This window comes from Gopherus evgoodei, chromosome 3, assembly GCF_007399415.2.
Source record: "Gopherus evgoodei ecotype Sinaloan lineage chromosome 3, rGopEvg1_v1.p, whole genome shotgun sequence".
NCBI classification, from domain to species: domain Eukaryota; kingdom Metazoa; phylum Chordata; order Testudines; family Testudinidae; genus Gopherus; species Gopherus evgoodei.
This window is the reverse complement of record NC_044324.1, coordinates 92,195,242-92,339,420: the sequence shown is the minus strand read 5'-3', so window position 1 is coordinate 92,339,420 and position 144,179 is coordinate 92,195,242. Positions and strand designations below refer to the sequence as shown.

Genomic DNA, 144,179 nt, shown 5'->3' with positions numbered 1-144,179 from the left:
ACATTGTTTTTCAGGCAACTGCAGAAAAATGATGCTGGGAAGAAGCATAAAATAGCATTTGAGCGCTTAAAACCACTGATCACCAATCCACATTTTTAGAAAAAACACTATTCTATCAGTTGCATTGTCATTAGTTGATCCATCTGAAGCAATGTGGGCCTGATACCATGCTCACTGAAGTAGAAAGACACCTCTGTTGTTTTCAATTGGTTTTGAATCAAGCCATGTGTGCATACTGGAAAATAAGCCAGTTAAAGCCAGCAGGATTTTTAGTGATGCCAGAAAAAGCACAAAAGCTACACCCAAATTTGATGCGGGCAATAATGACCTTTTGTCTAAACATGGTAACAAGTGCCATCCTTTATAAAATTGTACAGGAGTGAAAAGTGGTGGGAAGTGTGTGTTCATTGTAACATGCACCTTGCTGGTGCATTAGAGGCAGTAGGCATGAAATTCATTTTATCCTCATAAACCGTGACTCAATGGACTTTATGCAGTTGAAGAACAAGGGATTGGAGAAGTGGAATCCCCCTACTGCTACAACAAACCTGGTGCTAGGATGCTTTAGGTTATTCCTATGTCACTTGTGCAGTTCCTTACTGCATACAAGGAAACACTGATCTTCTGGCCCTTCCCATGGGCTGGCACAGACACACCTTTATCTCCCTCCTGCACACAGGAATTGCAGATCTCCTCCCACCTTGTAGGGTTGTTCCACTGACAGCCTTCCTGGGCATCTCTACTGGAGGATTAAGAGGTGAACAACTTGCACTGGCACTTTGCACTAGGGTTTATTTCACCATGGAATATCACAGCATGCAGTGACCAAATACAATCAAAATGAGTTCTTTGAGTGCTTGCTGATGTAGATTCCATTCTAGGTGTGCAAGTGCCCACATGCGTGGTCACTGGAGATTTTTGCCTTAGTGGTATCCGTAGGGCTGGCTGTGGCACCTCCTTGAGTGCCGTGCTTATGGGTCAGTATATCAGGTGCCATCCACCGTATGCCCTCCCAGTTCCTCCTTACCCCCTGTGGTGGTTAGTCGGAGTGCCTTTTCTTGCATAGCAAGGGCTAACAGTTTCATCTCTGACTTTGAGCATTAGGGCCTTGTAAATAGTTTTGTTTATGGTAGTTAGTGTAAAGTAGTTAAGTGTGATTACAAGTTAGAGTCCAAGCAGAGACTTCACTGGTCTTCAGCATTTAAGCCCTGCATGGACTGTAACAGGTTTATGCCTGTAAGTGACCCCCACAGCAGCTGCCTCAAATGCTTGGGGGAATCACAAGTGAAGGACAAGTGTGATATTTGTAAAAATTTTCAACCCAGGACTCAGAGTGGGATATTCATTTGCCGGCTATCTTCATGGAGGCTGTCTCACCAAGACTTGCCTAGTACCTCCTCCTTAGTGCGCGGCGTACCCCTGGCACTGGACTCTGCCCAGCACCATTCCCTGTTGTCGGTGCCCAAAAAGAAAACAAAGAAGCACAGCTCCCCACCACCAAGCAAGAAGGGCCATGGGACTTCGGGCAAAGGACCCATTGGGCCACCTGGTCACTCTGGAGCCACGCATATGTGCCTCCCTGGTTGGGGCTCATAGCCCCTTAAAGGATCTACCACTGACTCCTGGGACTCAAACTCCTGACAGCATCAACGCCTTCCCAAGCTCCCCCCATGCCAAGAGAGCAGAAGCCTCTGCCCACGCTGCTGGCACCACAGGAATGAGGTCTTAGCGGCTGGCTTGTCTTCTCAGGGGCCAGTGGAGTACCGCCATCCCCAGAGACAAGGCAGCACTCTCCATCTCTGCACCACAGATCTCCAGAGTTGCAGCCCAGATCCTCGGTTACCAGAAGTGCGATCGCAGTCCCCGACATCTCAATGCAGATTGCCTAAGGGGAGGTGCCAGTCCCTGTACTACCAGCATCATTCTCCCTCCCACCAGTCGTCCTCTTGGCGCAGATCGCTGTTGCCTGCACCGTGGGAGCGCTACCTGTCACGACTCTGGTCCCCCCTGGCCCGGGCACTTGTCCCCTCAATACCAGCACCAATCTCACTCCAGGCACTGGTCTCTGGCAGCGATGGTCAGCATGCAGATTTAGGCAGCAACAGCTCCACTGTGGTCAACGGAAGGGGATTCCTCTAGCATGGAAGGGCAGTTCAGCCCCTCACCCAGACTCCACTGCTGCAATTGGGCTCCCAAGGCCATGTCAAATCAATGGTGCTGCCTTGGCCACACGGTCAGTGGCCAGCGCAGTAGCCTTATTGGAATGTGTGGGTTGTGCTGGTCATGACGATGCGCCCTTCGCACTGCTCATCTGCTGCTGCCACAGAAACACAGTTGGCAGCACTGGGCTCAGTGCATGAGTTGCACTCAGAGGTTGGGGTAGAGGAGACTGTACCTACCCCTAAATCTCCCTCCCCCATGGGGGACGATGCCCTGGGGCCTCCCCAGGTGATACAGTCGTCGTCTTCATCCCCAGACAAGGCAGTTGTGGGATCCTTGAGGGCCAGCCCACCGGACAATTTTAAAGAACACCAGGACCTGCTTTGATGGGTGGCAGAGAACTTGGACCTAGAGGTGGAGGAGATGGCTGAGCAGGTGGACGCCTTGTTCAATGTCCTCTCATCCTCTACTCTGGCATGTGTTGCACTAACCGTGCATGATAGGGTCCTGAAAATTGCCACGGTCCTCTGGCAAACCCCGTCGTCCATCCCTCCCACCTCCAAAAGGGCTGAAAAAAGTACTTTGTCCTGACCAAAGGATTCGAGTACCTTTTTATACCCACCCACCTCTGGTCTCACTGCTTGATTCTGTGGCCAATGAAAAAGACAAGCAGAGGCACACCAGCTCGACTTCCAGAAATAGAGGCCAAAAGATTGGACCATTTGTGGAGAAAAAATTATTCCACATCCAGCCTGTAATTCTGGGTGGTGAACCATCAGGCCTCTTGAGCAGATAGAATTTTAATTTATGGGACTCCCTACATAAGTTCTCCTGCAGGGTTTGGCCCAAGAATTTGGCACCAGATAGATGAAAGCACCGCGGTGGCTAGGTGCTCCCTCCAAATGGCATGGGTCCCAGCAGCCAGGGTGGTTGCATCAGCAGTGGTTATGAGGCGCAGCTCCTGGCTTCAGACCTCTGGTGTTTCCCCAGAGCTGCAGACCTCGATTTAGGACCTCCCATTTAATGGGAACGGCCTCTTCTCCAAACAGATGGATGTGAGGTTGCATGGGTTGAAGGATACTTGGGCTACCCTTCACTCGCTGGGCATGCTGTAGTCTGCACGGAAGCCGTTCTGGCCACTCCTGTTGCCAAGGCCTTGGCAGCTTCGTCAGGAGTCTGCAAGGCAAAGGGATAGAGATGAGTTTTAGTCATCGCTGCCCTTCCTCCTCCTGCACAGCCCGGCCTGGCAAAGCATCCTGGGGCCCAGAAGTGCCCACTTTGAAGGTGCGCTTGAGAGCAATATCCCAGTCAATTTCCCAAATGCACCTTGTTCTTTCCTTGACTCTTTGTCTCTACGTTTCAGCCTGGTTGTGGATCACGTCAGACTGCTGGGTGCTGGACATAATATCTCAGGGCTATACCTTGCAATTTTTGGCTGCCCCTCCTTCTCACCCCTCCTTCCTCTTCAGGGACCCTTCTCACGAGCAACTCCTTGTCCAAGAAGTCGAGAACATCCTGCACCTGGGTGACCTGGAGGAGGTCCCTCGGGACATGAAGGGAAAAGGGTTGTGTTCCTGCGACTTCCTAATCCCGAAAGCAAAGTGGGGGCCTCAGACCCATTCTGGACCCTGCATCGCCTCAACAAGTCTCTCAGAAAGTTGAAGTTTCTCATGATCTCCCTGGATCCAGGAGACTGGAACACCACCTTTGACTTAAAGTATGCTTATTTCTATATTCCCAGGTCACAGATGCTTACTCTGTTTCATAGTGGGTGGGCACCATTTTCAATTCATGGCACCGCCCTTTGGCCTCTCATCGGCCCCAAGGGAGTTCACAAAATGTGTGGCACCAGTGGCTGCTTATCTGAGATGCTGAAAGGTCCAGGTCTTCCCATATCTCACCGACTGGCTCACCAAGGGCAGGCCTCAGGAGCAAGTGCAGAGGAGTCTCAATCTGGTGTGTTCCACCAGCTGCGACCTGGGCCTGTTAATAAACAAGAAAAAATCCATCTTAACACTGGTCCAGGGAATAGAGTTAATTGGGGCAGTTCTCAGCTGCACGTGAGCCAGAGCCTTCCTTCCAGAGGTGCGTTTTCAGGCCATGTCGGACCTGATCTCCATTGTGAAGAACCATCCACTCACCATGGTTCATACCTGCCTTCAGTTGTTGAGCCACATGCACATATGTGGTCTGTCATGCCAGGCTTCATCTCCGGCCTTTGTGAGCGTGGCTGGCAAGGCTGGCATTGGTCTACATCCCTAACAGGTAGTCAGGATGCCAGACCAGATCAAGTCATCTCTGGATTGGTGATTAGGTCAGTGTTGGAGGAAGTCCCTTTTGTGACCCCGTCCCCATTGCTGACCCTGGTCTCCGATGCTTCAGACCTAGGCTGTGGAGATTACCTGGGCAAGCTGAGCACCCCGAGCCGCTAATAGCGGGACAATTTGGCCCTCCATATCATTGTCAGGGAGCTCAGTGGTTCGCCTGGCCTACCAGGCATTCTTGCCCCATCTGAAGGGCAAGGTGGTGCAGATCCTGACGGACAATATCACCACAAAGTATTACGACAGGCTGGGCAGTGCCAGATCTTTGGCCCTTTGTCAAGAAGCTCTCCACCTTTGGGATTTTTGTGTGCTGCATGCCATTCATCTGATAGCCATGCACCTGACTGGAACCAGGAATGTCCTGGCAGATCACCTCAGCAGGACTTTCTCCTCTCACCACAAGTGATTGCATCATCCTGAGGAGGTCAGCATAATCTTCCAGAGATGGGGAATTCCCCAGGTGGACCTGTTCATGTTCAGGCTGAACAGAAAATGTTACAATTTCTGTTTAATCCGGGGACTGACAGGAGCTCCCTGTCAGATGCCTTTTTCATTCCATGGTCGGATGAACAGAATTTATGCCACAGAATTTACTTTGACAAATATCATCCTGGTTATTTTGGAAAAGTTAGTATGAGACACTAGTTGATGTTTGCTTTCCCGCCAGTGCCATTGATTCACAGGGTCCTTGTGAAGGTCAAGCAAGACAGGGCGAAAGTTGTCCTAATAGCCCCCACGTGGCGTCACCAGCACTGGTTCGGCATGTTGCTGAGCCTTTCTGTAGCCGCACAGCTGCAGCTACACCGGTGGCTGGATCTGCTGTCATAGAACCATGGCAGCCTTTTGCATCCAAACCTGGCGGTGCTGCACTTGACAACTTGGCTTAGCCCATGTCCAGCAGGTCTTGCTGGGTAGCAGGAAACCCCCCACCAGAGCGACTTCCCTGGCCAAATGGAAAAGGTTCATATGCTGGGCCTCAGAACAGCATATTCGATCTGAGCAGGCCCCACTGCAGGAGATCCTGGATTATCTGCTGCGCCTCCAACTCCAAGGTTTGTCCCTGTCATCTATTAAGGTCCCATTGGCTGCTATCTCGGCTTTCCATCCTCCATTCCAAGGCAGGTCAGTCTTTGCTCAGGACATGACAGCATGGTTTTTTAAAGATCTGGAGTGTCTCTACCAGCACATGCAGGATCCTCTCTCTCCCCTACCCCCGAGGACCTGAATCTTGTGCTGTCAAGACTCATGGAGCCTGCCTTTGAGCCTCTGGCTTCCTGCTCTCTCCTGCTTTTCTCCTCTAATGTCTCATTCCTGGTCGCAGGAATGTCAGCCTGCAGGGTGTCTGAGATCAGGGCGCTTACTTCAGAGCCGTCCCAAAGTATCTTCTACAACAATAAGGTCCAGCTGCAACCGCACCCAACATTTCTGCCCCAGGTAGTTTCCTAGTTTCATACTGGCCAGGACATATACTTGCCCATCTTCTTTCCAAAGCCTCATGTGTCCGATGAGGAGTGCAGGCTACACAGATAGAACAAAGCCATTCCGTAAGTTGTTCATTGAGGTCACAGATGGCAGGAAAGGTCGCCTGGTGTCTGCTCAAGAGCATTTCATCCTGGATCATGGCTTGCATCTGCTACTGCCATGAGCTGTCAAAAGGGACTCCGCCAGTGATCACGACAGCACACTTGACATGGGCAGAAGCGTCGTCAGCAGCCTTCCTGGCACAGGTACCGATCCAAGAGGTCTGTAGGGCTGCTACCTGGTCATCCGTCCACACGTTCGCATCTCATTATGTGCTGACCCAGCACGCTCGAGACGATGCTGGCTTTGGCAGAGCAGTGCTGCAAGACCATGAACTCTGAGTCCACCTCCATTGATACTGCTTGTGAGTCACTTACAATGGAATGAGCAAGCACTCGAAGAAGAAAAAAATGTCCATTCCATTACTCACCCTCTCTTGGAGTTGTTGGCAAGAAGAAACTGAGAGGGCGTGGGCTGGCAGCGCCCGCTATCTCGATGTATGAGTGCAGCACTTAAGAGAGCACCACAGCTGGCCCTACGGATTCTGCTAAGGCAGAAATCTCCAACCACGCAGGTGGGCGTGTGCACACCCAGGGGCAGCTCTATGTTTTTTGCCGCCCCAAGCATGAAAGTCAGGCAGCCTTCGGCGGCACGCCTGCAGGTGGCTCACTGGTCACGCAGATTTGGTGGTATTTCTGTGGGTGATCTGCTGGTCCCGTGCCTTTGGTGTACCCACTGCCAAATTGCCACCGAAGCTGCAGGACCGGCGGAGCTCCTGCAGAAATGCCGCCAAATCCACATGCCAGCGAAGGCCGCCTGACTGCCGTGCCAAAAAGCTGCCTGACTGCCACCCTCACAGCAACCGGCAGGCCGCTCCCTGCGGCTTGCCTCTCCAGGCACGTACTTGCTGCGCTGGTGCCTGGAGCCGCCCCTATGCACACCTAGAATGGAATGGACGTGCCACACATCTCCAAGAACAAAAGTTATGAAAAAGGTGGGTAACCATTTTTTCCCCTGGTTAGGACTAAATTGCCAGTTGGAGTACAGCCTTGAGTCTTGTCCTCAATGTACACATGAATCCCCATGTAACAGTGGTAAAGTATGTATAGGAATAAGGAGGAATGAGATTGCCCATTTATATTGAAATGTCTTTGTTTCAGTGCTAAACATTTAAAAATCTGATTGATAGGAACACTATAATAACTGGCATTTTCTTAGCATCTTCCATGTGACAGGGTTGAGCCTGTTGCTTAGCAATTAAAAATCTACATCATAATAAAAATAAATTTTCAAATGTACAAATTCATTAAACAGAAACAAAATCCTAAATTAAACAATACTTTTTCCTCTTTTTAAAGGCTACTTAATGTAGTTCCTGATTTGACTCCAGCAGGGGGAGACAGGTGCATTAATTTCTTTAGGGAAAAGAATTTTCCTCTGATCAAGAAGATACCTACAACATTTTTAATTCTCAGGAGTTCTTTTCCTTTTGGGTGCAGAGAGGGTTACATGTGCACTTATCTTCTTTCAAATTATGCTTTAAAAAAAATTCACTTCATCTTTAGGTTGTGGCAAAGTAACTGGAAGTGCTAATTAAATGATCCTTAGAATGGATCAGTTGTTTGAATCATAATTCTAGTTGGTGTCCTAAATAATAGAATCCTAGCAGGCTAACTTTGTTTTAAAAACCATCCACCTTTCAAACATAAGATGGGGAATTGCATAAAAAAGGGTAATTGTAAAACATAAACCCATAGTTATAAATGTCAAACACACAAAGTACATATTTGAATTCGGTATTGAATTATTTTGAGGAATGGCAGAAGTATGTTATGATGAAACATTCTTGGTGATATAAGCAATTAATTGTGTGTATTCCCATAACTCTAAAAACTGCAGACCTTATCATTTTCATAGCTTCCTGGTGGCCATTCTGTGTCCCAGTACAACTAAATATTATTGAAGTTTAACCCATTTTAAATTTAGTAACCAGAAATTTAGCGTTTAAAAAATATTTAGGTATCTGTCACCTAGAAGCTGATTATAAATTTCTGCTGTAGAAGGGAGACTGTTTTAGAGCAGGAGTCAAAAGGCAGGACTCCTGAGTTTTGTTTCTTCCTACCTCTCCCATGGGCTCACTATGGTCTTTGAACAAGTGCATCAGTTTGCATTTATTTTCTAGCATTAATACATTAGTGCCTTAAATAGTGGTAATACTGACTCAATTTACAGTGTTTGAGGTTTAGCTAATGTAGATCCTCCAATGAAACACATTAGAAATACAAAAATCTTTAAATATCTAAACTGATTATACCTTTGAAGCCATGAAGTGTAGTGTACCTGGAGTGTCTAGTTGGTGACTGTCTACGTTTTTGGAGGAAGGTAGACAGTTCAGTTTTTAATTTATATCAAGCTGTATTAATCTTAAAAATATTGTTAGATTTAAAATTCTAGGATAACTAATAGGGGCTTGACAGGGACTGTGATGGAGGAAATATTCCTTTTTATTAAAATACATTACACTATGATTCAGCAAAGCACTTAAGCGTTTGCTTAACTTTTAAGCACTTGCTTAAATTCATCCCTATTCAGCAAAGAATTTAAACACAGTTGCTTTTACTGAGTTGGGGACTTAATAAATATGGAGAGTAAGTAGAAAAGAGTTATTATGCAAGATAGGTGCAATGTTTACATACTTATGTTAACATTGAACTTGAGTGTCGATTAATTACAAATACAGTACAATATATATATACATGGCTTGAACTTGGCTTCCTCCACTTTCTTATGTAAACCCTTTAGAAGCCACTACCTTAAACACACAGAGACTTCACTTAAATAGTTTGAAATAATCTGCTGCTAAAATAAATGGAATTTGAGCATTCAGTTAAATGCTTAAATAAGTTAATTTTAATTAAATTATGTATATTTGACTTTGCAATAATGAAATTAATATAAAATGTAATTGACATGATTGGACTCAAAGCAGGTATAGAACCCTGCTTTTTCTCAGAAAGTTATGCCCACTGAAGTGAGGTAGAATTTACTTTTTTAAGCAATGTGTGAAATAAGTGATCATTTTAACTGTTTTACTTAGTCTGGTCTTTTTGCCTTTGCTAAAAATGAAATAAACTTTCACACCTGCCATGTAAATGTAATGGAACAAAGGGAGTTCCACAGAACATTATGGGCAATACTTTCATCTTTAATTTCATTTAAAATAATGAATGTTTGCTGTCTCTGAAAGCAAGGGAGCTGACTTCCTTGGAGAATCAGACACATCGCTGCATGTTGATATACGTTCCCATCCACATTTTGGGGAATGATCCTGGGGAGTCCTGCATGCAGAATGGCTGCAGGATCAGGTCCTTACATTCAATTAAAGGGAATTCTTGAATGAATGCTACATGTCTGCAACTCTGAGAATTTTCACTTTTGTTTCTTTCAAGCTGACACTTTATCCCGATTCTTCTGTTGAACACAGGAAGGCAGATCCGTAAACCAGTATAGAGTTCTGTTAAAGACGGGGCACTCTACACAGAAGCAAGTTACTGTCCACATGGAGCAGGATCTGAATCTGCATAACATTTTGCACTAGGAAAGGCTGTAGAATGAACATTTTACAAAATGTAATGGCTTTGGTGTTCTTGAGCCTTATGGCTTGTTGATAGATTTAACTGTTCTTAGAAGAGCCATTTGGCCAAATTTACCACTGGTACAAGCACATGCATGTCCAGTGAAATCAACACCACGATATACTGACTGTGAATTTGGCCTATGGACTTTGTGTAATGTGGATGATCAGTCAGTGAGAAGTATTTATGAATACAGGCTCCAATTTTGTGTCTGCGTGCGTGTGTGTGCGCGTGCATGCAACTACAGTACAAAGGAGCCAGCTTAAGACAAATACACTATTGACAGCTAAAGTTTCAAGAGCTGTTAACAGTATCTGCAAACTTAAATGTTTGGAGATTTCCATTCCTGTACATTCTGAGGTCACTGTCATTACATTTTATATATATGTTATGAGCCCTTGAACGCTTGGAGGAGAAATCTCTTAAATTATAAAGGAGCAATAGACCTGGCAGTATAATAGGTTCTTCCCAAACAACATGTAAGTTTGAGGGGGCTGATCATAAAGTGGGGGTGAGGAGAGGTTTGTGCAAACCACGCTCCTGGCTACCTGCATTCATTGGAACATCACAAGAGCTCTCAATTTAAAATATGTAGAGCCGAGCAAATACCCTCCTGTACCTTTCATTTGATTGTGTGGGTATATAGAAAGAGTCCTTACTCATCAGTAATTTCATTAACTTCACTAACTTCCCCCTAAATTGCCTCCTGGCTATCAATGGAATGCTGTGCAGGCGTGGGCAGTATGTTGTTCACTTTGGCATTTTATTTTTATCCCGTGCATTCAATCTTTTGCTCATATATCTTGACTGTACCATTTAGATGTACTAATTTATGCAGGTGCAGTACAATCATTTATATTCAAGTTGAGCAACCAATTTACTTACATCCAAAGCTCTAGTAATTACTGTACGTAAATCAAGTTAGATGAGATTAGGTTATAGAGGATGAAAAATATGCACTGTCCATGACAGGGTGGTGGCGTGACATGACAGATTTTAGGGCAAGCTATTGATCACTTGAGACATGCAACTTGTTTCAAAATGAAAATCTGAAATTTGCCACTTTCTGCTTTGTTTTGCTTTTTCATTTTGGGTTGATTTGAAACTCAGATGCATGTGTGTGCACACAAATTCAAACAAACTCCTAGAGATGAAATCCCCAGAGTTTTGCATTGCTCTGCTCATTGTTTCCTAGAATGAACTGATGGACTCTACCTATGAGCAGGTTCCAGCCTACTATTCAAGATGAGGGATCTTTTTTACCCAATTACTTTCTCCATGTGGCTTACGTGGCTACTATATATATAATATATTCCTGCTGCCCCCCAAGTTATGGTTTAATTTTAGCAGTTAATGTTCTTACATAAGGTTTTCTCTTGGTTGTATGTTTTTATAGCTCCCTACAGAAATAGATTAGTTGGGCCTATTCAATCTCTACTTTTTCTTTTCCTTTGGCAGGCTCAATAGTTCCCAGATTGGGTTCACTAAAATGATAGGAAGCTGCCCCCTGTAAGTATATGTACACACATTCTGGGTTCCCTGACAATAACTACATTTAAAATCTCAGAATATCACCTAGCTTCTTAATACATTAAGAAGAATTAACATGGCAGCCAGTAGATGATAAATACACCAGCAGCACATACCCATTCGACTCCACTTAAAATCCCAATCCCTCCACCCTCCACAGCACTCCTATCATACAGGTGGGATTTACGGTGTGTCCTGGATGTTAGAGTTCTGGCTATTTCAGAATCCGGTAGGGAGCTAATTCCAGGGGCCCCCACAGAGAATGCTCTTGCTGCTACCCCTTCTTTTTCATGACAAGCTGAGAGTCAAGCTCAAGCGTCCCCAGCCTTAACTGGAGTAATGTGGCATGAGGAAAGAGGTGACCCTGCATGTGCCTAGTCTTTTAGAATAGTACTGTGTATTTCTATTACAGTAACACCTAGAGGCTCCCAAGTGGGAATCAGGGCCCTATTGTGCTAGGCCCTGCATACGTATGTACACACACACTCTCCCCTCTAAAAACACTGGTCTGCCACCAAAGAGTTTACAATCAAGACATCAGATGAGACAACAGGTGGATAAAAGCAAACAAATGAGCTGGAAAGGACAAATTAAACAGTAAAACAATCCTGATTAGCAGCTTAATAATTGGAAGTGTCAGCACACTGACTGCCTAGCCACTGGTTATAGGTCAAAGCCTACACCCTAAAGCTCTATCCAGAGACCACTCAACAGCATAAACAACTTCTGCACTTATTGTTAAACACTAATTGTAAAAAAATTAGAACCATATTATTCAAACCCTAGCACCTTTTAAGAGAGAAGCCTGGTCATCTGGTCAAGCATAGGACTGGGAGACTTGCAGGAATGATGGCAATTAATCTTTGTACTGCACTTTGAAGTGTTAGGTAAGTGCTAAGAATTAAATATAACAATAGTTCCCAGCCTGCCTGTAACACCAGCCTTTGTAATATAGGTTTCAATGGGTTTAAGGTTATAGGCCAGGCAGTATTAAGGTAATTCATAGACATGGGCAAAGCTCTTTAGGATGCACTTCATGACAACCTACAAATGATGGAAATATTGTAACAGCAGAGGGACATTGATACATCTCTATATTTAGGGAAAATCCTAAAATTGCTTGGCAAGAAATCACCCCCAGAGCTATGACAAAATTAAGCTAACTACAATATGATTTTTAAAATTCATTTTTGGGTGTTAGTCAAATAACTCAGATACTTACAACAAAAGAGAAATTTCTTTTCACTGGTACATAGTTCACTTCTGGGGTGTACAAAGTTTGAGAGTCTTGTTTATAAGAGAATTTGACAAGCTGTTGCAGAGTTATATTTGGGTGAAGAACATGGGTAGTTGGTTGTATTCTTAATTGGATGTAACTTTGAAGTCCTTTGTTTTCAAGCCTGTTGGATTTAAAGCCCTGTTTTATCCTGGAGTGAAGATAACCTCACAGGGTATTTGAATGGTGAATTGGGGGGCTTTGCTGCATCTCCCTTTACTAATCTTTATTCTTTTGAAGGGAACACCGTCTAGTTGAAATCTAAGCAATTTTAAAATATGAGTTTATAGTGGTTTCAGGCACTACACCTGCTCATGAATACCCAGTCACTATTTGTGATTTTGCACTCCCACTTTAGTTCCAGTTCTGACACTGACAACTCCTGTGTCCATATATGTCTCTCTGGCAAGATGAGTCAGAGGTTAATCTGCAAAATGAAATAATACATCCAAGGGCCATTGCAATGATGATAAACGCTTGAAAAGAGCTTTTGGAAAGTGTTATATAAATTCTAACTTATTGCTGCTTTCCTTAGAATAGCCATGAGAAGCTCTACGCATGCAATAAACTTTAGCATGAATATTTTATTTAAAATAAGGAAATACTAGGGCCAAGGTTTTAAAACCTGGAGTCTGTAGTTAGGTGCCTAAATCCCTCTAAATAAGTGACCTGATTTTTCAAAAGTTGCTGAGCACTGAGCAGCACCCACTAAAGTCAAGAGGTTGGGTACTCAGTGACTTCTGAATATCAGACGGCTTATTTAGGCCCTGACATCCATATTAGACACTTAACGTTAGCCACTCATTTTTTAACATCTTGGCAAAATATTAAAAACCAAATTTAACGATTGTGCTGTATATGGAAAAAAACATTTTGAGTGCACTGCAGAAAAACAAAATGCCAAAGCTAGCAATATACTGAAAGAGCAGTAGTCTGATATTAAGCAAAGATGATTATGGATCATGACTGGATTTGCTTCTAGACATATGAAAAATAAAGACCACTTGTTCAATAGATTTTTCATGAGATGCTGAAAAAGTGTAATTCTCAAAATCCATGTTTGTCTGTGTTTTCCCTTTGCTGTGTGTGAGTTCCAGTCCTCTTTACACTACAGAGAATTATTAATGGTCTTTTTCTTGATACTTCTAACCCAAGAAGCTTTAAAAGGAGAGCTGCCTCGGTTGATCTTCCTGAAGCTCCTGATCCAAATAAAAGGTCAAACACTGTCATAAATAATAAAGTTTTTGCACGTGTGTCACTCTGGTACAGACCAGTTAATGACATTGCACACTTTGGCTGCTGAGGTTGTGTTTCAAGCATTGTCATTGGATTCATTTCGCTGTCCAGCTAATGGTACAGCCAGACAACAGATGCAAACATGATATACAGTATTGATTTAAATACATATGATGCTACTAAAACATTTTCTTAAATAAAGGATGCCCAAACAATTTTTGTTAGCAGTGTTGCTATAACCATGTTGATCCCAGGGCATGAGAGAGACAAGTTTGGTGAGGTAATATCTTTTATCGGGCCAACTTCTGTTGGTGAAAGAGGCAAGCTTCTGAGCTCCTCAAACCTAAAGAAAAGCTCTGCAGAGCTCAACTTGTCTCTTTCACCAACTAGAAAAATATTACCTCACAGACAATTTTTGTCTTTGTCTGATTATAAAAATGTACTAGGATTCTACCTGAAAAGAAGCTAATGTTATTTGGCCCAGGTTCTAAATAATATTCTGTTTCACCTCTTTTTTAATTAATGAGATGGCGACTGAGAGAATTCAGATTTTGTAAATTATGTGTAGCAATTTTTAGTCTGTCTAAAATCTGATGCTCACAAACACATCTGGTCTCTTGTTTAAGCAGTATTCAGCTGCTTATGCTGGCTTCTTGTGCTACACAGTTATAAGCAGTGATTAGCTTTCAACACAGTGTGGCAGACGGGTGGATTCATCCAGGTTTGACCATGCTGATATGGTTTATTTAAATGAGTCTTAGACCAGCTGAATTAGATGTTGATTTTAATATGTCCTGCAGATGTGCACTCAATTGCGATTCCACATTGGACAGCAAGCATGTCGTTAGTAATATTTCTCCTACTACAAGGAGCTTCTCCCATAGATAGCCAGAGGTTTATTAATGGAAAATGATGCAAAATATTAAGAGATGTTCTGCATAGTGCTGGTTTCTGTGGAACAGTCCTGGAAACTGAACATTGGTGCTAAAAGATTTTGGGTGAAATCCTAACTCCCTCTGAAGTCTATGACAAAACTCTCATTGACTTCTATGGACCCAGGCTTTCACCCTTTGTGAGGAATAGCTATAAAGCAAGGGTGTAATCTGATGCACTTTTCACAAAGTGTCTGAATCTGTGAGGATCTGAGCCCTGGCAACTCTTACTGGTTTCACTGGGACTCTTGAGAGCTCAGCGCTTCTGAGTATCGATCTATAAATGTTCAGTAGGGTTAGCATAGGAGACCACACCAGTATAGTATGTTCATTCCAACCAGACAATTGACTTTAAGACTTCTGGTCTTAAAAATCCATAAATCTATGCATGAAAGTGCCATTTTAATTGCTCTCCTAGATCATAACTATTATTCAAATTTCTAAAACAGACCATAAACTGTACCTCCAAATCTGACTTGGCTACTGGAGAGAATCTACTTCAGGAGTCATAGTTTCTATTTCTAGCTGATCGTATAAAGAGATGATACGTAAGGAAGTTTTTCAACTGAGATTATAGCAAATAATATACAATTCTTCTTGACTGACGATGGCCATCCAACTACCTATCTAATTAAAATCTATAAACTATACTGGCATATATAATTTAAAAACCAGCTATGCTATAGTTTAACCATATGCATGTAGATTTAAAAAGATCCCCTGTCCAAAGAGAGGGAAATCATTATAGTGAGTTTGGATAGCAACTGACTTTACTTTTTTTTATTGAATTACAGCAGGGAAAGGATTATGAAAACCCATTTTTATATATAATATTTTACTGCTGCAGTAACTACTGGGAAAAATCAAATCCCCCAGGACGTGTACATCTTCACATAGTTTTGTTTTAATAGTTTTCTCTGCTTGGGTATTGCTGTGTTAGTGTTAGCTGGGCATGCTCCAAATGACTACATATAATGTTCTTATTGCAGGATTTAGCAGATGGTGCTATTGCACACAGTTGTTCAAGGATTTTGTTTGTTTGTTTTAGTGTGTGAGCAAATGTTCAGTTTTTGGAAAACCTGCTCTGTTGTTTTGTTATGCAACAGTCACTGGAGAAAAGTGGTGGTAGATAGCAGTTTGCTCTCTGGTTTATTCTCTGTTTGGAGGCAATTCTTGGGACAAAGTAGCTTCATGGAAATCAGGCATTGGTGAATGGGCTGGGATTTCTGGAAGATCAGATTGTCTGCATGCTGTTTGACTGCCTGTGTTCCAGGACTAGTGCAGATAAAGCAAGTTACATGCAGAAATTACCCAGACTTTGTGATTTCTCCTCTACTGGGAAGCTGGTTTACAAATCCCTGGACATCTACTACCCCTTGACATGAAGCCAAGAAAAGGAACACTGGTGTCAGAAGAAATGGCAACAGTATTAATGCCAAATAGCCAAAACCAATATTTGTCCAGAGGCCATTTGGTCCTTCTCCCTGTGCTTCAACTAACGCAGCGGAGCTCAGCACAAGGTGCTCAAGCTTTTGAACCCTCCCACCAATGCACTGTCTTGCTTGGGCTGAGCTTTGTCTGTGAGGTGTGTTCTCAGAGCAATGTTTGCTGTCCTGAAAGATGGTCCAAGAGTTAGGGCAATCTCCTGGGATTTAGGAGACTCAGGTTTGGTTCCCTTCTCCATTACATACCCAAGGTCACTCAGAGAGAGTAAGTCACTTAGTCTCCCTGTGCATCAGTTTCTTGCCTGTATGAAGGGGATATTAGGGTAGTTTCCTACCCCAGAGGGGTGCTGTAATGATGAATAAATTAAAGATTGGGAGGTGCCATATGCATGCACAGACAGACACTGCTTTTCATTGACCTGGAGTTGGGCTCTGAGCATGGGGCTTTGAGTCCCCTGATTCTTCCTCTTCCACTATGGCATCTCTGCTACCTATACCCTAGCATGAATTACTGAAGCTCAAAGGCTTTCTGGTGTGGGTCGGGGTCCTTGTTCCTGCAGCTTGCAAAAGCATGGAATTACACATCCCAAAATGCCTCGCAAGGCATATCTTGAAAGAAGACATTTTGAGATGATATCCCAGACTTCACAAGCTGTGGCTATTACTGGGCCATTTAACTTTGAATAGGTATTTGAAATGACTTCATTGAAGCTGGTGTATGAGCTTCAGACGTCTCGCTGAAAAGGCCAGGAAGGATTATATTAAAACTTTTTTTAATTAAGAAGAAAAATAAATAATCAAAATATCAAACTCAGATGCTCCTCTCAACCAGTCTGAGAAATGACCTGGTGAATGACAGCATAATTGAGGATCTAACCATGTGGCCTAAAGTTTACTGCTCGATTTATGCTTCTGTTTTTTCTTGCATTATCTCCAGCAGTATCTCATGCTAGAGCTGGTCAAAAGTTTGATGAAAACTGAGATGAAGCTCAAGTTTTGTGCCAAAATGCAAAGTAATCATTTGCACTACAAATATTTGGCAAGCTAGTTTGATGCTCCCATGCCTTGCAGTTGAATATCAAACTTTTGGCCAACTACCCATTTGAATCCCAATGAACGTATATGCTAACCTAAGTTTATGTTCCACAACTTGACCATATTAAACACGCCAATTATTGTGCCTTAAAGTAATTGCATCCTAAGAAAAATCTGGTTGTTGGTGGTGTGATTGTAAAGGTTTATTGTACAAGTATAATAGTCTAAGCATCGGGTTTAAAATATTTGCATTCAGAAACCACAGGTTTGAATTCCAGCAAGATCAAACCAGTCTGTCTTTCTAAGGTATTAAAGACAAGCATATAGACACCCAGCTTACTCTGTCTATGGTTTTCTGGATAAGGTCATTAAAAAACAGTCTTGCCTGGTTTTCATGGACTCATGAGGTAATGTAGCCTAATAGGGTATGGGTATGTCTACATGCACACTAAAGCAAGCCCCCCTTCATCCACACACACATCAGTCTGACCCAAGTCAGACAGTACCCTGCAAGGTCCAGGCCCTGTCATTTTGCAGTGTGGATGCAGATCAATCCACAGACCTGAGTCAGAAGGTCTGTATAGTGCAGCATGGAAGTGTTAGCCTGGCTGAGACACTCAGGTCCAGGAATTGTAAACCCAGGTTTACAATGCAGTGTGGACTGTCAAGCTTGGGACGGGAAACACCAAGCCCCGAGCCCTGGTCCCACGGACCAGGCTTAGTGTGCAATGCAAACGTATCCAAAGTGGCTAGGAATCTGATCTCCTGCATTCTATTCCCATCTGACTTGTTGTGTCACCTTAGGCAAATCATTTAACTTCTTTGGCTCAGTTTTCCTATCTGTAAAACAGAGATAAACATGTTCCTTAGAAGTGTGTTGTAAGAATTAATCAGTGTTTTTGTTTAACACTTTGAAAATACAAAACACTGTGTTGTCTGAGTACTGAACATTAGTAGATTGAAATATCCTATGTTACTTTTCACAATAGGGTTGGTGGACAAATCTCTAAGCCTCAAAAATTTAGCCTTCAATTCAAGAGAGCACTTAAGCACATGCTTATAGTTAAGACCATATTGAAGTGCCCTTCCTGAATAAGGATGCTTTCCTAAATCAGGGCCATCACGTATTAAATGGTCCCTCCTGACAGACAATATACAGAAATTGCTCCAGGTCTTTCAAAATAAGTGATAAGGAACAGGAAAATAAATTGAGAGGGAACAGGAAAACAAAATACCCACAGAAAGAAACAAAGTGGTTTTCAGCTTGTGACCTGCAAAGAGCATATAAGTTACAACAAAAACAAAATGCTTGCAAAAAAGCAAAATGTCTGTGCTTTACCTAAGTTTATTTCAAATAGAAGTACATAATATGTGTTGCTTGGTAGTTAAAATGTCAGTATCTATGATACTGAAAGAACTGTCCCTAAAGCACTTTTTTGGCGTTAGTTCAACAAAACACTTTAAGCATGTGCTTTGATGATCTAGGATTCTAGGCTCTTAAAGTCTTAGGGTCCCATACTGCAGCCACATATGCAAGTGCTTAGCTTTATGCACCTAGTCTCACTGCTTAAGTCTTTGCAGGAACAGTGCCTTTGAGTAGTAAATAGCTAGAGCAACATGACAGTTTTTAACCACACATTCTGAGTTTAAAATACCTGAAGGCTAGTCTACACTCCAAAGTTAGGCTGATGTAAATGTGGCATCTCAAAGCAGCACCCTGGAACCCCCATTTTCATCCCTGTCATATAACTATGATGTATTTCATACAAAGCATGCCATGTAAGATAGCATATGAAAGGCCATCTGCTGAAACCCATTGTTCTGTCAAAATATGTATATCCTTAGTGTGTATGAAGTTGAGATTTTGTTGTATGGTTGTTACTGAAATATGTAAGTTTGAGAGTCTCCACTGCTAGTTTTCCAGTGACAAAGGAGAAGACCTATTCCCAGGATGGTTTTAAATGACAATCAGCTGGGGAGCTGTAATCAAGGAATTTACAATGCTGTAAGAGGGCTGCGCAAGCATCATATACTGGGAATTGCTCAACTCTCTGACTCAGCAAAGTCTAGGACATGTCTGGGCTCGTGTTTTCCAGGCAGACTGACTGAGGATATAAAATAGAATAGAGGACAATGACAGCATGCTTTTGCTGTTCTCCTCCCCTACCTACACTGGAAGGAACAAGAATGCTGGGAAGAGAAAGACCTGAACTGAGGAGACTGGTCCCAGGCTTGAAGGGAATCCCTGTGTATTAAGAACTATAACCTATCTGCAACATCCAGTCAGGGTGAGAAAAACTGCTTGGCTTGATCCAAATACTGCCTAGTCTAATAAGGTTTAAGATTTTTTGTTTTCTTTAGTAACTATCTCTGACCTTTTGTGCCTGCCACTTATAATCACTTATATTAACTACAGAAAGAGTTTATCTGTTTTATATTTCACCTAAAACAGTGTGTTTTGGATGAAGTGATTGGGAAATCTCAGTTTACGAAAGCTAGTGGAAAGGACACACACATCAAGGGAGGGGCGGACTGGGCAATAAACTTACACTGGTCAGGCTTCTGACCAGGGCAACACAGTTTATTTGGGGGATACAAGGCTGGGGCTTGGGAGATTTGCTGGTGCCTTTCTCTGTTTGATTTCTGAGTGTCTCAGGGAACTTTCATGCAAGTTAGCTGGGTGTGCTGCTCTACATGCTGTTGTGCTGAGTTATGAGAGCATCTGGAAGGGTTTGCTGCTTGTCACAAGCAAAGCATTGTGAGAGACAGCCTAGGCTGGAGAGTAAGGGGGAAAAGCAGTACGCCACTTCCAGGTTGTACCCCGGGCATCTCGTCACAGTAAAGTTGAACTATTTGTGCACATGTCTACACTGACATTTGTCTCCAGTCCATGCAAGCATCTTGTTACAGTGGCACAATAAAAACCACCTCCCTGAATGGTGTTGAGCCCTCATCGACCTACTGAGGTTGATACAGTGTGAATATAGACAGGGTCAACACAGGTCATGCAGTAACAGTCCTCCAGCGGCTGTACCACTATGCCTCATTCCCTGCAACAGTTACTGATCTGGTCACAATTGTGAATTCCGCTGTTCAAGGATCATAGAGACCAGAAGCCATGTCCTCCCCACTTAAAAACACCCCACATATTTTTGAAATGCCTCTTCCTAATTGTCTACCTTGGGGAGTACACCTAGCAGCTCACCCTTGTTGTGTGCAACTGCACAACCGCCCATGCTGGCCTCATGTACTTTACACACTCCTACTGGGAGTAGACAAGAAGTATTGGATCTCCTGAGCCTGTGGGAGGATGAGGCCATTCAGGCACATCTCCTAACCAGCAGTAGAAATTTGGACTTCTACTGAAAGATTGCACAGGGGATGCAGGCAAAGGAGGAAGATGGGATCAGCAGCAGTGCTGCATGACAGCAAAGGAACTGCGCCAGGCATGTCACAAGGCCAGGGATGCCATCAATCTGGTGGCAAGTCACATCTTTGTGCCATATGTGGCAGAGTCCTCCTTCAGCACCCCACAGACCACTGTGGATAGCTCACAGGAGCCTGCAAAAGAGACCTTGGCCATGAACAGCAAGTGAGAGATGCAGCAGGAAGGGTCCAGCCATGCCACAAGCCTGGACTTGTTTGAGACTGCACCACTGTCTAATCAATCGTTCCAGCTGAGAACGGATAAATCTGAAGAAGGGCAAGGGACCTGGGTAAGGGTTTGCATACACTTGCCCCTACAGTGTTCAAATTTAAAGATGGCACCACTCCTATAGCCAAATTAACAAGACACAGATAAAAGCATCAAAGAATCCTGTGGCACCTTATAGACTAACAGACGTTTTGGACCATGAGCTTTCGTGGATGAATACCCACTTCATCAGATGCATGTAGTGGAAATTTCCAGGGGCAGGTATATATATGCAGGCAAGCTAGAGATAATGAGGTAGTTCAATCAGGGAGGATGAGGCCCTGTTCTAGTGGTTGAGGTGTGAAAACCAAGGGAGGAGAAACTGGTTTTGTAATTGGCAAGCCATTCACAGTCTTTGTTTAATCCTGAACTGATGGTGTCAAATTTGCAGATGAACTGAAGCTCAGCAGTTTCTCTTTGAAGTCTGGTCCTGAAGTTTTTTTGCTGCAGGATGGCCACCTTAAGGTCTGTTATAGTGTGGCCAGGGAGGTTGAAGTGTTCTCCTACAGGTTTTTGTATATTGCCATTCCTAATATCTGATTTGTGTCAGTTTATCCTTTTCTGTAGTGACTGTCCAGTTTGGCTGATGTACATAGCAGAGGGGCATTGCTGGCATATGATGGCATATATTACGTTGGTGGATGTGCAGGTGAATGAACCAGTGATGGTGTGGCTGATCTGGTTAGGTCCTGTGATGGTGTCGCTGGTGTAGATATGTGGGCAGAGTTGGCATCGAGGTTTGTTGCATGGATTGGTTCCTGAGCTAGAGTTACTATGGTGTGGTGTGCAGTTACTGGAGAGAATATGTTTCAGGTTGGCAGGTTGCCTGTGGGCGAGGACTGGCCTGCCACCCAAGACCTGTGAAAGTGTGGGATCATTGTCCAGGATGGGTTGTAGATGCCTGATGATGCATTGGAGAGGTTTTAGCTGGGGACTGTATGTGATGGCCAGTGGAGTCCTGTTGGTTTCTTTCTTGGGTTTGTCTTGCAGTAGGAGGCTTCTGGGTACATGTCTGGCTCTGTTGGCTCTGTAAATCTACAGGCAGAGGAGGAGGCAAAGGAGGCTCTGTAAATCTACAGGCAAAGGAGATCTACAGAGCAAAGGAGGAGGCAAAGGAGATCTACAGAGCCAGACGTGTACCCAGAAGCCTCCTGGTGCTGGAACAGGGGGCTAAGGCAGGCTCCCTGCTTGCCCTGGCTCCCAAAGGTGGCTGGCAGTCTGGCTCCTAGATACAGAGGTGGCCAAACCTCTCATCCCTGGCCCCACCCCAAAACCTGTACTCCCAGCTGGAGCCCTCACCCCCTCCTGCACTCCAACCTGTACCCTAATCTGGTGAAAGTGAGTGAGGATGGGGGACAATGAATGATGGAAAGAGGAAGGATGGAGTGGATGGAAGGTGGGGCCTCAGAGAAGGGGTGGGGCAAGAAGTGGGGCAATGGTGTTTAGTTTTGTGCTATTAGAAAGTTGGCAACCCTAGTACAGCTTCCTGAACAAGGGTGGGGTTCCCCCAGAATGACTGTCGTCATTTCCATGTTGCCAATGCCAATCCACCACGTGGGAAAGACTGTCCCTGCTTGCAGCATTCTGAACAGTCCTATGTTCTTATAGATGTGAGCATCCTGCATCCCCTGGCCAGCCCACTCTTACTTATAATGGTGACCCACCAACACTTGCATAACTATAGAAAACCAGTCTTTCCTATGGGCGCACCCTGTGGCAAGGGGGGCTGGCACTAAAATAGGGATGTGCATGCCATCTATTGCTCTACTGCAGTTCGGGAATCCCATTGCTGCAAATCAATGCACTGTGTCCTGCATGATGCTGAGAGCCACAGTTCATCAGACAGTTAATGGCCCCACTCACTTGCCTGACAATCGCCCCCACAGTGGATTTTCTAATGCCAAAATGATTTCCCACTGACCAGTAGCAATCTGGAATTGCAGCCTTTCAGTTTGCGATGGCCAGTCCCTTTTCCAATGCCAGTGCAGCTCTCATTTGGGTGTCCCCCACACTGAGCTTGGCACACAGGCCCAGGGATGTGGCCTTTCACATCTGCAAGTTCGACAGCCGCTGCTCATTGTCCCAAGCCTGCATTCTGGTGCGATCCCACAACCCAGTGCTTCTTTCTTGAGTCCACAAGCAGCATTGCACCATCTGTAGCTGCTCAGAGAACACCACCAGCAGCCTTGAATTGTTTTCTGCTATATCCCCTAGCAATCTGTCCTTGAAAGAATCATCGTCGCCTGTTGTTGCAGTACTTCCTGCAGATCTGAAAATACAAAAGGAGGCACATGTTTCCTCTATTTGCAGTGTTCATGAAAACTGTGCAGAGCTCCATGGACTCCATGCTTCTGTCAGGGATGGTAGACACTGAAAAGTGCCATGTGGAGTTGTGGGATTTAAAAAAAAATTATGGGATATTGATGGCATTAGGGGATGGAGAAAGTTGCACGCTGAGAACTAGACCCCTAGCTCCCAGAGATCGTTGGGTGGCTAATTTCTGCCCACCATGCATTGTGAAAATTTCTCCAAAAGCATTGCACCAGCCGACAGCGTGTATCCCAGACATACTGGGATACCTACCCATGGCACATAGCATTTTGCATTGGCGCAAGCAATCCTGATGTGTAAGTGCAGCACCAAGCATGCATGTGCAAGGGCAGTATACTAAGTAACTATACTAAAGTTTGTAGTGTAGACACAGCCTCAGCAAAAAGGATCTCAAAAATCTTCCTGCTGCATTCTACTGCTGGCAACTGTATTATATGTAATTAAATCCACTGCAAAGCCTGTCAACAAATACGCTAGCTTTCAAACCAATTTGCTTTTCATAATGGTAAAAACAATGTTTAACCAGCAGAGATTCAATAAGGAAATGTACATGAGCTTCTATAAAATACACACACAAAGCCATATAGAGGCTGCCACCATTCTTACGCAGCTCAGTGACTGTAGTGAAACAACTAGACACATGCACAGCCCTTTCTGTTTTGCAGAGCAGCCTATTGAATTGTCCCTTTCTGCTTCTGTAATTTTCATATCCAGGACATCCAGAACATTAATTTATTTCTATTATTATTTGTATTCCAGCAGCCTCGAGAGGCCCCAGACAAAACACGGGGCCCCATTTTGCTAGGCACTATACCAACATAGATTAAGAAACAGCTTCCGCACCAAAGAAAATATACAGTAGTTTTTAAACTCTGCTTATTTCCAGGCACAGAATGAGCGGATGGCTTGGGGTGGGAGGAGGGATGCCTTTCAGCCCAACCTTAGACAATGCTGCTCTGGTCATTCAGTCATTCCATTCGGCATTTTATATTATGCTTGTGTTTCATTGTGCCCTTTGTGTCAGCTTTATGTAAAGCCAGGCATTTCTTTAGTGCCTAGGTACCTTGGGATATGTATACTAGAAATGCCTGGATGCATAGAACACCAGCCATTCGGGAACCATTGCTCAGATGGTGAATCTTTTTCCTTGCACCCTTGTCTGTATTTTTCCTTTTTCAATTCTGAGCTCTTTAAGGATGGGAATATCTTCACCTATATATTCATATAGCTTCTAGAAGATTTTGGGTGCTACCCCATACAAATTACTACCACTACATATAGTATCATATATATTACTATGTAGACAATGTTGAGGTGACCTTAAATTTGGGAAGTCAAGAGGCAAAAAAAATCAAACACACACTTCAATGGAAATTGACATAACGTCATTCTCATAATGTCATGATTCTCCCACAGGCAGTTAGCAAGGTTTAAATGTAGGAACTTTATTTAGCACCAAAACACTCAGACATCTACTGCTTGAGTTAATGCAATAACTCCTCTAGCTGGCAGCAGTAGTGGGCTGTTTTCCTCTAGCCACTAGAGGAGTCACAGTACACACTTTACAAACACATTATACCTACACACTGCTTTGAAAATGTATGAGGTTAATTTGCTCATTTGCATGCTATTACCCAGAAAGCTTTTTCCGGTTCACAAGCTTCTTGTTTTAAACACCATTGATGTCTCCACTCTGAGAAGGAACCCTTCAAGTTTTAGACATGTCTTTATGTGCACTGAATTCTGTTTTGAATGATCTATAGAATTGCCAGTTGCATATAATCACTTCTGCAAAAACCTTAAATAGTCCCTGATGTGTTCCGTATGGCCTCAGATCCTGAACTGGAGGCCATATCAATTCCACTGTGCTATTCAATCAAATGGCCCCAATCTACAAACCTAGAAGGAGTTCTGGCTAAAGGAATGTGATGGTAGCCATTACTGAAAGTGTTTGCAATATGTGAAATACCTGGATGTATCAAAACCTCAGTCTGTATATTATTGTCATTCTTACAACGAAAAAGCTAATTTTTCAGCATGTTGCCTCACAAATAATTATTCTGGTGTGTGCTCAGTGGAGAGTTTCTAATTCAGCCTTTTAATATCTTATCCTTCTCATGCGGGCGTAATGTAATTAGCAACAGAAAGTCATGCAAAAAATAATCCTTCCTGTTCCTTGATCTTTACATGGAATGAAATGCACTAATTGCCATTCATTCTATAATTTCTGGAGCAATACTCTCTTCCCAGTGTCTGCTGAATCTACGTTGAACACAAGCTAATGGAATATGCAATAACTTATTGTTGTGGATCCATCCTCCTGGGACAATTTCCAGGAATGCTAATTTGGGAGCCAGCATAATCTTGTTCAGTCATATTGAGAGTATTATAGTGAAGATTTCCAAATACTGAAGCCTAATAGCAGAGCAACTTCCCAGCTGATCTATTTCTGCAGTATCTATTTCCACTGCTATTCTTTCTGAAAACTGTTTTCACTAGGGTGAAAATTTAATGTTTAGCAAGAATTAGGTTCCCAACTGCCTAAATTATTTTTGAAAAGGGGTCTTAAGCTCCCAAGTCTGGGTAAAAATTTCAAAAGACCTGAAGTCTATAATACTGGTCAGTGAATGAGGCACAATGAAGAACTTGTATATTTATATTTAACTTAAATAGTTTGTTGGTTTGGTTGTGGATTAAACATCCAGCTATTTGCGGGGGGAAGCGGGGGAAGGGGAGAGGAAAAGAGCAGAGCTGTTTTCTTTTGCCACTAGGAACTTTTAGATACAATAATGCCCCAAATGCCTCTCCTAGAAACCTTAATACCACATCAGACCAACATGGGTCCAGTAACTCAGCCTGGTTTTTTCAGGGGCTTTGGTTGGCACCCCTCTCCCTGTCCTACCTTGCCACAGAGAGACAGCATTGTGCAGCCATGTGCTGAAGTTCCTGCCTATTCAGGCCAACACTTAAATATGTGCTGAACTCCCATTGATTTCAGTTGTTAAGTATGTGCTGAAGCTTTCCTGACTTTCAGGCACTGGGGCCAGTTAATAGGAATCAAATACTGTGGGCCTGGTCTAGACAAGGATGTAAAGTGTTTTGTTAGGCTGTGTTTTCAAACATGTTCATTAGCCCGTACTAGCAAACTCTAGTGGAGACAAAGGAGTGTATGTATTAACACATGCTACAGTGATCAAGTTAAAACCTATGGGGTCCTCCTTAAGTTTTAACTCAATCAGTTTGGCATGTGTTAACAGCTGTGTGCCTTGTCTACACCAGACTTTTCAAAGGTGTGTGTTAGCGAATGCTTTCTAATAATAAATCCCAGCAGAGACAAGGTCAGACTCACTGTATGCCCTTTGGCAACATCTCTGTTCCAAGTTTCCTTTGCTGTAAAATCAATATAATGAAAATTATCTACCTGGCGTCAAGTGCTTCGAGATCTGTAGATGAACTTCTAGGGGAAGGTAGAGGGGCTCCAGGTTCTTCAGATCACTTAAGATTAAGGAAGAAAAAGGAGTTTGATCCGGTGAGCTGGAGGTTGGGCACCTGAGAGTTAAGACTGCTAGGTTCTGTTCCTGGCACTGCCACTGACTTACTGTGACAGGTTAGGTAAATCCCGTGCCTTCAGTTTACCCACCTGTAAAATTACCTACCTCCTTCCCTGGGGCCCCAATTCAGCAAAACATTTATGCATGTGCTTACTTTTAAACATGGGCTTAAATCCATCCCTGTTCAGCAAACCACTGAAGCACATCCATAAGTCCCATTGATGTCAATCAGTTTTAAGAATGGGCCTCAAGTTACATATGAGTGTAAGTGATTTGCTGAAGAGGGACTGACTGCATTTGGGCCCGCATGTTGGAGCTGGGTTCCCTCCTAGCCACTGTTGTTAAAGGCTCACAAACCTATATGACTTATCCAAAGATGCTCTCACTAGGGAATTGCTGCCTTGAAAGATGATATTGCTGTTGTAATTAAGGTAATTGTTTAAATTTATTCTGGTAAGCCAGAACTCTCCCCATCCTAACCAATTATATCTATAGCAACATAGGCATCACATGACCATTTCAGTATCTGAATAGATTTATAGATACAAACCTAGTTAAACTGAAAAGTCTAATAATGAAAGACTAGGAGAAAATCAGATCAGCAGGATAGAGTAGACATATGGCCTCTTTTAAGTCCTGTTATCAATGCTGCATCCACTGGCTACTTACTGAGCGAATGTAGGAACTGGAGTCCAACACTGTTCTATTTAAAAAGACAATTGAACAAATACCTCTACCCTGTAACACTAAACTTTCCAACTTGCTGGCCATATATCTTAAGATCAAATAGGACACAGGAAGCAGGCTGCTTGGGGATATTAATTTCCTTTTGACTTATGGCAGATGCTTTGTAATTCCATTGAAATCTTAAGATAATGGAATGTAATTGTTTAAAGTATTATTTAAATCACAGTGTAATGTCTGAAATAAAATGAAAATCTGCAGGAGTTCATTAGTTTTGTTGACATTTCTTCTGCTTGGAATAGATAAAAGTAAAGAATTTCATCTGATCAAAGTCCTAGGCATGTTGTGTATATATGTGCAAATAGTGTGCACGTAAGATCCAATTCAGCAAGGTGCAGCACACTTCTGTTGTTCTGCCGGACAAATACAGATAGGTGGCAAACATTAGTTATAATCATGTTCAATATTACTGTTAAAAAAATAATTGGCTTGGTGCAGTTGGGAGGCGGGAGGAAGAGTATTATTAGTGGTAGTGGAAATTTAAGATGTGGTGATGCAAGGGTTTATAAGGTTTGATTCTAGTGCATGGAAAAAAAGTACTCAAATGCTTTGAAGGGAGATAAACAAAATAGATGGATTGGGACTGGTCAGATGGTTTATGCCTCTTTCTAGGCCAGTGGTTTGGCAGTCGCTTGGAGGCAGGTGTGGTTTGGGATCTGGCCTGTAATCCAAGAAGTCTTGACTTCTAAATCTGGCTGTAGTGCTAACCCCTTCTGCATCCTGGGATAATTCACTTAACCTTCCTCTGCCTCCATTTTTCCATCATTTGCTTTAAAATTTCAGTTCATAAGTTCTTGGGTTTGTCTCTGCTCGGAGGAGATTGTGAAGGAGAGCAGCAGAGGGGAGGCTGAAAAAAAAACCAATACAAAATAATAGGTGCAAAGCAAATCCTGAGGGACTGTGATAAATGGAATGCCAGGGGGAGGAGGGTGGTGAGAGAATGGTCAATGCATCTGGTATATTTACTGCACAGAGTGACCCTATGTGCCAGGCTTGGCTTTGGTTGGTTTACCAACCCTTGTGCTAATCCACCTAGAAAAATCTGGATTTTTAAAAGCTGAATTGCCTTGAGATGGAGAAGGTTTACATGTTAGGTAATAAAGCCCTTCGCCAATATAAAGTTCACTGGGGTCAATAGAAAGCCTTCTGCTGAGTTGAGTAGGCTGTGTGGCTAGTATGTTTTCAAAGAGGTTCCCATCCAGCCTTTTAAAATGTCAGGTTCAACTTGCTCTCATGTTTATGTGAACACACATTTGGTTACATGTTTGCACATACACAGACTTGTGCATGCATAGCTCATGTACACATGCCTCATGAGTCTTTTATTATGTAACTACAGTGGAGAGCAGCTTCAGCATGGGGGTGGGGAGAGCAAGCATGCATGGAATGACTCAACACCCTGTTAGTTAGTTAGAGCACTCACCTGGGAGGATCCAGTCACCCTACACCAAAGAATTTTCTATTTCGGCACTGTGGAACTGCTTCACCAGGAGGCAATGTAACCGGAGGTGAAGTGGTAAAACAAAATGAGCAGAGAACACCCAGTCATTTAATGGACAGAACAGGCCTCTCCACTGTGAATAAAAGCTGACCATAAAAGACAGGATTGCAAAACTACCGTATCCTTCCCTTATGGAAAATCCTATGGAATGTCCTAGAACACGCTATCTTTTGTACAGTGTTGTACTGACATCGGCTGCATTCACACAGCTCCTAATGCATGCATTCAGCCCAAATATGTCTGTGCGGAATAGAAATGAAACTACTTTCCAAATGAAAATTAATGATGTGCCAGATTCTTAAACAGATCTGCCTTTTTTCAAAATGCATTCTCTCTATAGGGAGGTTTGTTTACCTACTACTCACAAAAGTTTGGTTGTAAATTAGATTTGGCTCAAAACCAGAATGCTGGGTACAAACCCCCTCATCTTTGGGGATGGATTGGGTTGAAATTCAAACACTGGTCTGAACTCTACAAATAGTCCATATCTTAATAATGGACCAAGCCAGAACCCCACATCTGAATCAGGCCCCCACTCCAGTTCTGTGATGATCAAAATCTGGACCTGCAGCTGAGTTCATCTATTTTTAACTCTTCAGCCATTTTCCCACAATATCTTACCCTCCTTTTTGTTTATAACTTATGTTGCCTTTCATAATACCTGGATGTTTTAAATTCATAGGGCCAAAGCCTCTCACTGAACCCCGAAGACGTTAGCTGAGCAAATTCTGGGATCGTTCATCAATCCTCTGAAATCAATGAGAGTTTTGCTCTGTTTAAAGATTACAACATTTGGCCCTAAATTAAAAAATGAACAAACTTTTTTAGTGTTGGAAAATAGCAATTAAAAACAAGCAAACAGTCCAGGCTGATGTCTTGGTGCTGTGCTGCTATGTCAACCGCTCATGTTAGATCACATTGGTAACATCATATGACATGATTGACATAACTGGACATGACAAGCCACAGCAACACATTTGCTGAGGAAAATGTAAAAAGACAGGGATGCCTGAGAATCATGCTCCAAAATTTTAACAGATTAGAAGAAAAGGAAGGGTCTTTAAAAAGACCCGGTCAAGATATTTTTTGATCACTAATAATTGTTATTGTTCAAACTATTGAAAACTCGAAATCGAAATCTGCATAGGTTATCAGTGTACCCTTGTTTTGTTTGTTTGTTTGTTAACTGTAGGATAATGTGATGGCCTGATGGTAACTGCGTTTGCTTTTGCTCTTTTTCAAATAGCAGAGAGAAAAAAGTAAATTTAGGACCTGATCCCCAGCTGCCATAAACTCTTAGCTGAGAGGAACTTGCCTTTACTCTTGTTAAACACAGAGACACACACACATGCAAATCACATGGGCTTCATAAACAAATATATGGGAGGGAGAAAGGTAGGTCGGATTTGTCTGATGACACTTCCCTTGCACGCAAAACTCCTGTTGACTTCAGCAATATGGGCAAGAAATGCAGCATTGCGTCTGTTGGGTTTAACAGCCTTGTCAAACCACAATCTCTTCCCCTCCCCCATCCCTTCTTTTGAGATACCAAGGTTTCTGGAAGTATATTTTTAAACAAATAAGGAAAAAATACCATACTAATCACACTAATACTAACATCACACACATTCTTAATGCAGGGAATTAGTGGTGTGGGTTGAAATGTCGCATCTTACCTGCAGATTGTTGATTAATAGCTGTATGTCAGATGAATGCAATTCTAGCCAACTCTTTAAAAAAAGAGTCCTGTTTTGCTAACATGTCATGCATGAATATCAAGTGTCAAGACTTGGACCTCCTGCTTTGACACGAATGAGTGGAATTTTTCTTGTTTTTTTTTCTCTTTCCATCCACTGCTTCGTAAATATACTGGGTTCAATTCCGATCTCAGTGTACGCAGTTGTAAATCAGAAGTGACTTCACTGAAATCAGTGAAGTTACCCCAGTGTGAAACCAGTATAAGTGAGACCACAGTCAAGCTCATCACACGTACCCACAGACGCATGCACGTGAATAGCCCTAATATTGGTAAGCTGTACATTTTGGCTTGTAATAAATACTTAGTAGCAATGTATACAAGTATGTGAAATGGACAGCAGGGAGCTTTGCAACACTTTAAAACCAAACAGCCCCTTTACTAGTATAATGTTATCTAGCACAAACAAGGCAATGGAGCATGGTGGGATTATGATAATTATTTATTGTATTTATTATAGGGGTTTTTTTGAACACCATTGTGTTCAAAATAAACGAGGATGCAGTTCCTTCTTGAAAGCATTTACAATCCAAATGCCATGAAAAGCTACTCCCTTATCCCGACATAGTACAATGCATGCTGATCATAACCCAATATTTTCATGTACTGTCAATATAGTTTTTTGTGCGTCTCTACAGTATTGTACAGCTATTCTCCACACTCTAGATCTGTGTTTGTGTGTGTGTATAAAGCTATTCCCATGCACATATCATCATTAACTGAAATATCTGCAGCACCAAATCATTGATCTCTATTTTAATTACCAAAAGTCAAACAACTCATCCTTCAGGTTTGTGGGTATCGTGCAAGCTCAGTATTGGACCATATTGCCGCATGATCGGGACAAAGAGATGATGATACAGTCTGGTTTCTATGGCAACAGAGGAGGGTAGTTAAAACAGAAATGTTGCAAACACCCATTCTGATCATCATAATATAATTAATGTTATTGCCAGGGACATTATTATTAAAAAAGTGAAAGTTCTATTACCTTTCAGTTTGTATGGATTTTAAATAAATAAATAAATAAATAAATGACAAAAAAAAATTTCTTAGTTTAGCTGCTAAGAGAAAGGAAACAACACACAGGCCTCATTTTTTGCGTGTAAAATGTGTGTGTTCTTTAAAAGGCAGTGGTTGGCTGGTTTTCCGGACATGATGTGGTTGAAGCTGTCATCGTAATGGAAATTCATTGCTGTAGCTATGGTAAATCGAGTTTTCTGCCTGTGCTGAATGCATTAGTCTAATGAGATGTTTGCAGCTGGAGAGCTGAGCTGCTGGAGACTTACAGTGTGCTAACAGACAGGGAGAAGATGGCTTTTGCAATAGTCTGTGTGCATGTGCTGAAAGTCATATGCCTGTTAGGTCGAAATACCTGGTCTCTGTAAGACACTGATCAGTGTTTTAACATAAGCAATAGGTAAGGGGAATGCATGCTTCTTCTGTGCCTTGTTTTTGTTGTTGAGCCCTGTTTTAAGCAGCTGTCATTCTGTTGTATGCACTGCTAGATGATAACTTTAGCAATCCTAAATTGCATACTGTATGTATGTGATACATGCATACAGTGACCCTGCTGTACGATGACTATGTACACTGAACCACACCTTAACTTAGTCATGCTACTAATATTGTGTTTTCAGGAACAGTTTAATAAAGAAAGGGGCAGGATATCAGTGTATTCAGCAGGTTTGGTCTGTGTCTGCGTGTGTGCTAGTCTATGAGTGTAACTGCTTCTCTATTTAAACTATTTCTTTGACTATGTGGAGTGTCTTCATGCTTTTTTCAAATGTAAATCAAAGTGGCTTTCTTTCCTTCCCTTGCCAGGTGTATGTCTCTTCCATTTTTAAAAGCTCCTTACCTGGAAACATGAATAGCGGGCAGCAGTATTTACAGCACGGGTTTGGGTTTTTAACAAACAATAGCTCCTCAGGCAGGCAATCTAAAAAATCATCTTTTTAATACCTCCAAATCATGTATTAAGTTGGATTTAATCCTTAGGATCCTTAACTGACAATTGCCGGAGGCAGTATTTTGATGTGCTGGTTTTTCTTTTAAGGATAGAAGGCTTCTAACTTACAAAGGAAGCAAAGGAGGACACTTTAGCTTAGTTGATTTGTCTTTTCAGATGTTTTAAAGATAGGCTTGGTTATTGGTACAACAGGCGCAAATAATTTCTTGATTAAGTAGACATACATCACCTGGGTGACGGGTGTGTGCAACTCCTGTTAGCCCTGCAATTGTGTCCCTTAACTTCACACGCCATCACTCCATCCAGTCTACAAAGAGCGAATCTTTTACAGAGGGTGCAGTTCTACCTGCTCAGTGAGTAATTTAACAATTGACATAGCTGGAAGTTGTTTCTCTCTCCAGAGCTCATAAATGAAAGAGGCTATGAATGCCATTTGCTTTGCTTGGGGTTTATGTAAAACTGCTAATTTGTTAGAACGAAATAGCATTGGGGTTTTCAGTATAGATGAGGCAAGTTCCAGGAATCCAAAGCCAATGTAGAAATCTGCAGAAGGAACACAAGCTAACTTGTCTGTTTGGGGGTGTGTGTGATTTTAATTCTGTATTTTATTTTAAGAATGTTCTGGAGACATTTTGACCAAGTATAGACCATGAGTATCTAAGGTTGTATAACACAGAGAATAATGAAAAATCAACTTAAAAAGGGGTTAGGTAGCAATATCTGGAAGATGCGTAATTGTTTGTGTCCACAGGACTGTATCTTAAAACGTACCTTTGTGTTCTGATAATACTTACAGCTTCTTCAGAAATGCTGTGCTGACACTCTTGCGTTCAGATTAAACATTTAGAGCCAGGCAGCAGCTTGTGTAAATTAGTATAGCTCCATTGACTTCAAAGAACCTTTCTCAATTTACACCAGCTGAGGATCTGCCTTTTAGTTTTGAATGCCCAGTTTTAGAGATCTTGTTTAAACTCAGTGGCTTCCAGTCCTATCTGGCCACAGGTGACTTTTTGAAACTAAGATCTCACATTGATTTTTCCTGTACAATAAAAGAAAGAAACACAGTTATTAAGTCAATGCGAGCCACACTTTGCGTCAGAAAGAATTCCACTGTTGGGTGCTGTTTTACTTAAACCTCTGGGTAAAAATAACAAAACCCCTCTGTTCTTGGGCTCTATCAAAAACTCTTGAGATAAACCCATTGTTAAAATCTGTGGTGATGCAGTCTTGTCCGAAAGGGGCTGCTGGATAGATTTGCTATTTTTTTCATAGATCTATTTGAAATGGTGTAACCAGAACACCCTTAATACAATGGTGGACACTATGTAGAAAAGAATTAGTATAAATAGTTGATTTTTAAGTTTGAAAGACCTGGCCACATCCTGAAATCCAGCAGCAGCTGATAACGTATGAATGAATGAGTGACCACACTGCCTATAAAGAAGACACTGCGGAGAGAGATTTTTCTCAGACATCCCCTGAGCTCTGTGCTTGCCACAAAATGTACTTGTTTCTACTAAAAATGGACAATGCCAGGTTACAGAGCTACAGAATATTTCAGATGTCATCCCTAGAACTTTAAGAATATTCAATTTAATTTTGCCATGTTTTTTTTTCTTTCTATAATGTAAGCATTAACCACCCGCCTCCCTGACTGATTCTAGTCTATTTGAGGTGAAGTTGGAAAGTGGGGTGTTGAGTGAGGTGCACCACAACAACTTGTGTACACAGCAGCTGAAAGCCCTGCTGACTGAAGTGCTTCTGGATTTCACCCTACAACTCAGTATAAAGAGACTGTTCTTTGGATTGCAGCTCTGGGACTCTGAGCGCCTGCACTGTCCGTCAGGCATATTGACAACTATGCACGGAGCAGCAGTGAGGGGCGATCCTCGCAAGAGACTGCAGCTTAGCTCCCAAAAGAGTATATTCATAACAAAACGAAATGAAAAGTCTCCAAAGCAGAACCACTCACTACTTATTCTTTAATCAATGGCAAGATTTTTTTTTTTAATTTAGTGTTCCATAGTGGAGCCTTTGCTGCTGCAGTACAGCTTTGTTCTCCTCTGAGTTCACACCCTAAATCTGTGCCACTGTCTCTTCACTGCGCGTCTCGATGCATCTCAACAATGAGATAGCAGGAGGACCGATGCTAGGGCAAGAGTAGACTAGTGACAAAACTTCCAGCTGTTAAAGTATGTTATTCTGTCACAGGCAATAACATCACAATCTTGAGACAGTGAGTAGAAAAACAGGCTGCCCCGATATCATTCCAATATTCTGTGCATCTGGGTTTTTTGCAAACCTGACCCTGCAAACCTTTACTTACCCCAGCCATCTCTTTGGGCTCAATTGCATCTTTAATATGCAGTCCTGTGCCGAGTTGCACCCCTCCAGCTGCCTCTCTGAGCCCCACAGCATGCCACTGGAGTGCACCTGTGCTTGCATCCCTGCAGGGGGAACTGCAATATACACTTGCTCTGTGGACCACTGCAAATGGTGGAAATAGCCATGGTGCTACCCCCTTGACTTCCCTCATATGCTTTGGGATGCTGTGTGCCTCTAGGAGAGCATGCAGAGAGCATGCAGAGTGCAATGTCTGTGTTTTCCTTGGCCTTTGTAGGCCATACAAATGGGAGCGAAAGCTTCTTGGGACCACTCCTGAAATGGCACACTCACAGGCTGGCCTTTGGGCTCAGTACTATTATTCATACGTCTAAGGTACGCCTACACTTTGGTTAGACTCCCATGGCTGGTCTGGGCCAGCTGACGCAGGCTTGCAGGGGTGTTTCATTGTGGCGCAGATGTTCTGGCTTGGGCTGGAGCCCAAGCTTTGGGACAACTCCCCCTTCACAGGGTCCTAGAGTCTGGACTCCAGCTCTAGCCAGAACGTCTGCAACTCAATTAAACAGCCCCTTAGCCCGAGCCCCACAAGCCTGTCAGCTGGCCCGGGCTAACCGCCGGTGTCTAACTGCAGTGTTGACAACCCCTAAGTCTCACTGTAGCATGGGTCCGCCGAAGGGAGAGGGCTCAAGAGAGAAATGCCCTATTACTTCAAGTGATTATTTCTATTATTTTTTCTTATCCTTGAACAGAAGGCCGCTGTCCCCTCCAGTAAGGACTAAGTAGGAATTCTTCCCTGTTAAGGAAGGCCCTTACTCCACTCCAGCTAACAGAGTTATGTTGTTATTCCCTATACATACAAAACATGTACATGGTATGAACAAACCAAAGAGGGTGACGCATTCTCTGCCCCCAAACTATTGGCAGCGGAGATAAATGAGGCAAATGAAACCAAGCGCCATGGACACAGGCCAGGTCAGGCAGGGGCTGGCAAGGTGTGTCAGGAAACTGTTTGGTGAAAACAAGAATGTTTGGAAGAACCGGGTTATAAGGAAAAATTTGAAGAAGCAAAATCCTTAGACTTGGTGGGCCTGATCCAAATCTCACTGATGTCAGTGAAGGTCTTTCCATTGGTTTCCATTAGATCAGGCCCTGTCTATACTGGTATTTTCAGCAGTATCACATCTTCAGAGTGTTACTGACACCTCCCCCTTTTTACAATGTAAGAAGGAATAGAGCCTTTCCCCTAGGGTCCTCTTCCCCCCGTCCCTGCGCGAGCTGAATAGTGGGTGGAGGGAGGAGTTAGTACTGATCCCAATGTGAAGGAACTCTCTGGTGGATGGAAATCATCTTGCTGGCCATTAGAACTAGTGACAATATTTAGCAGGTGACTGTTACTATGGGTTTCACTGGACAGTGAAGGAACAATAATTAATAGTGTTTATTTGTACAATGGGAGACATGCCAATCTCACCTTGAATGAAAAATTATTTCTGGAATAAATTATTTGTTTTAAGGTGTTGCCTCATGAAGAATTGGCTTCTTGAAGAACGGAAACAAAATTATCTTTCTTTTTTGCTATGTTCTTATTAGCTCATTCACAACTGTGTCAGGGAGATTACACATTGTTCTATGCAAACGTGAAGGAGAATTACAGTTGCTGTGTGTTAAAGATGTTAATTAATTTGTTATTGACATATATATTTCTTTAAAAATACAGTCTAAACTAGCCTCTTTGCACCAAGTTTTCCTGCTGACAAAGGTGAAGGATTTGGCAGAAGGAAACGTGGTGAGGGTGTGGTTAAATTTTGCTAACTAATCATTTAAATGTCTATGTTGTGGGGTTTTTTTTAATTGCCTTAAAACATCGTCAAAACTAGAGGTTGTTGACTAAGATTGAGTGCTACCTGAAGGAAACAGTGTAAAACTGGACAGAGCACAAAGTTTCTGAAAACGTGCACTGGATGAGTAGTTATGTCACACTGAAGGATTGATAATTCTTCTTGTACTGGACAGTTTGCTCTTGTTCTGAGTCCACCTTTCCACACTCCCACTGATTTTCATCACATGAGAGATTCTGAGCTACAGTGCAAGCCTTTTGCTCTCCACATGTTTTCACTTGTTCTTTTTGCTGGTGGGAAGGAAAAAGTTTCCTATTCACCCCTTGAGCCCTCCCTTCCCCCACCCCGACCTCTTTGTGATGCACCAGAGCACCCCAAAGCCCTAGCTCTACTGAGGTACACTTTGCTTCTGAAAATCCTTCCTGCTCCTTTATGCAGATGTCTGTCTGTGTAGCTCTCCGTCAAAAGGTAGCTGGCAAAAAGGAGCCATTAGCACTTTACCAAATGCATATCTGCATCATAATGAATATTAATTAGTAACTGGAAAATATATGGCAGGCATAAGAATTCCAGGTAACTAGGCAATCCCTGCTGAAAACTTCTTAATTGAAATTAGGGGTCTTCACTGCAGTTTGCAAGGCTGGAACCCAACAGGAGCTGAAGCAAAAAAGCCTGGTGGTTTTTATATTAGAGATTGTGTAAACATCAGAGACCAGAGCCTCAGCTTGACTGACGGTAAATTTGGCCCAGCTCAGGGGAGTTTGGAGTAGAGAGGGGAAAGTGCCTCTAAGCCACTTTGCCATGCCAGTGGTCCTGGGCTGGTGTAACTTTGAGCATCTGAAATGAGTGCTGCTTGAAATGACATCAGCTGTCGTGATTCTAGAGGGACTGTGATGCTGACTGAAGATCAAATGGAGTGACATGTTCTTCATCTTGTCCTATCCCCACATAGCCCCTATGTGGAGGGTGTAGGAGCAGGTTATTTCCTTCTCCCAGGGGAAATCCTCCCCACATCTGCTGGGGAAACTTTTCAACCACTTCAAGGTGCTGGGGCAGAGCAACACTGCCAGGGCTGGGACCAAGAACCTGGCCCTCGTTTCTCCAGCATTTTAAATGACCCATGGAACATTAGACTGTCTGCTTAATGAGTGATTTAGGGAGACACACATTTTGGTTCTGATCCTGCAAACACATACTCACATCTTTACCTCTACTCACACAAGTACTCCCAGTGGTGTTTCATTGATTTCAGTGGGACTACTCACACGAATAAAATTGAACCTGCAGGATCAGAACTATAAACTACACCTCTACCCTGATATAAAGCAACCCAATATAACACAAATTCGGCCATAACGCTGTAAAGCAGTGCTCTGGGGTGTGGGACTGCGCACTCTGGTGGATCAAAGCAAGTTCGATATAACACGGTTTCACCTATAATGTGGTAAGAATTTTTGGCTCCCGAGGACACCATTATATCAGGGTAGAAGTGTATTTTAAATCCTGGTGTTAAGTTTATCCTCTGCAGAGGCTATATACATACTCACATATGTACATTTATATACATTATATGTGTGCTGGTCAACATGCTCTTCTCAACCTGTTGCATCATGTGCACATTTTCTCGGCATATCCTTCTTGGTATTGATGCTATACTTAAGGTTGAGCAGGTTTCTATGTAAAACAAATATATCTGAGCATGATCTACACAGATGGTGAAGGTAATTGTGATAGAAGTGTTGCTTTATTAAACACAAGGGGTTAATTTAAGATGTTACTTCTTGTGCTGCATCTCAGTGTATGTCACCTTAGTGTGACATAACACTAGTATGACATCATTTGTGATCTGAAGCAAGACAAGTTGTTTGTAAAAATCAGCTACTTTCCTCTTCGAAGTGCTCCTCAGGTGTGAATTGTGTGTTTGTGGGGGTACTTTCTGCTGAGGGAAAGCCTGTAACTCTAAGTGATGGAGATGCTCTATTTGTGCACTGTGCACACACATTTTCCTGGCACTTGCCTGATTCTCTGTGTTTTTGCCTGTGCATCAATGGACTGAGCAGAGCAGTGCAGAATGTACTGTACACTGCCCTCACCTCACAGGTTAAATGTCCCTCTTCTTCCCCACATATCTCTGTTGGACTCCCTCTGTTTTTAATAGATTAACTCATCATTAACATATTTATTTTCACAATTGCTCAGGGCTAGATGTCCAAGGGTGGTTTGATAATTAACTGAGAGCTTAACCTCTGCACCAGAGATGAAGGAAGGTCTTGGGCAAGCTCAGGCTGTAACCAGGGCATTTAATTCTGCATATGAAGGTTTCATTCTAGCAGTGCAATTTGTTAATGAGGACATTCTCCTGCTACTTCAGGTGTGGTGCAGTTGATGAAAGAGAGAGAAACACAGGCTTTGCCAGATCACGTGACTTCCATCAGAATCCCACTTGCAGTAGTGGCTGGTACCTGATGCTGCAAGGAGAGGAAAGTCTCTAACAATGCATCCCAGAGAGCATTCTCCAGTGTTTCCAAATACCTCCAGGAAAGATTATACTGATTGAACAGCCCCTGCACAGAGAGACACGGACGAGCTCCCTCATGCTGTAGCATATATTTCTTTTAGCTTTGAAAAGTGGAGGTCCCTGGAGGAAAATGCCTCTCTGATATTTCCATTTAAAGATCAGGTTGGCTTGGCAACAACAGTTTTCAAGAGGGGCTTTATGCTGCACTCCCACTCCACTCCCCCCCCCCACACCTCTCCCTTTCACCCCACTCTACATAATGAGAGAGACAACTTCCAACAATGCGGGGGAAATCCCTGGTGACATGAAGTCCTTGAAAGACCATCCCCCTCAAATAACCCCATTATCTCATTCTTCAAACAAGGCAAGCAACTCCCCTAAGACGTGTGAGATCCTAGACCAAGGACCCTGTGCAATTCCACAGTTGGATATATTATTAATAGTTGTCTGGAGGCTCCCACCATGATTAAGGACCCATTTTTCTAGGCTGTATTTTGAATGAGGAACTTTCTCCAATAACTTACAGCATAAAGAGACAAGAAACTATGTGGTGTTATTCCCATTTTATAGCTGTGGAGCTGAGACACAGACTGTGACTTGCCCAAGCTCCCTCAGGATGGCTGTAGCAGAGCTGGGAATGGAGCCAAGCTGTCCTTAGTGGTGCCTTAACCGCAAGACAGACCCCCACCCCACCCCCCTTGATGTGAAATCTCCCTTTCCTCTTTGAAATTACCTCAGTAATTAGATATGGGATGTAATTCAATTGCTGTTTCACCAGAGTCTGTCACAGCCTGAGCTTTGAGAGGCTAAGAGGATAGTGCAGAACATCGTAGAAATTTCTATATACACTAGCATGTTTCTGAAAGAGTTTTGGTTTGATTCATTTACCTGTATAAACGTAAAACTGGGCTAACCACTGAGAAATCCACATGTTCACAGGCAGCATCCATACCCACGTTTCCTGACCTATCTGTAACACACTGATGGAACCACTGAGTTTGTGTTCCACTCCCAGAAAGGCCACCTCCCAACCAACCCACTAGTGTCTAAATACCCACAGGGTTTTACAGGCACCCAAAGTGTGTGCATGCGGAGAGGGGCGGGGTAATTTGGCTCATAATAAGCACCTTTTATCCACTCTGACTAATGTATTTGTACTGCACCCAACGCCTTAGTAGCTAAGCATCTTTCAGGAGGTGAAGAAAGGAGCCAAAGAATGACAGAAATGTAATATAGCAAAGGGGTTTTTTTGGATGTTTTATATAAAATGGCTTCATTTATGAAACTTAAACATAAGTTTACAAATGCTGGTTCACTCAGGGGAAGAACTGGGAACATATACATAGAAATGAAAAAGAGAGAAACGGGAGAGAGAGAAATCCTGGAGGAGGGTTCCTCCAATTTCACCAGAAATAATATTTAGGCCTAATAATAAAGAGATTTTTTTTTGTTTTTTGTTTTCAATGGGAAGCAGTTTTCAAAGGAAGGAAAGGGGGCGCGGGACTGATAACTAGGGAGAAATTGCAGGGGCAATGTAGCATGATGGAATTGTAGTTTGGAGACAGAGCATCTGGTCAATATTTTCTTCTTTGTGATGAGCTCCATTTGTATTTGAGCAAATTAGACTGAATTGTTGAATATTAAGTCTTCATTCCTGAGTATGCTGGACTGGGTTTCTGGTTTAGTTAAGCACCAAACAAAAAAGCATGTATAGTCTGTAAAGTTCTTGGAGAACCTCCACTGAAAAAAGGCTTGTGCAGGTGGAAAGTATGATTATTTAGTTCTTCTCCTAGTCCCTCTCTTCCCGTCTATACAGGCAAACTGAGTGCGAACATCCCCAGAAGAAGTTCAGAGTCTCCCCACAAGTTTGAGAATTTAACAGGGATGAAAGCAGAATGTAATAAATAATGAGATCCTTGTTATAGATTTATTTGAACCATCCTACTGAATTCGGTAACAGGAATGTAATTCTCTTTTGAAATTCCTAGGGTGGGTTTCAAAACCCCCACCCTAAACCTATGGAAAGGTTATTATTTAGGGCTTTGCTTTGAGAGGAATATAGCAAAGAGTAAACCAATGAACTAAGTACAAATGTAATGAGACATGTTGGTATGAAAGGGAAATAATGAACAGCTCAGTGTGCTTTGCAGGATACACCTCTGTGTAAGGCATCTTTCAGTCACACCTATTGCCTGAGTGACTTGAGGTGTTTAAGGTGATGGGTTAATTCGCTTTCCAATACATTTTAAAAGTTTCCTTGGTGCAAAAAATTGGTTTTCTTCTGCTATGCAGCACCATTGACTTTAATTCTGACACCGTCTCATCGGTGCCCTGTCAAACAATCCCAGAAGAAAAATGTAAGAGTGAGCTAATTTTTTATTGTCTTTTCCCTCCCTGACTCCAAAGGCCATTATCGAATATACTTGGCTTTTGGTGTCGGGAAACCAAAGGGTTAAAGAGGGTTGACCCATCTTTCCAAGGCAGACTCGCTTCATTCATGCAAGTTGGGAAGCTGCCAAGTTACCAACCAGACCCTGAATGAGTAACCTGGTGAAATTACAAAGCATTATTCTGCTGCCCAGGGGATGGGTCAGAGGGAACCCAGTTTAACCAAGACAGAATGGCAATGCAAGAAACAAGGATTTGGAGATGGGTACCCAGGACACAAAAAAATGAACTAAACAGAAGACAGATTATCTGAGAGAAACTCAATTTATTATCATTATTTATGTACAGGCAGAGAGTCTATGTCCTTTTCCCCTTTGCAACAGAAAAAATATATTCATAACATTTATCTTCTGATTTCATCTGTCAGTCTCCATCTATTTTTTTATAAACGATGAATGAGAGATGTGCCTGGTAACTATCTCTTATGGCTCAGAAAATATTTGAATGTATTTGCATATTAAGTTAGCCACATTTACACTGCGTTTGCTAAATGCAGCAACACGAAATCCTACACAAAGGGGGCTTGTCGGCCATTAACGTGTGCGGGATTTATGTGAATGGCTTCCCTTAACGGTCATGGGAGTTACCTGCACAAATTGTCTATGCTTCTAAGAGGGGCTAGTGCATGTAAATATGTATCACTCTGTATGGTTTATTTGAAAAATGCAGCGCCCTGGCACACTAAGATATTGCTATGTTCCTGGTTTTTGCCTAGTTTTTCCCTTCCACGTTGGAGTGGTGCCTGGTTATTGACTACGTGACATTCTTCCCTTTTAGGGACCAGTCCTGCAAACACTTACATGCACGTGCAGTCCCACTGACATCAGTGGGGCCTACTTGCAGGAGTAAAAGATTGATGGGAGCAAGACCTTACTGAACCAAAGTCTCAATATGATGTTAGGGCAACACTGTGATATTGCAGGTGCAAGAGGCAGGGTGTTAATTCCTGCCTGCTTGACTGCTGGCCAAACTTACACTCTTTCTACCTACTGTAAATTCCCCCTCCTTTTTTGGCTGGGTTAGGGATTCTTCACCTCTTGTCCTAAACTGGCATCTAATCTTGCTGTGCACTGCTCAGCACCTGCTACTTTCCGCCCCCGGCACGTCTGCATTTCGGTGTCACGTGCTGTGACTCTTTTGCTTATATAGGACCTGATTCTCCTGTCATTTACTCTGATGTCAGTGAGGAGTAAATCCAGTACATTCAATGGAGTACCATAGCTGTGTCACCCAGGAGCAAATTCTAGCCCAGTGTTTCTCAAAGACCCATCTATGGACCGGCACCAGTCCCTGAGATCTCCCTGACACTGTTTAGGAAGGCAGCAAGCCAGTCCCTGGTATCAAAATAGTTGAGAAACGCAGCTCTAGCCTACTGTAAAAACAAGAGGACACCCCTATAATGAGCTATCCCTGATAGGAGAATATAGGGCTGCCTTGTGACAATCCATTTCCCTCTGCCTGTCACCAGACTCTTCCCTACACTGCCCCACTTTTCATTAGTACCCTATGTACTCTATTTGTGCAGTGCTCTCCTTGAATACAGCCCTGTTCAAAGCCCCTGCCCCTTGTCTGGCTCAGGTGATAGTATACATGATAACAGCTCAGCGGCAAGAAGGTAGAGATCCCCTGTACCTTACTCCCATTTATACGAATGCCTCTCTATGCTGGCTGAGTGGTGTCTTAGTGTATAAGGCACCATGTCTTTGGAGAGCTTAGAATGACCCCAGACCTGACTACTGTGAAGCACAGTCTAAATCCCACCCTTTTGCAAAAGCCTCCCCAAAATACCAAGAGAAAGAATTGGAAGGAAGGAAGGAAATAAAGAAGAAAAAGCAGCTGCATCTGGGAGCAGTGAAGGGCAGGGGCCACAAAGGACAAACCAATGCAAGTCTGAATGGTCTTGGTGTCTGTTGGCCTCTTGAGAAAAACCTACACTAGATCATAATAGAATATAATCATGAAAGGTGATTTTGGGGGAGAGTTATGGGGCCTGGGAAGTGGGTCTAAGGTTAATAGTGGTGTGTGTGTCAGAGAACACGCACTAAACCAGGAGATACATGGATCCCAGCCTATCCAGACAAGGAGGTTTTGCTAAGTACATTCGAGTGGTTCTTTCCCACAGATCACCTGGGTTTTCACTGCCTGCCATCCCCTCTTGTGCGTCTCCTGCTTTTCCAATCACAATCAAAGCCACGGGTTTGGTTTCACAGAGCCTCAGTGCACCTCAGGTACATGAATACTTTTCAGTATTGAAGCTGGGTGTGTGTTTCCTTTCAGAGAGGGCACACAGAGAAGGCCTGTTCCCGAGTTTCCTGTTAGTCTAGTACTTCGTGCTGTAATGAAACAATGCATTGTATATGCAAATGATATTGATTGCCTGCAAGGTTTGGCCAGGCCACAGGAAATCTTTTATGGTTCCTTCATGGTGGAGTTGCTCCATTAATCATTTCATTCAGAGGTGTGCCCCGATTTGCACCAGATTCTCTGCTGAAGGCTGCTCTTGTCTTGGTTTTGGTTAGAACACGCCAGTTGGGAGTGTGTTTCTTGTAGGGGGGGCAGTTGTTGAGAGAGTATTCTCGTACTTGCCAGAATTTGTCATGCTTTTGATCAGAGTGGTTTTTACTTGTCAATCTAGTTTGTGTCTCCCCTCTGGCTGTTAGTTCCGCTTCTGAATTAATCCTGTGTCCTGCGGTGTTGGCAATATTTTCATTATTTGGGGTATTTTTGCAGGCTGCCAGGTCATGTGTTTTATCCTCACATAAGTGAGAGATACTGTCACCAGGGATGCAGTGTCATCTAGTGGATAAAGCACTGCACTGGGACGCCACAGAACCGGCTTCTATTCTCAGCTCTGCCATTGACCTGCTGGGTGACTTTGAGCTAGTCACTTCACTACTGTACCTCATTTTCTCTTCCAACCCTCTGCCTGTCTTGTCTATTTAGAGTGTAAGCCCTTCAAGGCAAGGACTGACTTATTCCATGTTTGCACAGTGTCAGGCACAATGGGCCCTGAGCTCACTTAAGGCGCCAGGTGCTAACTATTACAATGATTAGTTGTTATAGTAAGTGGCTGGTCACATTATGCTATGGCTGACAGTCAGGTGCAGGTTTAGTTTAGGCTTTTGAAGGGGATTGTGCAGAGGTTTTTTGCTCTTATGGCCAAAAGTTGTTTCTTTCCCCCCAGAGCCCTTTTGGATGGGTTAACATTTGCACTTACACACATCACAGACCATACTTATAGCTGCAACTCTGTGGCTTTTTTTTTTCTCGTGACGTGTATTTGTGGGGAGTCTAGATTTTATTTTGTGGTGATAATTTGCCCAGACATTAGAATGCAGGTTATTCCTTGTCTTACCTATACTCATACTAGCCCATCCTACTTAATTTGTAGACCACTGCCTTCTCTATGGGGATATCCATCTGTAGTCTTGCTATTTCAAGCATCAGCTGGCAAGCAGTGTTCATGCAGCAAGCAGCTTTCAACCTTCCTCCAAGCCAGCCTTACCAAAACGCTTCAACAACTCAGCTGGGGGAATGAGGGAGACACAGAAGCCAAGATTTTTCAAATGAGGCTAAGAGAATTAGGCACCCAGTTCCCACTCAGTTGGATTTGAGTGCCTAAATCCCTTAAGCACCTTTGAAAATCACAGCCAGGGAGACTGCTCCAGAGCACACTCCTTCCACACCACAGAATGCAATGCTGCTACTGAGCCTGTCAGCATTGTTCTTCAAATGAAATCCTGAATGCTTTTCAGTAGAGCTGTGCAAAATGTGTGCAATGAAAGCCATGTGCAATCTGTCTGGCTTGAGGAGGGATTCTGATGAACTTGTAGCTCAGACCATCCAACAGTTTGCTAAGCTTTAGTCTAAAATTGCCCTTTCTGTGTATCCCTGGGGCCTGGTCCCACTCCCAGTGAGTTCCATGGTGAAACTCCCACGGACATCGATGGAAACTGGGTCCAAGCTCACTGCGTGTTGTCACAGGTGTTTGAGCTTGGTACCCACACCGGCTGATCTACTATCTTTGGTATCTATACGTCCCCCATTACCTTAGCATCCAAGCACTCACAGTCATTAATGTATTTACCCTCCCAACACCTGTGGGAGGTAGGGAAATACTGTTATCCCCATTTCACAGAGACAGAGTCACCAGACTTGGGTAATTTGCCTAAGATCACCCAGGATATGCCAGTTCTACAGAAACCTTAGTTGGTCCAAGTCCCAGGCTCATGATCTAACCACCAGACCCATCTTCTTCTCTATCCATTGACCCCTGACACAATATATTCATATGTTTTCAAGAAGATTATGTCCTTCTAATAATACACAACATAATTGCTAATCAAGGAAGATCAGTTTCCGTAGGGATCTGTTAATAAAAGTCCTTATGAACAGAGAAACCCACCCTAAGAAATACAGCTCCCAGGGAAATGAATGCTATACGCTGTGGCATACACGGTGTGCCCTACACCTGGTGTGTTGTCAGCAGCTGCTACACATGCCAGCATGTTATTTGTTGCCTGTCTTTTTATTGGATCGAATTTGCCCACTGCATAGTAAAAAAAAAAAACCAAGAGCATGCAAAGCTCCTTCTTTGTGACACTTTCTGGGGTTATAAGCAGCACTCTGGCACAAGCCTGCACCAAACACTGTTTTCCTGTGGGTATTACAGAAAGAGAAGAAATAATTTTTTCAAACAGACTAGCTGAAGATAACTCAGTGCTAAACTGAAAATCAAGTCATTAGGCTAATGTGGTTGATCACAATGTTATTGTTTCGGTCTGTCTTAAGAACTCAGATGGCAATTAATTAGTGAAAGGAACACAGGTTGCTGAATTTCAGCAACCTGATAAAGGAGCAGTTCCTGGCAATAGCAGGAGCAGCATTAGCAGCAATCTAGTAATTTTACAGTAACTGCAGTGGCAGATAATTGCAGTCCTTTTGTTAACCTAATTCACACATCTATGAATCATATCAAGGTAAGAACCCAGTTGGAACAGAGGTTTTTTACGCGAGTCTTCTTCCATTATTAGGTTTGTACATGAGTTGTTGTGCTTTGTTTCACCCTGTGTTTTTCAAATAGCCATGGTGATCACTTTAAATCACCTTCTAATTCTAAGATGAGGTTATTACATGGAATTATGTTAATGAACACGATGACATTGACATTATAATGGAGCACGCACTGGCTGACACAGCAATTTGTCAGTTCATGTGGGGAACCTTGAAATACTAGTGCAAACCATGTGGGATAGTAACACCATCATTTGGAGTCACTGCCTTGACCTGTCTTCTTTAACAGGAGATACTGTACAACAGTTATGCCTGGCCTATTGCTTCTCTGCAGAGCTGGCCTCTTGCTCACCGTGCCTGGCGTGGTTGTGGTTTGCATGCTGTGCCCTGGCTTTTCTGCTCACCTCTGCAGATCTGAAAGTGACGTGCATGATCTGAGTGTGTTTCTGCGTGAAAAGAGAAGGATTAAAGAGAGAATGTGGGGCAAGTGAGAGGAAATGAGTGTATAATTAATTTGAGATGGAGTCTGTATCTTAATGTCAACGATCCACTCCCCCCTCCATCCTGGTTTTAAACAAGTCGTGACAAAGACTGTGCAAAGAAATGGTCTGAACAGTAGCCCTAGAACCAGGAACTCCTGAGTCCTAATTCAGCATTAATTCAGATTCTCTCTGAGGCCTTGGGAAAGTCACTTATGCCTAAAATTCTGGACACTTAACATAAGATGCTTGAGGCCTGATTTTCAGAAGAGCTGATCACCTACATCTCCTGCTGAAAACAATGAGAGCTGCTGACACCCAGGCCTTGTCTACACAAGAAAATTGTATCAATTTAACTAAGTCCTTTTTGAAATTGACCTAGTTAAATCAGACTTTGGACTGTGTATGGACACTCTTCTTTCAGTTTGAGCATTTATATCAATTTTAGCTTAACGCTAAATGATGCAACAATTTGTCAGTGGAAAGATTCAAAATGGAAATGTTCATTTCAAATCAAATCAGTTTTGGGGGGAGGAAAGGGCTTGTTCTTGCCCTTCCTTTTCCTTTTTTCCTTTTTGTCTTTCCACTTTTTTCACCAGAAAAGGTAGTGAGGGAAAGGAGCAAAAGGGAAGAAAAAACCTAAAGCCCCCAAATTTTCATATCTATTCCATTTGAATCCAAATTTGGTTTTCTTTCAAATCATTTTTGTCAAAAATCCTGGAAACATTTTCATCTCGTTTCACTTTTTTTCAGAAAAAGATTCCCATTTTTAAGCTGCCCTAATGAAAGCTAGTTATTGCTATTACGTGCAGTGTTGTTGGAGCCGTATTGGTCCCAGGATATTAGTGAGACAAGGTGGGTGAGGTCATATCTTTTATTGGACCAACTACAGTTGGTGAGATATGGAAATATTTCTGGAAAACATTTAAAATATCCCTTTGATCATTTCTGACCTTTTGTATCATAATTTAGTTTGAATACAAATTATGACCACATGGGCTCCTCACATTTATGAGAATTACATACAAAAAAGACTAATTCGTACAGATGCATTTCACTTACAGTATAATCTGCCTTAAGCCTGTCAACAAAAATTGTTTGCATAAAAGATGTGGTTATTTAATAAGGCTTGGGGAGAGCTGCACTAGGATTGTATAGAATAACTTTTAGGGGTGAGGTGTAGTCTGTCACAATAGGAAATCACCCAAGGAAGGGGATCTCTTCACTATATTCTCCTTTCCCTTAATTCCCAATCTCTGGGGGTGGAGGGGAGGGGGAGAAATAGACTTATAGTGAATGCTTTGCTCTGGGATGTAGTTCAGTTCCTGGCTCAGCCACAAACGTTCTCTGTGATCTTGGGCAAGTCACTTGACCCTGGTCTACACAACAGCCTTTTGCCTGCATAGCTGTGTCAGTCAGGGGTGTGATGAGGCATGGTCCAGGACCAACAGCTGGGCTGGCAAAAGACTCTAGTGTAGACACAGTGAAATCAGCAAAATTGTAGTTTTGTAGTGTAGACCTGGCCTCAGTTCCTGATTTAATAATCCTTCCCTCCCTCACAGGAATGCTATAAGGATAACATTAACGTTTGTCAGCATTCAGATACTACCGTGATATAGATAAATACGTAGCATTAACTGGTGTCCATGCATTTATCACTCCCAAGATAGACATAGGAGAAAATGGCACAGACCAAGCACGTGTATATTTATATATTATTTACATGTTTATGTAAACACTTAGGACCCAGTAATCAGACACAAGCACAACTAGACTGACTTCTATGAAGTCTGCTCTGCTTATGCGAGCTGTGAATGTGGCCCTTTGAATGGGTAACTTTCTTGCTGAACAGATCCCCAAGCTGTTTCTGCTGAGTCGTCCTCACAGTGGTGGCCACTGAGTCACTGTTACAAGCTTTTAACAGGTGTCTTAAATAGACATTTTCATTAACAGGAGTATTAGAGGCAGTAACATTAGTGAGGTGTCAGGTGTTTCAGGTAGTTATGTTACGTTTACCTGACGCATTTGCACATGATTTCTAATTAACTGAGGTTATTAAATTGGGAGAAAATATTGCAATGAACAATTGATCTCTTAGCCTTAACCATAATTTTCACACAATTAGCAGCAGCAGTCTCAGCTGATGAGACACCAGTACAGAGCAAGCAAGGCAACTAAATTACTTGTGATTGTTAAAAAGAAGATCCATTTGGCTGTGGTTCCATTCATCTTAAGATAGCAGGCCTTCGAACCTTGTAACATTTTAGAATCGCAGGATCCTTCGGAGAAGGAATTCAGTTTTTTTCTTTTGTTTGGTTAAATAGGTATGTTGGAGAGCCTTTACTGTGGTTAGTCAGAAAATTGACTGTGAAAATGTCACATCAGGGTTCTTTATTTTTTCTCTTTCCACCTGCATAAGACTTTCTCACTTTGCAAGTCAAAAAGATTTTCATCTGTCTGCCTCGTACAGGATTAATCACTAGCAGTAAAGGTTGCATAGTCAGAACTCAGCCAACAGTTTTGTTGATGGGTGAGCTAGAAGAGAATCTGGCTCACTATCTCAAAGTTGTGTTGGATGTGTGGGGCTGTAACTTTGTATGTCTCAAACAAACAGGGTGCAAGAATATTATGTTGGGTGGGAAGGTACCGTTTTTATAGAGGGACTGATCCACACCTCACTGGAGTTAGTGGAAAAATTCCCATTGATTTTCTTGGGCTTTGGATCATTCTTTACTGATAGGTCTATGGTCATGTTTTAGACAAAAGAACATTCACTTTTGCAGACCCTAGAGGCTTACACTGCCACTGCTTGTGTCAATAGGGCCCCCATCATGAGGGAGGGCACAGGCAGTGAAATTGCCACCCTGCCTTGGGTATTCCAGAAGGAGGGAGCAGCTTTAAGTTCCGCTAGTGAAGGCTGCTGAAGGATCGCACTGCTTCAGTGCATCCTCCAGCATCCCTGGCCATCCTCTGCTGTCAGTCAGCTCTGCCTACTTTTAGAGGAAGAGGATCCACACCGCTCAGCCACATTCTCCCCCCGAGCAGGGTGTCCATTTATGGGGGACTGTGCCAAGATCTATCCTGGCTTCTCCCGGTACCCACTCCAGGTTGTACCTCACCCAAGGACTTTTGCCAGACCTCTCTGGCTCTTTCTGCTGTGTTGTAGAAAAGTCCCAACTCACTTTATATGCTTTGTTCAGTATCCTCTGTGGGCCCAGGCCTGACATCAGACAAAGCAGTGCCTATCGCTACACTACCTTTTAAAATGATGTGCTGTGTTTGTGCCAGTTTGCACAGTAGTGGATTTGACAAGCTGCTGAGCAATGTGCTCCTAAGTATCTGAGATTACAGTCAGACACTGTGTCTTTATGATGGGAATAAACTGATTTCTCTCCACAATGAACCAGTTGGTGGTGTAATAAATGCAGTGCCACATAGATGTTTCATCACGGGCTCTGCTGATTACATCTAAATATATCCTCCTTATATCTGTTCCTGGGCAACCTTGCAAAATAAGCAAGGAGCCATTCTAGTAACCCACCTATAAGCCATTGTTTTCATTAGCTCCTTTCCCCCTGGTGGCTATGACAGTACTTAACTTTCACATTTTGTTCAGAAGGCTGGTTTCACTTTGTTTAGGATTGAAAGATGGCAAGCTGTAGTAAGAGTTATTGTCATCTATCGCCATAATACGAATGCCTGGTGGAGCATGAAACATTATGCATTCCAAGGAGGATTGGTAATTAAGAGGGTCTGTCATAAACAGATAGCTAAGGGTTAATGTCTCTTTCACCTGAAACACCTGACCAGAAAACCAATCAGGAAACCGGATTTTTTTCAACTTTGGGTGGAGGGAAGTGGGTGTCTGAGTCTTTTGTCTGTCTGCCTGTTTCCTCTGAGCTTTGGAGAAGTAGTTCTATTTTCTAGTCTTCTGTTTCTAAGTGTAAGGACAAAGAGATCAGATAGTAAGTTCTATGGTTTCTTTTCTTTGGTATTTGCATGAATATAAGTGCTGAAGTGCTTTGATTTGTATTCTTTTTGAATAAGGCTGTTTATTCAATATTCTTTTAAGCAATTGACCCTGTGTTGTATCATCTAATACAGAGAGCGCATTTGTTTGTATTTTTCTTTCTTTTTTATATAAAGCTTTCTTTTAAGACCTGTTGGAGTTTTCTTTACTTCAGGAAAATTGAGTCTGTACTCACCAGGGAATTGGTGGGAGGAAGAAATCAAGGGGAGAGCTGTGTGTTGGATTGCTAGCCTGATTTGGCATTTCCTCTGGGTGAAGAGGAAAGTGCTTTTGTTCCAGGATTGGGAACGGAGAGGGGGAATCACTCTGCGTAGTTTCACAGAACTTGTGTCTGGGTATCTCTCCAGGAGCATCTGGAGGGGGGAAGGGAAAAAGGATTATTTCCCTTTGTTGTGAGACTCAAGGGATTTGGGTCTTGGGTCCCCAGGGAAGGTTTTTCAGTGGGACCAGAGTGCCCCAAAACACTCTAATTTTTTGGGTGGTGGCAGCAGTACCAGGTCCAAGCTGGTAACTAAGCTTGGAGGTTTTCATGCTAACCCCCATATTTTGGACGCTAAGGTCCAGAATCTGGGAATAAGGTTAGAACATGGTGTAGCAGCGGCGGGATATAGACAGAATCCAGAAGCCAGTAGGAATATTATATTTTTCTTTTCTCTGCTAAGGGCTTTTTAGCAGAGAGAAACAGTTTGGTTTTAAAAGGGAACCAGAGAGAATTTTTTTTTTCTGCTCTCTCTAGCAGTTTGTGGTTTGCATGTTAAGCGAGAAGACTGTTAAGGGTCTTTTGTCATGCAATAGCCCTCCCATTAGGAGGCAAGTACCAGCACTTATATGCATGCAGATAAAGTGGTTTTTCTGGTTTCCCTTAATTGAACATTAGCTAGAGAGAGAAAAGGAAAAAAGCACTGTTGCTAGGCAGACTTCAGGAGGCAACCGAGAGCCTGCAGTTCAGAAGATAAACATCGGAGGGCACCCCAACACAAGAAAACAGGAACCATGACTTCTAAGGCAAGGATTGACGCCGAAGAACAAATCAAAGACGCTGAACACAGGCGACAGATGGAGATGAAAGAAAAGGAAGAAAGCCTCAAACTGGCAGCCTTCCAAAGAGAACAGGCAGCCCAAGAGGCAGCACACAAAAGAAAACTAGAAGAAGAAGAGGTGGCCCACCGCCGAGAAATGGAAAAACAACAAAAAGAAATGGAAAAACAACAAAAAGAGAATGAAGAGAAGGAAAAACAGAGAAAACATGAACTGGAGATGGCAAAAGCTGGGCTGCATGTGCCAGCCAACCCTAACAACCCGGCGCCAATTATTGCTCCACAGCACAGGAAATTTCCCACCTACAAGGCAGGTGATGACACCGAGGCCTTCTTGGAAAATTTTGAAAGAGCCTGTCTTGGGTACAGCATCCCCGAAGACCAGTACATGGTAGAATTAAGGCCACACCTCAGTGGACCTTTAGCAGAGGTGGCAGCTGAAATGCCCAAGCCGCAAATGAATGACTATAAACTTTTTCAAACCAAGGCCAGATACAGGATGGGGATAACCCCAGATCATGCCCGTCGGCGCTTCAGAACCCAAAAATGGAAACCAGAGGTGTCATTTCCCAAACACGCCTACTACATTGCAAAAAACTATGAGGCCTGGTTAACAGGAAACAACATTCAAACCTTGGAAGAAGTGAACCTCCTCATACAAATGGAGCAGTTCTTGGATGGTGTTCCTGAAGACATCACACGGTACATACAAGATAGAAATCCCAAAACTATCGCTGAGGCGGGGGAGATTGGAGCCAAATGGATGGAACTGGCACAAAGCAAAAAAGCTACTGTCAAGGGGAACGATTACCCCAGGGGGCACACAGACCATAAACCCTACAACCGAGGACAGCCAAAGACCCTCCATACCACCCAAGTAAAGCCACAGATACCCTACTCTTCAACCTCACCAGTCTCCAGTAACTCACCTCGGCCCAGTGACCCATCAGATGGAAGATGCTTTAAGTGTAATGAACCGGGACATATCAAGGCCAACTGTCCCAAGAACACCATGCGAGTGCAATTCATTACACCACCATCACACCAAAGATCCCCAGGCCCGGATGCCTCTCAAATACCCTTGGAGCGAAGGGAAAATTTGAGAGTGGGCGGAAAGAAGGTTACTGCGTGGAGAGACACGGGGGCACAAGTGTCAGCTATCCACCAATCCTTCGTTGACCCCAAATTCATCAACCCAAAGGCCAAAGTTACAATTTACCCCTTCATGTCACAAGCTGTAGACTTGCCTACAGCTCAACTGCCTGTCCAGTACAAAGGCTGGTCAGGAATGTGGACTTTTGCAGTCTATGACAATTATCCTATCCCCATGCTACTGGGGGAAGACTTGGCCAACCAGGTGAGGCGGGCCAAGAGAGTGGGAATGGTTACCCGTAGCCAAACCAGGCAAGCTTCCAGACCCATTCCTGTTCCTGAGCCGTCCACAAAAGCCCCGTCTGTGTTACCAGAGACCCAGACAGAGGCAGTGGACCCGGATTCCATGCCTACCACTGAAACAGCCACAGCATCTCCAGTCCCAGGCCCGGAACTGGAACAGCAACCAGCACCAGCAAGTGCAACCACATCTTCAAACTCAACGCCAGAGGGCGCCAGCAAGCCAGAACTGGCAGAAGCAACAGACAGCCATACCCAAAAGGCTCAGCCAGAGCCTGAAATACCCTCAGGTGCACCAGCGGAGAGCGGTTCACCAGCAACGGAAACAACCCCATCACCTACATCGCTTCCAGAGGGACCAAGCCCAAGTCCACAGTCTGAGGAAAAACTGGTGACCCCAGCCTCAAGGGAACAGTTCCAGGCTGAGCAGGAAGCAGATGACAGCCTTCAGAAAGCGTGGGCGGCGGCACGGAGCACCCCACCGCCTCTCAACTCTTCAAATCGATCCCGGTTTGTTATAGACCAAGGACTTTTATACAAGGAAATTCTTTCTGGTGGACACCGGGAAGAATGGCAGCCGCAAAAACAGTTGGTGGTTCCAACTAAGTACCGGGAGAAGCTCTTAAGCTTAGCCCATGATCATCCCAGTGGCCATGCTGGGGTGAACAGAACCAAGGACCGGTTGGGGAAGTCCTTCCACTGGGAGGGGATGGGCAAGGATGTTGCCAAGTATGTCCGGTCTTGTGAGGTATGCCAAAGAGTAGGTAAGCCTCAAGACCAGGTCAAGGCCCCTCTCCAGCCACTCCCCATAATTGAGGTCCCATTTCAGCGAGTAGCTGTGGATATTCTGGGCCCTTTCCCAAAAAAGACGCCCAGAGGAAAGCAGTACGTACTGACTTTAGTGGACTTTGCTACCCGATGGCCAGAAGCAGTAGCTCTAGGCAACACCAGGGCTAACACTGTGTGCCTGGCCCTAACAGACATCTTTGCCAGGGTAGGTTGGCCCTCTGACATCCTTACAGATTCAGGGTCTAATTTCCTGGCAGGGACCATGGAAAAACTGTGGGAAACTCATGGGGTGAATCACTTGGTTGCCACCCCGTACCACCATCAAACCAATGGCCTGGTGGAAAGGTTCAATGGAACTTTGGGGGCCATGATAAAAAATTCATCAACGAATTCTCCAATAATTGGGACCTAGTGTTGCAGCAGTTGCTGTTTGCCTACAGGGCTGTACCACATCCCAGTTTAGGGTTTTCACCATTTGAACTTGTGTATGGTCACGAGGTTAAGGGGCCATTACAGTTGGTGAAGCAGCAATGGGAGGGGTTTACGCCTTCTCCAGGAACTAACATTCTGGACTTTGTAAGCAACCTACAAAGCACCCTCCGACACTCTTTAGCCCTTGCTAGAGAGAACCTAAAGGATGCTCAAGAAGAGCAAAAGGCCTGGTATGACAGACATGCCAGAGAACGTTCCTTCAAGGTAGGAGACCAGGTTATGGTCTTGAAGGCGCAACAGGCCCATAAGATGGAAGCATCATGGGAAGGGCCATTCACGGTCCAAGAGCGCCTGGGAGCTGTAAACTACCTCATAGCATTTCCCAATTCCTCACTAAAGCCTAAAGTGTACCATGTTAATTCTCTCAAGCCTTTCTATTCCAGAGACTTACAGGTTTGTCAGTTTACAGTCCAGGGAGATGATGCTGAGTGGCCTGACGGTGTCTACTACGACGGAAAAAAAGACGGTGGCGTGGAAGAGGTAAACCTCTCAACCACCCTGGAACGTCTGCAGCGGCAACAAATCAAGGAGCTGTGCACTAGCTTCGCCCCATTGTTCTCAGCCACCCCAGGACGGACTGAACGGGCATACCACTCCATTGATACAGGTAATGCTCACCCAATCAGAACCCCACCCTACCGGGTGTCTCCTCATGCCCAAGCTGCTATAGAACGGGAGATCCAGAACATGCTACACATGGGTATAATCCGCCCATCTACCAGTGCCTGGGCATCTCCAGTGGTTCTGGTACCCAAACCAGATGGGGAAATACGCTTTTGCGTGGACTACCGTAAGCTAAATGCTGTAACTCGTCCGGACAACTATCCAATGCCACGTACTGATGAGCTATTGGAAAAGTTGGGACGTGTCCAGTTCATCTCTACCATAGACTTAACCAAGGGGTACTGGCAAGTACCGCTAGATGAACCTGCCAAGGAGAGGTCAGCATTCGTCACCCATACGGGGGTGTATGAATTCAATGTCCTTCCTTTCGGCCTTCGAAATGCACCCGCCACCTTCCAGAGGCTGGTAGACGGTCTACTAGCTGGACTGGGAGAATTTGCAGTTGCCTACCTCGATGATGTGGCCATTTTTTCAGACTCCTGGCCCGAACACCTACTCCACCTGGAAAAGGTCTTTGAGCGCATCAGGCAGGCAGGACTAACTGTTAAGGCCAAAAAGTGTCAAATAGGCCAAAACAGAGTAACTTACCTGGGGCACCAGGTGGGTCGAGGAACCATAAACCCCCTACAGGCCAAGGTGGATGCTATCCAAAAGTGGCCTGTCCCAAGGTCAAAGAAACAGGTCCAATCCTTCTTAGGCTTGGCCGGATACTACAGGCGATTTGTACCACACTACAGCCAAATCGCTGCCCCATTGACCGACCTAACCAAGAAGACCCAGCCAAATGCCGTTAAGTGGACTAATGAGTGTCAAAAAGCCTTTACCCAGCTTAAGGCAACGCTCATGTCTGACCCTGTACTCAGGGCCCCGGATTTTGACAAACCATTCCTAGTAACCACAGATGCATCTGAGCGTGGTATAGGAGCAGTGCTCATGCAGGAAGCAACAGATCACAACTTCCATCCTGTCGTGTTTCTCAGCAAGAAACTGTCTGAGAGGGAAAGTCACTGGTCAGTCAGTGAAAAGGAATGCTATGCCATTGTGTACGCCCTGGAAAAGCTACGCCCATATGTTTGGGGACGGCGGTTCCAACTACAAACTGACCATGCTGCACTAAAGTGGCTTCATACTGCCAAGGGGAACAACAAGAAACTTCTTCGTTGGAGTTTAGCTCTCCAAGATTTTGATTTTGAAATTCAAGACATCACAGGAGCTTCTAACAAAGTTGCTGATGCACTCTCCCGTGAAAGTTTCCCAGAATCCAGTAGTTAAAAAGTGTTCTTAAAATCTAAAGTCTGTTAGTTATATACTTAGTAGTATATGTAAAGGTGCATGTGTTGTATTAATCTGTTTATTTTCAAGTTCTAGAAGAAATTGCCGCCAGTGAGCTTCCCCACTGTCTGCAATTTGGGGGGCGTGTCATAAACAGATAGCTAAGGGTTAATGTCTCTTTCACCTGAAACACCTGACCAGAAAACCAATCAGGAAACCGGATTTTTTTCAACTTTGGGTGGAGGGAAGTGGGTGTCTGAGTCTTTTGTCTGTCTGCCTGTTTCCTCTGAGCTTTGGAGAAGTAGTTCTATTTTCTAGTCTTCTGTTTCTAAGTGTAAGGACAAAGAGATCAGATAGTAAGTTCTATGGTTTCTTTTCTTTGGTATTTGCATGAATATAAGTGCTGAAGTGCTTTGATTTGTATTCTTTTTGAATAAGGCTGTTTATTCAATATTCTTTTAAGCAATTGACCCTGTGTTGTATCATCTAATACAGAGAGCGCATTTGTTTGTATTTTTCTTTCTTTTTTATATAAAGCTTTCTTTTAAGACCTGTTGGAGTTTTCTTTACTTCAGGAAAATTGAGTCTGTACTCACCAGGGAATTGGTGGGAGGAAGAAATCAAGGGGAGAGCTGTGTGTTGGATTGCTAGCCTGATTTGGCATTTCCTCTGGGTGAAGAGGAAAGTGCTTTTGTTCCAGGATTGGGAACGGAGAGGGGGAATCACTCTGCGTAGTTTCACAGAACTTGTGTCTGGGTATCTCTCCAGGAGCATCTGGAGGGGGGAAGGGAAAAAGGATTATTTCCCTTTGTTGTGAGACTCAAGGGATTTGGGTCTTGGGTCCCCAGGGAAGGTTTTTCAGTGGGACCAGAGTGCCCCAAAACACTCTAATTTTTTGGGTGGTGGCAGCAGTACCAGGTCCAAGCTGGTAACTAAGCTTGGAGGTTTTCATGCTAACCCCCATATTTTGGACGCTAAGGTCCAGAATCTGGGAATAAGGTTAGAACAGGGTCTTGGTGAGGAATAAGTCCTCCAGGAGGCACAGAAATGTCATATTGCCTATCCATATGAGATGCAGCCTTTGGTTTGCTTACACACACTTCCTGAAGGGTAGAAACAGAGTAGCCCAGGACAGGGCAGTCATGGGCTGCAGCTGCACCGAGCAGTAAGAAGAATTGTTACCTAATTTCTGTACATAGTTCTGTTCATTATAAAGAGTTTATCTTGGCACTGGTCTCTGCACACCAATGAGATACTACCTGGTACCAAGGGAGGGGGGGTGGGGAAGGGTAGAGTGTGCTGGAAGACCTAGAGGGACAAGTAACATTGCAATGGCTGCTACTGAGTAGCCTGTGTAACTGAAAGTAACTCCAACTCCCTCACCAGAGTCAGAGAAAATGCTGAATACACCTGGAAAAAAGTTCAAACAGCAATGTGAGCTCCATATAAAAGCCACAGCAGCAAATAAACTGGAGGATGAGCAAAAGATTGCTCTGCTGTTACCCGTGGCATACACAGAAGCCCTGGATGTACACAATGCACTCCATACAAAAGGCTGTGGGGAGGGAGAGAGGAAAGTTTTGCAGAAATCAAAATGTTTCAGGATTGTTATGTTCCTTTAGAAAAATGTTTTTTCTGAGAAAGATGTTCAGGATGAGAACACAGAATGAAGGGGAAACAATAGAGGAGTTTGTCACAGACATAAAACTAAGATGTGAGTCCTGTGAATATGAAAAATATTAAAAGACTCCCTCATTAAAGATCAGATTGTTTTGGGATGCAATAATGAGAAAATATGTGAATGGTTCCTAAGGAAATGGACCTAGTAGTAGAAAGGGTGATAGGTATATCAAGCAGCAGAATAAACAGAAACACAAATGAAAAGCCTAGAGAACGGAAGAGAGCTCATGACTTCAAGTACTATGGCTCAACCAGCAAGTGAAAAGTTTACAGAAATTAAATTAACCAATTACAGAAACATAGAAAACAAGAACCAATGCCAATAATGTAGCAACCAGGAAATCATGCCAGTGACATGGCAACCAGTATGAGTACAAGAAATGCCCAGCATCCAGGCAAATAAGAAGGAACATTAATAAATGCAACAATTAAGCTAAAACATGCAGCAAAAGCAGGAAAATGCATATATTATGGGCAGATAGGAATTCCTTCAATGAAAAAGAAGAGCTCTTTTTAAGACCAGTGATAGAAGAGGCTGAAAACTCAAAATATTGGCTAATTAAAATGTGCGCAAATGGCACATATGTGACAATGCAAGATAGACAATGGGGTCCAAGTAAATGTAATAATGGAAACTGAACTAGAGAGATGTAAGGAGCCATTAAAAGTGGAAGAGTCAAAATTGTCTGTGAAAGACTATAATGGAGGAACAATTCCAGTGTTGGGAGAGTACACATTGACACTTAAACACAAAGGGAAAATGAGAACACAAGAGTTTGTGGTTGAACACAGAGGCAATCAACTGTCTTGGGCCTACATGCATGGGAGTGCTTAGTCTCTTTAAGAGGATGTATATCACAGAGAAGACAGGAAGACAATCAGCTATGAAAATATTAATAGCACCACGTGAAGATATATTTACAGGAAATGGATGCCTCCCAGCAACATGCAAGATACAGTTAAGAGAAGATGAAGAACCTGTGGTACATGCTACATGAAAAGAAAGAGGCAAGAAGAACTGCAAAACATGACAGCAAATGGTACTAGAAGAACCAACAAATGGAGTTCATAACATCATAACTGTTGAGAAAAAATAAGGAGGATTCTGGGTTGTGTATGGACCCTAAGGAGCCGAACAAAAATATAAAAAAATCCACTTTCACTTCCTCACAAGAAGTGAACTGTTGTCTGAGATGGCAGGAGACAAATTCTTCAGCAATGTAGCTGCATCAGCAGGATTTCGGCAGATCCTCATGGACAGCAATATCTCCAAGATCTACACAGTCAATACACCATATGACAGATACTGCTTCCTCAGACTGCCTTTCAGAGTATGTTTGGCTCTGGAAACATTTCACTGTACAGTGAGCCAGATGCTAGAGGGTCTAGCAGGCAAATGGAAAATGGACATTGATGACTTAATATTTTGGGGCAGCACTGCCACTGAACATCAGAAATGACTGAGGAGAGTACTGGAAATTGCAAGAGCTCATAACCTTAAACTGAATAAAATCAAATGTCAATTTCAAACGACATACTCGGGAGAGAGATTGACCTCCAAAGGAATCTTGCCTGACAAATCAGAAAGATTCAAGCAATACTGAACATACTGAGATATGAAAATAAAAGTGAATTCAAAGTCTGCCAGGCATGTTGAATTATGTCAGCAAGTTCATACTTAACTCTAGAGCTCACACAACTCACCTAATACATCTCCTCCTGAAGGTCACTGAATGGGCATGGATGCCAAAGCATGAAAAAGAGTTCAGTAATGTAAAGCACATTCTGCCATCAGTTCCAGTGCTGCAATTTTTTGACTCATCAAATTTTCCACAGATGCCTCAAAAGGAGATCTGGGAGCAGAGCTATCGTGTCATGGATCTGATTGGTTGCCAGTCTCATATGCATCTAGGGCTATACAGTCGCAGAGATGACACACACCCACATTGAAAAAGAGTCACTAGGTCTGGCATACGGATGTACAAGATTTTATCGCTTTTTCTCAACGGCTGTAGTTTCAAAGCAGAAACTGGTCACAAACCTCTGATTGCAATACACCAAAAGGGGCTTGGAGAAGGACCACCAAGGACACAGTGACTACTTTGGTCAATACAGAAGTATGATGTGACCTGGTGTTCCAACCTGGAAACTGCTTAATAATGGCAGAAGCACTCTCAGGAGTGTCTCCGTTTGCCAATACACAGGCTGATGATTTGGAGCAAGCCATAAACATACAGCATGTGATGCTTTATAGTATGTTCACTGGTATATTGGATGAATGGAGACAGAAACAGCTAAAGATTAAATGCTTCCATAAGTGATACGAGCTATAAGTAAAGGAGGAAAAAAACACTTCCTTACCTGCATATTCCCACTATAAAAATAAGCTTCCAGTGCTTTCAGGAGTGGTTTTCAAGAGATGCTGACAAGGAAAATATTGGGACAAATACCTGAAGGGCACCTGGGAATGACCAAATCAAAAAGTGCAGCTAGAGAAGGTGTTTTTGGGCATAGATGTATAGTGACAAAGAAATTGTGGCAAGTGTGGAACATGTCAGAAATAAGAGATTCCTATCAGAAAGAAGTAATGATACCGTATGAACAACTCACAGTTCAAGGGGATAAAGTTGGAACTGACATTTTTAACTTGGGAAGACATGCTCACCTGGTTATACTGGACTACGTTAACAACTTCCCAGACGTAGTCACTCTCGAACATACCACAGCAGCAAAAGTTGTCAGGCGTATTAAATCTGTATTTGCACATCAAGGAATTCCAAGAACAGTAATAACTTATCATGGACCAGAGTTCAAGAATAGGAAATTCCTGGACTTTGCTAAAATATGTGGCTTTCATCATGAGATATCTAGTTCCAGATATCCTTATACCAATGGATTAGCTGAATGTGGAGTATGTACAGTAAATACATTGTTCAGAAAAGCAATGGATGCAAGAGAAGACCCATATTTAGCACTATATCACTGCAATGTGAAGGAGTCCACTGGCACCTTAAAGAATAACAGATTTACCCATGAAAGCTTATGTCCAAATAAATCTGTTAGTCTTTAAGATGCCACCGGTCTCCTTGTTGTTTTTGTGGATACAGACTAACACGGCTACCCCCGATACTTGACACTGCAACGTGGAAAGTCACCCGCTGATATTAGCTTCTACAACAGACATAAAAATACTGGATTACCTGATAGGGGACCAAAACAAAGGATGACTAAGGTGTCTGTTATCATGAGAAAAAGACTGGGAAAGTGCCATTAGACAAAATATTACAATGTAGGAGCAAGATCTTTTCCAGAGTTTAAAAAAACAAAGAATTAGTGAGAATTTGGCAAGATGGGCACTGGCTAGTCAGAACTACAGTGATCAAAGGGGAGTCAACTCATCATATTCAGGGAGCACGGGCTTCACAGCTGAAGGCAAAAATCTTACCAAGAAATCATAAGCAACTGCTCAAGATATCTGACAACTTGGCTGAGATAAGCAAAGTAAGAGCAGACCCACAAGTTGAAAACAATTCACCAGCTGACTTTGTTACTAACCATGAGACTAAACGATATGTGACAGACAAGGATTTGACTAAAGAGAATTCGCAATATAGCAGAGCAGGAAGATTGCTGAAACACCCTGCGATACTGATCGAGACATGGTAGGGTTGTGTTTAAGTAACCCAAAGAGTTGTTAGTTATTGTACTGGCAATAATTTGATAGTTTAATAAAGTTTTAGTTTAGGCAGGAAATTTTTCAAAAGGGAAGAAGTACTATAAGTGGAAGGATGCAGCCATTGGTTTCCTGGGACACACTTCCTGCTAGGGCAGAAACAGACAAGCCCTGGATAGGGCAGTCACAAGCTTCAGCTAGACAAAGTAGTAAGAAATTTTGTGTTACTCTATTTCTGTAAATAGCTCCTGTTCATAGTAAAGTGTTTGATCTTGAAATTGATCTGCTCATCAGTAAGTTACTGCAGGTGTGAAATACTAAAGACCATTAGCAATTCTTTACAGCTGAGTTATATTGAGCCATACAAATGATGTACAAAATACAGGCCTCACGTGCCACTTTGTTAGTTCAGTTTTCTGTCAGTGTTACGCCATTGGTTTCACTGGAGTAAAGCAATGGTGGATTGTGCCCCATATATGAATGTTTCCTTACTCAGTGCCCTTGGAGAAAATAAATGCTTTCCTAAAGGTGTGTAACATAGCCTGGTATTCTCAAACCATTTGTTATAGAATTGTACATGCTGAAATGCCTAGGCACAAGTGAGAATTTGCTGAGTCTCGTGAGTTTATTTATGAAGCCAAATAAAACCTAACAACCTTAAAAAAGCCAGTGCAGTTTTGTTTGGGCTGTGGGCAGACACCACATGCTGTGGTCTAGGGAGGTAGTAATCCATCTCTATAGAGCACTGGTATTGATGATACTTTACTCCTGTGCAGAGGGGCAGATGCACCACTTCAGCGCCATATTAGCCTCTGTACAGGGGCGAATATTACTCTTAAACTGAATTTATGATCTTTTTGTGTTAATTTTTTACAAACATCCAGATGAGGAGAGCTGTGTGTATAACTGATTTTCAGTTCAGTGGCCGAACCAAAAAAATAAAATTAAAAAATCAAATTTTTCATCAAAATCAAAAAGTTAAAAAGAAAAAAATTGTAGGCTGCATGAAACCTTTTGTGTCGTTTGATTTTTTAAGCCTTTTTAAAGTAAAATAAAATAGAGGTAAAATTGTAAAATGGAGTCTTGAATAAAAAAAAGAAACATTTCATTTAGAAAATGTCAAAATGAAACATTTTGATTTTTTGGTTTTATTTAGGTTTTTTGGTTTGGCTTTTACATAAGAACATAAGAACGGCCGTACTGGGTCAGATCAAAGGTCCATCCAGCCCAGTATCCTATCTACCGACAATGGCCAATGCCAGGTGCCCCAGGGGGAGTGAATCTAACAGGTAATGATCAAGTAATTTCTCTCCTGCCATGCATCTCCACCCCCTGACAAACAGAGGTTAGGGACACCATTCCTTACCCATCCTGGCTAACAGCCATTAATGGACTTAACCTCCATGAATTTATACAGTTCTCTTTTAAACGCTGTTATAGTCCTAGCCTTCACAACCTCCTCAGGCAAGGAGTTCCACAGGTTGACTGGGCGCTGCATGAAGAAGAACTTCCTTTATTTGTTTTAAACCTGCTGCCCATTAATTTCATTTGGTGGCCCCTCATTCTTATATTATGGGAACAAGTAAATAACTTTTCCTTATTCACTTTCTCCACACCACTCATGATTTTATATACCTCTATCATATCCCCCCTTAGTCTCCTCTTTTCCAAGCTGAAAAGTCCTAGCCTCTTTAATCTCTCCTCATATGGGACCCATTCCAAACCCCTAATCATTTCAGTTGTCCTTCTCTGAACCTTTTCTAATGCCAATATATCATTTTTGAGTTGAGGAGACCACATCTGTACGCAGTAGTCAAGATGTGAGCATACTATGGATTTATATAAGGGCAATAAGATATTCTCTGTCTTATTCTCTATCCCTTTTTGAATGATTCCTAACATCCTGGTTGCTTTTTTGACCGCTGCTGCACACTGCATGGACGTCTTCAGAGAACTATCCACGATGACTCCAAGATCTCTTTCCTGATTAGTTGTAGCTAAATTAGCCCCCATCACATTGTATGTATAGTTGGGGTTATTTTTTCCAGTGTGTATTACTTTTTTTATCCACATTAAATTTCATTTGCCATTTTGTTGCCCAATCACTTAGTTTTGTGAGAACTTTCTGAAGTTCTTCACAGTCTGCTTTGGTCTTAACTATCTTGAGCAGTTTAGTATCGTCTGCAAACTTTGCCACCTCACTGTTTACCCCTTTCTCCAGATCATTTATGAATAAATTGAATAGGATTGGTCCTAGGACTGACCCTTGGGGAACACCACTAGTTACCCCTCTCCATTCTGAGAATTTACCATTTATTCCTATCCTTTGTTCCCTGTCTTTTAACCAGTTCTCATTCCATAAAAGGATCTTCCCTCTTATCCCGTGACAGCTTAATTTACATAAGAGCCTTTGGTGAGACACCTTGTCAAAGGCTTTCTGGAAATCTAAGTACACTATATCCACTGGATCCCCTTGTCCACATGTTTATTGACCCCTTTAAAGAACTCTAATAAATTAATAAGACATGATTTCCCTTTCCAGAAACCATGTTGTCTTTTGCCCAACAATTTATGTTCTTTTATGTATCGACAATTTTATTCTTTACTATTGTTTCAACTAATTTGCCCAGTACCTACGTTAGACTTACTGGTCTGTAATTGCCGGGATCACCTCTAGAGCCTTTTTTAAATATTAGTGTTACATTAGCTATCTTCCAGTCATTGGGTACAGAAGCCGATTTAAAGGACAGGTTATAAACCATGGTTAATAGTTCCACAATTTTACATTTGAGTTCTTTCAGAACTCTTGGGTGAATGCCATCTGGTCCCGGCAACTTGTTACTGTTAAGTTTATCAATTAATTCCAAAACCTCCTCAAGTGACACTGCAGTCTGTGACAATTTCTCAGATTTGTCACCTACAAAGGATGGCTCAGGTTTGGGAATCTCCTTAACATCTTCAGCCGTGGAAACTGAAGCAAAGAATTATTTAGTTTCTCTGCAATGACTTTATCATCTTTAAGTGCTCCTTTTGTATCTCGATCGTCTAGGGGCCCCATCGGTTGTTTAGCTTCCTGCTTCTGATGTACTTACAAAACAATTTGTTATTACCTTTTGAGTTTTGGACTAGCTGTTCTTCTAACTCCTTGTCTTTTCTTATTACATTTTTACACTTAATTTGGCAGTATTTATGCTTCTTTCTATTTACCTCACTAGTTTTTGACTTCCACTTTTTAAAAGATGCCTTTTTATCTCTCACTGTTTCTTTTACATGGTTGTTGTGCCTTGGTGGCTCTTTTTTAGTTCTTTTACTGTGTTTTTTAATTTAATTTTTTAATTTTAGTTACAAAAAAACAAATTTGCAAATGTTTCAGCTGGCTTGAATCTGCATTTTTTGGCAAAAAAGATTTCAACTGAAAATTTTTGCCCATCCCTACTACTTTATCTGTTCACAAGAACCTTCCTGGGAAGAAAAATGCTCAGATATTTGTGATTATTATTATTATTTATTATTTTTTGGCAGAACATATCTCTTCTAAAGCTTCCATATCGCCTCATCAATCACCTCAACCATCCGGTCACCCTCAGCGTGCACACGGGGCTAGATTCCGAGCTAGTGTAAGTCACCATACCTTCATTCACATCAGTGGAGCTCCACTGATTTACCCGCTTTGAGGATCAGGCCCATTGTATTTCTTTAGGAGGATAGGAACTAATGTAGAAGTGAAGTAGATCCTCCTTCAGTTTCCAGACTAAAAGAAAGATAGACAATGTACAATCTTCAAGAAAGCAAGAGCAGAATAATGCCCCCCTTCCCTGAAGAAAGAAAACATCTGCAAAATAAGAGGAGAAGGGCTAAGGGTTGTGGTTGCTGATTTATTGTAATTAATCTGGAATTGTTCTTAAACTCATTAATATTCATCGCTGCAGGAACAGAGATTTCATATTTAGCAATACACATCAGGGAGTCAGTGACACACAGGAACCGTTTGTCCTTGGGCAAGATCTATAAACAATGTGAGGAGCCAGTGAAAGAAGGCTGTGGGACACCAATTTCTACTCTCTCTCTCTCTGCACTGGCTTTAAGACTCAGCTTTTAACAAAAGGGAGGTAGTTCCGAGTTCAGCTGCCACATCATCTGTCTCAGCTCAGCCTCGTCGTCCTTCAGAGTTTCAGCAAAGACTTCATAGCAGTGCGTTCCACGAGGAGACTGAAATGTAAGGGCTAGCTTGGGATACCCTCGCTCACACTGGACAGTTCTTTCATGGAATCCAATGAGGCCACTCGTGGAGTACCGTGCTGGTATTTTAGAGCCCTCACTCAGAAGGGTGAGCAGTTTCTGATGTGAGCAGTCCCCCTATGTAGATGCACAGCTTTTCAGCCAGGGTTAACCTCTGAAATGACAAAGCAGAAACACATCTTGTGCCAGAGATTAACTGAAGCTAAGCAGAGAGAGCTTTATGTGTGTTTTCAGGCTGCATAGTCCGCAATGTTGTGTGTACGTCACAGTTTGTGCCCGTAAAGTAATCTCCTAGGTAGATCCTGAGGGAAAGTGGCCCTTTGGGTTGAACTGTTAAACCAACCACCTTGTTGGTGAGGAAAGCCAGCAGGCCAAAGAAAGAGTGATCAGCTTGAAGGGTACAGAACATGCACTGTGACCTAAGAAATCTGTATGCTTTATGAGGTTTCAAGCTAAAAGTTTTTTTCCTGAGCTTCATGGGAGATTAAAGAAACATTTGATATTTCAGTCCAAAGGCAGAATAAAAGTGTGTTCCCCTTGAGTTATTTCTATCAACTGGGCCAGCATGTGGCCAAGCTGATTACCATAAAGGTGGAACGTTATGTCTGGCAAAGAATAAAGAAGCAGCTGTCCTCTAGGTTACTATATTATCAAAGGTTGATTTAAGTGCCTCAGTTACAACCATGTTTCTTCAGAGCATTATGCTTGCAGATTAGATTAAATACCTAATCTTGTTTTCAAGATCAAGCAGGGTTTGATTAAGTTTCCTGGCACAGGTCTATGAGATTAAAGCCCCTGCACCCAGGAAAGCATTAGCTATTTCCCCAAATAGGATGGGGTTACCCTGGTGGACAGTATTCCTCTCAATGAAAAACTTCCCTTGGGCTCTCAAATATTCCTTTAAAACAAAAAAAAACCAAACAAACAAAAGAAGACATTGCAGTGATTTTTGTTCTTGGACATATTTAAAATCTTGATTTTTTTTTTTACACTTCTCTTTTCAAGATCTAGTTGGGTTTGTCATTTTTGATCTTCTTTCTTTAACCAAATTTCTCTGTCTTCATTTACGCACCTGCTTAGTTTATCACTGATTTGCTCAGAGGCTGACGCGTGTTTGTATTTTACCAGCAAAATGAAAATCCTAAGGAATGAGGTCTACTGGAAGTGACTGATCATGTTGTGTGCTCACCCCTGCATTTCCAGCTGTGAACAGAGCTTTATTTATTGCTAGATAAAGAAGTGCAGTAGAATGGTAGTTCAGGGGTGCTTTGTGTTTTATTATTATTAAATCTGGGATGGCGCGAGTGATTTTTTTCCTGTCATAAGCCCCCCTCCTCACCCAACTGAAGATGGTGTTAATTTGGAGGCAGTAAAAAGCTTGACATGGTTATCCTTCTAGCTGGTGATTTTTAGAAAAGGCAGAGCTGTCTGGTATGTGTGGAGGTTACAGAATCAGGGGGAAAAATGATACAACCTGAGAGGACAGCAAGGAACCCTAAGTCAGGTGTAGATGGCACCGAGCCACAGACCCCTGCAGGCTCTTTGCTAGCATGGAGGATGTTTCTGAATGAGGTATGAGAATTTGATTAAAATCTTCTCTTCTTGGGGCGATGAAAAAGGAGCTAAGAAATCTTGAGAAAAGTGATAAATTGTGGGGAAAAAATAACTTGAGCCAAGCAATCTGGGGCATAAAGATGCCACTGATTGCATTGGTCCCCATACGAAGTACAGTAAATATTACTTTGGGATTCAAGATGATACAAGAGGTGCACATAGCAGGGAACTTCTTTTGTGTGATTCTGGGCATCCTGAATATGTCCTATCCAATCCCATTTCAATTTAGATTAGGCTTTTGTACAGCATTTTTTAATCTCCTATAGAAACATAATGGATATTTCAATCTATGATCATTGTTGTTTTTCTTCTGGTAGCACATGGAGGCCTCTATTAGGGATTAAGACCCAGTTGTGCCAGGCAATATATAGAAGTCCCTGCCCCAAAGATCTTATAATATAGCCATGTGATGAGACAGTGAGAGACAAATAAAAGAGGGGGGAGGACAAGGTAAATAGTGAAACAATCTTGAATAGCTGAATTAAGTAGAAGCATCATTACCACATACTGCCTAGCTGTTATTGAGTGAATTGTAGGCGTCACAGCCAAGGTGATACATACAACCTTTTATCTGTGTAATAATCGCCTTCCTTTTCATTGGTGGGGGAACAATGTTAATATTGAATACATTCCATTAAACAATTTTTGAAATTATTCAGGAGCGGATAGGAACATAATTTGAAACCAAAGAAGTTTCTGGACACTTTCAAGTATAAAATTGGAAGGTTTAGAGCAGAACACACCACACTCATCACCTGGGTGTAGCAGGGCATAAAAAGAGGTGTTAAAAGTTTTAGACTTAGCAAATGCAGAGTTTGACAGGGGAAAGAAGCTTAAAAGAGAGCTCTTTTCCAGAGAAGATTAACACTCGATTTGTCCTCTCTGATAGCTCACATACCTGTAAACTCTCAAAAGTCAATAGGGGATTCTAGCTATAGGTCAGTGAGCTGCGCATTCCTTGATGTAATGGGTGAGAAGCTTAAACTGACAATAATGTTAATCAGTGGAATCATAATAGGATGTTGTATTAAGTAAAAAACGTAGCTGTTGACTTAATGATTCTGGCTGTCGAAGTCTCTCACGTTGCATTGGTGTGTTTTCTCTTCTGCAGATGCATTTTCTTTGTGCCACATTTAGTCTTACCCTTCTTTTGCTGATTTAGCTAATGGAATGTCTGTACCCATGCATTTTACAAATGTATCCCTGTGTGGAAGACATTCCAAGTATGTTTACTGTAGGAGGGAATGCGTATTGTCAGTTTGGATCTAGGAAAAGGAAAAATGAAAATGCTGAAAATCTCAGGCAGCAATTGTTTACCACCTCTGTGCATCATGGAAAAAAATCACTCCTTTCAGAGGGCCAGCGCAAGATCCTATTCACCACTTAAATCCCACTTAAGCTTGTTTTGAAGGGTTAAGTTGGATTTAACTGTTCTATAGGTCATTTGCTAGCTCTCCATACATAGAGTTACCATACATCCTGGTTTTTCCAGACACTGCCTCTTTTGGGGCCTCTGTCCTCTGTCCTGGTGAATTTTTCAGATAACAGGAAATGTCCTGGATTTTTGCAGAGCAGATGCTGTAGCTCAGAAAGAGCCCCAGTTGGTCCTTTCCCCTGCAGCCAGAGCTGCCGAATTCCGCCCACTCAGGCTTGGATCCCAGCCCTGGGGAGGCTGTCTCTCAGGGAGGTGCTAACTGATGGCTGTTTCTGTGTCCTGGGATTGTGTCAGCCACCCTGCCACCGTGACAGGGAGCAACACTGTTCCCAATCTCCAGTGAGTACCCCCACTACAGGTAACTCTTCAGCACCCCCAACTGTACCCTCCCTCCAGCTTCCCTTCCCCCAGCTCTGCCCCTCCTCACCCCCACAGGGCCCTCTTTTTGGGAACTGGAAACATGGTAACCCTATCCATGCAGGAATGAAATTCACCCCAGGGGAGCACTGTTGCAGTTATATGGGGCTGAGCTTTGTGACTACTAGCTAGTCTCCATATGATGTCTGAAAGCTCTCAGCTAGCTGGTTCTTGTGAATTCTGATAAGTCTATGAGATTATTGAGAAGTGTTTTTTCTACTAGCTGCCAATTGGAAAGGTGAAGAAAAACCATTCAATAAGAATTTTAATGTATGGTTTTTAAAAGAAGGTGTTTTTTTTAATCTGTGAAAGCCGATGTTTAATAAGCAAAATCCTATAAAATTTATTGCTCAAGATGTATATACTGTAACCCACAAGCCAACTGGGCGTGGGTTTGGCGGTGGTTGTTTTTTTAGTGTAGAGTTTCTAGATGAACAAAACAGTTGTCACCAAGCTAAGTGTAAAGTAAAAATGCCTTACAAAACAGGAAACAGTGGTTGGTGGTGGCTGGGAGGGAAAGTATCATAACAGTTCTGAAAAGTGAAAGTAGTACATCTGCTTAGAAAATTAATTCAAGGTACAACCAGACTGTCTGACTGTAGTGAACATGGGCATCAGGTGACCTTTAGTATATTGTATGGCATTTGTTTTACTAACTATTCATAGTATGTATCCATTATTTTATGTTAGCCTTAATATGTTTCTCAGTTTATTAATGCAATGGGTGGTTTTTCTGTAGTCAAGTAGTAGTAGTTTGAGCAGGGGCGTGAAAGTCAATATTCCAAGGTTCTAATCCCTTTCTTTGCTTGCTGGTTTACTGAGCGAGTGTGAGCAAATCATTTCGCTTCTCTTTGCCCCGGTTTACCCAACTGGAAAATGCTTCACAACAGGCCTGCGGGGTAGTTACATTTAGTTAATATTTGTAAAAAGTTTTGAGATCTTCTAATGAAAGGCTCTAAACACGCTGAATAAGATTCTGGTCTCCATGAAGTCAATGGGAGTGTTGCCATTGACTTCAATGGAGCCAGGATTTCATCCTCTTACTGCAACATAGCAGTGATATTACAGTCTGTTATAGTACCATGTAATCCTTTATAGCAAAATGTACTTTAGCAATAGATAAAGGATATATATTATTCTTGTTTTATGATTTAATAAATTATCTTCCTATTGGTTATATCACTGTTTTAATTATAAAACATGATTTTAAATATGATTTAAATCATGGTTATAATAACTTATCTATCTATCTATCTATCTATCTATCTATCTATCTATCTATCTATCTATCTATCTATCTATCTATCTATCTATCTATAGCCTGAACATGAATATAAAATCTCATGGATCTTCAATATATCTGAAGTATAGTACCTGTTTTCTGTAAATGTAGAACTACGAAGCTACAACAATCTACACCAGCTCAGAATCTGTTCCAAAATGTAAAAGAACTGCAGCTTCCTAACAGGAATGTCATTTATTAATTAATCCTTTAGTATTTTCTCTTTGAATCCAATCTAATAAGCCCCCAATTTAAAAGCTAAGACATTATAGTGAAATAGCAGGCATGGGGTTGCCAGTTGTAGGCAGCTGTAATTCCATGTTTCTAAGATTAATGGTAAGAAACAGAGGCTGATCACATCTCCCATTGTAAATTGGGAGTAACTCTTCTGAAATCATTGGAGGTACACTAGTGTAAAACCAGCACACTGTCAGAATCAGGCCAACAGTGTATGTGTGTGTGTAGTCTGTGGGGGATGTGCCCAATCCTTTTCCCACTACAGTCAACGGAAGTATTGCACTCAACTACTATTACTATTTATTATGTGTATAGTGCTAAAACTGTGCTAGGTGCATAGACTTTAACAGGAACAGGATTGGGCCCCAAATATACGTACCTATTAACCATTGCAATTTGTTTGAGTAGACCTATGTTTCAAAGGGCAAGGGTCGCTAGAGTTGTATTCCATTTTGTGGGCTCATGCAATGCAGGGGAGTGTGGGAGTTTTATGTCAAACTAGGGCAGGCTGGTGTTAAGAAATTATTGACTCAGTAAAGTAGTTTCACATTATATTATGTATGCAATCAGGGAATGCTTAGAACAGTACACAAGGCAGTAAATGTTGGCTGAAATGAAAGCACAAGACCATCCTGACTGCTGAGCAACACAAAATTGGTTCTCCACTCTACTCATTAGGATGCTGTGCTCTCTTATTCCCTATCAAACCAGAGGGAAAACTGCTGAAACAGGGCTGGGGGAAATTATTCAGCATTGCTCCAGTGTTTTGTTTTCTTTCTTGCTTTCTTTTAATGACTCTTTCACTGCTAATTGCAAATCAATTGGACTATAGATTGGTTGGTGTTTTATTGGCTGATAGTTGGCCATGTGTCATGAAAGAAATATTACAATCCCTTAAATGATGTTAGCTAGCCAGAACCACTTTTTAAATATCAAAGGGCCAAAGTGGAATCCGTTGCTCACAGTGGGGAACAGTTACAGGAGTATTCTCACTAACTTCAACTAGCCTGCTCCTGTGAGTAACTGTTTATCAGTATGAGCCAGGCATTCCCAATCTGCCCCTTAGTGAATCAGAGAATGGGGGTAAGGGTGTGCTCGCGCACACACAAAAAGCTATGTTAAAGGAATGTCTAGGTCACAAAGTGAAGTGCACAAAAGTTTGGAAATGACAGAATTAAGGTTGCCACCTTGCTTCAGCCCCCTTTGTGCATATCCATAATGATACAGTCTTTTAATTACATGATCACATTTTATTTTTTCCAGGCTTAATCCATTAAGGTTTATATAATCCTTTATGATCTTTGAAGTGAAGGTGTTAGAGAAATGCTAATGCACTAGAGTTTATATAGGCGTAGAGATGAGCTTATCAAATATAACCAAGCCAAATTATTGCCTGTCTCCTGAATTCCAATCTGGATCAGTTTGGTTATGTTGTTCCTCAACTGACTATTTCTAATATATCTTGTTCCCAGGCTCTCTCATTGCCCTGTGAGAAGCAACTTTCCCCAGCAAAATCCTCTCCTCCTAGCTACTGCACTAAACCTCTCCTCCTCTGGTCTTGTGACAAGTGCACCCCCAAGAGGGAATGCAGGTGGAAGTGGGAAAAGAGAACGTAGGGGAGAAATGTTCAGATCATTATCCAAACTTTAGAATTCTTATCTGAAAAGAACTAATGGACCTTTTGAGGCTTGTCATCACTGCTGTGTATCATTTGAAGACATCTTCATAATGAATACATTATTGAAAAATAAAATAAAGCAGAAGAGGCCAGATCACTGCCAGACAATGATGGAAAAGCTATGAGTATCAGCCAATGATTTAGTTAGGGACTAAAACAAAAGATATTACTTCACTCAACTTGTGTCTCAATATATTTTATTGGACCAACTTCTGTTGGTGAGAGAGACATGAAATTGGTCTATAATATTCTAGGACCAGCATGGGTACAACAACACTGCATACAATATATAAATGTGTGTGTATCTGTATAAGTATACACACACACATATATAGTGTGTGTGTTAAGTATCAGAGTGGTAGCCGTGTTAGTCTGGATCTGTAAAAGCCAGGGCCTCATCCTCCCTGATTGAACTAACCTCGTTATCACTAGCCTACTTCTTGCTTGCATATATATACCTGCCCCTGGAAATTTCCACTACATTTATCCGATGAAGTGGGTATTCACCTATGAAAGCTCATGCTCCAATATGTCTGTTAGTCTATAAGGTGCCACAGGACTCTTTGCTGTGTGTGTGTTGTTTATTCACTTCTTCCAAGTCTCAGACCATCTATGAAAAGCAAAAGAAACCTTTGCATTGTCTGTTTAATGAAAGCTTCAGACCTTTATGTGATACACTGAAGATGAGAATAAAAATAACTACATTTGAAAGAGAAGCTGGTGCTTTGCTGAGCTGAGAGTTGCGGATAAATATGACAGTGCTTCTTTCAGATGTCTTTTGTTCAAGGAAGACTAGCTTGTTAAACCATGCGAGTTTCAATAATAAGTACGGAAAGTTCTCTAGTAACAAGCTAATGGCAGAATGATACTCATAGAAGATAACCTGTAAATTACACTGGCAATAGTGTATGATTGGTAATGAAGTCATTTGAACTAGCAATCGCTTGGCTGAATTTGTGAAACAGGAGCTGTTAAAATACCAAATCCCAATATACAGTAATTGTAATTGCTTCTGAAACAGAATCAATCCAATCTGAGTTTTAAAGGTTAAAGCCCCATCAAGCCATATACCCAAATATCTATGATGAGACTTTTATTTCAGTTTTGCCTGACTAACAGCAGATACCTCAAGGAAGTTGGCAACCTAAATATCTACTGTCAAATTCACTCCAGCTGGGGAAACCCAGGCTCTGGGAATGCAAGGGTGGAAAATCTGCTTGGAGTAGCAGGGAGATGACAATGATGCAAGGTGCTTGCAACCCTCACCCTGCTGGGCTGTATGCAACTGGCAGGTGCAGCTGAAACAGTGGACAGGGTCAGGCAAGGGTTGGATAGGATGCTTGGGAGATCTGCTGATAGACTCTAAGCAGGAATGGAAAGCTGCTCACTATGGCAAAACCCCTGGTGGCAGTAGCACTGGCCATCCTCCTTCAGGTATAAATGGCTCCAAGAGTGCAGAGAGGGGCTGTGATGGGTTGTACTTGCCCCATACCGAGTTAGGTAGGGAAGGACATAACACTTTGCCAAGGGAACAGGGGAAAGGAGCTATCCTGCTCCAGAAAAGCTTCTCAGTTTGTCAGTTAGGATGGGAGAATTCCCACTTGAGCTACTTAGGACAGGAAGATAAAGAGACTGTGGTAGACTGAGCGAGTAAGGCTCTTCCCCTTCCCAAAGAGAGAAATCATCTCTTGATTGCCAGTCCACTGAGGAAGCAAAGGAAGTCAGGAGGCTCTGAGAATAGAAACATTGCAGAGACCATGAAAGAAAGAGGAAACTGGAGCCTCTGGCTTCCTCTGCATGGCTCTGCTGGCTGCCAGCAGACACTGAGTTAGATTGTCTCTCTGGGGACTGAGTGAAGAAAGCCCATCCTGTAGTTGTGGTAGCTAGCTGGGATTTGGCTGAAGGAAGCCAGGATTGAACCACTCTTACTTTCAGACTCAGCAGAACAAATCCAGGCCCTGATCTCATTACTTCAGGCCAGGGCTGAGAAAAGTTCTGCTCAGGCATGTGGGCATCAGAAAGCAGCAGGGCTGTCCGTTTTCTGCCATGGAATACAGCTAGAGACATGCATACATGCAAAGTGCACCCCCCAGAGGGACAAATCCAGCCCTAAAGGTATCATCCCTGCTCAAAACCATGAAACGAAGGCAGCAGAAGAAGATTTCTTGTTTGAAATGCACTGAGTCTGGATTTCATTTCGCAATCAAAACATCACAGGTGAGTTCAGATGGAGGTGTGCGATAGATCGCCCTCCAAAGTGCCACAGTTAAGAGGGCCATTGAGGCAGACATTGAACTCTTTACAGCTAGCCATGAGCACCTTGTTCTCTGCCTGCTAACCTTGGAAGGGCACTTGGGAAATGGGCAGCTCCTCCAGGCCAATCAGCATTCTCCTTTTACCATGCTCCAGAATTTAGGCATGCTGAATTTGAGATGCTCCTTTTAGCAAATTGGGATGGCCCCCTCCTCCTCACAGGCCTCTAGGATGGAGACGTCTTCTGAGCTTGTTGGTGGGGGAGCGGAGGGGCCATTCATTCTGCTTAGGATGCAAGGCAGAGCTTGTCTTGTAAATCATAGACCACATTCTGAGGCTCAGATCCATAACAAGATCTGCCGCCTAGCATACTTTGTGGCCTTTATAGGCTGAGTCTAGACACCAGCTTCCTTCTCTTTTCTCAACAATATCACAAATGGCAGTACTAGTGTTTCTGTAGCACTCACCAAAAAACCACAAAACCTTTAAAAAAAGAGAGGGAGAGAGAAAAAATTGCCTTTGTTTTCACCGTTCAGTCTGAGCACGTTTTGCACACGTTTGGTTTGACTGTCACTGCAGAACAGCCCTGCCACTCATGTGACCTTGTCAGATCAATTGTTCACATATTTCTTTTTTTGCTCTGCCTGTATTCTCTTTCTCCATAAAGCCTCATCTCGCCAATTCATTGCCATAGGCTACTAGTCTGCAACAAAAACGTCAGACCAAATCAAGAAAGGTAAGATCAAAGAAGAAGTTCGCCACTGCTACTCCTATGGGTCCCATTCTCGCAAGGTTTTCAGATTCTTCTGGCTCATTAACCAAACCCAAGTTAGAGGGGCATGCAGCTACTGCTTTTCCCAGTGTCACTGGGGTACTATCCTTCAAAAGAATAGCTCCTAAAGGACAGCAAAGTGTCACTACTGGTGAATTCAACTTCAAAAAAATCATTCTGTGGGATGACACCAGGACCCATTTTCTCCCACCCTTTGCTCCTAATAGCGAGGAGAGAAGCAGACATTTTCTTCCAGGTCCCGAATGATGCTATGTGATTTCTTATCAGTTACCTACTCCATCTTTGAGATACAACCCCTGAAAGTAAGAACCCCCCATCCTCATTATTGTGGAACACCAGTTTCTTTCGCAGCCCAAATGTATCCAGGATCATTGACAATCCATGATGCTGGGACCATGGATAAGCAAGTACAGAACAAATGATCCATTTGCAGAGACTTAAAGTAAGATCACTGAGGGGCCAATTTGTGAATTAATAGTCACTGGGATTTCCAATAAGTAAATACTTCATAAGATGAAGCAGCTGACAAAGGCACCTATACACCTCTACCCCAATATAACGCTGTCCTTGGGAGCCAAAAAATCTTACCGCGTTATAGGTGAAACCGCATTATATCGAATTTGCTTTGATCCGCCGAGCATTGCTTTACTGCGTTATATCCAAATTCGTGTTATATCGGGTCACGTTATATTGGGGTAGAGGTGTAATTGAAAAGTTGCTTAGGGCCTGTTATCTGCTGTGACTTGGCTGTGTGTAAATGGTTTTGAACCTTTATGAAATAAAGGTAAATGTAAGAGTTAAAAGATTTTTCTACTTAAACTCAGACCAGGAGTTTGCCTTTGCTTTTTCAGTGAAGTTATTCATAAATGGCTTGGCTACACCTGATTCTTCTTGCTGGTGTTTCTTGTTGCATTCTACAGTTGTATAAAGTTATGTGCACTCAGGGAAACAGGTTGAAGCTGTATGGCCAATTGTGTTTCCATAGATGTGTGAGAAGTCAAACAATAGTTTTCAAGCATCAGAAGCATCCTATTCATCAATGTTTCAGGCTGCCCTCTGTACCCATTCCAACTCTTGCAAACCAGGTGTCCTCCAGAAACATGCAGCAGTTAAAAAACAAACAAACAAACAAACCCAAGACTCATCTATGTTCAGTGTGTAGCAGAACCTGACTTGCCACACTGGTGACTATCTTTCCTGTGTCACAATTACTAGCATTGTTACCTCTGCCACTCATCTTTCCGCCCTGGATTTATTGTATTAGACAATGTGGGCAACTGTGTCTGTGAAGTAAAGGATGCCTGTGTACTCTGTTTTGGACACTACTACTTAGAATTCTATCAAGAAGAATTAATTCTCCAGGATGCTGCAGTAAGAAAACAAGATATGGCCTCCTGCTGCAGCCGGAGATTAGAGTGCCACATTCTCAGTGTCTGTGAACACGATGGAAGAAAGGGCCTTTCCTTCCTAGCTCTATTCCTCACTCATCACTGTAGTATCCAGATAGTTTACAAACTGTTTATCCATTTAACAAGTATTATTATTATCCTAGAGAGTAGAGCTGGTTGAAAGATGCAGGATGTCCCCCCACCAGAGCCGGCTCCAGGGGGTTTGCAGCCCCAAGCAGCCAAAAAAAAAAAAAAAAAGCCGCGATCGCGATCTGTGGCAATTCAGTGGGAGGTCCTTCGCTCCGAGCGGGAGTGAGGGACCCTCCGCCGAATTGCCGAATACCTGAACATGCCACCCAGCTCCGGAGTGGCCGCCCCAAGCACCTGCTTGCTAAGCTGGTGCCTGGAGCTGGCCCTGCCCCCCCACAGCCCCCCAACTTTTTGTGACAGCTTTTAATTGGAGTTTTGAATCTATGAAAAAATTCACCCAGCTATAAAATGGTCAAAACACTGCAAACATTTTTAATGCAAAAATGTCCACCTAAGTATCAGCATGTTTTGCCACTGTTACTAGTCAGCATGGGCCAGTGGACAGGGGACTAGACTAGGAGGCCTGAGCTCCATTGCTGATTCTGCCACTGGTCTGCGTGGGACTTTGAGAAAATCACTTCCCCTTTCTGTGCCTTTGTCTGTCTTGTCTACTTAGATTGCATGGTTTTAGGGGCAATGACTGTTTCTTATTCTGTGTCTCCGGAGTATGTAAGACAAAGGAGCTCTGACCCTCTTTGGGACGTCCAAACACTACCTTAATACTAATCCCCACGTTACACACAAGGAAACTGAGACATGGAGCGATTTAGTATGTGGCTTGTCCCAAGGCACACAGGAAGCTGTTGGGAATAAAACAGACTTTCAGTCCTATGCCTTAGTGACTAGGCCATGCTTCTTCCTTGAGGAAGGGCCCTATTAGAGGGATCCCATGCAACTATTAGGAGGTATCCAAAAATCTCAGCCCATTCCTATCCATGATGTGTGAGTTTCCATTTCATAAGTACATTCTAAGAGGGCAATGCATCATGTTGCAATGCAACACAGTCTTGTATTAACTCAGACTCACAATACGATCATGACCTGACAGTGTAAGGTCTAGAACAAATACAAGAGTCTAATTATCCCAAATGCTAGACTTGTGATACCCAGGATTGGCTAATGTATATAGGGGTGGATGGCAACCTTGTGTCTACAGCTAATACAGGTATGTAAAGACAGCCCTGGAAGTGTCTGACTTGTGAGTAAAAACCTCACACCTCTTAATAAAATGTCTGCCCCATCAACTGGCACTATAGAGTGCCATAAAATAATCATATTTTCAAGTTGCACTGAAATTTGTGAGAGATGACATTGTTTCTATATGTGATGGTGATATGTGTGGTGTTCATGTTATTTATTTAAATGTGTCCTTCCACTTGGCTCATGTTGCCCATACAGCCAAGAATCTCTTATCAAGGGACAAAGAAAAAGGAGACTTTCCAGAACAAACAATCCCCTCTAACCTTAACTCCTGACATCCAAAAAAGAGATTAGCTATGAAATGGGCCTTTGCAGGTAACCTTTTCAATAGAACATTGCATGGCATGACATTATCATCAACCCTTCTCCCTGTGTGTTGGGAGAGATGGTCATCTTATGACTATGGTCACAGTCAAAAGACACAGTCTGAGAGCAGAAAAGGAGGGAAAATTTGTCAAATTATTTGCTGCAAAGTGTTTGCTCATCTGCATTTTTAATATGCATATTTTGTTTTCTTTACAATTTGATGGTTGAAAGAAACAAGAAAGAATCACGAGCACACTATCCCTTATTTGTGTATAGAGGTTAAGGACTACCCAGAAGAACTGCAGCAGGCTTCAACAGCTGGAGATTTCTAGGACTCCAAGGTTCAGCAACTCAAAACATTTGAACTTGAGAAGAGTCAATACACAGATAAACTGAGGCCCCAATCCTGCAAAGGAAACCACTCACATAGATCTTCATGTCTGGGCAAATAACACTGAAGTCATCAGAGCTCAGCACAGGCATGTAGATCTTTTTGCAGGACTGGGGCCTGAGAGTGTATTGAAAAACTAAAGTGTTCTTAAGAAACTGGGAAATGGGCACAAACTGCCCCATTTTGTGTCTGTGTGGTGTGATTTAGCTCCAGAGAATTAATAGTTGATCCTTTCCTGAGATTGAGTCTGGAATTATTGGAACTTTCCATGTGTCAATCGGGGTAGGCTAGTATCTGCACAAGACCTGGTATAGTCCACCAGGGCTAAACTGTCATCATCTTGGTTTATTCAGAGGTTATTTGTACCTTCAACTCTTGCTGTTATTGGAGTCCAGGTTTTAAAAGCTGCATTTATTCTAGAGATTTGCTTTTATTACTAATGGGTCATTGTGGTCTATCAGAAAATACTAAACCTGGGGGAAGCACATTACAGATCTACTTGCATATCAGCGCTTCAGTAACTCCTGGTGCTGGCTAGAGAGGGACAAGTAAGTTAGTATGATCTAACTTATCACCCTGGCCAAGCAGAGTGCAGATGGTATCCAGTAAGATTCCCCCTGTAACTTGCCTATGACTACTGACAGTATTTTTCTATTCCCATCCTTGGCCTTCCCCTGGCTGAGACTGCCAGTAATTCAAGGGTCTATGAGTGAAATCTGCTTCCGTTGGCCAAATCCATGTCCAATGGCAAAGCTCCTCTTGACTTAAGTGGGGCCAAGCAGGGTTTCTCCCTGCATGCAGTGGTTTGGGGACGTGGGGGGTGATAGCCTGGTAGCAGTTCGGTTGTGGAGGGGGAGTTCTGAATTCTAATGAAGAAGCAGCATCTCACCAGGCCTCAAAGGAATGTTTTGGGAGGCAGAGGTTGAATGAAAGATGCTCAGTGCCCAGTATTTAAAAGATGCTGAAGGAAAAGGTGATACACAGTGCCTCAGACCTACTCTGAATGCAGAGAAGCACCAGCCCTTCCCGCTGTACAGACACTGACTTCTCCTCTTGCTTCCCTCTGCTCCCAGAAGCTGCACTTGGACTTTATCGGTGCCATGGCATCCTCTTCTTAAGTAGCTCTGTCCTTACAGCTGACTGAGAGGATATGTTTTACCACAGCAACAACATGCTTCGGAGCCTCCTCCCAGCACAGCTGAATACACACTCTCCCTATCCCTCCCCAGGCTCTCCATATTAGGCAAGGGGAAGCTTTCATGTGCTTTGTCCCTGACTGATCGGGAAGGGAGTAAGATCCTTCTTTAAAAAACAATAAGCAATCAGGTTTGCTGGTACCTCTTGCAAATTACAAATGAAATCTCAGGCATGGGAAATTGGGGCGGGGAGGAGAACTGGCTAGTGCATTTCCCAGCAGGAAGTTCATCCCTGCTGAGCTCTTCCTGCTGGGTCAAAGCCATCTATAAAGCCTCCCAGGCTAGCAAGCAGCTGCTCTAACAAGCATGAGTCAGCACCTGATCTCCAGCAGATCAAGTTTCTGACTCTCCACAGGAACTTTTAACTCTGGACTAATAACACAGGAAAAAGCTATGCCAGGAGGCTGCATTTGAATGGCGTTTCCTTCTCCCTTACCGGCTTTGATCATACAATATGTTACAGAGTGTGAGGCCTGTGTTTGCATCTAGTGGACGGACTTTAGAAAGGAAGGGGAGCTGGTCCCTCCATCACAGGGACAAGGATCTACTGAAGACCATGAAAACAGACTGCTAGTTCAATGCTTGCATTGTCTTGTGTGGGCTTCCAAATTGTGGCAGCCAAGCAGGGGTTTGATCAAATCAAAGAGAAGAAAAAGAAAACTATCAGTGATAAAAGATAAGCCCTTGTAGGCATTGCATGGACAGGGTGAAACTCCAGCCCCACAGACATCAATGACCAAACTTTCACTGGCTTCAATGGGCCTGTATTTTTCCATATTAGAGAAAGCTATTTTCTTTTCTGTAATTGGAGATCCCTGGTTTATCAATGCCTTCATCAGCTTCCATAGGACAAAGGCGGCCTTTTTTTTTGTTTGTTTGTTTGTTTGTTTTTGTTTTCCCCACAGATATTATTCATTTCCCCACAAATAAAGCTCAACAGAAGCACTGGGCCTGATTCTGATTTCATATACACCAGTGGCTCTCAGGAATAGTTCCATTGATCTCAGTGGAGTCACACTGGTGTAAAATTGGAATAAAGTGAGATCAGAACTGGGCCAGGTACATATTGTTTGAATTTTGAGATTTTCAATTAAAAAAAACAACATAAAATTGTTGAGGGGGAATTGTCTAAAAGATAAGGAAATGTGCCATGACAAAGGAGAAAAACACCTTTAAAATCTCAAAGCAAAACTTCAGCCTTATATTAAAGGCATTTGCTGCATTTAGTTGGAATAATTTGTATCCGATTTATTTTTGCAGCTGGTTGGTGTGATTGTAAATCTAATGAACTGTTAAGGTGGCTAGAGCTTTTCATATGGGCTTTTGAAAAATATTGGTATTTAAATTTAAATACATTAAATAATACAGCAGACAGAAAGGACCTGATTCTTCTTTAACACCAGTTTTACATCATTGTAAGATAACTGACTTCAGTAGAGATGCTCTTGAGTTACACTAATGTAAACAGGAGAGGAATCAGGTTGTTGGTCATCTTTGCAATTAAATGTAGTAATTATAATGTATTTATACAGTAGATAAGCTTTTGGTTTTGGTGCTTCAGTTCAAATACAAGACCTTGGTGTGTACAGTCAAATAGGTTAGCTAGGAAGCCGGTACAAACATCAAAAATCTTGATTTTAAAAATCCCTGGCAGATTCAAGAGATCATTAGTTCATAGTCTCATGGGCAGAGGACAAAAACTATTACCAATGTTTGATGTGCTTCTCGGGCATAAGATAATTGACGCTGTAGTAATTACACAAGAACTATGCACAAGGAACCTAGAACAGAAAAAATAGTATAGCAAGACTGTCAGAGTTATTGCCATTGCAAGTGGAAGAAAATCTTAGAATTCAAACAGAAAGAAGCTGGCAATTTTCCTAAGAAATAGTTATATCATCCACACCGAAGGCTTGTCATAGCTGCCTCTGTGGGTCACTCCCACAGAAAGAATAGAAATCACTAAACAAAACCAAAGAAGACACTGCTTCCCTGTTTCTTGGGGACATTCAGAATTCTATTTACAATGCTTGGATCATGAGGAAGTGACATGCGCCCACCCAGACACTGGCAAGGTAAAACACACAGACCAGCAGACACAGGTTCCATGTGGCATGTTCCCATCAGGCCATTGTGAAAGGCGCTTTTTTGAGAACAGGAAATGGCTTTGTTATAAGAAAGTCACTGAGGTTCAGAGACTGTAGTCGCTGTCATCTGTCCAGCGGTTTCAGCTCATCTGTCCTAACCTCCTTCCTACATATATGTTGTTTTCATTGGCAGCTTTAGCTTGTGTGGTTGGTTTTGGTTTACTATGCTTTTGGTGTTTGAAAATCAAACAGTGGAAACAAAGTCCATCTCAGACTAGCGCACTTTTATTATGTTCATTGCCCCAGCAGCACACTCCCTCCCCCACCATCTTTTCTCCACATGCCAGTTCCTAGGCCTGTGCTCAGGGAACTTAATGCTTCATAAAACTAAGTTCAATACAGACTCTTGATGTGATAGTGTAATAGTATCCAAGAGGATGGCTTTGAGCAATTGTATTTTCAGTTGTTGTTAAGGCATTTGTGATCTGAACACTGAAGAGAAAGGGTGTTCTATCAACACCTGGACTTTAGAGTGAGGTTCTTGGTGATATACTTCATGGCAATGCACCAGGGGCAGGCACATGTACGTACTGTACAAAAACATACAAAGTGGTGTTGTCAAGATGACACACTTGTATAATTGCATAGCCTGCCATTTGGTTATGCCTTGTGTGGAACACCCTATAGCTTCTATTGTATTTTACTGCTTGGGTCCTAGAAACAACAGTGTTAGGAGCTTTAGAAATGCCTAAGGTTGGTAGATAAATACAGAAAAAGTTTAATAGTGAGGATCCTTTGACTTACAAAGTCAATTTGTTCTCTGAATGTGCTCAATATAGTCATGTAAGTAAGGTTTCTTTGAATCATATTGACTGTACTGGCTTATTGTTACCTGAATCCATTCACATGTTTTTTCTCACTGAAGAGGTTTATTCCTTTAAAATGTCAGCTCTTCATTTGTGTTCACTCCAGGTGATACATACCTGGACTATAACTTCATTGACCAGGTTATTGCTGTATCGGACGTCCACTGAACAGCGTTTTGTATTTAAATAGAAGACAAAGGTTGGAGTGCAAAGGTTGGAGTGGGGATGTAAGGGCTAATCCAAAGGCTAGTGAAGTCAAAGGAAAGACTGTCTATGGGCATCTTTCCATTGGCTCATGGAGTCTCTCCACTGACTTCAATGGGTTTTGGATCAGGCCCTTATTCCCTGTCATTTTGTCCTTTCCCATAAATGAACAAATACATATGTAATGTACAAACCCGCACTACTTTAGGTTTCTAATTGCCTGAGAGTCTCCTCTGTGAAGTATTATTTTTTCAGTCCTTATAAAAAGCAAACTAAAAAGAAAAAACTAACTTTTTTTGTGCCAAACGTTTATGTCTGTGTCTGTGAGTCACACCCAAAATGTTGATATGCTTCATCTTCTGTTTCCTTTCCTTGGAAACCACCTTGTTCTAAGATGATCTGAAATATCAAGAAGAATTTTTGTTTTGGGTGGCAGTAGAGGATCAGAAGGCACATTCAGAAAGCATCACAGTAAAAAAAAAACATACACTGTATAAGAAGGAAGGAAAGAAGCTGTGGTGCTCAAGATACACAGAACCTTTCCATTTGACTCATGCTGTGTTCAACCTGCTGCTTTCAACCCAGCCTCTGTGCAAGAACAACCTGCATATACGGAGGAGACTTTGACTTTGTGTGAAGATAAGATTTACATATTAGGTTTCCACATAGCTCCTGAGTTAGCATTGTTCATATAGGGAGCCTAAATGCACCATCCACGGCCCCTCTGTATTAAACACTCTATATTTATCATACAGCATTTGCTTTGCTCTGGTGTGCGGCATCTACCATTTGCTTGAGAGTGTTGGGCAGCTGGTGTTAAGCACTAATGACTTGTTGACTGGTCTGCAAATCTTACAGTACGTCATGGGTCTGTTCAAGCTGAGCAAGTCTCCATCATTTTATTAAGAGATTGTTGTTAACCTGTTTAAAATAAATATATTTTTGTGTGGTGTTGGGGACTTTTTGTTTTTCTGATCCAGTAATAAACACCAACAAAAAAAAGTACAAATGAATGCAGAAATGGGAGTCTTGTTTGTCAAACCTTTTTGGTAGGCAAAATATTTTTTAACCTCCTTGATATATTGAGCCCTACTCTTGCAAACACTTATTAACAGGCATACTGTTTACTATTGTAAATAATCCAACTGAAGTAAGTGGGTCTACAGTACTACATCAGCCGTAACCATTCAAATCATGAACCAGGTCCCCAAAATCATGAGATTTTTAAAAATAATTTGGGAGGGTTTCTTTTTAATTGCCTTCTGCTTTCCTAGCCATGCACTTGGAGCATATTTTCAGGCTTTTCTCTGTTACCATGAAGGCTAGAAATATAGTTTTAACAATGAAAGCTGATATTCTCATTTTATCACTTGCCTCAGGGAGTGGGGCTTTAAGAGACCACCAGATATTATGAGAATCATGGTAAAAGCACAAGAGCTGGCAACACTGCATTACTAACCAGTAATGGGAGGAATGGGACCTGAATTTGTAGTTCAGAAAAACAAATGGCTGGACAGACAAATATATGAAAATTCAATGTTTTCGTTGGGTTTTCACATCTTTCATTAGTGCTTTTTTTTGCCAGAAGCGGTGAAGAATCTTTTTTATTCCCTCAATATTTTGCATATGTTTGTACATTTACTTTGTTTATTAAAAGCTGAATGGGAGAATATGAGCTAGATTCTGCTCCATTAAACCTGCTTAACTCCATCGGCTTCACGGAGTTGTGGGGGAGTGACAGAGCATGGTGACAAAAACCTGCTTATTGAAGTTCAGTAACAGATGCTAGAAAAATTGTAGAGAGTAAATATTTAACCATAACAATGGGAAATTGCCTTTCTTTAACATACAAACCTCAGTCTCAGTCTTACACTCTTCACTCCTGGGAGTAGTTCTTGCACATCAGGTAGTCCCATTTGAAGTCAGTGGCACAACTTGTTTGAGTAAGGGTTGTACTAAGACAAAATAATAAAGTGAAAAAATTGCTGTGTCTTTTGCAGAGTTTGAAAAATTATTTTCAATGTAAACAACAAAAAATGCTTGGTGTTTTTTGTTGTTTGTTGATTTGTAGCTCCTCTGCAGATGAGTCACTTGTCCTCGCTGCCTCCAAGACTGGATACTGTTGACATGCAGTCTCCAAGAATACCTGGTAGAAAACGAGGAAGACCCCCACTCCATTCTACTTCGATGAAAATGGCTGTTCACAATCTCTATTCAGCGCCATCTGGTTCCTTGCCAGTAGTGAAGATCCCAAAGAAGAGAGGAAGAAAACCCGGGTACAAGGTACATATACTCAACCCTGCCACTCCCCAGGTTCCTTTGCCATTAATAATTGTGCCTGATGCATTAGGATATAATACAATAGATATGAAATTTGAAATTTAAGATAAATGCATCAAAGGCCTTTGCGGTGCAATGCAATAATAGAACAAGAAATAAGCTTCTCATCAAGGAATTCATCAAACTGATTTAAAAAATGGGGGGAAATTGCAAAAATGTTGAAAATTTGTTTTCATTTGGAAGTATTTGAAAATAATCTATTTTTCAAAAAAAATTGTGACATTTTATCCACATTTTTTAGTGTTCTGATTTTTTTCTTCCCTGACCCACTTATTTTTCTTTTTCAACGAAAAAGAAAAAGAACGAGAAAAGAGGGAAAAATGGGAAACTGGGTGAAAAAATAGAAGTTTCCATTCAAATAACTTGAAATTTTGGAAAAATTGATTTTTAAAAAAGAAATGTGTATTTTGGGAGAAAAGGCCATTTTTCGATGACATTTTTTTTGAAAAAACTGTGACCAGCTCTCAGTGCAATTTACAGCTAGGGTTCCAGGGGAGTGCACTAACAAATCTCAGAGAATTTGGGAGTTTAGAGTATTCCCAGACTGAGACTCCTGAAGATGGAGTGTGTCTCTATCCACAAGAAGATATCAGCACAGGCAGGAACAGTGCCAGCTTCCCCAGGCTTCAAACCTGACCTGGAGGAACCTCTTCTAGGAATAGAAGGATAGTTCACTTTCATTCTCCATGCCTTCAGCTTCTCTGCTGAGGCTGCCAGCTCTGCTGGTAGTTTGTGTCATAGGGACAATTGCCAAGTCGCAATTGAACTAAGACCACAGACTTCATTTAATCTAGGTGAGGAGAAAAGATTTAAAATCTGTTGCTGGTAGTGAACTGGAAAATTATGCCTTAGGGTCTGTTTACACTAGAATCATAAGTCGGCCTTTATTAGGTAATTACAGCCACCTCAGTATTTACTGCAGTGGTGCATGTCCACACTAACCTCTTTGGGTCTGTGGTGTGCGTCCTCACCAGGAGCACTTCCACTGACCTAAGAGGTGTAGTGTGGTGAGCTGAGAGCCCAGGCTCTCAGCTCTGTTGACAGCTAAGCCTGGCTGCTCCACAGGCTCCCAGCAGGCTGACTGCCCTCCTGCCCTCTGCTCCCCGTCCCTGCCAGGAGGAAGCCACCCGGGGCTTCTCGCTCTGACTCCCAGCTTGGAACGGGGTCTAGCTGCCCAGCTCTCAAGGGGAGTGGGGACAGTTGGGCTCTAGCCACCCAGCTTTCTTGTCAATTTCATGGCTTTGATGTTAGTAACGCAGTGTCTACACAGATGCTGCCTCATCCTAACTAACTGACATATGCCCTACGCCTCTCGTGGAGGTGGAGTTATGATGTCGCTGTAGTAATATAATTGTCTGGGTAATATATAATTAGGTCGACGTACACTACCTTATAGTAACCTAACTATGTAGTGTAGACCAGGCCTTAGTGAGGACAGTCTCATCTTTAGTTCTTGCTGTGAAGACAGTAGACCAAATTCTGCACTGAATTGGGGGTGAGGGGATTTGGGCTGCTTGTGATTACCAGATGTAGGTCTTTATCTCTTCTCCTGCCAAGGAAGAAGCTGCGTATTTGTAGCTAGCCACCAAGCTGCACAGTGGGAAGAGCAGGAATAAGGTGTTGTGGCAAGGAGCATGTATCCTGAAGAGTAAAATGAGCTATTTAGTAAGGTGGACGTTGTTGGCAGCAGATTGCTCTGTTGTTTTCTCAGTGAATTTTTGAAGGCAGGTAGGTGTATAGTGCATGTTTGTTATTCATGTTACTTTATTTTACCCAGACAATTATAGATATGCAGCCTGTTTCTGAAAGATTGCAAACTGCCAAAAGTTAGAAAATAATAAACTGCTAAAGATCCTAAACAGAAAATACAGTTACTCCTGTGATCAGGTAGGGCCTTTTCCAATCTTCTTTAAAACAAAGCCCACATGCTGGTTAAGTCTCTTCCTGGGAAACTCTTCTTGCGCCATCCTCTTCTGGGATTTTGTCTTAACAAATACATTTACAAAAACATAAGGTTCACCTCAAGCTTTCTTTCCAGGTCTGACTGCTTCTCGAACTCCCACTTCAGGGCTGCTCAGCCCTCACCTTACATTCTCTCTGCTCAAGCTGCTCCTGCTTCTCTGGGTTGGGTAATGAGCCACTTGGCTCTGTGAGTCAGGAGAACCCACTCAATCCTTTCCGAGCACAGACAACAAATGATAACAAGGCCAGGTAACACTGCTAGCCTGTTACACCTATGCACCAAAGATCCCACCTACAGTAGGAAATCCTTTGTCTTCTACGCCTCCCCAAGGCTTCCTGAATAATGTTATTCAACCTCTCATTACATGTGCCTCTTCTGTTATTTAACACTGAGACACCTCAATCAAGCTGGGGCCCCATTGTGCCCCATGACAATCCCTGCTTTGAAATGCTTACAGTCTAAGGCACCAGGGGCCTGATCCATACCCCATTGGAAGGATTCCTGTTGACTTCAGAGCCCAGTTCAGAAAGAACTTAAGTATGTGCCTAACATTGAATTCAGTGGGACAACTCATGTGCTTAAAGTTAGACACATGCTTAAGGGTGTTACTGAATCAGAACCTAAAAGAGGGAAGGGGAAGATCTGGAAGATCTGTACCCTCTGCTACTGCTTGCCTACTGCCTTCTGTCAGACCTCACCAATGTTTGATGTGAGGGGTTGAGGGCACTGTGGTGCATTGGCTCCTCATAGGGTCCTCTTCTAGCCACAGGTGCCCAGCCAGTAGCAATCAGTCGTGTGCTGTGCTGCCTGTTGCTCAGACCCAATGCTTCAGGAGGCTGCCCTCAAACCACAGGGCCTGGCAAAAATCCAAGCATCATGCCTTAATCTGAAACTGCCTAGTTTTAGGGCCCCCCTCCCTTTGATGGCCCCTAATATCCAGTCTCCTCCCTCTCTGCCATGTTCTACCTTGTTCCTATGACTATGAATGGCTAGATAATACTTAGTCCTGCCATGAGTGCAGGGGACTGGACTAGATGACCTCCTGAGATTCCTTCCAGTCTTATAATTCTATGACACCTTCCTCGTCTTCCCCATCCATCCATCTTGCAATCCCTTCCCAGGATTTGCCTTACTAGATGTGGAGAATTTTCTCCTTCCTCCCATACTAATCTTACCATAGCACCTTGCACCATCTCCAGGGCCTCTCTCTCCGGCCACTGATACTTTCTCCTTCTTTTGCTGTCTTCTCCCTGCCCTCACCACACATCCAACACCTGATTTTTCACTGTCCCCTCATGCGATTGATTCAGATTTTTAAGTGGCCATCCAGAGTTCTGGGTGCTGCGTGCGCACGCGCACACACACTAAAAACAGATTCACGAATGGCTAGAGAACATCTCCCAAGTCCTGTACCCAGTTCCCATAAACAATGTTCCCATTCACCTTTTAAGATTTCACATTATTAACATCCTTGTGAATAATGTAAGCGAATGACAAAGTAGCATTAAACACACATCCAGCTCAATTACAGGCTTTGGTGTCTGCTTTGGAAATACTGAAGGATTCTATAGTAACCATCCAAAATACTGTAGCAACATTATTACAAGTAGTAGTGTTTTGAACAATTACTATAAGATGTTGTGATTTATTTATTTTAATACAGAATAACTAGCCATTTTCCAATACACTATTTATTGTTTTATTTAAGAGTTATTATTTATGTGGTGCCAAAAGGGTGCATAATAAATACCAGTGTATTATGTCAGTATCCTGGAACTGGAACTTTTTGGTTGTTTTATGCTAAGTATTTATTAGTAGCAACATTTGCACCCTTGCAGTATGTTTATACCAAAAATCTCCAAATGCTTTCCAGTGCTTTGATAATAATAACTCTGCTTTACAGATGGAGAAACTGAGTCACAAGCTGATTAAATTATTTGCCCAAGTATCACAACAAGTTTGTGTACAGAGTTGGAAACAGAATCCAGGCCTCCTGCTGCTACCGTTACACTAGCTGGCTCCCATTTCTTAGTACTGTGGCACTGCATTTCAACTTTAATCTGAAAATGTTCTGGAGAATCTATTTCTTCATCCTAGTCCTTCCCCTCCTCGGACTGTAGTTTTACTAAATACAGAACACTTTCAGCAAAGAGATGGAAACAATAACAGGATCTGAAACAATGGAACTGCAAAGTGAGTAGCAGTCGCACTGCAGTTAGGAAATATATAATGTAGCCAATCCAAAAGTTAAAAAAAATTGGCTCTTCATTGCCTCCAACCTTATTGAAGGGAGAGTTTTGTCCCCAAGAGATGTAAAGCATTGCTGCAGCCAAAAGAAATCAAATAGACTTGTTTCAAATCATCTTTATGTACTGATTCTCCAAGGCATTGAGCATTCTATTTATTATATGTATTTGTCTGGCTTGCATCACTGCAGCAAATGTGCACCACATCATCTTTAATGTATTTATCCTCACAACACTGCTGTGAAGTAGAGAAGTGTCAATATGCCCATTTCACAGATGGGAAGTGGAGGCACAGAGAGGCTACGTGACTTCCCCATGATGATACAGATGGCCTCTGGAGGAACAGGGAATTGCACCTGGGTTTCCCAAATTCTAGACTAGTGCCTTAGCATTCCTTTATTTCTCCTTCCAATCTCCATTCACTTGCATGGGAGTTGAGGAGTCTCATTACTCTGTCCAAGTCCTCAGCACTTTTCATGCAGTGACACCTTCAGGGACAGATCCTTAGCTGTATAAATTATCATAGTCCCATTGATCTGCTCCTCCATTCTGATTGAGCATCAATAAGAGTTTTACATAATTAGCGGAGGATGGTCTGGCAAAAACCATTCCCTCCCCTGGGTCTCAGTGGCTCCACATTTGCTGGCAGCATTAGGAGAAGAAAGAAAAGCTTGGAGATGATTCATTATTTATGGGATCTGCTTTTACGCAATCATTTCTGGCCTCCAGTGTGTGTGACTGGCATCTTTAGGGACAATGCTATTTCTTGATGTGGGAAAGACAGAAATAGCTGCTGGCTTAAGTTTCCAAAGTTGACATTCACAACTGGTAACATTCAACACATCTGGCTTCGTGCTATTTATTTGCTTTATAGGATTTGCACACCAACGCAATGCTTCTGCTAAGACTCTGTGTATACGATGTCCTCTGCTGAAGTGCGCAGCTCTCAATAAAAACACACTCTGAACACCAGTCAAAGATTACATCTTGTGATGTGTAGCTCTTGCTTGATTTAATTAGCTCTCAAATTGTATGACTTTCTGATACCATGAGACTTCTATGCATTTTTAAAAGCGACTCCATGCCCAAATGGCAGACAACCAACTCTATCTATATAGCAACCAGCGAGCTGCATTATTACAGAACAGATGGACAAATGCTTTCTGAATTTTAGCAAACTATGAATTTACAGCCTGGATTCAAATATATTTTTGACTGAGATTTGAACAACAGACATTTTATCATACACAATATAGAACCTAATGACCCATGGACTCTTTTTACATAGACAGCTATTTCCTTTTAGTGTAAACGTGTTTCGAAAGTCCCATGCCCCATGTCAACATGCCCCATCATCAAGTGAGATTTTCTCCCTGAGACACTGCACGTTCTGCATCGCTCTTGTTCTAAGATTTCATCAGATGTTTTCCTCCTGTTCTAAACTCTTTTTCTTTCTGAATGAAACATTTTGAAACAAAAAGTCAAAATATTGTGTTTCAAAATGGCTGCAACACACTGTTTTGACTTTTAAAATAAATCTTTTTTTTTCCTGTACAAAATTATTCACCTGATTCAAACCCAAATTTGCAAATAGTTTTGGCGTCCGAAAAACACACTTTTCGTCTAATTTACTATTCGCTGAAAAAATTTCTCCCAGCTCTAGTTTTCATTACCTTCTAGTTGAAGACCTCTGGCAATATCTCTAGTTTGTGTAACAAGCATGGGCCCTGATCCCACAGTCAAATTGACAAAGGTGGATCCTTGAACCTATTTAGTCAATGAGCCCCATTGACTTCAGGAAGCCTCCACGTGGGAACAGGTACCACCTTGGCGGAACCAGTTGCAGAATTACAGCCATAAAGCCCAGTTCTGCAACCTTTCATGATTACTGAATAGCACTTATTCATGTGTATGATCTCACTGAAACCAACAGGACAACTCATGAGCATAAGTGAGGCAATGTGAGGCAAAGTTGTAGAAATAGGCTCTTGCAATTACTTAGAAGGGGGTATAAATTTGCTTCCCTTGTTCTTCAAAGAGTAGGAATTCCTAGAGGAAAAATGTATCACCGAAGTGTCCAAAATGAAAGCCAGAAGTTTAGGGAGGACGGTCCCTCATTAAGGGTTCTGGACTGAGAGTCAGGAGACCCAGGTTTAATTCTCTGCTGTGCTACAACCTTCCTGCGTGACCTTGGGCAAGTCACTTAGGGTAGCACTTTCCAAGGTACCAAAGTGACTTAGCAGCCTAAATTCCATTTTTAAAAGCCATTTAAAAGCTGAAGTCTCACTGAAAGGCAATGGAACATAGGGTATGTTTAGACTGCTATTAAAAACCTGTGACTGACCCAGGCCAGTTGGCTCAGGCTGCAGGGCTGTTTAATTGTAGTGTAGACATTTGGGCTCAGGATGGAACCCTGGCTCTAGGACTCTGCAAGGTGGGAGGGTCCCAGAACTCCGGCTGCAGCTTGAGCCCATAGGTCTACACTGCAGTTAAACAACCCCTCAGCCCGAGTCCAAATCAAGTGAACCACAGCAGTCTAATTGCAGTGTAGACATACCCTAAGGCTTCTGATTGCCTAGATCACTTTTGAAAATGGCACTTAGACTCCTAAGTCACTTAGGCATTTTTTAAAATGTTACCCTTAGTCTGGCTGTGCCTCAGTTTCCCATCTGTAAAAAAGGGATAATAGCTCTTCTGTACCTCAGAGATGAGTTGCAAGGATTGTGAGGTGCTCAGATACCATGGCTGGGAGGGCATGTAAGTACTTAAGATAGATAGACAGACTTTTGACAAAATAGACTGCATGCTTTTGTATGTGTAGACTTTTTAGGTGAAATCTTGGCCCCAGTGAAGTCAATGATAAAACTCTCCCTGATTTCTATGGGGACAGGATTTCCTCCTTTGTGTACAAAGGATCCAGTCCTATAAACATTACTCAAGCTAAACGTCCATTGGTTTCAACTGGTCAAATCCTGACCTCGTTAAAACCAATAGCAAAACGTTAGCTCCATCCCCGAAAAAAGCTCTGGAAAATTTGTTCCTTTGTACCGAACATTAGTAACAATACATATTTTGGGCCAGAACCTCAGCTATGTCTTTGTTGTGCTTGCGCATGTGAGTGGGCCAGAGGAGAGGAGCATACTGCAGATGGCTTCTGGGAGCAGCGCATGCTGGAGAAGTCTGAAGCCTGCTCTAATCCGAATTGGCTGGATTGGCTCAGGATCCATTGGAGCATTCTACATTGTAACAGAGAATCTGCCCAGAAAACTAAGAATGCTATCCCTCTCTTTCGGTCTTAATTCTCAGCATATGGTAGCATAAGTAATGGGTTAGCTATATTAATAAAACACCACGTGACTCAACCCAGTGCCTTTCTTTAAGGCTAAATGTACAGTACCACTTATGTAAAATGCTCACTGACATCAATGACACTTATGCGTGAATAAGAAATATACGATCGGGGCATGGATCTAATTTACATACTGTATCATCTATTGGATTGGTTTAACTACTGAACAGCCTGCCCCTGAATCATTTGCTCTGACGTTTCCACTAGTCCATTGTCATAGTGGTTGGGGCATGGTTAGCTATATTCCCACAAATCATTCATGAGCTTTTCATTTTGACTCTGTACATAAAACATATCTGAATGATTTACAGGGAGGATTTTCCATATATTCTACACCATTTCAACACATTTGCTCTGACTGTCTGGCTCACTCTGTTTTTCATTTTTCTTCCATATCTGCCCTATTTTCTTCACAAACTCACTGTCCATCATGGGTTTGGTTAGATTTCCGGTAGAACAGAGTCAGCCCAAAATAAGAAGAGTGTTGGTATTAAATATTCAGAAACTCATGGACAGCAGTAACTCAGACTGAGATATTCAGTCTCCAAAGGCATTTAAGCTTCAGCAGCACTGTTACTATGTCATCTCCTGTAATCCTGCCATTACTTTATTATGGTCTAAGTATAAAATTTCCCCCTTCCCTCCCTCCTAGAAGTGGCATTTATTTGAACGTGGATGCTTTCGTGCAAATTCAGTTTTAATTAGATTTGCAGAAAACTGTTTACTAAAACTGAAAGAAGAGGCTTCCAAACTAGTGAGCTCACAGCGGTCTAGTACCTGTTTATTTGCTCTTGAGCACCAGCCTCATCTGCACCGACTAGGATGAAGGTGCAGAAGAAAACTTAAAAGAAGGCCAAGAATGTGCCACTAAGTCACATAAGCTGACAGATCTGCAGTGCTCACCTCACAAAGGGCTCCTGTTAAAGTGATTCAGGAGACTTGAATTCTTGAGGGCTTGGGGCGACTAGTGCGTGTGAGTCAAGTTTGAGCCCAGCCTGCTGTGAGTCACTAAGAAGGACAAACAGCCAAACCGCAAATAAAGTACCACTTTTAGGTGCCTCTTCTCCGAAACAAAAACAAACAAACCAAATCGGACTGAATAGAGTTGCCAACCCTCCTGGATTGGCTGAGAGTCTCCTGGAATCTGAACTGATCTCCCGGTGGCTACTGTAACCACCCTGGGAGATTTTAATAGCCACTAAAAGTCCAGTCTGCCGCACAGTGGGGCTAAGGCAGCCTCCCTGCCTGTCCTGGCTCCATGCAGCTCCGGGAAGCAACCAGCACATCCCACTGGCTCATAGGCGCACGTGAATGAGGGTGGGGGAGACAGAGTGGGGAGCGGGACCTTGAGGAAGGGGCGGGGCCTTGGAGCTGGGGCATGGCAGGGGTGGGGCAAGGGTGTTTGGATTTGTGCAATTAGACAGCTGGCAATCCTAACTGAGAGGAGCACAGAACTCCAGCGTGAGGGACCCTGTAAGTTTTGTAGCATCAACCCACACTACCATGGATAAACTAACAATTTCACTTTTTGACTCACCACATTTTGCAAAAGCCAAACAAGCTCCAGCTTAAGACTTTTCAAGGCTTATCCTCCCCCCTTCCACAGCCATTGATTTTAATGGTTTAAAAATTACCAGTGGCTCTGAGCAGACTTTCTCAATTCTAATTTTAACACCCAAAGATTCTCTAAGTCTTGAACTGCGCATAATGCTACTAAAGAATGGGCCAGATTGAACCACCTGCTCTGCCTAGCTCCCTGCAGGCCTAACCTGTGCATTGACTTAACATCAGGAGCTGCCATGTTTTATAACCTGATATCGCAGCAAATTTAAAACTGGTAAAGGAAATGCTTTTTAAAACAATGAACAATTAGTCTGTGGAGCTCATTGCCACAAGATCTTATTAGGACCAAGAGCTTAGCACTCTTCAGAAATGGATTGAACAATTAGGCCCTGATTCAGCAAAGCACTTAACCAATTCTTAACTTTTAGCATATGTTTAAACCCCCTCTTCCTCCATTGACTTAAGTGCCATTGATCATCTTACTTGTTTATAAACCACCAGGCACCTCTCTAGTACTATATATGGATCATTATTTATTGTCATGAATAATGACACAACTAACATCACAGTAACCCATTTAATCAACGAGCTAGTTGAGCCACTGTACAAAATGCTAATATACAATATCTCATGCCCACACTTGCGCATCCTTCTGCCCCATGAACCTGGGGTTGGGGGGTGGGGAGTGTAGGGAATAGTAACTCTGCAATCATCTCAAAAATATTTCAGCTCCTTTGAATGTGCTAGTCAGTCCCCTGGTTTTGATTTTTCACCAGGGGCCACTAGGAATACCAAATGCAGGGGCTTTTGCTTTGTGTCTTCACAATAGGATTAAGTAATCGTGATCGTATTATTCTTCTATAGTACTACAAATGAGCTTGTTTCTTTCCAGATAGCAATGAGATGAAGTCCCTGCTTTAAAGAGCTCACAGTCTAATCAGACAACAGAGAGGGCTGGGATACAAGAAAGAGCACAGTGACTGCCTGATGAAGTTTAGATTTGATTTTATGAGGTATATATTGTATCAAGCATTCTGGAGCAAGTCCCCCTTGAGGGAAGGACTAGGTTTTATAAACCTCATGAAGAAGTGTTTTTTAAGGATGGGGGACTGGCTGTATGGCCGGCTGGGTCAGGTAGATAGTTCCAACAGAAATTGCACCAACTGCAACAATAAGTTGTATTTTTTAATTGAGAATATAAAAGTATTTGCTTAATCCTGTCCCAGGATTCAGGAGATATGGGTTCTAGTCCCAGCTCTGCTTCTGGGTGACCATGGGCCAGTTGCTTCCTTTCTTTGTGCTTCAGTTTTCTCATCTGTAAGAACAGTTGTAAGAACAGTCATCCTAGGGCTGACTGCTGATCCACCTATTCCAATAAATTGTTGTCTGACAGTGGCCAGTGCCAGGTGCTTCAGAGGGAATGCACAGAACAGGGCAATTATGAAGTGATCCACCCCTTGTCATCCAGTCCCAGCTTCTACCACTCAGAGGGACACCCAGAGCATGGGGTTGCATCCCCGACCATCTTGGCCAATAGCCATTGGTGCAACTATCCTCCATGAAGTTATCTAATTCTTTTTTGAACCCAACTATACTTTTGGCCTTCAAAACATCCCTGGCAATGAGTTCCACAGGTTGATTGCATGTTGTGTGAGGAAGTAATGAAAATGATACTGCTCTCTTCTGTAAAGTGCTTTAGGACCTACTGATGAAAAGCACGATATAAGCGCTAGATGGTGGTATTATTACACAACTGAGCTCAAGAGATGCTGAAGCAATAACTTTGCTGAAGCGATAATTGGAATGAGTCTGTAATTGGGGCATGATCCAAAGTCCATGAAATACAATGGAAAGACTCTTATTGACTTCCATGGATTTTGGATCAGATTCCTGATCCAGCTGTTTTTATCACCATGATGAACTGAAGTGGTCGCTGTTTTAGGCATTTGCAACCATTGGCAGATACCCATCTTACCAATGAATTGTTGGACAAGACAAGCCTTTCTCAAAGAGTGTCTCTCTCTCCACAAGATCTTGGTCACAGTTTGGTGTTTCAGCTAATGGTACCAACTTCTTTAGAACCTAAAGGATGCTTTGCACACCTTAGCTGGTTTGAGTGAAGGTTCATAGGCAGTGGCATCCCTTATAATGAGTATGGATGTGAAAGTTGTTTAATTTTCCCCAAACCATTGTTCTGTAGCATTCTGTAGTTTGTCCATTAAAAACAAAGAAAAATCAGTTGTAAGAACATCTTGAACTGGCTGATGCAGAATGTGGAATTCACCTTTTTGTGTGCTGGAAAATAGCCAATATTCAGTCATGTGTTCTTGAAGCTTTTCACTATACCAAAAGAAAAATGAGGGTGATGCTTTCAGGACTCATAGATCATCATGCCAGCACTCTTTAATTACAAGGTAACCGGCCATCATTTGATTGGATAGACATTGCCAGGTATTGTAAGAGTAATCGCACTGTATTATTTCACAGTAAATACTCATGGTGCTTATGGATATGTCTACACAGCAAAAAAAACCCTCTTCCCTTGCCAGCCTTCAGAACCCAGGCTCCTGTCCAAGCCTGACTGTCTACACTGCTACATTTAGCCCTGTACTGTGAGACCCGTGGGCCAGAATCAGTTGACCTGGGCTCTGAGACTCACTGTGGCAGTTCTTGTTTTTCTGTGTAGATGAACTCTTTGTCTCTAAAGCTTACCACAAAGTTAGCAGGATTCTAAGTGTAACTACTTAACAATTGACATTGACTAGGTAGTAATAACATGACACTAACCCATAAACTATGTTAAGAGCCAAATCCTGTTTTCATTAGCCTCACTTGAGTCGTTGAGTTTTGCACCAGATTTACACTTGTGTAACTGAGAGCAAAACTTGGCCCTAAATTACTATGTAGATAAAGAGCCCAATTCTCTGCTGCTTTGAGCCTCGCCTAGTTATTTAAACCCGAGTAAAGGGTGTGTAAAATGCGACCATTGTGATCTGTTTGATTGTACACCCACTTTGCTCAAGTGTAAATAAGTACACGGTGGGGGTATAATATTGTATCCTGCTACTGAACGTGTTACTGCTCATTGCAAATCAATGTCAGTTTCTTTCAGTCCATTATCTTTCAAAGAGTGAAAGGCGTCTCTTGGCTGGAAGTAAAATGATGCGAGAGCAAATTGCTAATAAGTGGGAGTTCAGCGGAAGTGAAACGTGTGGGATACAAATCAAATGCACTGTACATATTTTCATTACCCAAATTGGTTATGTCTTGCAGCTGAAGTCTCGTGTCCTGATGACTCCCTTAGCAATCTCTCCTCCAAGAAGCACACCAGAACCTGATATTAGTTCAATCCCTCAGGATGCAGCTACAATACCCAATTCGGCTGCCCCACAAGCTCTCACCGGTATGTTGAATCAAATGCCACATTGCAAAGCAGTGGGCAGATATAGTAGTTTGATACTTGTGCTTTCTATAGCAAACTTAATCCCTGCAAAATGCATACTGAAGGATTTAGTATGTTTGCCTGCTAAACTGATTGCTAAACACACAGAGCAGAGATGGAGCACGTTGCTTTCTGAGCTGTAATTTTTTATAAGACTGTACATTCAGGAGTGCTGGAACAATTTGTGCAGTGGGGGTGCTGAGAGCCTTTGAAACAAACTGTAAACCCTGTGTATGATGGAAACCACTTCAAGCCAGGGGGTGAGGCACCCCTAGCTCCAGCACCTAGGTTTACATTTTGACTGAGTAGTTTGAGGGTTGGCTAAGAGAGTCAGGGGGCCTGATTCTCCTTTGCCCTGCACCTTGTATTGTCATTTCCCCCTGTGCAAAGTTCAGGTAAACAGTATCATTCTGATTTTGTAGCATTTTATGCACACTTTGAATAGATGTGAATACCTATACAAGGTACAGAGAAGTGGAGACTTAGGCACATGTATAAAAGTCCTGCTTCTGTGTTTTTAATCCAGGTTTGGAACAGATCTCAAACCTATTCCTCATGAATAAATATATCAACCTCTCCCATACACTTGCATTTCTAATATCAGAGATGCACCGGCATTGATGAAGCAATAACCGGAATCAGTGGTGTAGTGTGAACCTAAGGCACCTGTTAATTTAATTTTGGGAAAAGAAGAAACTTACATTTCTTGGAGAGGGAGGAATGTGATCTAAGGACTCTGGGTCAGATTCTCAACTGGTGAAAACCAGCATTGGTCCATCAACCTCACTTATGCTGATTTATACCAGCTGAGGGTCTGGCCCTTTCTGTCTGACAAGGTTTAATGATTTATGGAATATACGGGCCTGATTCTCTTCCCACTGACATTGGAGTTATCAGAAGTAACTATTTAAGTCATGTAAGTGAGAGGAGAAGCAGGCCATAATTTGGAGGAGGGTGGATTTCTCCTGAGACTTTGATACAGAAAAAGATTTGATGATGTTAGATATAAACGAAACCAAAAATCCTCCTTAGCTCAGGCATGCAAAGGAAAAACCTCACTTCTTTTTTGGTAGCATTCTAATAAGAATAAAATATTTTGCATTTATTTAGTTCCTTACATTCTGGATCACAAAGTGCTTTACATATATTAAATAACAGAGCTTCAAAATACCTTGGTGAGATAGATTTTGCTATTCCTAATTTACAGAAGGGTAAGGAGAGGCACAACGGTGAAGTGACTTCTTCAAGTCTGTGACATTGCTGTAAACAGAGTTCATGAAACTTGAGCTCCTAAATCAGTGGTTCTCAAACTTTTGTACTGGTGACCCCTTTCACATCACAAGCCTCTGCGTGCGACCCCCTTATAAATTAAAAACACTTCTAAATATATTTAACACCATTATAAATGCTGGATGCAAAGTGGGCTTTGGGGTGGAGGCTCACAGCTCACGACCCCTGATATAGTACCTCATGACCTCTTGAGGGGTCCTGATCCCCAGTTTGAGAACCCCTATCCTAAATCATTTATGCCCTTTTGAAAAAATCCCTCTAAGTTTCTTAAATGTGAGGAGACTAAATGTTATCCAGGAGAGGCCTCCTTCCACCAAATCCTTCTTATTCATTCTTATGACCAAGAATGGGGTGCTGCAAATGACCAAATCCGGTTTTAGGCAAATGAAACAGATTCCAGAGCCAAATTCAGAAACACAAACACAGATAGGAATCAAGTCTTGATATTCTATTCTATCAGAAAAAAGAACAGGAGTAGTTTGGGCACCTTATTCTATCAGAGGTTCCCCAATAGTGGATGAATGTTTGTGGGGGTAAAGCAAGGCCCAGGCCAGCCCCCATGGGGGGGGGGAGTGCCACCCAGTCCTGCTCTCCTCCCAGATCTGGCTCTGCCCCCAACTGGGGCCCCAGCTCCTGGCCCTGGCCCTGGCTCTGGCCCTGCCCCCAGCCTCAGCCCCCAATCAGGGCCCGGCCACAGCTCCACACCTGGCCACGGCCCCACTACCGGCCCCACCCCCAGCCTCAGCTCCTGGCCAGGGCTCCATTCCTAGCCCTGGCCCCACCTCCAGCCTCAGCCCTGACCGCAGCCCCATTATCCCTGTCTGCACTCTCCCTCCACCCCAGAAGCCACAGCCCTGCTCCCAGCCTCAGCTCCAGAGGGGGCATGGACAGGGGTAAGGGGGGGGCACGACCCTGAAAAGTTTGGGGACCACTGTATTATATCTTATGTTGTATTTGGTTAGTAAATCTACAGTCTAAGAGCTCTCCACAGCTCATACACGCTGCTTATATTTTTAATTATATTGCATCTTTCTACAGCACTTTGAAGATATAAAGCACTATGTAGTGTTAAGTATTATTGCTATTATATTCAGATTTGCCCAGGATTTATTGCTGGAGGCCTTCCTGTTCAATATGAGTGGCTATATCATAACCGTTAGAGTGCACTGTGACATTAGAACTAGATTTTCATTATGGTGATGCAAACTGTACGTTACTTCCAACATTACACAGCTGTCACCAAGTCCTCCGCTATGTTTGATATTTGTTGTCACATATCCGATTTCTGTCAGAGGATGATGTTATATTGCCTGGAAGATGACAGCTCTAGCACACTCAGTCAGCTATTATAATATATCTTACTTCAGACTTACCCAGGCCTTGTCTTACTCACCACGAGCTCATCTATAGTCACCCTGAAACTGAGATAACCTCCCGCATACTTAAACAAGGCTCCTGCTAGCCAGGTGTTAACAAGGATTATCTTGGTATAGCTGGGCCCCCTAACTCCGTTATACATTTTACAAAACGGTGCTGCAGAACGGTTCAACGTGCTGCTGCCTACATACAGTTTTAGTCCCAGCAGTGCCCTCTATTGGGCAGCTACCCATCCAGTTACTGTTATCCATATTCTCTAGTTCTCTATTCTAAACATTTTCAATATAGGGGCAAACTTTTGCCCTCGCTTCTCTGAGGGCTTGGGATGGTAGCATCCCAGTGTGTGGAGTGAACTATTCTGCCTTTGCAGGGTATGATGGTTCCTGAGGAGCTTGGAGGCAGCACAGTCAGCAGTTCGCTTCACTTCTGCTTCGGAAAGGCTCAACATGTAAATCTCCCAGTGCCTGTTGCAGGATAGCAGTTTGTGTACACAACCCCAGGACCTACTCGTGCCCCCACTCTGCCCAGAAATCGCCCCTAGCAACACCTTTCTGAGGCTTGCATGCATGACCGCCTGAGGTGTACAGATCATATTGCTAGCTGGCCTGCACTCTCTTTCCCATACACAGCCCCACTGCAGATCTTAAATGGTGCAGAGGGCCTTCCTGTGGGGCTTCTAAACTCCAGGCTTAATTTCACTCTAAGTGAGAAACTTTTCATATGACACAATCAGGAAGAAGAACGTGGCATTTGAGCTCAGGAGTCTATGACAGTCTCTGTGAGCAGGCACAGAGACAGAATTTTGCACAGCATGACATTTTTAGTATCACACATGACTCAGCAGTTTTTTCAGTAACTTCCTTAACTGCAGGTGACTTGCCATCACTTATCCAAATATAATACAGGGCCAATTTCTACTTGCTTTACTCATCCAATGGGCGTAAAACCAGCAGCATTTAGTAATTTGTGTCACTGCGCATCATGATATTTCACACTGGAAAGGAATCTTAATTAAATATCATGAAATATACAAAACCAGAAAACAGGGTTGGTTGTGATGTGAATATCTTTTAACGACTGTGTTGGGATTTTGTGTCTACAGTCTGCATTTACGTCAACAAACAGGCAAACATGGGGCCATACCTTGACAGGAAAAAAGTGCAACAGCTTCCAGATCACTTTGGCCCTGAAAGACCTTCCATGGTCCTACAGCAGGCAGTTCAGGCATGCATTGACTGCGCACATCAGCAAAAGACTGTCTTCTCACTTGTCAAGCAGGGCTATGGAGGCGAGATGGTGTCAGGTAAAACATTGAAAAAAGGCTTTGCAATAAATCTGAAAGTGCTATAAAATCATAACCTTTCTTTTAAATCTCAAGATCATATCAGCGTTATTCAAATCATCAGCCCCGCCTCATTTCCACCCACAGAAGTTAGGAGTAACTCTACTGAAGTCGATAGAATTGTACAGATTTGAGATTAGAATTAGGCCCCAGGTATACAGTATATTGGAGCAAGAGACAACAGTATCTGTTTTTGGAATGCTATTAAGTGATTACAGTTCTTGTAGAACTAGCTTGGAAGCTAGTTCTTGTTATTGACAGAACACATCATGTGTTTGAAAATGTCATTTGTTTGGCCCAACAAAGCAGTCATTAAAAATCAAATATCAAAAGAACTTCAATTTCCTATCTCATTTTTAAATTAGTTTCCCTTTGTCTTCTCACTTTTTTTCCTGGTTCAAGAGGGTTTTTTTAATCAAACAGTGGGAAAAGAAGCAATACAGGGGAAACAAAAGGATTGGACTAACACAGACTGTGTATTAAATTTAATTGTACGGTGACACACAGCATTATCCATTTGTTTAAGCTATATGCATTATGGGTGGGTCAAATACTACTCCTCGGTAAAACACCCATTGACTTCATTGGTACAAGATTGCCCTCTGTGTACTATCCATGGGACAGATCTGCTCTCAGCCACATCCATGGAACTCCAATGAAGGATAGAGACTAGAATTTGGGTCCATGTCTGGGGCAGCTGAAAGCAGAGATCACTGTGAACGGAAGGCTTAGCATGAATACTTTTTATATAGCAGGAGGTTTAGGTTGTTGCTTTGGAACAAGGGAATAAAATAAAAATAATAATTTTCAAATGAGCTCCTGAAGATAGAGAGCTGCAAGCAAGCAGTAAGGCTGAAATCACTCTGGATCTAGTCCAACCTGCATTGCAAGGACCACCCCAGCTTTGCCCTACCACTGAGACTTTCCCTCTGCTTTGTGACCTAGATCTCTGTTCTGCTGGGCAGCATAATGATTCCTCCCTCCTCCTTTTGTTTCCCTTTTGGGCACTTTAACTCCAGCTACAGCTTTCTTGAGAGAACCCAGATACACTCAGCAAATTATTCTAACTCATTCCTGAAAACATGCAAATCAGCAGTGAGCAGTGCAGTGTAGTGTGAGGTTTCTACTGTTCATTTATTCTTCTCTCCTTGCGTGAGCATGATTCTCATTAACATTACTGGGGGAATCACCCTATGGGCCAGAACTGAACAATTCATTAGACTCGGGTCTTCTGATTAGAATCAAACTCAAGTACCAAAGCTGAAAACCTTATTCAGATATTTTTTCTCTTCTTTCCCTCCCAGCAGCAACAGAAAAGGGACAGGAGTGACCATTAGGAACAAATGGCATCATAGTTGTTTCTACTCTTAAAAAATGATATTGGGTCAGAACTTCAACTGATATAAATTGACACAGCTCCATTGAAGTCCATGGAGCTATGCTGATTTACATCAGCAGAGGATCTGGCCCATCATCTCCCACTCCCAGTAAGAAGCATCCAACAAACAGAGGAACACAAGTCCTTCCACCGGGAAGCAGAGTGGGAACCTTTGCCCTTTTCTTGGAGGCATCTCAGCAGATGAACTTCCTGGATCTAGGAGACTTGAAGCCCTTATCCAGGAAGCTCACCACCCACTTGCCTCCTTCTGACAGGAAGTTGAGTGAGGCTTCCAACACAATTTCGGGCTGTAGACTTCGCCTCCTTCCAGCCTAACTCCTTTACATAAATATTTTCTTCAAATGCTTCCCAATCCCAGCGTGCCCCCCACTTTCCACTACTTGAGCCACAAAGTTCGTCTTCAGATCTGATCTTCGTCAAAGTCCTGGCAGGACTAGCGTTTGAGGTTAGTCCATTACAAAGGTCAGGGCCAGCTGCAAAATTTGGATCTGGATCTAGGGTTGTGGTTCAGATCCCTCTCTATGGAAAATATTCTATGCAACCAAAACAAACATTGCCTGGAACCATTTTCATGCACCATTAAAAAGACCTCTCAGACTGTTTTGCTCCCATGCATCGTTGAGTGCACTGAATTGTCCTCACTTTCTTTTTAGTTTCTGCTTCGTTTGATGGGAAGCAGCACCTCCTGAGCCTGCCAGTAGTGAACAGCATTGGCTATGTCCTGCGCTTCCTCAAGAAGCTCTGCCGCAGCCTCCTGTGTGACAACCTCTTCAGTAATCAGCCTTTCCCACAGTACAGCAGCACCTCTGGAAACCCAACGCAGTATGAGAATGGAAGGCTGGAGTCAGGTGGGTTTTGATTCAACTGCTGTTAAAGATGTGATGAGGACCAATAAAAATGAGGCTTTCCAGTGCTCAGCCAGAAGATAACTCTCATCGATTCCAAGGCCAGAAAAGACCGTTGTGATAATCTAGTCTGACCTCCTGTATAACACAGGCTGTAGAACTCCCCCAGACTAATCCCTACAACAGATCTTTTATGAAAACATCCAATCTTGATTTAAAAATCGGTGGATTCTCCATCACTGGCACTCCCTTGGTAAATTTTTCCACCCCCCACTAGTTACCCCCCACTCAGACTGGGAAAGAAAGCTATTCTGTATATAGCTTGTGGCAATTTGTAAGCAATCCAACACATTGGGCCAGGTTCCTATTAGTTACCTACTATAACTCCAGGATAATGCCATTACCTTAACAGAACTATTCTGGATTTATATAGTCGTAAACTGAGATTAGAATCAGGCCCAACTTCTCTCACTTTTAGATATACCTAGTGAGTATAAATCTAGATTGGATTTGTGATTCTTTAAAAATTTGGTTTATTATTTGCCGAGCACAGGCAATGTGCTCAGTGCTGTACAAACAGAAAAAGGAAGGTCTCTGCACCTTACAATCTAAAGAAGATATAGACCAAACAAACGATGCATTGAAAACCAAAACATCAAGCAATGCGCATGCGTGTGCGCGCACGCACACACACGCAGAGTGCTTGATGATTTAATATTGCTAGGTCTTGCAGATGCTATGTGTTTTAAGGGAGGTGTTATGCTTCACAGCCTACAAAGAGAGAACTTAAATAAAAACATAGGATACTCTTGCCGGAAAGTTGCAATGTAACACTACTTTATTTCTTACAATTCAGAACAGACAAGAAGCCCAAAACAGAGAAACAAAACCTGCTGCTCCCTAAAAAAAAAAAAAAAAGACAAAACTTGCTTTGAGCTGTCTCTTTTCAAACTGACTCTGATCACACCCACTATGCTGCAGAGTCCCCGAGGCTGCAAGCATGACTAAGGAACACCCCACCCCCTCTGTCTTAGGCCTGGTCTACACATCGGAGTTACATATCTGCAATTGTGAGAAGAATGCTATAGCGTCCACAGTTATGACCCCCAAATCACTCATTCCTCAGGAAGACCCTAACCCTGCCTTCTTTACACACCATGCTAGTGGGAGTTTGCAGTGCACAATCCATGCAGGAGCAGACTTTTCTGGAAAACTGATACAGCTGTCACCTCACTCTGAAGCCACATATTATGGGGGAAGAGATTTAGGAAACCAAACATTGAAAGGTGGTATTGTCCTGCTCAGAATAAGGCATTTCCAGCACCCCTAATGTACCTGTGAATCCTGGACATTTGTATAGTAGTCGAAGGCCTGCTGCCTGGAGGCTTTGTGTGGAAAGTCTGTTTCTGATGGAAGGCTACAATTCATTAGATGTGGCTATTTTGTACTCTCTGCATCCTCTTTACAATGTCATTTTGTAGCAGCTGCTTCGGAAAACACTGGCTGCATTAGATATAGGGGTCAGTCACGGCTTTGCCACAAGTCCAGAATAAGGAGCAGCATGCTGTTACATTGCCTCAAGAGCAGCCGGGGAGGGGACCTGTGACTGCTCTCCCTCTGGATCCACTCACTGCTAGAGGGAGAGAGTAAACTGCACAAGGTCTATACACAGTGCCATGTGCATTCACCAGCACAGCTACTCCCTCCCCATGCCATTCCCCTCTCTCCCACCTGCATGGGGTGGGGAACATAGCGGCCCTGCAGAGCTTGCTTTCCTTTGTCTTTACCTGCACTAGCGAAGTTCCTCTCATCCTTCCCAAAGCCAGCACTGCAAAGTCTCCTCTGATATCCCATGTGAACCAGTATCTGTGGCCAAACTGAGCATAATTATGAGCACCAAATTCAGACCAGCTGTAAACTCGTTAGTCTCTAAGGTGCCACAAGGACTCCTTGTTGTTTTTGCTGATACAGACTAATACAGCTACCCCTCTAAAACATCAGACATAGGGCTTGGCTACACTCACACTTTACAGCGCTGCAACTGGGGTGTGAAAAAACACCCCCCTGAGTGCTGCAAGATACAGCGCTGTAAAGCGTCAGTGTAATCAGGGTAGCAGCGCTGGGAGCGTGGCTCCCAGCGCTGCACGCTACACCCGTAAGGGATGTGGTTTACATGCAGCGCTGGGAGAGCTCTCTCCCAACGCTGCCGCTCTGACTACACTTGGCAGCGCTTTGAAATTCCAAATGTAGCCATACCCATAGTGTGTTCAGGAAACAAGTGCAAATAGTAAGGGAATGTAAATGCATTGAGGCAGTGAGTGTGTCAAATGAGTGTCATTTACACACCAAGGGGCATAGCAGGAAAAGCAACATACAGAGAAGTGTAGGCTACAATGATGAGAGCCAGGTAGGTGGGAAATCAGTGGGAACTGGAGGGCTCAGCTCCTCTGAACATGAGGCCGCTTTTAATCACAAGCCTGAATGTGGATTCAGGAACCAAAGGTTAGGCATCCAGTTTAGGACATTTGTCCTGTAACGGTAGAGACTCTCTCATTCTAAATGACTGACAAAACACCTGGGCCATAATCTGCCGTCTCTGAAGGACTATTTGAAGTGCCATTTTTCACCCTGAACTTGTGTTGGCCTTAGTGCTCAATTGGCAGTCAATGAGGAGTGTCACTTCAGAATCTGGCTGCACATTCTGACTGCAGAGTAGATCATGAGGCTGTTCTGAGTGAATAGCCCCAAGAGGGGAAAGAATTTCTTTTTCCATAAGGTTAACAGAAATAAAATGAGACAGAACTTACATTTATGATTAAATTGAGTGTCAATTACAGGCTAATTCTACTGTACCTCACCTTGTGCAAATGTCATAACATGTCAAAAGGCAGCATAGAAAATCCCCTGGAAGCCACAATTCCAAACCTCAGTTTGTTCAAAAATATTTTCCTAACACGACTATCGACATCGGTGAATTTTGCAATGACAATGCCGCAGTGATCTCATATCACATCTCCTGTCATAATCTATTAGACCATTGGGGGCAGTCATTGGTCTGTCACCTACATGAATTTTCCTTCCCTTTTTAAAGTGCAGTTAATGTTTATGAAAGATGCCCGGTGAACAGAGCTGGGAAGCAAACGCTTATCGTTAGCTACTGAACTGGTGGGGCAGCAGCAGTGTGAGGTTCCCCACAGTGACCCATTCAAATCACTTCTGGCTTGGAGACACCAACTCAAGGGGAGAGAATCTCATGTCCATGCAGTCCTTAGCCTCTCTGCTTAGGCTATCACTAAGGGGGTCTGATTGTGATGCTGGTTTTTGTAATGTGGAGATCTGTCTACTAGGAACTGGACAGAGATAGCCCTCTCATTTCACGAGGAAGAGACACCAGGTGGTAACAAGTCTCTGTCACTAACAGCCTGGTTTGGATGGGAACAAGTGAACTAGAGGTGAAAGGTTCTATAATCAATGACTATTCCACTACCTTCATTTTTCATCTGAAGTCACATTAAGTCAGGTGCTTGCCATGCAACAAGCGAATCTGACAAAGCATAGCGCTATTATACATCAACCTGGTGCTATTAGTTTGGAATGGCTAATATCAGCTTCACATCAATCACTTTCAGCCATTTAGGAGTGAACAACTGATAAGAAACATCATCCGCTCCCCCCCTCCACAGTGTTTGCCCTGTAGATGTGACGAGTGGCAACGCAGCTTTGAATCCAGTATTAAAGAATGATTGATTATAACATATAGTTTTGTTTCTTTAATATTTTTTTCTTGGGCATTCAGGATAATTTTTTGTCTCTTAGCCAGTCAGCACCAGGGCAGGGTTTGTTTATTTAGTGTGGCCGTGGTTTCTGCCAGTGCCAGTGCTAGCCCACTGGGGGCCCTAAGCAGGAATATTTCACACACACACACACACACACACACACACACATGCAACACATACTAATAATTAATTGGGGGGTGGTTCTTGAGCTGCTCGTGGCCCTAAGCAATTGCTTCATCTGCTTATGCGTAGCACTGGCTCTGTTCTGACTGAAGAACTGTGATCCAAATTCTGCCATCCTTTCTCACTTTGAATAGCAGCTTACTGTGCTACCGGTCCCATTCATTTCCTGGTACTACTCAGCCTGAGTGCGAGTGGCAGACTATTCCAGCCATGCTACTCCCTTTGCAAATGCTGTCGTTGTAGCTCAGGCTCTGTTATGTGTGGGGTAAATGGATAATGATGAGCCACTGAAGGGATTATTTTGTCACTTCATAGCATGAGGAATCCATATAGTGGCAGCATGTTATGTCATTGCTATAAGTGAAAAGATTACTTTCCTATGGAATGGCAGTGCAGCCCAATCCCACTCAGCCATACGTTCCAGGAGACACCATGAAACAGGATTTTGGTGAAACTGGGGAATCAATGCATAATACATGTCGATGGTCTTGTGTAAGTCGGCATTTTGATTGAATGAGGTGGCACATACTGTACTGTACTAAGTACCTCAGTGTATATATCCTTGCTACAGTCAGTTATTATTGGTTTTGGAAACTCATTTACAAGATTATTGTCCAGACTCATAAAACACATTAAAGCATTTAATGAGAAATTGACTTTAGCCACATAAAGCCTATGAAGTGTAGGAGAGACGTTGGGGATGGTGAAGACTACCCTGTCAACCCTTAGCCAGCGAAGGGAGCTGAAATGCAGCTGCTACTCCAGTCTGTGAACTGGATAAGTGACCACAGCCCCTCATGCCACACCTACAAAGAGCCAATTGACCAACTACTACTCCCATTGATAGCAGTGTGAATCCTCAATCACTCCATTGCCATCAGTAGAACAACTCCAAATTTACAAAAGCAGCAAAGAATCCTGTGGCACCTTATAGACTAACAGACGTTTTGGAGCATGAGCTTTCGTGGGCGAATACCCACTTCATCAGATGCATGTACACACTACATGCCTCTGACGAAGTGAGTATTCACCCACGAAAGCTCATGCTCCAAAACGTCTGTTAGTCTATAAGGTGTCACAGGATTCTTTGCTGCTTTTACAGATCCAGACTAACATGGCTACCCCTCTGATACTTGACTCCAAATTTACACTGGTTTAAGTAGGAGCAGAGCTTGGCCTGCTGTACTTATGTCTCTTATGAACCTTCCTCTGACCAGTTACTAACCCCTCCTTCTGCATCTTTGCAGCAGAGCAAGTACAGAGACCTCCTCTGTTATGTGCAATGCAGAGACCAATCCCTCTCCCCAAACTCTGTAGCTACTTCTGATGTAGCTCCCCCTGCACTCGTCATGATAATACCTTGTCCTTAGTGCAGAGGGATTGTGCAAGGCCCTGTACACCTGTGTGAATTTCACATCGAAGGTGAAATTCCCATAATAAAATGCCATAGGACATCATGCAAAGCAGCAATGTTTTTCATGGTTTCCGTTATCCGGTTTGGAATCTAGATGGTCTTTCTTTTAAAACTGCGTGTGCCTTTTAGCCTTTGTGCGCCAATGAATGTAACCCATATGGGTTATTCTTGAGTTACATCGGCAGGAGAGAGAGGAGAATCTGCTATTGCATCCAGTCATTAATCCACTGACATCATGCAGTAGTCACCTTTCAACCCTGCCTATTTGCTCATGCTCACAGTCAGCTACCAAATGCTAATGGCTACATAAAGGCCTGGTGGGAATTGTTGATATATTTATTTAAGCATATATCATGTACAATGTTTTAAATGTCTGAGAACCCAGAACCATGAGATCCTATTCATAGCTAGCCCCTGTGCCTATTCTTACCGTTGCCACCCTCATCTTCTTCATAACCCATACTGTTTGTTACAATCATTTGTTGCCTTGTGAATTAGACTGTGAGACATTGGGGAGGAGATCATGTCTTCCTGTGCGAACAGGGCCTAGCACAATGGGGCACTGCTCCTTCTTGGGCCACTATCACAGCCATAGTGTGAGCAGTCAGATTGAGTGGGTGGAGCTGGAACCAGGGGACAAGAACCAGAGCTGAGGGTCAGAACCAGAACCTAGAAACCAGAGCCGGAGCTGGAACCAAAGGCCAGGAACCAGAAACAAGGCAAAGGAGCAGGGTCTGTCACAGCAGCTGGCTGGGAATCCACCTAGTTGCACAGACAACTTCCTGGTGTCCCCGCCAGGTTTAAGTAGTACACCTGGACCAATCAAGGACTCCAGGAGCACTGCCAGTCAGGTCCTTTATGGATAGCCCATCCTATAGTTCTTGGGCCCACAAAGCTCACAACCTGTCAATCACTGCACTGCCAGAGTTATCAATGGGTGGCTTGGATGCACCAGTTGCCAAGAGACTAGCAAACCCAGGTTCTAGCCCTCTCAAGCCTCACAGGTGCTACTGCAATACTACCAATAATATGTCCCACAGCCACATCACTCTGTGTTCTGATTCCATTAGGTTTCACATGGGAAGTGAGCATAGGCTTAGGTAAGTTCTTGAATGGCTGATCTCCAAAGAACTCCCAGGTGTACTGCAGGAAGTTGTGCTGGTGAAACAGAAGGTGTCAATATCCCCCCCCTTGAGTCATTCCTGACCTGATGCCCCTTGCAATGTTAAGCAGCATTGGCTTTCTGGAGGTACCATCTTTTGGATGAAGTTCTGACCACATGTGTTCATTGATATTCCAAAGGCACCTTTGACAAAATCTGGAGTGTTAACCCTAGTAGCTACTTTCAAACCTGCCAGCTGTGTTTGACTTCCTGAAATTCCCCTCCAAATTCAACTGCATATTTAATTTGTTTACTCTTTTTGTCTTGTGTTGTACTATGCTATCAAATGACTGCTGTGTTCTACCCCAGGGGTGGCTGCATTTAAATGAGGGGCAAGAGACAATTCCTCACTTCTCCCTATGGCCGCTGCTGATCCTTCTCCCCAAGGAAGGGATAGGAGGATCTGTGAACAGTGAATCTTCCAGATTTAGAATCATAGGACTGGAAGGGACCGTGAGAGGTTATCTTGTCCAGTCCCCTGCCTCATGGCAGGACTAAATATTATCTAGACCATTCCTGAAAGATGATTGTCCAACCTGTTCTTAAAAATCTCCAATGAAGGAGATTCCACAACCTCCCCAGGCAATTTATTCCAGTGCTTAGCCACCCTGACAGTTTTTCCTAATGTCCAACCTAAACCTCTCTTGCTTTAAGCCCATTGCTTCTTGTCCTATCCTCAGAGGTTAAGAAAAACATTTTTCTCCTTACTCCTTGTAACAACCTTTTACGTATTTGAAAACTGTTGTCATGTCCTCCCTCAGTCTTCTCTTTTCCAAACTAAACAAACCCAATTTTTCCAATTTTCCCTCTCAGATCATGTTTTCTTTAATTATTTTTGTCGCTCTTCTCTAGACTTTTTCCAGTTTGTCCACATCCTTCCTGAAATGTGGCACCCAGAACTGGACACAATACTCCAGTTGAGGCTAATCAGTGCAGAGTAAAGTGGAAGAATTACTTCTCGTGTACTGATTACAGCACTCCTGCTAATACATCCCAGAACAATGTTCACGTTTTTTGCAACAGCGTTACACTGTCGATTCATATATTTAGCTTGTGGTCAACTGTAACCCCCAGATCCCTTCCGCAGTACTCCTTCCTCGACAGTCATTTCCCATTTTGTACATGTGCAACTGACGGTTCCTTCCTAAATGGAGTACTTTGCATTTGTTCTTATTGAATTTGCCCTTACTCTTTTCGGGTCCTTGCCATGCCAATGGTCTGGAAAAATACCTGTGGACCAGAGATCTGTACTGTGCAAGGGATGTTTGTACCCTATATTGTGCTGCCTACATCAGGCACTAGCAAAACAATACCACTTCACCTGCAAAAGACCTCTCACTAGCTGCAAGGGGGGGGGCGGATTGCTCCTCTCTTTGTAAACACTCTATAAGCCTTGCACAGAACGCGGTATAGCAATCAAAGTAGTTCTGTGGTCCAGTGGAAAGAGCACTGGAGTGCGAGTCAGGAGACAGGATTCTATCCCTGGCTCTGCCATTGGCCTGCTGGCTGATCAGGGGCAAGTTTCTTCATGTCTCTGGGCCTCTGTCCTCATCTGTCAAATGAGAGTAATGATTCTCGCCTTCCTTTGAAAAGCCCTTTGAGCACTGTGGATGAAGAACACTGAATAAGAGCTAAGGAATATTCTTACTATCTAAATTATTATGGAAATCTTGTCCTCAAAGTGACACAGGAGATACTGAATAAACAGAGGCACAGAAATTTCAAACCCTCAAAGGCCATGAAAAACACAGTGTTTTCTCTTGCCAGTGTTGTGGCTTGTTAAATCTTGTCCTGTCATGCACTAGGAGCAGTGCTCATGGTTTTAGCGTATGCTCAAAATAAATGGCTTTTATGGTTATCAGTAGCTTCAGCTTGGCTTCAGTGTTTAATTACCTGCAAAGGCCATTTATTGCCTCATATATTCCTCTACCATGAACATTATCCCTTAAATGCTAAATAAAATATTACGGTCACATTTAAAGTAGGAATGAAGGCTTGTGCGAGCCGCCCAACCACAGCCAAACTAATATAAAACATTTGCCTAATCTTAAAGTTGTTTTTTCTTTGAGGAGGGGGAGGGGGGCTTGGATTGATCACAGTGCTTGAATTGGGGTAGAGGGGGAAAGCATTTGTATTCTCAGGCTCTTTTCTTTCTTTTCACAACCAGCAGCTCTGAAAAAAGGGAGTATGACATTATCCACCCCGCACAACCTCTCTCCCCTTTCAAGAACTGATTGACTGTATTTCAGTGAGGGGGTGTTATGTTACAGTGATAAGTCATTTATACCCTTCATTTAGATGGAACAGAAATTGATCTTTATGCACAGTCTTGCTTTCTGGACATAACATTTAAGGTGATGACTTGGTGAAGGAGCAGCGAGAGCTGCAAATGTTGAGTATTTGTTACTTGTGAACTTGTCTCTCAAAAATACCAAGGAGGGAGAGGAATTCTTAGATGAAGTTAAGTAACAGAAAATTAAAATACAGAATCAAGAGAAGTTTCCCTATAGAGTAATCTGTTAGGTTGTTGATAGTCTCCCATTGCAGGCAGTAGAAGTCCCATTGTCTGCGACCTTTAAAACTGAACTGGACAAAACACTAGTAAAGGTATAATGGGGAATAAATCCATCTTTGGCAGGGGGAGGGAGAGGCTGATCCAGCAGGTTAGATTCACCCAGTGTAAATCCACTGACAACTATGTAGTTCCACCAAGGAGGAACTTGACCCAGAAGATATTTTGGATCTCTAACATCTATGAGAGTATGTTTGCTAACTCAGTGATGGATTGAGGAGGCTTCTGAAAATTCTGCTATGGTGTTATCAGTATTCAGACATGAATAAATGGCTTCTCTTACTTAGCTCAGGAAAGACCAACACTTTCAGCTATGTTTGAAATTGAAACTCATGTGCATGCCCAGTAATGGAGTTGCTCCCACTTCCTCGGAACTGTGTCAAATGATGTGAAAAACCTCCTTCCAGCAGTCAGCCCGAGAAGAAACATTTCTCATTCTCCTCTGGATTACTGCATCCATGCTCACACTGCAAACAAACCGTCCCCTCTGAATAAGACCCATCACATGCTGAAGGCTGGAGCCTTGTTGATCTCTCTTCTTCTAGCAAGTGCCACTAAAAACAACTGAAAGGGAACATGAGTGACTTGCATTATTGAACAAACAGTACTTTCAGAGCAATGGCTTGGAGTCACCTGGTTCCAGTGCAAGATGATTTACAGCAGAATCAAAATGTTACTGATGCTGAGATCAGGGCAAAGGAGCCAAATATGGAATGGGCCTTTCCAAAGGAATCTAGATAAATCTGTTTTTGATAACACATAATTCAAAATGGGTCAACAAAGAATTTGGATGAAATGATTAGAGTAAGTGCCCAGAGTGTGATGGATGAGATAGCAGCCACTATGAACAAAAATATACGAGACAAGCATTTTAATTTATGTCTTACATGTCCAGATGTGCAGAATGAGTGTAAAATATATCTAGAATCCTAGTAAGATGTAGAATTTCATGCTTATGGTTATATTTGTTTCAACTTGTTAGGATTTTTAAGATTTTCTTGGAATTTTTTTTTCATTCTTTTGAAGCAGTTTGAATGTAAAATATCAGCAAGTTCTTTATTTTCAAATGAGTTAAATGAAAGTTAAATATGAATCTCCCATTCCTAAAACAATGTGTAAAATATTTCATGTTGGTTAACAATGTGATTCAAAATGCCCCTATTGCAAGGAGTCAGACCAACAGATGTGCTTAAAAATCCCACAGGCAGCAGTTCACCATTATCAAAAATATCACTTATCCAAGCGACATTTACATTAGTCAGTAACTTATAAAATTCATCATAGCCAACAGGGGAAGAAGGACCTCAAACTTTTACCTCATGCCAGTTTGTGCCATGCTATATAGAGTTATTCACGTGTTGTGTGATCATACACTTAGTGATACTATAGAGAAAGGCTGTGAAATTTAATTTTCCATTGTTCATGTACAGGAAGCCCATGTATGCACACACGTGTAACACCGATGGACCCCAGTTGGAAGGAGGGATCAAACCTGGGGCTTCTGGAGTTTAGTGCATGAGCTTCTACTGCATGAGCTAAAAGCCCTATGGCTGTTAACTAAGGCTGTAGAGCAGACTTATTAATCTCTCTCTCTCTCTCTCTCTCTCTCTCTCTCTCTCTCTCTCTCTCTCTCTCTCTCTCTCTCAATGGTCTTGGTGCCATTAGATGGGCCAGAACATCACACTCAGGAGGTGTGTGCGTTACACATGCAGTATGTGAATTGGATGCTTATGAAAGGAAAAGACTAATAGAACTGATTAGAGTGAAGTACAGTGCAGAATGGCGCTGTGCAAACTCCTCCTCACAGCTATACCTGTGCAACTCGGCACTCAGGTGAAACACTTCTGCTATTCTAGTTTTGAACCTTCTGATCAGAGACTAGTCAGGTGCACTGAATGTTGTGGTTTGGTGACAAGGACCAAAAACAGGGGGGCATTCAATGGAATTAAAAGGTAGCAGATGTAAGCAGAGTCAGAATGAGCTCTACCCTGACATCTGGTGGTGAACTGTGGAAAAGGACTCCAGGGGCTGATCTCGTTTGCCTGGGCACACCCACCCTACCTAACACAATGGGACTACTTTCCCAAATGGTCACTTTGGCCACTGTGGGATCCCCAGTCTCTTTGTTATTGGGGCAGGAGTAATGAAGTGTTGTTATCCTGGTTATGTGAATCAAGGACAGTAAAACTGTACTTGGCATTTTATGACGAAGGGATTCACCCTCTAGTAAGTAGCACTCGCTAGGCAAGGGACATGGGTTCCAAAGCCTAGTGAATTGAATGAGTTTATCTGGCTGTGCCTGAGGGAGGGAGGGAGGAGGTGGGACCTTCTGAAGGCCCTAAACACCATTTTGACTCCTCTTCTCTCCACTGTGTAATAGCAGAGCTAATTTTGATTCCATTGAGAGTCTTGTTACATGCTGCAGAGCTGAAATTGCTGATACCTAGATCTAAGCATTAGATCTACTTTGGACTAGTGGTTCTGAGTACACCAGCACTGGGCTCCCCAACTAGCAGCTGAAATCACTAAAGAGCTGAAGTTACTAAAAGCTGAAATGAGTGAGAGCTATGTTAAGTAAGGAGGGTAGCTGAAGACATATTGGTGGTGAGCAGCTAGTGGAGAGGAGTGGCCAGCGGGGTGGCTAGCAGAGAGGAGCAGACAGCAGAATGGCTGGCAGTGAAGACTGCAGCGAACCCCACAGAGAGGCATGGCAATTGGCTGTTAACCCGAGCAGTGGAGCATGTAAGGTGCCCCCATATCTCCCCCCACTTCCACCCAGGCTGGGAAGTGAACTCTGCAGATGAAATTCTGAACTCTGGGGGTTGCACTGACTGAGGACAGAAACTGTGGGTGGGGTGACTGTTGGGTCGCTGGACTTAAGACCCTGAAGGGAAAAGGACACTGCCAAACTTACCTGAGAGTGGGTATTTTGTGTTATGAATCTTGTTTGTGGTGTTTCCCCAACATAATGCCACATTGTTTCCCTCCTTTATTAAAAGGCTTTTGCTACACTAGACTCTGTGCTTGCAAGAGGGGAAGTATTGCCTCTTAGAGGCGCCCCGGGGGGTGGAACATAATTGCCCAGGTCACTGGGTGGGGGCTTGAGCTGGTTTTGCATTGTGTTATTGAAAAGGACCCCCTAGATACTGAACCCTTCCCTTGTTGCTGCCAACTCTGAAGGGCAGAAGGGTTACACAAATATAATACTGGAAAGAGGAAATACTTTTTCACTCATCATGTTATTAGACTGCAGAACTCATTGCCACAGGACACTGTTGAGGCCAGGATTTAAAAAAAAAAGGAATTGGACATTTATCTGGAGGAAGACTATCAAGAGTTATAATAGTGAATGCTTTAAAAATAGGTTTGATTAGAAAATGAAACTTATGATTCAGGATTTAAAACAATGTCTAACTATTAGGATGAGACCTTCATAGAGGTAAGATTATCCCACATCTTCCTACTGTGGGGTTCTTGAACATTGCTCAGAAGCATCTGGTGCTGGCCACTACTGAAGACAGGATACTAGACTAGATGGCCCTTGGGGCTGATCATTTGGCAGCTCTATGATCCTAAGAGCTCATTTCCATTAAGGCAGAATTTGAACTTGCATCTCTACAGGTGAAAAGTGGAGGAATTGCCCAAAAAATGTATAAAGTTGAAAGGTCATTTTTATTGCCCAGGTTTCCAAAAGGAATGTTTATGCAAAATTCTTCATGAGTGACATGTTTACAGTTCCCCCCCCACACTGTTTCTCCCTCTTTTTTTATCTCCTTCCCCTGCTTTTTTCAATTCTTTTCTGTTTCCATTTGCCTCTTACAAAAGACAGGGGGGAAGGAGAAGGAAAACCAAAAAAGAAAACACTGTTACATTTCCATTTATCAGTTACAGCAAAAAAACAACACTGACCATTTTTTTTAAAGCTGTAGTGTACGGTGAGTGCTTTAACCCACTCTGCTACCCAAACTCTGTGTAGTATACATTCATTCGTAGCAATTATTTTATAGCACCCAAAAGTTTGCTACGTGCTTATATGTCATAGAAACACAGAGCCTGCCTCAGTTAGACTAAACCCAGGAGAAATCAATCTTTAGCAGTTCATCTCTACAGCAGTGCCGTGATTTCAATATTCATAATAAATATAGGCACAAATGGATGGGGTTTAATTATATTTCCCTGGTCCTGCCTATGGTTTGATTGTTTTGAAATGAGTCTGATCACATATTCCTGTTGAGGACGCAACAACTGCCATCCTATCCTTAGAAAAATTCAGATGTGGCTGCGATGAAATGCTGTCATCATGTGCCACATTCTTGCTGCTCACTGGCTGTTTGTGGTTGCCTCAGTGATGCTTTGACTCCTTAGGGAAGCATCTCTGTGTCTCTCTCTTCTCTTAGTAGTGAGTTGCTTAGCTCCGCTGCCATAAAACAGATGTGGCTCCTTTAAAGGTTTTATTGCCTGACTAAGCTAAGACAGCCAGGGCATGGTGTGGAAAAGGTACTGTAAAGTTAAATTGCTTCTTTTGATCTGGCTTGTGTTGGATTGTGAGGGTATGGGAGTAACTTGTGAGCAGATGCTTTGTTTATAACCAGAGTCACAGATGGTGCTGCTGCCCGCAAGACTAGCACTTTATTGTAAAGAGCCCCTCTACATATTGCTACTGGAGATAAGAGCATGACAGTTATTTCTTGACAAGCTGTGAATAGTGCACATATGTGCATGATACTATGGTGCTGAGACTATGGAAATGCCTCTGAGTGGGTGACATATTTTCATGGCATTGTATATCTGGAGTGGGGCTTGAGCTAAAAGGAATGGGTGGTGTTGTCATCATAATGTAAATCAGATGCAGTAATTCGGAGCTGGAAAACCCCAATTCATGATCAGGCTTAGCTAGACGTATCAAATATTAAACTACAGTGGAGACAAGGTATAAAGAAGTATTTTGACCTGACAGAAATGTGTGAGACTGTGTTTGATAGACACAGAAAATGTTATTTTCTGATCCTTGGAGTCTAGGTTAAAATGAAGGTTGGCAGCTCACAGCTAATGCATGCCTGGTTGGTAAATATCAGTTAAATCTTCCTCTGTCTTTTTTTTTCAACTGGTTAGATTAGAATGAAAGGATGGTATATAAAAGTGGACCGTACTGCACCTCTTTATTTGATCTTTCTGTACTCCCCTATTCTATTTTTTCACGTGTAAAGTTTGAGAGGCAGTATCTTCATTCCTTGTTAATTGGAACTCATCAGATGAAAATGCAACGTTTTCACAGTGATACCCTATGTTGTACAGAAAGCTTCCAGTAAATTAATACAGATGTCACTATTTCCACATCCATTCCATCTCCCCAATGCCTGAGCACAATGTGGGAGTTCCTTGGGGAAACAGTACTTAAAGATCCAACATAGTGGATCTCCTCTCTCTTGCCAAGCCTTATAACTCTAATGTGAGAAGGAAATAGGCAGTGGCTATCATGGGAAAGCTGTAGAGATTAGGTTCCGTTATGGTTAGGCAGCACCTCTTACAATTTCAATTAAAAAAAGAGAGAGAGAGAGCGAGAGAGAGAATGCATTCCCAGCAATAAACAGAACATTTAGCTAGCTAGAGACTCTATCAACATTAAACACAGGAATGAGGAATTTTCTGGGTCAGATCTTGAGTCTCTTAAGTTTCCTTCTGAAAGTTAGTGAGGAAGCTCTGGCTCTGCAAACAGGATGGCAGACCAGTGTTTATTCCAAGTTGTGTTGTTTCTCCTTTGGACTTTAATCATGAATACTAAGGACCAAATTCAGCGTTGGCGTAAGCAGAGGCAACTCAGTTGACTTCATCGATGTTACACTCACTTAGGCTGAATTACATACAAAGTACTTTCCTAATGTATTGAAATATCAAATACCAGGCTTCCACCAGAGTAATATGTGACCTTGGCAAAGGAACTGTAGCTGTGCCCAGTAACCACAACCCTTGCTTGGATAGGAGGCCTGTAAGCAGCTAGCCTAGCCCCATAAGTGGGTGATGCTGGCTGGAGAAGGGGTGTGGCCAAGAATCTGATTCAACAAATCCCCTGCCAAGTTAAAGCTGCTGTCCCCCAGCCAATCAAGCAGGGGAGGGTGTTGATGCAGACACCCCTTGCCATTCAACAGGGTGAATCCCTTTCTGATATAGGAGCTGAATTAAGCCCAGTGAGTATAAAACACAAAGGAATGTAAGCTGTTTAGGGAGACTCTGAAATAGACTTTGAGAATCTGGTTGGCTCCTCTCAAAATATCTGGGCAAGGAGTAAAACCTGGCAGATTAACCGTGGCTAGGAAAGGAGAGGACAGAACTGAGGAAGACATGATATCATGCAGCTTAAAATAGTGAGTTCACATCTGGTCAACCCATTATAAGAAAAAATATTGTAGCACTTTAAACAGCCCAGGAAAGGGCCATAGGGTTGGGCCTACAACTAAATGATATGAGCAATGGGAGACAGGCTAAAAAGAGAGAGAGAGAAAGAAATCTATATTAGCTGGAAAAAATGTTAATGGGGAATTTAATGGGAGCAAATAAAATGACAAACCAATACAGATGGTGGAACAAGGGGTTATGAAGAGACAGTAAAGAAAAGCAGTGTCAGAACAAAAGTTACAGAACTGTTTTCCACACGGAGATAAAAACAAACACCAGACCCTGACAGTTGTCCTGGGAAGCTACCAGTGCTTTGAAAAGGAGGTCTCTTGTTTAGGAAACTAGTACCTATGTCTCCAATTAACCTCTATGGGGATTTTCTCTAAGTATCCTCTGTCCTATGTGCACATCCGATATGGTATGAAACATACCAGACTGAAGGCCCTGGAGCTCTTTGACAGGCAAGAACTTATTGTGTAGCCTATAACGCTGACAGGGGGGCTTCCTTTTGAGATGCTGTCTTGGGAATTTTTGGCAATGTTCCTATATGGGACGAGGCAATTTGTAGCTGAATAACTGGCATTGTGGTGACAGAGAGGCAGCTCGTGATATACTAGTCTAGACGAACTCATTACATCTAGTGCAGGGTAATTGTCAGATTTGCTTGCTGTGGTCTCTGTGCTGAAGGATGTTTTTGCGTAATGTCTGCAGCATGTAATCCAGAGCTATGACAGTTGTGTTTTGTTGCCCTGATTTGCTTTCTGAGCTGTGCTATGGGGATGGGGATTCATTATTATTAATAATAGTTTTTAAAATGGTACCTGGCAATAAATTTAGGTAGCATGTTAGAAATATAGGCCCTGATCCTGCAAATTGATCTATGCAGCTGGACCCCCTGACACTGCGCAGAGCCCTGCTGATGTCAGTGGGGATCTGCCTGCGTGACACAGTTGTCTGCCTGCGTGGATCAGGACATTAGATTAAGACACTGTTGTGATGCATGACATGTAAATGTACACACAGGAAAGTAGATAGATCCCTTCCCCTTTATAGGAATTTATAATCTAAGACCTCAATCCTGCAAACATTTAGACTCAAACCGAACTTTGTACATGTGAGTCATCCCAGTGTGGAAATATTCCTAGGAGTGAGGTTAAGCATGTGCATTTGCAGGATTCGGGCCTTAAATAGCCAAGACAAAGAAAGGCACAAGAGTTCAGGAAAGGGAGCATGTAGAGAGATTTAAGGATGAGAAGAATAAAATAGGAATGCTTCTGGGAGGAAATGTGGTTTAAGGGGGATTTGCAAGAGGAGAGAAAGGACACTTGGCAGGAAAGAAGAGGGCAATTGTTCCAGGCATAGGAAGGCAGCATTAAAGACAGCACAAAGTCGAGATGAGGGAAAGAGATGAAGGAAGCAGTAAGAAGGGGTGATAAAGGGGAGCTTGGGGGGAGGGGGAAATAAATTTGGGGATTTATATATATATGCATATACAGATAGAGAGGGTTATGGAGGACGTTGAGTTTTAGGACAAACGGATGTGGTAAGAGAGAAAAGCAGCGGAAGGATTTAAGGAGGGAGGTGATGTAAGTGGAGAGGTACTAGAAGATGATGACTTAAGGGGGTTTTGAACAATCTGCAATGGGCAGAAGCAGGCAGGCTGCAGGGGATAACATTTGAGTAATAAGGAGATGAGGAGGAAAGTGCAGTTTTTGATTAAACTAAAAAAAGAAGTAGGAAACTGATCTGCCTGGAGGGAGAAGGGCTGTCCATCCTGCATGTTCTCTGTTCATGCTTTCCCTGTTAAATGTGTAGTTTAATGAGGGGGTTACATTCCTAAATTTATTCTGTAAAATATATTATTTGCATTTGAGTAGTACCTAGATGCCCCACCTGAAATCAGGGCTCCCTTCTGCAGGTGCTGTACATATATGCATGCTGAGAGAGAAATAACTTACAAATTAAATAGGTAAGAGACGAAGGAAGTACTATTAGTATTATCCCCATTATACAGACAGGGAACTCCTATTTGCTAGCCAGGTGCATGGGGATCATAAAGATAAACCCATTCATTGGCTTCAATAGCTTAGGGTTTGTCTACACTGACAGTGTTGCAGTCATGCTTAGAGAAGACATTACCTATGCTGATGGCAGAGCTTCTCCTGTTGTAGGTCTCCACTTCCCCAAGAGGTGGTAGCTCTTCCCCATCCACTATCTCCCAAATGGAGAGTATCTGCACTCACTCCCCACCCCTCGAAGTGGGGTGCACTCCAGACACTGCACTCTGTATTTCGTAACCTTGGAAAAGAGCGTTCCTCTACGCAATGGACCTGATGGGCAGGCAGAGAGGAGGCACGACTGCTGTGACTTTAGACAAAGCCCAGTGCCACAGGGGCTGTGAAAGAGTCAAGCCGATCACATTAGCTCTTCAGAAAGATGGAGGAATCTCCTTTCATAAAGGCCTGCTCTGTGGCTCCAGCAAACATTGCTGTGTAGTCAGGAGAAAACAAGACAAATCTTTGCTCAGAACACCTTTAACTGTTCATCTGTTTACCAAAGTGTGCCTCCTGGAGCCTGCACTTATTTATTGTGAAACAAAATAGAGTTTGACAAGACCATGCAATGTTGAAGGATAATATTTTGACAGAGCAAACCCCCAGGGAGCTTATCCACCGTAGTAGATACATTGCATCTCATCTATAATAGAATTAGGCTGTCCTCACAATTACCTTCCATGTATTAGAGACCATGTAATTCTTCCATCATAATTCTAGGATGCACTTAGACAATTAAAAAATACAACAAACCTGCCACTAAGGTACACAGATGGCAATATTGTGGCATCATCTTTTATCAAACCTGATTCCTACTCTGATGCTTTTCAAGGCCCTCTTCTCTGATTTCAGTTCCCTGCCCATCTATTACCCCTCCCCCCCTTGCTGGGGATACTGTTCCTCCCTTTTGGTTGGAGCTGGTTGGAGGGCTTCATAGTTGTCTGGTGGCTATCTATCTCTGCTCCCCTTCTCCTTTTCTGTGCCCCTGGGTCTATGAGGCTCCTAGGCTTTCTTCTCCACATAAGTCAGTCTCTGCCACCCCCCGCCCCTTGATATCTCCCTCCTCTTTTCCTGTGCTATCTTCTTTTACATCCATAGTTTCCCTTAGCCCTGTGCTTCATTTAAAAATTAGATTGACAGCTACTTTGCTCAAGGCTGTGAAAAATTTGGCACCCTGGGTGCCATAAGTCAGAATGACCTAACCCCCAGTGTAGACGAAACCAGGTTCATAGGAGAATTCTTCAGTCGACCAAGTCAACACCTCTCAGAGAGGTGCATTAACTACATGGATGAAAAAACCCTTTCCATCAATGTAGGAAGCGTTTACACTACAGTGCTACAGTGGTGTAGCTGGGGCTGTGCTGCTGTCGTGCTCATAGTGCAGACACAGCCTTACTACCACATCTCTTCACTAACAGACTGTATTCCTGTTTCCTCTGGCCTCCCTGCATCCTCTTCTTTGTACTCTCTCCGCCTCTTCCTGTGTGCGGGCTCTTTAGTTCTCCTCTCTAATTCCTGGTACAGCGCACCATGCTGCTTCATGGTCTCAAGACTGTGGACATGTCTTGACTAGAAAAATAAATTATGCTTTAAAATGCATCAGTGACCACAGTTTTAAACAAGACTTTGCACCTGCATGGATGCGGAGAGCCTAGGATTGACATGACCAGCTGATGCATTTTCAAGTTGCAAATCCCTGTTTAAAACTGGGTTAGTTAAAACATGTTAGGTAGCATTTTCCTAATCTAGGCTTTGCAAATAACTAGATTTTGATTCAGTGGCTGAACAAAAAAGTTGGGGGGGAAACTGTTTCATGTCACGCTCAAACAAAATTTCTTGACTTTTTGTTGTTTTTTTTTAATAATATTGAGGAAAATTCTGAAACAAGAGTCTTTCCTAAGTGAAAAGTAGAAGCAGTTTTGACCTTTCCAAATTGTTTTTTCTTTTCTTTTTTCCAAGTGAAACTATTCATTGAAATCGAGCCAAATTGGCAAATTGTTTGGGTTGACCTGAATCTGCATTTTTGGGGGGGAAAAAACAAACAAAAAAGCATTAGCACAAAAAAAGTCACCCTATTCCACTCAGCAGAATGTCTTGCTCAGAGGAAATTCCTGGTCAATCCAAAGTCAGGCTACTATTGTAGATATGATTATTCATGGTTGGAGATGATATTGGTTAAGCAGGTCATCCTGAAGACCAGAAGCCTTTAAAAGGCACATTTTGAAGCCTGATGTTTGAAGAGGTTCATGTTGTTCCTATCGTAGCCTGTCCTTCCTAATAACAACAACTTAAAAATCACACTGTCAACATCCTATGCACCTTCCCTTTGAGCATCTCAGTGGGTTTATTAAACATGAATGAATTACACTTCACCACATTCTTGCAAAGTAGGTCCCTTTGTGCCCCTTTTACCTGTGGGATAATGGCGGTACAGATAGGTGAAATAATTTGACCAAGGAGGTCAAACAAAAAGTCTGTGGCAGAGCTCAGAATGGAACTCAAATCTCCTGGCTCCCAGTTGTATTCTTTAACCCAAAGACAACATTTTCTTGGGAATATATATTGACACAGGAGCCAAAAAATCTTACCATGTTATAGATGAAACCGCGTTATATCGAAGTTGCTTTGATCCACCAGCGTGCACAGCCCCATGCCCCAGAGCGCTGCTTTACATGTTATATCCAAATTTGTGTTATATTGGGTTGCGTTATATCGAGGTAAGGTGTATTATATATACATATAATCATCCAACTTGATTTCTACCTCCTTGTGTGTTCAGCCTGTGCACTGAATGAGACAGGGGTCCTGTATAAAAAATAGTATGTGATCATGTAATTAAACACTGTATCATAATACAGGTACAAGGAGGAATTAAGGTTGTCCCAGCAAACATAAATCTGGTATTTCTGAACTTTCAAGTGCTTGATTTGTCAATCTAAGTAACATTCTTTTAACACAGAGTTTTGTGGGTTTTTTTTAATTTAATTGTTTGTTTGGTTGGTTGTGATTTCCTACATTTTTTTAAAAAGGAAAATAAAAAAATCCTATTATGTACAACTGCAACAACTCCCTCATCATGCATCAGCAGTAGGGTTTGAATCCTGTAGCTTCAGCATAATAGCACAGACTTTTACCACTTTACCCGTAGGACTAAATAGGTTAACTGGCAGCAGGAGGGAAGGCTGTTATCTCACAGGGGAAAATGGGCTGCCATCACTGTGTGCTGGGGCCAGGAGGCCCAACCAAGGTCTCTCTCTTTCCCCTGCACTGCTATCCCCATTTGGGAGTTGAGGGAGCTTTTATCCCATGGGGGGCCCTAAAAGGGAGGCTGGGCTGCCGAGGTTAGGGGTAAGCTGTTGCAGGGAAGGAACCAGGCCTGGGTCTCCTTCCTCCCCATTGCTACAGTTCCTCTGGCAGCTCTCACACATATTGCTGGCAGTGCTACTGCTGTTGCTTTGGTGATGGTATGGCCTGTTCTGGGTTCAGTTATTATTTTGCCAAACTTCCAAAATGTTCCTGGGGGAATGCAAGTGAAAAAAGGGAACTGGCGATTTTTAATAGTTTGTATCTCAGCTGAACCTGAATGGAATTTCATGGGGTAAAGAAAAGGCCCTTGTCTAATTTAAGGGCTTTCTCTCTTCCTCCAAACCATGGAGGTGGTAGCACTTCCTGAATAAAAGTTCTAAGAATCTTATATAATAGAAAGTGTTAAGCAACCTACGTATACAGGGTTGCTACCAACTCCCCCTATATACACTGTACACACAATACTATCCATCCTATGTATTCATGCCACAGTCCTTCCCAAACCAAACCCCTACTACTCCATCCCCTCCAACCTCTTCCTGTTGCAGTCTTCTCTCTTCCCCACATCTGGCTCCTTGTCCCAGTCCCAATCTCCACTCAGGCTTCTTATCCCAGTTTCCTTGCCCAGCAAGTCCTAATCTTCCTCTTCAGGTTCCCTGTCCAAGTCTCAGTCTTCCCCCACTCCCCGTCTCCTTGCCAGCCAGTCCCAGTACCCCTGGCTGGCTCCTTCACGTATCTGTCTCTCCACTTTCCACAGCTTTCAGTCGTCCTCCCGCACCCTTGTTTCTCCCAGTCTCAGTTTTCCTCCCTGGTCTTCTCATCTAATCTCAGTCTCTGTTCCGCGCTACTCTCTCCATGGGTCATTGTCACAGTCCCTTTGCCCAGCTTATCCCAGTACTGCTCCTGCTCCCTGGTTCCTCGTCAGTTCTGCCTTGCCTCTCCCCATACTTCTTCCCTGTCTTCTTATGCAGTCAGTATTAGTCTCCCAGTTTTCCCTCGTCCCAGCAGCTCCTCATCTGACATCTGTGTCCCCCCCACCACCAACTGGCTCTCAGTCCCCCCCCATTTCCCTCACTACCTCTCAGTTCCACCCTCCCTTCACTTGATCCCAGTCTCAGTTTCCTTGTCCAACCAGTCCCATTTCCTCCCTGGTCCTCCAGTTCCCAATCACAACTTTCCTCTGCCCAGTGCCAGTCCCAGAAAGCTCCTTGTTGCAATCTCCTCCTCTCTCCCCATCTTGTGCCATCTGCACTTGAGTCATGTGCCTTCCTCCCCTTTGGTGCCTGGGCCCAGCAAGCGGGTCACTGAGAGAGACAGGTTCTCTTCTCTCATTTCCAATGCTTAGGCCTATCCTGACCACAATCCATCACTTGGTGGGGATGGTGCACTCACAGTCTGGTCATACATATGAGCTGTGAGCAGCTGGAGCATGCTCAGTATGCATGGAATCTTTGGTGATTTTAGCTATAAATCTCTAAGTCTCTACTGAGCTTGTGTGCAGTGTGATTTTTTCAAACACTTTATAATTTAGTCAATGTGGGGAGATTTTCACAGGAACAGCAAAAGGCACATCCCTAACATGAAGTTCACTCCCTTGGCAAATTTCAAGTCCGTGCTCCAAAACATGGGAGACCCAGATAAAAGTTTCCCAGAATGTTTTCAATATTGAAATATAATGTATTTTTCTCTAGCCTTGTTCTTGGAAGTAGTTTTACTGGTTTGACTGAAACTTTCCAAGCTACATCAATCTGAGGCAGATACATGACATGGAAAATTTTAACTCAAACAGTTAAACTTTGGCAAAGTTATAAGTAACTGAAAACAGGGCCTTAAAATGGAAATTGTCAGGCAACCTTAATAATAGATTGTGGTATCAGTCTTGCCTATCGTATATGCGAAGTGCCATAAACACCTATAGGACTTTATAGATAATAATATAAACTGATGGCTACATGATAAGAGGAAAGGACATTCTGTTTGGGTTTGGATAGTTATTATTTCAGAAAGCAACAACTGTTCAAAACAGGGAAGGGGTGCAACAGGACAAAAACTTATAAATGGCTGTGTTGCCTGTATTCATGTTTGCACCTGAAATGTATTTGGAAAGCTCAATTATCCCTCTCTGTTGGTAATCAAACTTGGGAGTGCTCATGAATTATCTAGTCTTTCTTTCCCTTGGGGAATATCAGGCCTGATGTCTGTCTGGAGCCGATTATATTTCCTGATTAATTTTTGTAATTGCAGTCAGAACATTTTGGTTTATTATCTTTACTCTTTCTCATTGGGTGACAGGAGTTTTTACCCAATAAATTGCATGCCCTATTGTCCTCCTCTTCCTTCTGACCTTCATGCTTTAAGTGCAAGGGAATAAGAGAATGATGGATTCATAACCCACATCCTCTGTTATTCATGTAGCACCATTAAGCAAATGAGACTTGTGCCTCATCCCATCAGGAACATACTTCCCCCACCCTCCTTTCAAATTTAACAGTAAATGTCCCCTGATTCTGAAGAAATAATTACTCCAAAACAAAACTAACACAGCTGAATCAGACTGAGCCACACCCAACCCTCCTGTAATTCCAATCACATTGGTGGAGTTACACCTGTTATTATTATTTAGTATCAGAGGTATGAATTTGTCCCATTACCCATTGTCACTTCTTAAAACCCAGCAGATGCATTCAGTTGTCTGTACAGCAGTTGCAGCAGCAATTACTTTTATGCTCCCAACAGCATAAATGCTACTCTGCCCACGCTGAGGGCTCTGGCCGGTGGATTCCAGTTGGCTATGTGTGATATTGCCAAGAGAGTTAAACTAATTGCACAAAACAACTTTTTAAACAAGATGTTCAATGGCTGAATAGAAATGATCTACATGTCATTGATCTATATTTCTCTTCACTGGCTTCCCGCCAAGCAGAAACTATCATACCTGAAGATTACCTGGTTGACCCTATGAACATGAAGCGCTACAGTGTTGATCCTTCTGATTCTGCCTTTAATTGCATGGGCTCCCTGTATACCATGAGACAGAGCTCTGGAGATGGACGTCTTGCTGGAGGTTCCTCTTCCTCTTGCAGTCATCGTTCCGGTCCGATGTCCTCCGGGGGACCTTCATCTACTGGTTTGAGGCATCAGACATCCAGCCCAACTAGAAACGGAACCTATCTTGAAGGAAACAGAAGTGGTAACATAATATATATATGATTCATCTTGATATTAACCATGTATGTTATTTTGTTCTCCTGTAGCTCCATCCCACTGTCCTTACTCACCCCAAACTCCCTTTGATGTTAGGTGTGTTTCATGTAAGAGCTACAGAATAATAACGCCAGTGGTCAAATCACAAACATTGCGAGTTAGAGGAAGCAATAGCAAACTATGGAGAAGGAGAAATAAATGATGAAAACGTTGTCCAGTAGAAAACATGAATGTTTTCTTGTACTCTTACTATTCAGTTTAAATCTGTTATGTGTAATGCATATGACAGAACTGGAGTAACTGATTTTATGGCTACAAATATTCATCTGAATATCAAGTTATTCATTCCCCAAATTCAACACAGTTCAAACATATGAAGGTACCTATTATTTATAGAACTCGATAAGTGTACATGGTGCTGTGCAATGCAGATCCCAACAGCCAGCTGGCAAAATAAAGGCATGATTCTTATCATTAATTATCTCAACAAAAAAGATTATTTCCTAGCTGTACTTCATAGCCCATTATCACTCTTCACCTACGAATTATGTCAAATTTTGTCACAAAAAGTTTGTTGAGAAACATGTAATCTTTATAAACCCAGGCTGTTTACTGCTCATTGCTCCATTCTCTGTTAAGGGCTCGCTTCTGCTCCCATTAAAGTTAAGAGTTTTTCTACTGAATTCAATAGGTGTTGGTTGAGCCTTATGTGTTTAAAATTTTTTCCCCGTCTAATTTTTTGTTCCAATATTTTACATGGCCTTAAGCTTATGTAACCTGATCCTTTGCCCCATTAACACTGCTTTGTACCGCTCTGGTTATACAAAACAGCCTATATAACAGTTCAGATGGCAATACGAGTGTTCTGTCAGTGAAGAATTCTCTGACGGCGTAGGGCCAGTGTCGGCGTATGGATGGGTTAAAGAGGCAGCCAGCCAGGGGTAAAGTAGAGGAGCCCTGTGGGACCAGGTAGAGACCTATCCAGCAGCCAGATGGCCACAGGATCAGGGGAAAATGGAGGAAGGGGTCACAAAAAATGACTTACTGCTCCCTTTCAATGCATCCCTTCTGAGCTGTGATGATTGCAGTGTAGGAGCTCAGTCATGGTGCAGTAACGACTGAAATTGTTCTCTTTTCCTTTTTTTGGAAATCAGAATTAATTTACTTTTCCCCAGCCTTTTAGTATCCACAGTTTTTCAAAAATAATTGTCAGTTTCCTTGTTAACTAATTCTCTTACTCTAAAATCCATATCTTTGTTCACTTTTTCCAAGTATTCCATTAGCTTCTCTTTATCATTAGAGTGATTTTAGCAGTGTCTTCCTTCCTTTCTAATTATTCAAACTCCATTTATATGTTTGTCATCTTAAAGACAGATTTAACAAAGGAATTGAGTGTCTCAGCCATTTTAAGTTATTAATTTCTTTCCCTTCCTCCTTTATTAATGGGGCCTACTGTCGTTCTAGTGTTTCTTTTTCCCTTGATATATTTGCAGCAGCCTTTCTTATTTCTCTTCACACACACACACCCCTGTCTAGCATTAACTTATGACAGCAAAAAAAGCATATTTCCCTTTCAAACCTTACCTGGCTATGAGCATTGCTGTGTGGTTTCCGCCCCAATTACAGTTGTCAGTAAAATATTATATTAACATCAATTCTTTGAGTATTCTTTCATGAATCCACACTGATCTTTAATGCAGTTCCTGCATTCTGCACGCTGAATTGCATTGAACTATAGGCCACTCCTCTTAACTGTAGTGTCTTTTTGGATTTAACAGTCACTTTTCAAAACAGTGCTGTGACAGACTGACAACCTTCTGTAATATCCCGAACAAACCTTATGGAATTAAGATAAACTTTATTGAGCTACTTGAACTCTTACTGAATGAAGGTTAATACCATTGGGGTACATTGTATTAAAAATGCAGTTGTGTATGTGGTGTTGTGGCTTTGTATGTACCTTCTCTAGTAGGAAGAGGAGATTTTACAGTATTTGCTCCATTTTCAAATCTTTGAAGCCCTCTCGTCCCCCAGAAGGTATGCATGCACTACATGTGTGCAGTCTTTTTTATTCTTTTTCATGTGTTTTCTCTGTGGTGCTTTCCTCTTCAGAATAAAATAGACTTGTTTAGAAAGAACTGTGTGGTACTTATAACTTTAGCAATCACCCCTGGTGACCATCCCTGAAGAGAAAGCAAGCAGGTGTCCGTGGGCAGCCTGTCTCTGTTGGGAGCAACACAGTGAAGGCAGGGAGCTTTGCAGCCTGGAAATACTCTGGTCAGAAGGGAGAGAGATGCGGGTTTCCACCCGGAAAGGCAATGGCTGGGGAGCTGGAAGACTGATACCGGGTGCCATTGCTGGACCAATGAGGGGAAATACAGCTGCAGTTGCCCTGAACTGAGACAGGTGTTTTTCCAAATTTCCTTGTATTTCACCTCCACATCTCTTTAATCCTTGACCCTGGTCTTCTCATAGGCGATGTCTACAGTGCAACTGGATTGCAATCGAAGGTGTGGTTGCAGCTTAGACAGGCATACTCACACTAGCTTTAATCTGGTTAGCAGCACTGACTTCAGCACAGGCTAGCAATAGGAATATGTACCCAGGAATATGTACCCAGGAATATGTACCCGTGCTTAAACAGCCTGGGCTGAAGCCCATGCCACCGCGTCTTCATTGTTATTTTAGCTGTGATAGCTAATGAAAGCTAGTACGGATATGCCTAACGGAGCTGCAATCAGACCTTTCAGTTCAGTTCAGTGGCCCTGGAGACATAGACCCAAACACTATCATGTTCTTCAATATTGTTTCAAAAACACTGTAGCATTCTGGTCAATCAGGGCTCACTCGTGTACTCGTTTAAGTGATCCTCTCTATTGACTTCAACTGGTGTGGGAATGATTTGTTCTGCAGTATATTCTCCATTCAGCGACTCTCTTCTCAAACACTTAAAGTTCTCTTGCGCCCAGCCCAAGTTATGCACCTAAAGTGTCTTTCCAGCATCCCATCTGTTCCCATCGGGTTCTATCTAGCTGCATGCATCCAGGATGTGGAAAACACCAGTGACTGCCCAGGAAGCAGTTTATTACAATTTTCACAAAACCGATAGCCTTTGAAACCTGCCTACACATTATCCCAGTATTTAGAGTCAGCTCTTCTGTAGCAGGTTAAGAAACAAAGCAGGGGAGAGGGGAGGAGAAATGTTTAAAAAAGTAGCTTGGGCTCAGACATTAGAGCCATTTGGTTGTTTTTGAGGTGAGTTGGCAGAACTTCAGGCTGCCGCATAAAACACAAGGAGATAATGAGTCTTTGCCAAAACCATTTAATACTTTTTCATGTGACTCATGCACACAAGACCAGCAAGACCTGGCCAGCTAGAGAGCTGAACAAGTGTACTAGCCAAAAAAGGAAAGGATGAGGGTTCCATGTAGTTGATATTTGTTATTTGTATGTGAAGCTGAAAATTGGCAGATTAATCCGCAACGTAACATTGATATGCTCGGTATTGTCTACACAAACAAGAAGACAAAGACCTTGCCCCAAGCAGCTTACTACCTACAACAATATCAATATTAGTTTCCACACATATCTCAGATACTCTAACATGCAGGACTGTTGCAATGAACTGGCTAGTGTGCATCTGTACCAATGCTACCTATTTAATCAGAATTGCCAGAGGCTCTGTACTGCTAACTGAGATTCTCCTTTAGTCAAGGATAGAAGCTGGTGCTTTTTGGAGCAGAGATCTGAATTCTACTACACAGTGTCCCTGTGAAGTTGTGAGTGGCCCATGTGCTGCAAAGTTACAGGTGGTCATGATTTCATTACAATACAGCACACAGATTTAGGGAAACAGTTACATTCCCATTCACCATTTGGTTTCATTTTTCTTCTAGATATTCGTGATTGTATCAGTTCTCAAGCACTTCTCCACAATAACACTGAAGTTCTTACCATAGTTTTTGCAAAGTATTCTGCACGTTTCCTTAAACTTTATGTATTTCTTCACAGTGATTGTATGTTTCAGCTAACCTGCAGCATTCACCTTCACTGGTATTGCTGGGCTTTGTTAATAACAGATTTTCCTGTGCAGCAGGAGTGTAGTTTATTTATTGCCTTCACAACACACTCAGCTGGAAAGGTTTTAGAAATCTGCAATCTCACTAGGATGCTTCTTTGTGTTTTTCTTCTCTCTAGAGCTAGTTTACATGCTGCTCAATCATAAGCAAACACAGATGAGCAATTAGAATCTGTACTTATCCATCTCCGTTTGCATACTAACAAGGCGGTGACAAGAAGGGCTTATTAAACTGAGGTGGCATTAAAAGGGGAACAAATTTAGAAGGACTTTTTTTTTTTTGAAGCCTCAAGCCAAATCTTCTTTATTCACTGATATTTTTGTAAAAGAGCAAGCATTATTTACTGTAAACGACACTTTAAAAAAACCCACATTATTCAGGCTATAAAATATATACTGATGCATAGCAGAACCCATTTTTCAAGTGCAATACATACGTTTTAACCTCAAAGTTCCCATGATGAAGTCAGGTGAATGGGAGGTTGGTGGCTAATTCCCCATAATTACACTAAAAACATCTCCAGATTGTGGTTTTAAGGAGATGCCTCCACATTGCCACCTGCTGTGACTTCTGCCTCATCTTAGGTCATTGTGCTTCAGCATCTGCTACGGATGCTTGTGGAATTATTCTGCTGTAACCCACATAGCCTTGGAAATCTTCCTGCTTTCTAGAGCTTTAAGAGTTTGGAGAAATCTGCCAGTTTCCCTCTTCACCAGGCTTTCTAATGTCAGTAGTTCTCCCTCTCTGACACGCTTCCAGATTCTCTAAATCAACATCTTTAAATGCTGACTGTATGACACTCACATGCTCTCTAACAAGCTTGGGCTGCTCTTGTGATTTTGATTTCAGCTACAGAACAGCCATTGCTCCATTGCAGATTAAGGTGTGTGGAGCTAAATGCCAGGACCCAGCACATAGTTTCATCATTAAGGTGAGGAGCAGGAGCCAATATTACTAATCACATTGTCTAAACCAGACATGCCAAATCCGCTAAAAAAATGCAGAAATTGGACCTGTTTTTGTCTTAACTGGCTTGTGAGTCGCTTGTGGGCTAGTTTTTTGCTTGTAGCGTGTTGCTTGTTGTCCGAGACAGATGCAGGTTCAAGTAAGTATTTGACTGAGAGGAAAATCAAAACGTAACAGATTGAAATTTCAAACCACTTGGCTGTTTATTAACGGGGTTAAGTTACAACTTGGACCGGGGAGAAGCAATTTATCAACTAGAAATACTACCAGAATAAAACCATACACAACTTGAAACAGTCTATTTACATCCAACAACAAGAAACCAAACGATTTATAATCAACTGCTCACTAAAATCCAGAGCAGAAACACAAAACTAAGTAAACTGTACACGCATTAACCATATGCTGTAAAATGCACCAAACAAGCACCATAGCAATCAGTACAACAATTTGACTTTCATATACTATATACACAACTTTGCACCAAGTAAGGGAAGGAAAAAGGGGGAAAGGCTAAGCAAACAAAGTATTTACAGAAATTAAAATGCACATACCATACTCCAAGTGCGGCTGACTAGCAGTACAGACACGAGAGCATGACGAATTGGTGAGAAATAATCCGAAAAACAAAACGAAATGACATGACACGAGCTGGCAAAATCCAGAGGAGACCCTGGCTGAAAGGGTGATCAGGCCTTTCAGCTAACATGCGGATACTCCTGCCGTTTTTGGCACGAGACATAGTTTTATTCGAAGACTCTTACTCGTGTCAGCGTCTGATTGGTCCCTAGCTCCTTCACCAACCGGGTTCCGAGCTGGTGCCCTTTACGTAAACAGGATCTGCACCCAGCACACTAGGGGCTGCACATGGCACACTTGTAGCTCATGGCCCTGCAGTAGCACCTGGCACACAAGTGGCACACAGCCCACTAATAGCACACGGCCCTATACTGACCTTTTGACCAGACAGAAGGTTCGAGAATAGGCACACAGCACTACAGTGTTGCACATGGTACCAATGTGACCTTTTGACCGACAATTGGCCATACAGACGCCATATTTGAGCATAGGTTTAGGGTTGCTACACTTGTTTGGCTTGTAACTTGATGCTTGTTCCTTCTCTTTTTTGATCGGCTCCCGACAAGCAGGGGCGGGGGCGGGAGCAAACAGGGGCAAGAAGGGGAGAAAGTCAGGGGTGCACAATGGGCCCACCGCAGTCCCAGCCTCCACGCTGGAGGGGATCTAGTCACATAGAGTGTTGGGGTTCTTAGGTATTGGCTTGTTTGGGCCTTGTTTGGGGATGGGATTAGCTAGATTTTTGACTTATTGTGGAAGTCGGGGCGCTTATTTACCGTGTTAAAGTTGGCGACTGTGGTCTAAAAGTATCAGTACTGGGGATGCACAGTGGTAGCTGGGAACCACCGAGGTGTATAATTTGAGTAGACAAGTCAAGCATGAGCTATCTTTTCATGGATCTTTACTGACTGTGCCTTCCTAAATTTGACTGTTCCTTTTAAATAGTTTGTAATTGCATTCTCATGTTTCTGATGGTTCTGTGCTCCCTCTGTTCTGTCTTGTCCCTTTGTATAAGTATGTTATCCATACTCTTTACGCCAGTCTATAGTAAGCTTTTAAAAAATGTTTCTTGATATATCTTTGAGTATTCTTTGCCTGCTAGTCTTGTTTACTTTCAGTAGATCTACTTTCCCTTATTATCTGTTCCAGGGCAATGAGAGGGAAGCTTTTCAGATTTCATTCCCACCCCTTTCCTCTGAGGCAAAGAAATCATTTAGGCCCATGGCAATATTAAAGATAATCCGTCACTCACTTTGCACTCTTATGTTTCAATGGCCTTAATCTCTCCTGGGCCTGTTTGTTTGCCTTGTATGTATTTAAGGAGCACATTATTTATCTTCCCTTCTTTTCCTATTTTTATCTCCGTTTCTGAATTATGTTTCTTTACTATGTTTTGACATTTAGTTGTTGGGCTCTACACCACTTCATCATCCTCTTCGGGGTGGCGCCAGGCCCGGGCAGAAGGCCAAAAGACTAGAGTCAAAGAAAAGGACAAATGGGGCAGAGAGTCCTTGGGCTTAGTCACCCCAAGGTGGTACATATGGGCCTGATCCAAAGCTCACTGAAGTCAGCAAGAGTCTTTCCATTGACTTCTGTAGGCGTTAGATATTGTCCATGAGTCTCAGAATTCTTGCTTAAAGCCTCCTTGGCATATACCATTCTGCTTCTCATCTGCAGCAACTATTCCCTGTTACTGATGTATTTTTGCCATGGACTTTCCAAGAATCAGTTGTTTAAATAGGATCCATTCCTCTTCTTCCACATCATCTGGTTTTGGGAAGAATGGAGAAGTGCTTTCTTCTCCCTCCTTTCATTGCCTAGCTTTTCACATCCCATTCCATTAATTTGGTAATTTTTTGCCACCTGTCAAAAACGGGAAATTGGATTTGACCTAGATTATGATCTCTAAAAATAATTATTCATACTAAGCATTCGCATCTCTTTGGAATCTGAGTATTCATTAACTTCTTGATTAATTCTGATGACAGGATGGAATAAAATACCCATGAGAGATGAGACTTCTTCATTTATCTAAATCCTGTGTTAAGTGCAAGTACCTTCAGACACAAAAAACTACAGTACTTATCATAAAACCATCAAGCAATTTTGTTTATAATGTAGGATTCTTCCAGCAAAATGATTACCAAATCACCTTATATAATGTGTAATAAAGTCCTGTTGAAATTAAGTTTTTGTAAATGAAGAAGTTTGAGGGGGGGAGGGTGTTTAAATTCCCAGATCAATAGATTATATGACCAGAGTGAAAAACTTGAAAAATGTTCTAAAACATATTGGAAACTGATCTTCCTGTACTTGCTTACCAAGACCTGAGTTCTGGATTTTGTGTGCAAATTAATGGTATCCCAGTTTCAACAAGACCTTGAAATTTTAATGCATACTCATATGAGGTGGTTATACTGCTGTGATAAACCCTGTAAAATAAATAGGGGTAAATTGGCTCCAAAACAGGACAGATAATGTCAGCAAATAATCTGTTGTAGGTGCTTGTGATGTCATTAACTAATGTCATAGAAACACATAACCCTGAATTCAGGTTCTAGCGGGGGAAATGGATTTCAAATATTAATATTTGGAAAAAAAACTAACTGTTTTTAAATCAGTGCTCTGTTATTGATTTGGAATTTGAAAGAGTGATTTTAAACTTCTGGGGCTTTTCAGATTCCCTTGAAGAGTTCTACCAATATGGTCTCCTTAAAAGGGTCATTTATATTTTTTCTTAAAACCCTTAGCTTCAAGTTATTGATTGTTGCATTGTCAGGGGTGAATTGAATTCTCTTGTCATTTCAACCTCTTTTCTCCACCCTCCCCCTTCCTTTTATTAGAGAAATGGCTGATACTGTTAAAGACTTCCTGCTGTTCCCAGTGGGCCATGTGTTCTCCTCTGCCCTTCCGTGGCATTTCTGGAAGCAATGCACAGACCAGACAAGAGTCACTGAGCCATACTCTGCCCTCATGTACACTGGTGTAACAGAAAGCAGAGCTTTGCCTGCCATTTTCACTGTCATGCTCATTCAGCACAATGGAGGCTAGATCACCCAGCAGGAGCAGTATCAAGGTCATCGTCTTCTACAGTTTATAGTGTCAGGGAAGAAACTTCCCTCTCAAATTCACTAGGTGCATCTGACTCGCCACGCCACTGCCTCACCACCCTTTTCGGAGTAAAAACCTAAAGTCTGCCCTGGCCGGCCGCTGACAGCTTTCCCTTTGAACAGCCAACTGGCAGTTTCTAGGTATCTCCACACAAATGCCTGCATCTGGATTAGACTGAAAGCAAGGCTCCACCTGGATCAAGCAGGATAGAAATTGGTGTCTTCTTCTGTCTAGCTGAAATCTGCCTCCAAGATGCATCCTGTTTCTTTCGCTTGTCCCTGACAACATATTCTATGTTACTGATCATCCGATGGCTGGCAGAGATTGTGCCATTCGTTCAACATGCTTTGGCTTCACAGCTTCATGCCATTGATCCCAGATGTGCACTACATTTATTCTGCTAGTGGAGCCCAGAGTTGTGTGATTCCATATGAACATGAACACTAGCAGTCTAATTAGAGGATCTGCAGCTACCCCTTGTCCTGTATATCCAAAAGAGTGACCTAGTAAATGATATTTACATCAAATCCCAATACGAAGCCCCATCAATCAGATCTGCACATCCATAGTATTGCTGCTTATTGGAGTCCATCTTTCATAATAGCAAAAATATACCTAATTAGGTTACACTGGGAGATCCTTAGGATGGCAAAAAAGTACCAGTATGCACAGCCTGGACACTATGCAGGGATCCGGCTTGTTGGGGCAGATCCTCCGATGGTGCAAATCAGCAGAGCACCATTTAAGTCCATGAGATACCAATTTACATGAGCCTCTGATTCAGCCCATTCCATTTGCTCACATATATTTATAGTGCTCTCACTGGTCCATGGGATTCTTACAGAGTTGATACATTTTTCCAAGCTCAGTGTTTCTTTGGACGTCGCAAATCTTCTCTAATCAGCTGCTTTGAGCCTCTTTGATTCCGCTCTTAACTACTCTGGGCTTCTCTGGCCTCCATTTTTTCAACTCGTCAGGTATTTCTGATCTCCCTCTGCCTGCTCTGTTCTTTTTCTGTTGTGCCTGGTCTCTTACTGTTCATATCTACTCATTAACAATTCTGCTCTAACAAAGAGACACGAGACGGTTTTGGCTACTAACGTGTTCTGAGTCCGTGTGCTGCCTCCAGTTAATGTGAAGTTTGCTTTTTGTAGCTATAAACAAATGTAAACAGCTTTCCTGTAATCTAATGTCATCACATAGCTCTGGAAATAGTGCAGCAGCATGGAGGAGGTGTGGGGTGCAGGTTGCATACATGTGATGACTGAGATTTATAATTCTGCAGAGACTAGGAATAAAAACATAAATGCACTTTCATTCCAATGTGCCTTTATTGCCTTGATTTAAAGCTGGAACAGGCTGAAGTGACCTTAAATCATCCTGGGCTTATACCATTAAGAAGTCACATGTGCAACGTTCATCTTCGCACATTTTAGTAGCTCTCCAAATAGACAATCACTGGGGACCTTCAGCTTCATGAGAGCCCGAGATTAGGAGGATATCAAATGGAAATGCTATTTTAAACTGCAGGATAAGTCAAAATATCTGAACACTAAGAGCAAACAATTTGCTAAATCCCCATTTCATCCTCCACCCTTTGCATTGGATGGCTAATTCCTTTGTTTAGCGCTGTGGTGTTTTATCTCCAGGTGGGAGAGTAGTGCCTTCTTGAGCCAATATCCCTGCTGCCTGCAGATCAGACAGTAGTGGCTGCTCTGTTAAGAGCGTGGCAGCTGGTACATTTTTTCCTTCCCCAGCAGGAGACTGAGTATTTCATCATTTTTAACACAATTCACCAGCTGGGATCGAGTCTCCTAGTAAGGAGTCAAATATCTCCCCCCAACACATACACACCAGCCCAGACGCCAACACTGTAGCAACCATGTAAGGCTGCCCTACTCCAAAGTGCTCTCAAAACACGTTAACTAGTATTAAGTTGTAACATGCTGTTATGGGCTTTTTATATCGATAGCCTCAAGTCCTTCGCCGGAAAGACAAGATACAGCTCGGCCATCAAGCAAGAACCCTTCGACCTGGACTGTCGATGATGTGGTTTGGTTTGTGAAGGATGCAGACCCTCATGCATTAGGTCCACATGTGGAGCTTTTCAGAAAACATGTACGTAGGAGGCAGTCCATGGTGTGACCAGGCTATTTGGGCTAAGTCTACAGGTCATTGACTTTACCAAGTGAGAGCCTTATCTTGTGAGGCAATGAGCATTCTCAGTGCCCATTGGCTGCAGAGGGAATTGCTTGTGCTCAGCGGCTTACAAGACACGGCTGATCTTAACATCTAAGTGTTGGAATTTAACTCTAAATTTAAATTAAAAGAACTTCTAGGTCCAACCAGGTGATTCGTGCCAGCAGAGATTGAAAGTAATGTGTGGAGGAACTGCTCTCTCAACCCCTGGGAGGGAAGCAATGCCTTATGTCATTCTATAGCTCCTCCCCTGGGCTGGGAGCTTAAGGCCATATCTTAATTAGCTCCAGCACTGTGTTTAAATGAAGTTCAGGCCACTAAGGAGCTAACTTAGTTTCCTTGACCATTACAAACAGGGCATTGCTCTCCTATAAACCATTTGACAAAAGCATGGTAGACAACACAGTTTAGCCATCTGCAGGATGAAAGAAAGTTGCCTTGCCAGAAGGTTTTGAGTCTGGGGCAGGGGATGCAAATTAGGGGAAGCGGGTGTGAATGTGAGGGAGGATCCCAGAAACATGTGTAGACCTTCCCTGCTATTCCTCACCCCATCACCCTGTCCCAGAAAGAAGAGCATTTAGGAAGTTACAAGTCTCCCTTGTACAAAAGCGTCAGGGTGTTTTTTTGTTTTGTTATTGCATATGTAGCAGATTCTAACATTATATTGTCTTATACAGCATGGAGCCTAGTGCATTGACACAACAGTCTCTAGGTGAACTACGCTGTAGGATTCTATGTGGTGCCATAGTTCTACAGTATTTTTGACAAAAGAGACTCAGCTAAATGGGCACTAAAATTTTCCACATCGTCCATTGTGAAGCACCTCGCATCTATTGTATATACTTAAAGTCATTTTCATTGTAAAATATGCAATAGGTCTGAGAGCTTTGGTGAGGCTACTGCACAACTCAATTCAATTAGGCCTTTGAAAATATATATACCCCTTCAATTTTCCAACCTTCTAATCTAAGCTGGATTAGCATGGAGACCCCAGAGGGGAGAGACAAGTGATTAGTCCATTAACCTTAGCCATATCTTCCTGTGTGTTAAATCTTTCTATGAAGCATAATTTACTTGGAAGCACTTAATGTCATTGACAGGCCCAACAAGCACCTGAAATCATTGCTTTGGCAATCAGCTAATCTTAGTCATGGCACCACTGTTGTAGCAGGGAGGTACAATAAGGAGAAAGTGGGAAAAGCAAAAGCAAATGAGGGCAGTGCTAGCCCTGTTATATTTAAAGTGACCATCAGAGATTGGGGATTGACTTACACTTACTGTCCAAAATTCACCTAAACAGCTGTAGCGAGAGACAATCCCCCTGAGCCAGTCTACTCCCCTATCTCCTCAACAGGGAGGGCAGTGCATGGTACCGTCACAGCCCTCCCTTGTGTTTTTCCCACATAGGAAGGCAACTCTTGCTTATGGCCAAGATTCTGCAGTTACTCTGTCAAAAGTGGCTACCGAGGGTGTGCACTGAATCCACAAATCCCCAAACCTCTGTTTTCTGCATTGCAGCCTCTCCCACGGAGAGTTTCTGCATCTGGAGCCACTGCAGCAGGGTCCAGTCTGAGAGGAATCTAGCCCATAATTGATAGGGTCACTGAAGGGAGCAGAATTAGTGTGAGACCATCAGCTGCACACCTCTCTCGCAGTAGCACTTCTGGCAATGAGTGTGAGCCATTTTGCAGTGACCTCTCAGCAAGAAGAAAGGAGCAAAAGTGAAACCCAGCAGAGAGAAAGAGAGAGTGAGTTTGAAGGGAATATTACATGAGGGAGGAATATATGGAGAATTAACAAGTAGCAAAATCAAACCAAGAGGGAGCAAAGCAATGCAATGCTCTGATAGTTTAATTATTGTCAGTAATTGGCAAACGCATATGTGAAGGAGACTAAAACCTTTATGTTTAAGGTAATTAAACCTGTTCATTCAGAATTATAACCTACCTCTTCCAGTGACGGATATTGTAATTGTGAGCACACACCGTTTTCTAGACCTTCTTCCTATTGATTATTTTAGCTATGTTCCAGTTAGCTTACCACTGACAGTATTGCTTGGAGAGAGTGACCTTACTGGGAGGGGAAGCCTCCATTTCCAGCTTCTGAAGTGAGAGGCGCAGTCTTAATCTTTTCATTCACTAGCGGCCTGATCCTGCAAACCCTCATTACTAAATATAGCACCAGCTATTCCGGATAGTCCTAGTGAATCAACCCCACAGGGTTAGTGCCCCTTTAGGGACTACTCACTATGCTGAGAAATATGCTCGGGAATAAGTGTTTGCAGAAACAAGCCTTAATACAATAATACTTTCCTATTGCAGCTGGAAGCTGCTCACTAACTCCAAATGCTATTGCAGTCTTGCAGGCTGTACTTGAGAAACCTGTGTCATTTCTTGCTCCCAATCCCTTATAAAAACACTCCAGTAGCCTACAGTAATGATCCAAATTACTGTGGGCCAGATCTCAACTAGTGTAAGTCAACCTAACTCCATTGGCTTCAGTGATTTACACCAGCTAAGGATCTGGTCCTGCATCTGCTAATAGCACTGTTGCAGAGTTTTAGATCACTATGATAGAATTCTGCAGTATATTTTTATAAGCGCTGACACAATATTAATAAAGAGAAATCAAGCAAACATACTTTTTCTTCAGAGGGACATAGCTATTGCAGGATATTTAAATATGAATGCTCCCTCTGGCACACTCATGTCCTGTAATTTAATTCTAACCTTTATATACTAATAATGTTAAAGGGAAAAAAAGACCTTCATTAACATTTTGAAAAATCCAAATTCACTCTAATCACTTGACAGTATTTTATTTTACGTTATTCTAAGCTCCTGAAGTTTGTTTTTCTTTATGCTATGCCCATGTTTGTTGTATCCATATTTGAATGCAACATTAATTCTTCCTTTATCTTACCTTCCTAAAATGATAGGAAGAAGAGATAAGGAGAAAGTGGTTTCCAATATGGAGAGGGGAGGGGAGGCAGGGAGTGGAAATTGACCATCAAGTGCTGATTGAGTGAATCAGAAAGTGATCGTACTGCGGATCATCAGTAAGCACAATAATGGTCCTTGCAAATTAAGATCCATAGTAATGCTTCATTAGTATAACATGGATCACGCAGACAAAATCTGGCCATCAAACAGAAACAACGCAACGTATGGAAGTCCATGCTAATACTTAGCACTGATATGGCACTTTTTAATTTCAATGGGCTTTGATGAAACTTTAAAATTGACAAAATTTCCACCAGCTCTACTCTGAATGAAGCCCTTTGAAAATGCAGCTGGAAGATGTCCTAGCTGCAATGGAATGCCTGCTCTCTTACTTTTTCAGCACTGGTCACAGATTAAACATCTTGATTTTCTCTCTCTTTTTTTAAAACAGGAGATTGATGGCAATGCTTTATTGTTGCTGAAAAGTGACATGATCATGAAATACTTGGGTCTGAAATTGGGACCAGCATTGAAACTTTGTTACCACATCGATAAACTCAAGCAAGCAAAGTTCTGACATTTCCCTGAACAGTGACCCAATCTCAACATAATCCGAGATAGCAGACTAAAGGTAACATGTTGCCTTATAGAAATACATCAACTTGTGAATTGTTTTTCTCTCTTTTTTAACAAAGACTTTGTCTTTTTTAACACTTGTGCATCTTCACCATTTTTTAATTCAATGGGGTCTTTTGGCTGTTCTGTGTTAATAATTTGCCAAAAAGTATATAATTACAATAATTATTTTATATCATTAATATTCTTATTATGATTATAGTAAGTCCTATTTTTGTAATCAGAAGTGGGAAGTCGGAAACAAATACAGCTTTGACACATGCTGAGGATTGATGAGAGATTATAGAAGAGTCACTCATTAGCCACCTGTCAGCTTCTGGGGCATAATTAGTAACTTGCCAGCATCTGGGGTGTGGTTATAATGGAGACCCAAGAACAACATCATTATGAGATAAAAGGTCTGGAAAAGGTCCAATTAATGCCCTTTGTTTGGTCAGCTATTGTTGTTTTATGGGCACTACCCCATGTCTTGCACTATCTGGAAAACTTGAAATTCTTTAGTTTAA

General features: G+C 42.6%; 1 protein-coding gene across 1 annotated transcript; it reads left to right on the top strand.

The window, feature by feature from the left end:
* Positions 1–32,925: 32,925 nt before the first annotated feature.
* Positions 32,926–143,681, top strand: SCML4 (Scm polycomb group protein like 4). The gene is made up of 8 exons (XM_030554231.1): positions 32,926–32,993; positions 86,016–86,227; positions 98,679–98,808; positions 102,617–102,817; positions 104,909–105,103; positions 128,884–129,150; positions 139,869–140,014; positions 143,489–143,681. Exons 2-8 carry the CDS (start codon positions 86,027–86,029, stop codon positions 143,612–143,614), a joined length of 1,266 nt encoding a protein of 421 aa, XP_030410091.1. The 5' UTR covers positions 32,926–32,993; positions 86,016–86,026; the 3' UTR covers positions 143,615–143,681.
* Positions 143,682–144,179: the final 498 nt, after the last annotated feature.

Coding starts and splice junctions, on each gene's coding strand:
- SCML4 (XM_030554231.1), top strand. CDS start 86,027: ATGAGTCACTTGTCCTCGCTGCCTCCAAGACTGGATACTGTTGACATG. Junction 102,818..104,908: donor TGGAGGCGAGATGGTGTCAG/GTAAAACATTGA, acceptor CTTTCTTTTTAG/TTTCTGCTTCGTTTGATGGG. Junction 140,015..143,488: donor TGGAGCTTTTCAGAAAACAT/GTACGTAGGAGG, acceptor TTTTTAAAACAG/GAGATTGATGGCAATGCTTT.